Source organism: Cherax quadricarinatus, chromosome 9 (genome assembly GCF_038502225.1).
Source record: "Cherax quadricarinatus isolate ZL_2023a chromosome 9, ASM3850222v1, whole genome shotgun sequence".
In the NCBI taxonomy this organism is placed as follows: domain Eukaryota; kingdom Metazoa; phylum Arthropoda; class Malacostraca; order Decapoda; family Parastacidae; genus Cherax; species Cherax quadricarinatus.
This window is the reverse complement of record NC_091300.1, coordinates 34,548,983-34,679,295: the sequence shown is the minus strand read 5'-3', so window position 1 is coordinate 34,679,295 and position 130,313 is coordinate 34,548,983. Positions and strand designations below refer to the sequence as shown.

The 130,313-nt window shown below is 40.0% G+C and overlaps 1 protein-coding gene across 1 annotated transcript; it reads left to right on the top strand.

The window, feature by feature from the left end:
- The first annotated feature begins 16,022 nt into the window (after window positions 1-16,022).
- Window positions 16,023-98,173, top strand: park (E3 ubiquitin-protein ligase parkin). The gene is made up of 5 exons (XM_053772764.2): window positions 16,023-16,221; window positions 28,612-28,905; window positions 41,012-41,260; window positions 69,849-70,016; window positions 76,725-98,173. The coding sequence occupies exons 1-5, from the start codon at window positions 16,090-16,092 to the stop codon at window positions 77,544-77,546; spliced, it is 1,665 nt and encodes a 554-aa protein (XP_053628739.1). The 5' UTR covers window positions 16,023-16,089; the 3' UTR covers window positions 77,547-98,173.
- The last annotated feature ends 32,140 nt before the right edge of the window (window positions 98,174-130,313 follow it).

The following is a 130,313-nucleotide window of genomic DNA, read 5'->3' as shown; positions in this document are numbered from 1 at the left end:
ATAACATGCATGGCTTACGGAGGAAGAATTCTGTTCCACTTCCCCATGGAGATAAGAGGAAATAAACAAGAACAAGAACTAGAAAGAAAATAGAAGAAAACCCAGAGGGGAATGTATATATACGCTTGTAGATGAATGGTTCAGAGGACCGACATGTTGATAAATTAGACACAAGTGCAACTCTTGGGTATCTTTATTGAGGAAACGTTTCGCCACACAGTGGCTTCATCCTCCTGTTCTTCAAGTTTCTCCTTTGTATGGACTGATGAAGCCACTGTGTGGCGAAACGTTTCCTCAATAAAGATACCCAAGAGTTGCACTTGTGTCTAATTTATCAATATATACGCTTGTACATGTATGTGTTGTGTGACCTAAGTGTAAGTAGAAGTAGCAAGACGTACCTGAAATCTTGCATGTTCATGAGACAGAAAAAAGGACACCAGCAATCCTACCATCATGCAAAACAATTACAGGCTTTCGTTTTACATTCGAATCGAATCGAATCGAGGACGACGAGAGCTGTCGTAAGATGGGAAGGAAGAAGGATAAGGAAGGATGGAAATAACTGGAAAAGGATGGTGAGGAGGGGAAGAGGAGGAATCAAGGCAAGTGGCCCAACCACTTTGGGACATGTGGTACAAAAGTACTGGAGACGTAGATAGAGAGGCTTGACTGATGTCATTGCTTGGCTCACTAGGAGAGGATGGCGAAGGCAGCGGCAGGAGCTGGGAGTGTCAGAAGGCAGCAAGCAGGATGAGTTGGTTATGGTCTTAAACCGTTTATCAGTGTGGTAAATTGTTTTCGAGAGAGTTGTATCACACTTATGGGAGAGCTGTAGTAGTATTCGTTGGTTTGGAGTTGGTGGAGTATCTGGTTGTAGGTAGGGAATGGTCTTTCTTCGCTTTGGTACGATACAGTGTTGTCTTGGAGATGTTGGATGAGTTCTAGGCGAGTCATGCTTGCAGGGTATAGCCTCGTGGTGTAGAATATGAGTCCTTTGTGTTTAACCCATGGTGTTCCAGGTAATCGACGTGAGCTAAGTAGAGAAGGCGGTGATGGAGTAGAGGAAGGTAGTGTTGCTTCGTTTTCAACTTCAGTAGACGAATTAGAAGATGTTTCTGGTGGTATACTCACTTGGCAGGACGGTAGTACCTCCCTGGGCGGTTGCTGTCTACCAACCTACTACCTATAATATATATATATATATATATATATATATATATATATATATATTATAGGTAGTAGGTTGGTAGACAGCAACCGCCCAGGGAGGTACTACTGTCCTGCCAAGTGAGTGTAAAACGAAAGCCTGTAGTTGTTGTTGCAACCCCTGAATGGGTTACAATGATTATTATGTATATATGTAATGTATATTACCTTTTCATTTAATTTTATATTGCTTATATTTGCGATAATAGCTAAATCGCAAATGTATTGCCTTATATTGTTATTTGACGTAGCTTATGTTGTTAGGATGTATATAAAATGTGCTCAGTTAGTCTTGATTGTCAAACTACTGTAATTATCGCTTGTCGCTCGTTATACTGCCGGCTTCTGAGCTGCAGTTGTCCACGTAGCTATCACGTGATTGAGGGGGGGGTGTCCTCACCTCTCGTGAAGTAGTCAGTCTGCTCTAGACTCGCTTGCTGGTTGGACAGATTGTCTGTCTCATTATTCTTGTTAGTTCTGTAGAACTCTGTTCACAGAACATTGTATAGACTTAGTGATTTTCGACGTTGTACTGAGGTTGTGTGTCGCTTAGACACTCTGAACATCTCAGGTCCCGAGCTATAGCTTCTGACCTAATTTTGTACTGGTTCCTGTGTATTGTCACAGTCACAGTTTTCCTATGCTGAACGTAGATTCAGTATTATGGGAGTTTTGTAACTTTTGTGGAGGATCTGCAGATGGTCCCTACTTAGTGTCGTTATATTATCTCCTTGTTCCTGATTCTGTGTCGCAGTCGCTTGATATTGTATTGCTATTGGGCTTAGCATTCTTTGTTGTTCAAGCAGACTGTTCGGGTTGCCAGTCGGTCAAGAAGTTAGTTTATTTGAGGACTTTGTCAGTCACTTGTTTAAGTCTTATTCGAGTCTTGAGACATAGCTAACTACTTAAGAGCACTTACACGCATACACACTCTTGTACATATTTGTAATATCTTATTAAATGTTAATGTACCTGACAGTACTTAAGAATTATAAATGTGATATGTGCTTTCAGCACAATAATATTGAACTCGAGAGATTGATTTTATTTTGATTGCTGTAATTAATTTAATTTGATAATATACCTCTAGACAACTTACTACTTAATAAATTTATTAAATTTTAATTTCTCTAGTTAGTAGCCTACCAGTTATAATCCTAAAGCACTATTGAACCATACTGAATTTTAATGGATAATTGGACAAGGATACTGACTACTTGTTACGAAAACCCAGTAACAGGCTGGATGCTAGAAGGGCAGTCCTTTCTAGTATTCACTGGAGATCTCTAAGCTTTTAGAATCGCGTTTTTTGTAACAAATGGGGGCCTGTCCGGGAGGCTCTTGATCCAAGGTGTTGGAGAAATTGTCCAGTTTGACATACTAGTAACTCTATGATCAAACACTTGGAGTACTTTCCTAATCTGAAGACTTTGAGTTTAGTCTTGTACAACATTCCAGGTGGATGTATGTACCTGACTGAGTCTCTTGATCCAAGGAGATGGAAATACTGTTTATGAGTTCTAGCTCTAAGACAACCAACACTAAAATTCCTATTAGGATTATTGTTTCCAATAATCACTCTCTTGTAGTACAATTATTTTTGTGATGTATGCCAAAGTGAAACAGTTAATTGATACTCTGACTTTGTCTGAGTTAAGTACATTAAAACTTCAGACGTGTTGGCAAGTAGCCAAATATCTCGGTGTGACGTATAACAGGAATTACACCGCAGAAACTGTCAGAGCATTAATTAAAGATATTGTTTCCTGCTCATACAGAGATGTCTGATTATGATTCAGATTCAGAAAGCCTAGTGTCACAATTAGGAAGTATGACTCTATTTGATGAAGAAAGAGCAACTAAGGCAGAAGTGAGCCTCGGGTCTGAGCCTAGTGTAGCTCAGTTCTCGCTCACACCTTCCCGCCTCACTGACACTATAGTACAGAGTGTAGCTGGTTGGATGACACAGCCTCACGCTAGTACAGTGTATACTACACCTGTATTTACTTATCCTAGACCAGATCTAGACACTCTAGAGACGGCTGGACCAAGTGTCCGACCTAAGGACCGTCCAGACCATGTTAATTTCCCTACTCCTCCATTACCCACTGGTCCTATCTCTCAGGAACAGTTTGAGAGGTTTGAACGCCTCATTATGTTGCAGACTGCACAAGTAGAGGCACAGAGGAGATTGAACGAAGAAGATTTCCAAAGAGAAAATGTTCGTCTGTTAAGACAACAGACTGATAGATCACAGGACACATTTAATGTGCAGAAAGCTGCATCCATGGTTCCTAAGTTTTTTGAAAGTGACTTAGACACATATTTTGATGTGTTTGAGAACCAGGCACGTGCTATGAACTGGCCACGTAAGCACTGGGCAACATTGCTGCATACAGCATTGACGGGAAGAGCTCAAACGTGTTCTGCAGCTTTGCCATTTTCCAAGTACATTAGTTATGATGCTGTCAAACAAACTATTCTAGAGACATATAACTTGTTACCTGTAAGTTATCAAAGAGCATTTCGTACGTTACAACGACGACAAGATCAAACTTGTGTAGAGTTTGCTCGTGAGAAAAAAGTTGCATTTGAGAGGTGGTGTAGAGCTGCTAAATGTAACAACTACGACAGTCTTGTTCAGTTGTTACTACACGAAGAGTTTAACAACTGTATGTCTGCTGACATACAAGAATATCTGATCGATCATACTACCTCGGATATTCTGGAAACTGCAGCATTAGCAGACAATTACGAAATTTCTCACAAACTTGTACGTACTAAAACACAGAGAAACAAGGTAACTAAAAATTGTCCTAGAAGTTGGCAACCTAAATCAGCTGCTCATTGCCGGCCTGATGTACCTGCTACTGTAACTTCTCGTACCTTTACCAGGAAAACTCACAATCCTGAATCTGTCTCTGTGGCTAGACAGAAATCTGGTATCGAGAAGAAGAAAGTTAAATGTACCTATTGTAACAGAAAAGGACATGCTAGAGAGTATTGCTATAAATTAGAAAGAGATACGAGAAACAGTCGTGCGGCTGGCGCCCCCACTCAAGTCGTATCCTCTTCCGAGCAACAAAGGCACCAAAATCCTAGCAATTCCTCTCATCCTACTGTTTTAGATAATATTACTCAGGACAGATGACTAGCGTCAGAAAGTGTATCTGACGAAAAGATTCGTTCAGCGATGAGTCCTTACTTTTCGAGAGGCAGAATAGGATTTGACGAATCACATCTAACTGAGATAATTTCTTTCAGAGACACTGGCAGTTATCTCACGTTATTAAGAGAAGATGTACTGTCCATAACTGACGATACCTATTGCAAGATAGATGTATTGTTAGAAGCCTATGGAGGGGCTGTTATAAAAGTGCCTCTGCACAAAGTTTATATTGAAACAAGCTATTATACTGGTTATATTTCAGTGGGTATATCCAGTGGTGTATTTCCCATCAGGTCAGTGGACTTGTTGATAGGGAACGATATCCTTCATGCTAGTATATGTAAAGAACCACTTGTGAGTGATAATAACACTGATGATAATTATGCCATTGAAGCTTGTAGAGAGAAGCCTATTTTATTTCCTCTCAGCGCAATTACTAGAGCTATGTCAAAGATTCAACAACCATCCTTGTCTACTGTTGAGTTAGTTGATGACAATGATTTGGGGTTGAATATGTTGTTTAGTGATGCTCTGCACCCAGGGTCATTAACACTGACTCCCCCCGGTCATCAACCTAGTCAGGACACAACTGACGTTAAATTTCTAACTCATGATGATTTAATCAAGGATCAGTTTGTTGATCAGTCACTGGAAAGACTGAGAGATATAGCAGTTACTGAGAGTGAAGCAAAGGATCTCGATAATTGTTACTATTATAGTAATGGTGTACTGATGGAGAAAAATACATGTAAGTTGTCAGCTGATAGTGTTTCCACCACAGTCAAACATCTAGCAGTGTTACCAGTTACATTTCGTGAACAAGCCATTGATTTTGCTCACAATAGTCCCATAGGAGGACATTTGGGTGTCAAGAAGACACTCGGTAAACTGGCAAAACATTTTACTTGGCCTAAAATGAGGGAAACAGTAGCTGATCATGTGCGACGTTGCCACGTGTGTCAAGTGACAGGCAAGCCAGCGCACTCACCTCCACCTACACCTCTCACTATGAGCTCTAGTAGCAAAGTTCAGTTCACCTGGACTAGAGATTGTTCAGACTCGTTCAAAAGGTTGAAGCGCTTGCTATCCTCTGCTCCTGTGTTGAAGAGTCCTAATTTCAATCTTTCCATCTTTTTACATATAGATGCGAGTGTTTATGCAGTGGGCGCTGTGCTGCTCCAACAGTCAACATCCACTGATATTCTCCATCCTATATGTTACTATTCATCTAAGCTCAAACGACACCAGAAAAATTATGCTATAGCTCTTGTGGTGTCCTTTGAACATTTTGACGAGTATTTGGGCACTTCCCCATTTAAAATTTACGTAATTTTATGCCCAAATACCTTTTGTTACTTGCTATGTCAAATTCAGTAAAGTAACTTAATCCCTCCAGCCCATGTTAACTATATACTCATGTCATGTCTAATTATTATATTTATATATTCACAGTAATGTTGTGTGAAGAGGAGACAAGCTGAGTGTTGAGTGAGTAGTGTGGTGCGGGTGATGTACTGCGTGACGCAACACTGTCCTGCCGCAGACCCCCCCTCACTACACACCTTAAGCTGTTTCATACTCAGATGTTCATACTGCCTCGCATTCCACAACCACTACTTAACCCTTTGAGGGTCGACAGGCCCTCTCCGAAACTCGTTCTCAGGGTCGGCCAAATTTAAAAAAAAAAAAAATTATTTTTTCTTATGAAAAGATAGAGAATCTTTTCCCGATCATAAAGACACCAAAAGTTTGAAATTTGATAGAAAACTTACGGAATTATGCTCTCGCAAAGTTAGCGGTCTCGGCGATATTTACGCATCGGCGATTTTGCCCACTTTGAGCCCCATTTTCGGCCAATTTCACTGTACTAGTCGACAAAAAACATGAATATTTCGCTAGAACTCCATTTTTTCTATCGAATGGGTGTAAGAAACCACTCATTTATGAAATTCAACTATCCAGTACAGTGGTCAGAATTTAGCAATTTTGCCAATTTCACACAAATTTCAAAAGATGCCAATTTCGGAATAGGGTCCAGAATAAACAAGAAAGACATTCCTGGCACTAAAATGACATTTCCTCTAGTCATTATTCACGTCTCAAGGCCCCTCTTATATTCTTTTGCTCTCCACTTTGAATTTTTATTTTCACAAAAAATATAAGATTTACTGTTATGCAGACTACTGCATTAGTGTAAAAAATGGTATAAATATTATAGGTGCACTTGTGAAAGAATATTAGACTCACCAGTTGACGTGTATTGCACGCTTGGCACGATTTGTTTACTTTTGAAGTTTGGTAAAAATCGAACATTTCTGCTACTTTGAGCTCAATTTCAAGGCACCTTTCTTTGTAAAACCAGTCAAAATCATCTCTATTTCTGTAATATGTCTTCCATTCTATAAAATGAGACCAAGAAAACTAGAATACAACAATAAATACCATACGAAAATACAGTGGACCCCCGGTTAACGATTTTAATCCGTGCGAGAGGGATAATTGTTATGCGAAATAATCGTTATGCGAATGAATTTTCCCCATAAGAAATAATGGAAATAAAATTAATCCGTGCAAGACGCCCAAAAGTATGAAAAAAAATTTTTTTTACCACATGAAATGTTAATTTTAATACACACAAACTGAAAAAGGCATGCACAATTAAATGACACTTACTTTTATTGAAGATCTGGTGATGATTGATGGGATGGGAGGAGGGGAGAGCATTATCTTCTTACTGTTTAGAAGGGGAATCCCCTTCCATTAGGACTTGAGGTAGTAAGTCCTTTTCTGGGGTTACTTCCCTTCTTTTTTTAATGCCACTAGGGCCAGCTTCAGAGTCACTGGACTTCTTTCGCACAAGATATCTGTCCATAGTGGCCTGTACCTCTCGTTCCTTTATGACTTGCCTAAAGTGTTTCACAACATTGTCAGTGTAATAATCACCAGCACGGCTTGCAATAGCTGTGTGAGGGTGATTTTCATCCATGAAGGTTTGCACTTCAAGCCACTTAGCACAGATTTCCTTTATCTTTGTAGTAGGCAACTTCTTCAATTTCTCTCTCCCCTCCTCTGAACCAGTTTCCCCAGGTCTGGCCTCTTGCTCTTGAAGTTGATCTATCAGCTCATCAGTGGTTAGTTCTTCATTGTCCTCCTCCACCAACTCTTCCACATCCTCCCCACTAACCTCCAACCCCAAGGACTTTCCCAATGCCACAATGGATTCCTCAACTGGCACAGGATTCTCAGGGTTAGCCTCAAACCCTTCAAAATCCCTTTTGTCTACACATTCTGGCCACAGTTTCTTCCAAGCAGAGTTCAAGGTCCTCTTAGTCACTTCCTCCCAAGCCTTACCTATAAGGTTTACACAATTGAGGATATTAAAGTGATCTCTCCAAAACTCTCTTAGAGTCAGTTGAGTTTCTGAGGTCATTACAAAGCACCTTTCAAACAGAGCTTTTGTGTACAGTTTCTTGAAGTTTGCAATAACCTGCTGGTCCATGGGCTGCAGGAGAGGCGTGGTATTAGGAGGCAAAAACTTCACCTTAATGAAGCTCATGTCCCCATAAAGTCGCTCTGCCACGTCTGTAGGATGACCAGGGGCATTGTCTAACACCAGGAGGCACTTAAGTTCTAATTTCTTTTCAGTTAGGTAATTTTTCACATTGGGGGCAAATGCATGGTGTAACCAGTTATAGAAAAATTCCCTAGTGACCCATGCCTTACTGTTTGCCCTCCACAGCACACACAAATTATCCTTGAGGACATTCTTTTGCCTGAACGCTCTGGGAGTTTCAGAGTGATACACTAATAAAGGCTTCACTTTGCAATCACCAGTAGCATTGGCACACATCAACAAAGTAAGCCTGTCTTTCATAGGCTTATGTCCTGGGAGTGCCTTTTCCTCCTGAGTAATGTAGGTCCTGCTTGGCATTTTCTTCCAGAACAGGCCTGTTTCATCACAATTAAACACTTGTTCAGGTTTCAGTCCTTCAGTTTCTATGTACTCCTTGAATTCCTGCACATATTTTTCAGCCGCTTTGTGGTCCGAACTGGCAGCCTCACCATGCCTTATCACACTATGGATGCCACTACGCTTCTTAAATCTCTCAAACCAACCTTTGCTGGCCTTAAATTCACTCACATCATCACTAGTTGCAGGCATTTTTTTAATTAAATCCTCATGCAACTTCCTAGCCTTTTCACATATGATCGCTTGAGAGATGCTATCTCCTGCTAGCTGTTTTTCATTTATCCACACCAATAAGAGTCTCTCAACATCTTCCATCACTTGCGATCTTTGTTTCGAAAACACAGTTGAACCTTTGGCAAGAACAGCTTCCTTGATTGTCTTTCTGGTGCCCACAATAGTAGCGATGGTTGATTGGGGTTTCTTGTACAGCTTGACTAGGTCGGCTATACGCACTCCACTTTCATACTTATCAATTATCTCTTTCTTCATTTCTATAGTAATTCTTACCCTTTGAGGTGTAGGGTTGGCACTAGAAGCTTTCTTGGGGCCCATGGTCACTTATTTTCCAGAAACAGCACCGAAAATACTGTAATAATACGAAATATTCCGAGTGTATGCTTGGATGTTACCGCGGAGGCTGGCTGGTAAACAATGGGACGGGCGGCACATGTGAGGCTGGCTGAGGGCACATTGGACGCGTCTCGGACGAAAATCGGTAAGCGGGTTTTTAATCGGTATGCGCGGCAAAAATTTTGCGATAAAAGTAATCGGTATGCGGAAAAATCGCTATGTGATGCCATCGTTATGCGGGGGTCCACTGTACACTGCAAAGTCGCTGATTTATTCAAAAAAATGGTCAAAGTTTTTTTTTTCTCATTATGCACTGTGTGCTGCAGGATTTTTTTTAGACTGTGCACACTGACCACATAGACCCATTCTTTCATATGAAGGCCTACCAGCTTTCTCCCACTAGATTTGAGGCCGCTAGAATTTATGAGTACTAGTACGTCAAAAACCCCTACGCGTAAGACGTACTAGTACGACGAAAACCCTCAAAGGGTTAAGAGTGGAATGCAGTCTCCTCTACTATGATCGAGCCTCAACGTGCCCTCCTCGTCAGCGCTATCCTGTCTCTACACTGATGTACATAACCACGAGTATAGAGATACGATACTGTGTACTGCCCTAGTACTAGGGGCATATCTAGTGACGGACGCTGTGAAATTGTAGAGGTGCTTGGCACAAGAGAGACCGATTAATGTTTATATTAAATTGTATTGATATGAGTAATCAGTAATAATGTGAAAGACATTAATGCAACTCCTAGTGCGACCCTCTGTCGTGTTGGGGGGGGGGTGTTGCAACCCCTGAATGGGTTACAATGATTATTATGTATATATGTAATGTATATTACCTTTTCATTTAATTTTATATTGCTTATATTTGCGATAATAGCTAAATCGCAAATGTATTGCCTTATATTGTTATTTGACATAGCTTATGTTGTTAGGATGTATATAAAATGTGCTCAGTTAGTCTTGATTGTCAGACTACTGTAATTATCGCTTGTCGCTCGTTATACTGCCGGCTTCTGAGCTGCAGTTGTCCACGTAGCTATCACGTGATCGAGGGGGGGGGGTGTCCTCACCTCTCGTGAAGTAGTCAGTCTGCTCTAGACTCGCTTGCTGGTTGGACAGATTGTCTGTCTCATTATTCTTGTTAGTTCTGTAGAACTCTGTTCACAGAACATTGTATAGACTTAGTGATTTTCGACGTTGTACTGAGGTTGTGTGTCACTTAGACACTCTGAACATCTCAGGTCCCGAGCTATAGCTTCTGACCTAATTTTGTACTGGTTCCTGTGTATTGTCACAGTCACAGTTTTCCTATGCTGAACGTAGATTCAGTATTATGGGAGTTTTGTAACTTTTGTGGAGGATCTGCAGATGGTCCCTACTTAGTGTCGTTATATTATCTCCTTGTTCCTGATTCTGTGTTGCAGTCGCTTGATATTGTATTGCTATTGGGCTTAGCATTCTTTGTTGTTCAAGCAGACTGTTCGGGTTGCCAGTCGGTCAAGAAGTTAGTTTATTTGAGGACTTTGTCAGTCACTTGTTTAAGTCTTATTCGAGTCTTGAGACATAGCTAACTACTTAAGAGCACTTACACGCATACACACTCTTGTACATATTTGTAATATCTTATTAAATGTTAATGTACCTGACGGTACTTAAGAATTATAAATGTGATATGTGCTTTCAGCACAATAATATTGAACTCGAGAGATTGATTTTATTTTGATTGCTGCAATTAATTTAATTTGATAATATACCTCTAGACAACTTACTACTTAATAAATTTATTAAATTTTAATTTCTCTAGTTAGTAGCCTACCAGTTATAATCCTAAAGCACTATTGAACCATACTGAATTTTAATGGATAATTGGACAAGGATACTGACTACTTGTTACGAAAACCCAGTAACAGGCTGGATGCTAGAAGGGCAGTCCTTTCTAGTATTCACTGGAGATCTCTAAGCTTTTAGAATCGCATTTTTTGTAACATTGTTTTACATGATGGTAGGATTGCTTGTGTCTTTTTTCTGTCTCGTAAACATGCAAGATTTCAGGTACGTCTTGCTACTTCTACTTACACTTAGGTCACACTACACATACATGTACAAGCATATATATACACACCCCTCTGGGTTTTCTTCTATTTTCTTTCTAGTTCTTGTTCTTGTTTATTTCCTCTTATCTCCTTGGGGAAGTGGAACAGAATTCTTCCTCCGTAAGCTATGCGTGTTGTAAGAGGCGACTAAAATGCCAAGAGCAAGGGGCTAGTAACCCCTTTTCCTGTATATATTACTAAATGTAAAAGGAGAAACTTTCGTTTTTCCTTTTGGGCCACCCTGCCTCGGCGGGATACGGCTGGTGTGTTGAAAGAAAGAAAGAAAGATATATATATACATACACACACAGAATCACTTGACATGTTCCTAGAAGTGCTGCACCCTGTGGAAGTCTTTAAGACATGGTGTCATGCACAGTGGTGTTTTACACTCCTTACACATAAAATGAGTGTCTCTGCATTGTTGTGGGCATTTTTTTTGCATGTGCACAAACAAAACACCTCTTCTGAGTCTTTTTCTTGGAAGCAGTAGCAGGCAGTTTGTTAGGAAGTGATCACCAGGGCTCAGATGAGAAGGTAATTGTTGATAATTTGGTGGGCGGTTTTCTATTGCAGGTGTTGTTACTTGGTACTTGAATATTATTTGTCTGATGACAGACAAACAAAATTCACCATATGGTGGTTTGTTTCTGGTCCTCATCTTATACATATTAGAGTGGACCCTCAGTTAACGACATCATCGGATAACTTAAAAATAGGATAATGACATGTTTATGCGTCAAAATATTGGCTGTTAATGACAAAGAACTCGGTTAAAGTCCTTCGTCCCGAACGTGTCTGCGTGGCCTAAGTTGTCCAGCCACTCCATGTATGGCCAGTGTGCCATTGTTTGCAAGTCAGTGAGGACGATTCCTTGTGTACATGCAATACATTTTGTATTATTCCATTGTTTTTAGTGCTTGTAACTGCTAAATAAGCCACCATGGGTCCAAAGAAAGCTTCTAGTGCCAGCCCTGTGGTAAAGAGGGTGAGAAATACTATTGAATTCCAGAAAGAGATCATCGCAAAATACGAAAGTGGAGTGTGTGTCTCAGAGCTGGCCAGGTTGTATAACAAACCCCATACAACCATCGCTACTATCTTGGCCAACAAAAAGGCAATAAAGGAAGCTGTTGTTGACAATGGTGCAAATATGGTTACAAAACAGAGATCGCAAATACGTACTACTACTATAAGATGTGGAGAGACTGTTGTTGGTGTGGATCAATGAGAAACAATTAACCCCAGAGGGTTAACCACCCAGGATAACCCAATTAAGCCAGTGCATCATTGGGGTCCTTAATCTTGTCCCCCAGGATGCGACCCACACCAGTTGACTAACACCCAGGTGAACAGAAAAAAATGCCTGGAACTAGCGCTCATATTGGTGAATTTAAGGCCAGCAAAGGTTGGTTTGAGAGATTTAAGAATTGTAGTGGCATACACAGTGTGATAAGGCATGATGAGGCTGAAAAATTCCAACCCCCAATAAGTGTTCAATTGTGATGAAACAGGCCTGTTCTGGAAGAAAATGCTAAACAGGACCTACATTACTCAGGAGGAAAAGACACTCCGAGGACACAAGCCTATTAAAGACAAGCTAACTCTCATGTTTTGTTGTAATGCTAGTGGGGATTGCAAAGTGATGCCTTTACTTGTGTATCACTCTGAAAATCCCAGTGTGTTCAAGAAAGTGTCTCATCACTCATCAGTACTCTTCAATAAAGGTAAGTGTCATTTTAGTATTTATTTATGTATTTTTTCTGCATGTCTCATTGTTTTCTTTGTAGGGATATGTATATTTCATGTAAAAAAATTTTGTTTAATACTTTTGGGTGTCTGGAAAGGATTAATTGAATTTCCATTATTTCTTATGTGGAAAATTAATTCAGATAACGACAGAATCTGTTAAAGACAAGCTCTCTGGAACGGATTAATGTTGTTAACTGAAGGTCCACTGTATAAGCATTGAGCATGGAAATGTCCAGAAGATGGAAAATGAGTTTTATGTACCACTAATAACTCTTTCAAACACAATTAGCAAACCCAATCTGCATGTCACATTTGTCCACTGAATGCATATTGAGGGTGTAGTCCATCACAGCTGCAGGTTTTAGAATGGTTTCATTGGTCTCTCTATTCTGCCTGCCAGTGTCTGTCATTTCGTTAGGATGAACTATGATATGGCCTTGGATGCACTGGAAGAATGCTGATGTAATATACACAGACTTTGCAAAAACATTTGACAAGTGTGATCATGGCGTAATAGCGCACAAAATACGTGCTAAAGGAATAACTGGCAAAGTGGGGAGATGGATCTTCAACTTCCTAACCAGTCAACACAGAGTAGTGGTCATCAGAGTTAAATCGGAGGCTGCCATAGTGAAGAGCTCTGTTCCATAAGGTACAGTACTCACCCCCATTCTGTTCCTCATCCTCATATCAGATATAGACAGATGTAATCCACAGCACCGTATCATCCTTTGCAGACGATACTAGGATCTGCATGAGGCTGTCATCTATTGAGGACACGGTTAACCTCCAAGAAGATATAAATCAAGTTTTCCAATGGGCATCGGAAAACAATATGATATTCAATGAGGACAAATTCCAACTGCTCCATTATGGAAAACTCTGGCCATACAATAGAGTGGAAAAATAATGTAAGGGACCTGGGAGTAGTAATGTCTGAGGATCTCACTTTCAAGGATCACAACAGTGCCACGATCACAAGTGCAAAGAAAATGATAGGATGGATAATGAGAACGTTCAAAACGAGCCAATGATGATCGTTTTCAAATCACTTGTTCTCTCTAGGCTAGAATACTCTGTACATTAACATCTCCATTCAAAGCAGGTGAAATTGCAGATTTAGAGAGTGTACAGAGAATCTTTACTGCATGTATAAGTTCTATCAAGTACCTGAACTACTGGGAACGCTTGGAAGCACTTGACTTGTACTCGTTGGAACGCAGGAAAATCCTAGAATGAATGGTCCTGAATCTGCACACAGAAATCACTCTCTACGAAAGCAAAAGACTGGGCGAGTGAGGCAAAATACCCCCAATTAAAAGTAGGGGCACCATTGGTACACCGAGAAAAAACACCATAAGTGTCCGGGGCCCAAGACTGTTCAACAGCCTCCTACCAAGCATAAGGGGAATTACCAATAGGCCCCTGGCTGCCTTCAAGAGGGAGCTGGACAGATACCTAAAGTCAGTGCCGGATCAGCTGGGCTGTGGTTTGTACGTTGGACTATGTGCGGCCAGCAGTAACAGCCTGGTTGATCAGGCCCTGATCCACTGGGAGGCCTGGTCGTGGACTGGGTCATGGGGGGCATTGATCCCCAGAATAACCTCCAGGTAGACCTCCAGGTAAACTGATGACAAAAGTGTGACATATTGTTTGTCATGCCACCGAAATGCCACGATGTTTTTGGCAGCAAACGCCTGCACCTGACCTTTATGAGTGCCAGCATCGAACCTATGCATATGCTTAAGATTTGCACGCACTCTACCGCACACATCTGTCATGTTCACTCACAAAAAATCACTGAGTAAGGGGCTTGTGTACCAGTTATCAGTATATAATATATGCCCCTTACCAAGATATGGTTCCATCACTGTTCTAACCACATCACCAGAGATACCCATTAACATCCTGGTATCTTGCAATGTATTACTTCCAGTGTACACAGTAATATCCAATACAAGACCACTGTAGCAATCACAAAGCACAAACAACTTTATACCAAAGTGTTTCCTCTTGCTTGGTATATACTGCTTGAACGACAGTCTACCTTTGAACAGAATCAAAGACTCATCAATAACAAGCTTCCTGAAGGGATAAAAATACATATTGAATTTCTGTTTCAGATACACAAACACATTCCTAATCTTATATAACCTGTCGTTTCTGTCAGGCCTGGTTTTGTCTGAGAAGTGTAACATACGTAGTAGTAGCACAAATCGATTCACTCATATTATATCACTGAAACCTGGGGTTGCAGTCAGGCGTTCTGTTGACCAGTATGATTTGACACTGTGCTTATAGTACACATGTGGCATAAGCATTATTGTGGCAAAGAAAAGATACATCTCAGCCACAGTTGTCTCCTTCCACTGGTGTAGGGGTAATTTTGGTGAAAGTATTGTGTTTGCCATGGTGTAATCGAAGTATCTGTTGCTTTCCCTGACAATAATTTCCATCAGGGGTTCGTCAAAGAATAACTCGAAACATTCTAGTTCAGTGGCATTGTTCCCAAGTGTACAAGATGGTCGTATTCCACTTTGACTTTCATCAAACTGATGGGGATTGGAAACAAAATTGTCAGCTTCCTGCCAATCCCAGGTGCGGTCTGCTGGTGGGTACTGGATATTGACAGGTGGTTGTGGAGGTTGGTGTGGTGGGTGGGTGGGGGATGGTGGCCTTTGTTGTAGTTCAGCTGAGTCAGCGGCGTGGGTACAACTGAACGTGAACAAGACGGCCCAGCACCAGAGGTTGAAGGTTGAGGGTCATCTAGGTTTTTCTAGCCATTACCGGTATTATGGTCATTAGTTTCGGTCACAACTCATCAAAACTTTGAAAGTCATCAAAACTGACACTTCCATCTGTATTAAAACTGTTACTGAGGAACAAAAGTGTCCCAATCCGCTGAGGAGTGAGGTGTTTCTTACTGCGAGGCATGGTGACCAAGGTGTATTAAAATGGCGTTCCCACAATGCACCACTGGGTCTCCGATTTGTTTCCTACTGTGCACACTGACCACACAGCCCCATTCTCTCACAACTAGGCCTACCAGCCTTTTCCCGCTTGATTTGAAGGCACTAGAATTTATGCGTACTAGTATTTCAATAACCCTGGCATGTAAGATGTACTAGTAGGTCGAAAACCCCGATAGAGTTGTGTCATGCCTTGCTGTTTCTTAATTTATAATTTTATTTTTCTTAAAATCATTTTGCAATTATATGCATATACTAATCTACTAATTATAAAAATATTCTAATTAAAAGTTTTTTTATTTCAGCATGAGAATAATGGTTAATTCCAATCACATGCTACTGTTGTAGTATGCTTCGATTCTTCATTGAATTACTTGCTGGTCTATGGCGCATCATTCTGGTTATGATTGGGCTTGGTACACCACAAACAGCAATCTCGGACAAGTTAGAAATCTTTGTCAGGACCAATACTGGGGAAAAGGTGAGCTACAACATTAAAACTTGTTATTAATTACATTTGATTCCAATATGTCCACTGCCATTATGTAGTTGCAACATTTTGTTTGAAAAAGTATGCATGGGGCTCTAACTCTTGGCAGTGTGCACACATGCAAGCCAGTGTGCACACTGACCTGTGATTTTTGGGACTCAACTGCCATGGGTCCCACCCATTATGTGATTTGATTGCAGTCATGTTATTACTGTTTTATGAGTCATTTTGTTTGAAGTTTCTAGTTTTAGTTCTATTAAAGAGCTGTACAGTGGACCCTCAGTTAACGATGCTATCGGATAGCGATAAAATTGGATACCGATGCTTTTTTGTGTCAAAATATTGGCTCGGATAACAATGAAAAATTCAGTTAAGGACATTTGTTCTGACATGTCCCCGCAGCCTGAGCCCATGTACAGGGTAGTGTGCCATTGTTTACAAGCCAGGGAGGACAATTCCACGCGTACATGCGATATATTTTGTATTATTCCATTTGTTTTAAGTGCTTGTAACTGCTAAATAAGCCACCATGGGCCCAAAGAAAGTTTCTAGTGCCAGCCCTGTGATAAAGAAGGAAAGAAACACAATAAAATTCAAGAAAAAACTCGTAGCAAAGTACCAAAGTGGAGGAGGAAGAGAGAGGGGAGAATGTGCCTTCTGCAGTGATTCTACAATATGTACGATACTAAAGCAGCAGGTATCGATAAAGGCTTTAGTGCCAGCCAGCAACAAAGTGTAGAATTAACAGCGTAGCAAATAAGATAAGTAAGTAAGCGATAGAAAAACGACATGAAAGTAACTGTCCAATGTTGTTGGATGTGTTTCGGGCCAATGAATATAACGCCGCCCTGCTACGTATCTTCCACCACCCTAAACCCCTGCCAGCATCTCCTCCCTAAAACTAACTAATTAAACTTACATCTCCAAGGTAAGTGTAAATATAAAAGTAAGTATAAAAGTAAATATAAGTGTAAATATAAAAGGACCCCAATGGAAATAAGTCACTTTGACTCTTTTGGGTTATCCTAGGTACTTCACACACATGCTGCTATGTATGATAATCTATGTACGTAACTGTATTTGTGTATACCTGAATAAACTTACTTACTTATTTATAAATTAAAATGAATATTTCTTATTTATAAATTAAAATATAAATATTTCTTATTTATAAATTACATACATATATTGTTTGTGGATAGTGGTGGTGGCAGAAGCCTTCTCCACCACTAATATGTACGGTTTCTCTCAGTGGCCATTATAAAATCAACAACAACACTTGCAGTACTTTCTCCTCACATACATTATGACATATTTTATTCATTCTAGAGTTTATATCATATTTCCATGTTATTAATATTGTTTATTATTTTTATTTATTTTTATTTATTATCACACCGGCCGATTCCCACCAAGGCAGGGTGGCCCGAAAAAGAAAAACTTTCACCATCATTCACTCCATCACTGTCTTGCCAGAAGGGTGCTTTACACTACAGTTTTTAAACTGCAACATTAACACCCCTCCTTCAGAGTGCAGGCACTGTACTTCCCATCTCCAGGACTCAAGTCCGGCCTGCCGGTTTCCCTGAATCCCTTCATAAATGTTACTTTGCTCACACTCCAACAGCACGTCAAGTATTAAAAACCATTTGTCTCCATTCACTCCTATCAAACACGCTCACGCATGCCTGCTGGAAGTCCAAGCCCCTCGCACACAAAACCTCCTTTACCCCCTCCCTCCAACCCTTCCTAGGCCGACCCCTACCCCGCCTTCCTTCCACTACAGACTGATACACTCTTGAAGTCATTCTGTTTCGCTCCATTCTCTCTACATGTCCGAACCACCTCAACAACCCTTCCTCAGCCCTCTGGACAACAGTTTTGGTAATCCCGCACCTCCTCCTAACTTCCAAACTACGAATTCTCTGCATTATATTCACACCACACATTGCCCTCACCACACATTGTCATTAGATAAATTGTGATAGATAAATAAGCCGTAGAGATATTAGCGTCGTATTGAAGCATAATAAACTTGCCTTCCTCTCGCCTCCTACATGTCTGCTACACCCCCTGCATGTCTGCTACACCCCCTGCATGTCTGCTACACCCCCTGCATGTCTGCTACACCCCCCTGCATGTCTGCTACACCCCTCTGCATGTCTGCTACACCCCCCTGCATGTCTGCTGCACCCCCCTGCATGTCTGCTACACCCCCTGCATGTCTGCTACACCCCCCTGCATGTCTGCTATACCCCCCTGCATGTCTGCTACACCCCCCTGCATGTCTGCTACACCCCCCTGCATGTCTGCTATACCCCCCTGCATGTCTGCTATACCCCCCTGCATGTCTGCTACACCACCTGCATGTCTGCTACACCCCCTGCATGTCTGCTACACTCCTTGCATGCCTGCTGCACTCCCTGCATGTCTGCTACACTTCATCAAACTAACTATTAAACTAACATCTTCTCCAAGGTAAGTGCAAATATTTCTTATTTATAAATTACAGTGGAACCTCTACTTGCTAGTTTAATCCATGCTATGACCTTGCTCGCAACGGGATTTGCTCATTTGCAGAGACAGTTTTTCTCATTTAAATTAATTGAAATACAATTAATCCATTCCAGTGGAATTCTGTATTTCAGTAATTTCGCTAATATCAACTTTACGGCTTATTTATCTATCTCACTTGATCTGATATGACATAATAAACAATATAAATAATATAGAAACCTGATATATACTCTAAAATGAATAAAATATGTAATTCGTGTAGTGGTATGGGCGGTGTCGGCGGTGGACGAGAGAGTGCCTGGAGACCGGACAAAATACTTCTTGAATAATTTCGCTAATATCATCTGTATGGCTTATTTATCTATCACAGTTCATCTGATATGACATAACAAACAATATAAATAACATAGAAACCTGATATATACTCTAGAATGAATAAAATATGTCATTATGTGTGGCGGCAGCAGAGGAGGCCAAAGAGAGTTTGTCTGGAGACAGGGCAAAATGCACCTTGAATATTTCGCTATCATCAAATCTACTATTTATTTATCTATCACAATTCATCTAATATGAAATAATAAACAATATAAATAACATAGAAACCTGATATATACTACTCTAGAATGAATAAAATATGTCATTATGTAACAGGTGGAGGCAGCCACAACCACTCCATCTTTGATGTGGTAAACACTGCCATCTAATGACGGGCTTTTGAAGCTGTCTGTTATTATAATTATTATTATGTAGTACATTATTATATATGTATTATTATTATGCATATTATATTATTATTATTCTGTAAATTCTGTAGACGGGGAGATGGAGGTATTGGGTAGATGGCGAGAATACTTTGAGGAACTTTTAAATGTCAATGAAGAAAGTGAGGCGGTAATTTCATGCACTGTCCAGGGAGGTATTACCATCTTTTAGGAGTGAAGAAGAGCAGGATGTAAGTGTGGGGGAGGTGCGTGAGGCATTACATAGAAAGAAAGGGGGTAAAGCAGCTGGAGCTGACAGGATCATGACAGAAATGTTAACCCTTTCAGGGTTTTCGACGTACTAGTGCAGCTTACGCACCAGGGTTATTGATGTACTAATACGCCTAAATTCTAGAGCCTTCAAATCTAGCGAGAGAAAGCTGGTAGGTCTACATATGAAAGAATGGGTCTATGTGGTCAGTGTGCGCAGTATAAAAAAATCCTGCAGCACAGTGTGTAATGAGAAAAAATAAAAAGTGACCATATTTTTGGATTAAAACAGTGACTTTGCACTGTATTCTCGTATGGTATTTATGGTTGTATTCTAGTTTTCCTGCTTTCATTTTATAGAATGGAAGACATATTACAGAAATTGAGATGATTTTGAGCTCAAAGTAGCAGAAATGTTCGATTTTTACCAAAGTTCAAAAGTAAACAAATCATGCCAAGCATCCAATACACATCAACTGGTGAGTCTAATATTCTTTCACAAGTCCGCTGATATTATTTATACCATTTCTACACTAACGCAGAAGTCTGCATAACAGTAAATCTTCTGTTTTTTTGTAAGAAGAAAAATTCAAAGTGGAAAGCAAAAGAAATATAAGAGGGGCCTGGGGACGTGATTAACGAAAAGAGAACTTGTCATTTTAGTGCCAGGAATGTCTGTCTTGTTTATTCTGGACCCTATTTGGAAATTGGCATCTTTTGAAATTTGTGTGAAATTGGCAAAATTGCCAATTTCTAACCGCCTTATTGGATAGTTGAAATTGGTAAATGGGTGGTTTCTTGTACTCATTCGATAGAACAAATGGAGTTCTAGTGAAATAAATATGATTTTTGTCGACTAGTACATTGGAATTGGCTGAAAATAGGGCTCAAAGTTGGCGAAATCGCCGATGTTTATGCATCGACAAGACTACTAACTTCATGAGAACATAATTCCATACATTTTCCATCAAATTTCTTACTTTTGGTGTCATTATGATCGGGAAAAGTTTTTATCATTTCATAAGAAAATAATTTTTTTTTTCCGAAAAATTTTTGACCCTGAGAACAAGTTTAGGAGAGGGCCTCTCGACCCTGAAAGGGTCAAAAGGGGATGATATAGTGTTGTAGTGGTTGGTATTTTTGTTTAATAAATGTATGAAAGAGGGGAAGGTACCTAAGGATTGGCAGAGAGCATGTATAGTCCCTTTATATAAAGGGAAAGGGAACAAAAGAGATTGTAAAAATTATAGAGGAATTAGTTTACTGAGTGTATCAGTCTGTAGTGGAAGGAAGGCGGGGTAGGGGTCGGCCTAGGAAAGGTTGGAGGGAGGGGGTAAAGGAGGTTTTGTGTGCGAGGGGCTTGGACTTCCAGCAGGCGTGCGTGAGCGTATTTGATAGGAGTGAATGGAGACGAATGGTTTTTAATACTTGACGTGCTGTTGGAGTGTGAGCAAAGTAACATTTATGAAGGGGTTCAGGGAAACCGGCAGGCCGGACTTGAGTCCTGAAGATGGGAAGTACAGTGCCTGCACTCTGAAGGAGGGGTGTTAATGTTGCAGTTTAAAAACTGTAGTGTAAAGCACCCTTCTGGCAAGACAGTGATGGAGTGAATGATGGTGAAAGTTTTTCTTTTTCGGGCCACCCTGCCTTGGTGGGAATTGGCCAGTGTGATAATAAAAAAAAAAAAAAATCTGTAATGGATCATTGGGCTCTTTTACCCTGCAGTTCATTATACAGCTGATGGTAAACACTGCTTCTAGATTTGTCAGGGTCCTCTAGCAGCAGCATGGAACTGCTCACATAACTGCTGCAATGTTAACTGTTTCCTTCAGGTTCTTCGTCATCTCTTTCTTCTGTTATCTGACTCCCTTCTATCTGCATTGAGCTCGGCCAACATTTCCTCTGGATCCCTGTCATCATCATCTTCTAAGAGCTCATTCACATCTTCTTCCTTCATATCTTCAAAACCATCACCTGGTAATCTCCTTGCCAGCTGATCAATTTCCTGAGCTTGACTCAAGTAAGGAAAAACCAGTGAAAGAATTAACTACAGAAAGCCATAACTTTGCCCAGCCTGCATTCAGAGTTGATTGGGGGACATCATTCTATGCACTTCTAGCAAAGCTGATAGCATCTGCAATGTTAAATTTATTCCAGAAGATTGGTACTGTGTAGTTACACTTGAATGACTTAATAACTCCCCAATCCAGTGGTTGCATTAGAGATGATGTATTTGGAGGTAAAAATACAACTTTTACACATGGGGTCACATCCAGCAAAGCTTCTGGATGAGTACAGGAATTATCAAGAATGAAGAAAGCCTTGAAGTCAAGGTTCTTGCTGTGCAGGTAAAACTTGACCTCAGGAATAAAGTGATGCTTTAACCAGTCAATAAATATTTCTTCTGTCATCCATGCTGACTGGTTTCACCTTCAAATTACTGGTAAGGTGTTTTTATCTACACCTTTCAAAGCATGATGATTCTTAGAGTGGTAAATAACCATGGGCTTACACTTGAAATTACCTATGCATTACCGCAAAGGAGCAAGGTGAAATGATCCTTTGCTGCCTTGAAGCCTGGTGCACTTTTCTCTTGCTGACTGATGTAAGTTCTTGTTGGCATTTTCTTCCAAAAAGCACTTGTCTCATCAGCATTAAACATTTGATGTGGCTCATAGCCACCCTCAGAAATAATTTCCTGAAATTCGGCAGGGAAATTACTTGCTAGTGTATGATCAGCCGAAGCACTTTCACCAGAAAACTTAATATTATGTAACTTATTATGCAACTTAAAGGTGTGGAACCAGCCTGTACTAAACACTTTTTCAGGCCTTCCTTCCTTATCACACACTACTTTAAACAACTGTAAGGCCTTTTCCCTAATTAAGATGAAATTAAGTGGTACACCTTTCTTTGTTTTGTGTTCAATTCACTCAAGTAATAAGTTTTTTGTTTTATTTATTTGTTGTGATCTATGTGTCATTCTTTTTATGAGATGACATCCTGGGTTAGTCATTACACAAGCTCGTATATTTACCTCATTCTTTTTAATTGTATGTACTGATGCTTCATTAACCCTTTCAGGGTTTCCGACGTACTAGTACGGCTTACGTACCAGGGTTATTGACGTACTAGTATGCCTAAATTCTAGCGCCTTTAAATCTAGCAAGAGAAAGCTGGTAGGCCTGCATATGAAAGAATGGGTCTGTGGTCAGTGTGCACAGTATAAAAAAAATCCTGCAGCACACAGTGCGTAATGAGAAAAAAAACTTAGACTGTGTTTTTGGTTTAAAACAGCGACTTTGCAGTGTATTTTCGTATGGTATTTATGGTTGTATTCTAGTTTTCCTGGTCTCATTTTATAGAATGGAAGACATATTACAAAAATTGAGATGATTTTGATTGGTTTCACAATGAAAAGTACTTTGAAATTGAGCTCAAAGTAGCCAAATGTTCGATTTTTGCCAAAGTTCCAAAGTAAACAAATCATGCCACTCGTCCAATACACATCAACTGGTGAGTCTAATATTCTTTCAGAAGTGCACTGATATTATTTATACCATTTCTACACTAATGCAGTAGTCTGCATAATAGTAAATCTTCTATTTTTTGTGAGAATAAAAATTCGAAGTGGAAAGCAAATGAAATGTAAGAGGGGCCTGGGGACATGACTGATGAACAGAGGAAATGTTATTTTAGTGCCGGGAATGTCTGTCTTGTTTATTCTGGACCCTATTTGGAAATTGGCATCTTTTGAAATTTGTGTAAAATTGGCAAAATTGCTAATTTCTGACCACTTTATTGGATAGTTGAAATTGGTAAATGGGTGGTTTCTTGTACTCATTCGATAAAAGAAATGGAGTTCTAGCGAAATAGTTATGATTTTTGCTGACTAGTACACTGGAATTGGCTGAAAATAGGGCTCAAAGTTGGCGAAATCACCGATGCGTAAACATCGTCGAGACTGCTAACTTTGCGAGAGCATAATTCCGTAAGTTTTCCATGAATTTTCATACTTTTGGTGTCGTCATGATCGGGAAAAGATTCTCTACCTTTTCATAAGAAAAAGTTTTTTTTTTTTTTTCCGACCCTGAGAGCAAGTGTTGGAGAGGGCCTCTCAACCCTGAAAGGGTTAAGGCTGTAGGTTCTTGCTATATCCACCACATGTGAGCCACTCTTAAGCTTGTCTAATATCTTGATTTTCTTTGTAACTCCAAGACTTAAACTCTTAACCCTTTTCTTGCCACTTTCAGCAGCACTTGTATGCCTATTGGGTGTCATGATTGCTTGGCAGATACAAGATATGGCAATTAAAAGATCAAAACATAATCGCCAAACACAGCTAGTTCCTAGGAGAGCATGGTCTTAGATGCATATGAATGGAAGATTGGAACAAGGGTGGCAGGGGATGGCAGTAGGTCTTCCCCGCTGACACAGTGGTCTAACCCACAGCCAGGAGGCGGCCTGAATTGGGGAAATATCCTGCTGGTGATGCTCCAGATTTTTTCCCCTCCTGCTCACCGAACCGTGTTGAGTTAATTTTATGAAGTGTTGTATAAAATTATGCTGCAATTTTTCATTAGTGTAACAACCAAAATGTGCCAAATAAATCCATGTAATATAACAGTGTACTGTATCTTCAAATCAGTTATCTTTCCATCTAAATTCATTTTAGCTGTAACAATAGTATTCTGAAGAACCTTACCCTTTCATATACATAGCATATACTGTATTCATAAGTGGACTGAGTGGGCAGTTAAACAGCAGATGGAACCTACTCAACACCATTACAATTGGGTAATGATTAGAGAAGAGGTAAACAAGGGCTTAACCCTTTGAGGGTCGACAGGCCCTCTCCGAAACTCGTTCTCAGGGTCGGCCAAATTTCAAAAAAAAAAAAAATTATTTTTTCTTATGAAAAAATAGAGTATTTTTTTCTAAACATTATAGGCTAAACAAAAAAATTTTAACGTCAATACTTACCGAGATATGGAGGTGTGAAATTTGCCAAAATTGAACAACATATGGTAACATCGCCGACTGCCGTCACCCGGTATTTTTCTATTTACTTTTTTATGTACTATTTTCAATTTTTTTTCAATTTTTCTTTTTCTGAGTAACTTTTATGGCCTCTGAGGCCAACATGATCAGTATTTTGTAAGTTATTTCTTTTTCAATACTACACAATAAGGGCGTAAACACTGTTGTCATTATTTTGTTTACAGAAAATATTTACACAAACAAACAATATGAAATGTTGTTTATTACTATTTTTCTATATTTTATATACACATATACAGTCACAGGACATGTTTCTAGAAGTTCTGCAGCCTGTGGAACTCTTTGAAACATGGTGTCATGCACAGTGGAGTTTTGCACTCCTCAAACATAAAACGAGTGTCTCTGCGTTGTCGTGGGCGTTTTTTTGTATGTGAACAGACGTAACACCTCTTCTGAGCCTTTTTCTTCAAAGCAGTAGCAGGCAGTTTTACCAGGAAGTGATCACCATGCTTCAGACGAGCAGGTAGTTGTTGATAATTTGGTGGACGGTCAATTGCAGGTGCATTTCCTTGGTACTTGAATACTATTTGTCTGATGACAGACAAACAGAATTCGCCGTACTGTGGTTTGTTTCTGGTGCTCATCTTATACATATTATAAGCATTGAGCATGGAAATGTCCAGAAGATGGAAAAACAGTTTGATGTACCACTTATAACTCTTGCGAACACAATCAGCAAACCCAATCTGCATGTCACATTTGTCCACTGAACGCATGTTGAAGGTGTAATCAATCACAGCTGCAGGTTTTAGAATGGGTTCATTTCTCTCTCTATGCTGCCTGCCACTGTCTGCCATTTCATTAGGGTGAATTGATGACAACAGTGTGACATCTCGTTTGTCATGCCACCGAAATGCCATGATGTCATTGGCAGCAAACGCCTGCACCTCACCTCTGCGAGTGCCAGCATCAAACCTGGGCATATGTTTTCGATTTGCACGCACTGTGCCACACACATCTGTCATGTTCACTCGCAAAAAATCACTGAGTGAGGGGCTTGTGTACCAGTTATCTGTATATAATATATGCCCCTTACCAAGGTATGGTTCTATCATTGTTCGAACCACATCACCTGAGATGCCCAATAACTTCCTGGTATTTTGCAATGTATAACTTCCAGTGTACACAATAATATCCAATACCAGACCACTGTAACAATCACAAAGCACAAACAACTTTATACCAAAGCGTTTCCTCTTGCTTGGTATGTACTGCTTGAAAGAGAGTCTTCCTTTGAACAGAATCAAAGACTCGTCAATTACAAGCTTCCTGAAGGGATAAAAATGAGTACTGAATTTCTGTTTCAGATACACAAACACATTCCTAATCTTATATAACCTGTCAGTTCTGTCAGGCCTGGTTTTATCTGAGAAGTGAAGCATACGTAACATTAGCACAAATCGATTCACTGGCATTATATCACTGAAACCTGGTGTTGCAATCAGGGGGTCTGTTGACCAGTATGATTTCACTTTGTGCTTATACACATGTGGCATAAGCATTATTGTGGCAAAGAAAAGATACATCTCAGCCACAGTTGCCTCCTTCCATTGGTGTAGACGTGATTTTGGTGAAAGTATTGTGTTTGCCATGGTGTACTCGTAGTATGTGTTGCTTTCCATGACAATACTTTTCATCAGTGGTTCGTCAAAGAATAACTCGAAACATTCCAGTTCAGTGGCATTGTTCCCAAGTGCACAAGATGGCCGTATTCCACTTTGGCTGCCATCAAACTGGTGGGGATTTGGAACAAAATTGACAGCTTCCTGCCAATCCCAGGTGCGGTCTGCTGGTGGGTACTGGACAATGACAGGTGGTTGTGGTTGTGGAGGTTGTGGTTGTGGAGGTTGTGGTTGTGGAGGCTGGTGTGGTGGGGGAGTGGGGGATGGTGGCCTTTGTTCTAGATCAGCTGAGGCAGCGGCGTGGCTGGCAGCGTGGGTGGCAGCATGGCCCACTGCTGGTGCCTCACCGCCGGCACCACTACCACCACGCACATTTTCCATCCCAATTGCAACAGTATCTTCGTCATTTTCACTGTCTGTTCCTGTTGTACAGCCACGGGATGTACTCCGAGATACACTCCTTCCCCTTGGTATAACATATGGCACACTTCCAGAGCGCATATATCGTCGTATATACTGACGCTTCACTGGGGAATATTGCACTTCACTATCACTACTGGAACTAGTTTGAAGAGCTTGTAGTTCATATTCACTATCACTATCATCACCCATGCTCTCATCTGAGTCTGGGATTTGGGAAAATAGAAGTTTCCTCTTGGGTTCTGGAACAACTGAACGTGAACACGAGGGCCCAGCACCAGAGGTGGAAGGCTGAGGGTCGTCTGGGTTTTCTTCACTATTACCGATATTATGGTCATTAGTTTCGGTCAAAACCTCACTAAAACCACGAAACTCATCTTCACTGGCACTTCCATCACTATTAGAACTGTCACTGGGGAACAAAAGTGTCCCAATTCGCCGAGGAGTGAGGAGCTTCTTACCGCGAGGCATGGTGGACATTGTTTACTAAGAGGGCATTCCCACAATGCACCACTGGGTCCCAGATTTTTTTTCTACCGCGCACACTGACCACGCAGACCCATTCTCTCACACCTAGGCCTATCAGCCTTTTCGCGCGAGATTTGAGGCCGCTAGAATTTATGCGTACTAGTACGTCAAAAACCCCTACGCGTAAGACGTACTAGTACGACGAAAACCCTCAAAGGGTTAATTGAGTTTCGTTATCAAGTTTAAGAGAGGTGAGTAATGTATGGTATTCTGCTAGGTAGGCCTGATTAATAAGAAATATTCTATCTGGGTCTCCCTGGTTCCACAATAAAACTATTTGTATATCATAATTTTATGCTGATTTACTCGATGCAGTGTTTTATTTACATTTATATGATATACAATTGCCATAATTGATCAATACAGTTCACAAAATGTATTGATAATTTTTATGTGGATTTAAGTGTTTATGGCCTGATTGAGCTTGTAGTTGCCATGGGCTTGAAATGTGTCTACTGCATACAATGAGGAAAATATTGAACTTTTTACTAATTATTTTTTAATGTATATGGTTGAACCCTGGAATTATCAAGGTTTAGGTCTTGTGAATCCTGAAACTTCTAGATAATTGGACATTTGGCTTGTCTGAATTGTTGAAATTTTTTTATTTTATATGTTTGTCATACTTCTATCTCTTCTATCTGAAAAAAATGTTCAGAAAGAAGGTAGATTTGGGTGTGAGAAACTTAGTGAGCACATTTTGAATGAAATTCTATGGTTAGGGGTCAAGAACCAAGAATTAAAGGTATTGTTATAAGAGTAATTCATGACAAATTAATGTCCCAAAAATGTGATAATACTACATGTGCCAAAAAATCGTATAAAAAATTAAAAAGAAAATGATAAACAAATCAGGAAAAAATTAAATTTCCCTGTAAACTCAGCTAACAATAGAAAAATAACCTTATTACTTTAAGTCATTCAGATTTATTTTCATAATGGTGAACCAGAAGAAGTAACTTTAGGGGTGAGAAATAATGCAGAATAAGGCACTTTTAAAAAAAATTTCATGACTGGTTTGCCATTTTCATTTGCCTTTTAACCATACTGTATCTCTTTAAATATTGTGCAAATTGCACTCAAATTCATTTTCATAAGAAAATTCCTAGAAAATGAATTTGCACACAGGAAAATCCAGTGAGCCAATTTTGAATAAAATCATGTGGATTATGAAATGTGCAAATTCCAGTGTTTGACTGTTTTTCAATTTCTTATTACTTCTGCATTATTACAACAGAATTTAATGAATACATATTTGACAGGTCTTTGTTTGCCTTGATCCATCATGGACAGTGGAAAAAATAAAAATTGCCTTAGCCCCAAAACTGAATAGTTCCAGCAAAGACTTAAGAATTATTTTTGCCGGAAAAGAATTACTAGACGATATGGTGATTCGTGATTGTGATCTTGGAAATCACAGCTTCCTTCATGCAGTCAGGGTGGTATCTAAGGATAAAGGTGGAAATGGGTCAACAAGCATTGCTTCAACTTCTGCTGTCAGTAATGTGGAATACCTGAATGAAGTCTCAAGCTTTGAGAGAGCAGCTAAAGAGAAGGTAATTTTGTGTACACCAGGGTAAGATTACAATGTTTCTTATGGCTAGTAAAGGGTTTAATGTATTTGTGATATTTTTTTTGTAAAAGGGATGGTGTATTTTGTGTTATGGGTGTACTTCAGTTATTCATGAGGCCGAAATGATAACATCTACTGTAAATGTCTTAACATAGATGAACTCTGTGGATGATTTTATCTTAAGCTTTATTTAGCTTTGAATAGCTCCATTACAAAGCTTATTTTCATAGTGCTTTATGAACTACATTTACTCTAACATAGACAATGCTTGAATATCATAACATGTAACTTCACGTTGCAAAGGTACATTGACATCTTGGGCATTGTCTCTAGATGATTTGATCTTCATCAACCTAAGAACTCTCTCAGATTGTTGGAACTTGCCATACAATTCTCTCTGGAGGAAGAAAGGGCAATTAGTTACCCTTTCTTGACATTCTTCTCAACAATGAAGGAAATACTTAAACATAGGGTTTATAGAAAACCCACCGGTCAGGATGACTCTATGCACTATTTATCCCACTGACCTTAAGATCAAATGTGGCATCATCATGGGTTTTTTGCCTCTGTGCCCTCGGCTTATGTAATAAAGAATTCTTTGGAGATGATCAAATACATAGAGGATGCCTTCTCTGTCCTTAGGTTTCCTATACATATCCACTCCTGCAGGAGGAAAGCTCTATTTACTCACACCACTCTTAGGGAGAACTTCAACTTTGAGCATCATTGTCATGTCCTCTCCTTCCCACAGGACAGGGTGCCATCAGTATCACCTCCATGTTCTTTATTGCCAATATTAACTTAGCTGACATGACCCTCAAAACCAAAAAGAAGTCACTAGACCTCAGCATTCCATTAGGAGGATATATCAGCATTTACATAAATGAAACAGGATGTGACATACAGAATCTCCAGCAGAACATAAATGAAAGCAGGATGAATGATTCCAGTAACATATGTTGTTCACAGTAGTCTGTACTTCCACATCATTAACTAAGTGATGAGAGCTGCAGTTATATCGGGGATTCTGGAGGCAAGGAAGGGGATGTACATGTTGACAGGATCCAGCTCTCACGTTTTCCATGATTCACATTGTTTGCCCCTCTCCCTTTCCTCTCTCCCCCCTTTCCCCCAGACCATGCTGTTTACCTTGCAATCCTGACTTCACTTTGACCTTTGGTACCAAGCCTGATCTTAGAGTGCTCGCTTGCCTTGTAAGTGATTTTTTTTTTTTTTTTTTTTTGCATTGGGTTATTTGTTTCTTCGGAAGCTGCAGTGTTTATTAAAGAGATATTGACATTTTATTCATCAAATTATTTATACCTAAACTGATAATTTGATGGAGGCAGGAGGCTTAACAATTTTCGTTGGGTATTGAGAAGCAACATGAACTTTTCCCACTTCGTATTTTATTTTTTTTTATTAACACATCAGCTGCTTCCCACCTAGACAGGGTAGCCCAAAAAAGAAAAACTTTCATCATTCACTCCATCACTCTCTTGCTAGAGGTACACTTACACTACAGTTATAAAACTGCAACATTAACACCCTTCCTTCAGAGTGCAGGCACTGTACTTCTCATCTCCAGAACTCTAAGTCCGGCCTGCCGGTTTCCCTGAATCCCTTCATAAATGTTACCTTGCTCACACTCCAGTAGCATGTCAAGTCCGAAAAACCATTTGTCTATTCGTTCCTATCTAACACGCTCACATATAGTTGCTGGAAATCCAAGCCCCTCGCACACAAAACCTCCAACCTTTCCTAGGCTGACCCCCTACCCCGTCTTCCCTCCACTTCAGATTTATACACTCTCGAAGTCATTCTATTTTGTTACATTCTCTCTACATGTCCAAACCACCTCAACAACCTCTCCTCAGCCCTCTGGATAATAGTTTTGATAATCCTGCACCTCCTAATCTCCAAACTTCAAACACTATTCACACCACACATTGCCCTCAGACATGACATCTCCACTGCCTCCAGCCTTCTCCTTGTTGCAACATTCACCGCCCCATGTTTCACACCCGTATAAGAGCGTTGGTATAACTATACAGGTCTCCCTCCACATTCGCAAGTTTCACTTTCGTGGTCTTTGAGCATTCGCGAATGCCCAGCCACCCAGTCATATTTAAAATATGTCATTACGAATGTTAGGTTTTCTTTTTCTTTTTAGTAGGCTATACAGGTAAAGGGGTTACTAGCCCATTGTTCCCAGCATTTTAGTTGAATTTTACAACATGCATGGCTTACGGAGGAAAGATTCTTATTCCACTTCCCCATGGATATAAAAGGAAAAGCAGTAAGAACAAGAACTATTAAGATAAAATCAAAGAAAACTCAGATGAGTGTGTATATATAAATGTGTACATGTATGTGCAGTGTGACCTAAATGTACATAGAAGTAACAAGACATACCTGAAATCTTGCATGTTTGAGACAGAAAAGACACCAGCAATCCTACCATCATGTAAAACAATTACAGGCTTTTGTTTTACACTCACTTTCCAGGATGGTAGTACCTCCCTGGGTTGTTGCTGTGTACCAACCTACTACAATAATATATAATTGGGGGCCTGATATTATATTCTATATGAAGTTTATTATATTATTTCAGTTCACTTTTTGTATTGTATCTTTTTTTATATGCTTCTAAACTGTTGTATCTGGGTGCCTCTGCCAAAAAAAAAAAAGATTATGTATGAGTGAGGTGAAAGTGTTGAATGATGATGAAAGTATTTTCGTTTTGGGAATTTTCTTTCTTTTTGGGTCACCCTGCCTAGGTGGGAGACTGCCCACTTGTTGAAAAAAAAAAAGTATGTTAGGAATTGTGGTGGCGGCAGAGTTTGTTTGAAGACAGGACAAAATAATCCTTCAATATGACGCTAACATCAAGTCTACAGCTTATTTATCTATCACAGTTGATCTAATATGACATAATAAACAATAATATAGAAACATGACATATACTCTAGAATGAATAAAGTATGTCATTATGTCACGAGTGGTGGTGGTGGTGTTGTTGGGTGTTTAAGGGCCACTGAGAACATAAGCCTTACATAGTGGTGGTGGAGGTAGCAGCAGAGGCGTTAGAGGCGGCAGTGTTGTCAGTCACACTATATACCTCCAATAACATTGGACTTCCAGCAAGCATGCGTGAGCATGTTAGATAGGAGTGAATGGAGACGAATGGTACTTGGGACCTGACGATCTGTTGGAGTGTGAGCAGGGTAATATTTAGTGAAGGGATTCAGGGAAACCGGTTATTTTCATATAGTCGGACTTGAGTCCTGGAAATGGGAAGTACAATGCCTGCACTTTAAAGGAGGGGTTTGGGATATTGGCAGTTTGGAGGGTGTATCTTTATATGTGTATGCTTCTAAACTGTTGTATTCTGAGCACCTCTGCAAAAACAGTGATAATGTGCGAGTGTGGTGAAAGTGTTGAATGATGATGAAAGTATTTTCTTTTTGGGGATTTTCTTTCTTTTTTGGGTCACCCTGCCTCGGTGGGAGACGGCCGACTTGTTAAAAAAAAAAAAAAAAAACATTGGAGGAGTTGCTGTCCTTTTTCTATCAATTAATCGCTTAATTTACTTGCTACACTGTTAACCCCTAAATGGTTCAAATGTATATATATGTTCTCTCCCCCAGTGCTCCAAATAGTATTTTGAAAAATAAAAAAAATCTTTTTTTTTTTTCATTGAAATAGAGAAATTTTTTCTAAGTGTTATAGGATTAAAATAAAAAAATTAGGGTCAGTACTTACTGAGATGAGGCTGCAAAGTTGGCACTTAATGCTCACCTGATGGCAACATCGAGTCTTGCCGCTTGAGGAAGTGTTGCCGATATACCATTTTTGCTCATTTTTATATTTACATAATTTTTATGTTCTGATAATTACAATTTATTGTAGTTCTTGGCATTTCATAACCAATCTTTGTTCTGACACTAATATTAGGTACTGAAATTGTACTCAAATTGTCACAAACACATTGACCGGTGGACATCTACACCTGCCTTGGTCATTTACTGTTGTCTAGGACTATATACAAAGTATTCATAGGTCCCAGCAATGTTTTGGATATACGGGAGTATAGAAGAAGAAGAAGGAAGGAGGAGGAGGAAGAAGGAAGAAGGAAGAAGAAGGAAGAAGTTCCCTTGAAGCAATGTGACAGGCATCCGGGAGGGCAGTGATAAGATGAGATATGGGATGACATTTGATGGGCGCCAGCAAGGGTTCAAAGATAAGGGATGGCATTTGATGAGCTCGTATCTCTGTCTCTGATTATCTGTCTCTCTGCTTGTCTGTCTCAGAGAGAGCCACTGTGAACCAACAGGTATTCTTATGCATTATATCTACAAGCACAGTATAGCACTTTGGGTTTTTTAGGTTATCCTAGGTAATTTACACTACATGTAAATGATAATGGGAGCCCTTTGATTGAACTTTGTATAGAAAGGGGTTTGGTTGTGGGTAATACATATTTTAAGAAAAAGAGGATAAATAAGTATACAAGATATGATGTTGGGCGAAATGACAGTAGTTTGTTGGATTATGTATTGGTAGATAAAAGACTGTTGAGTAGACTTCAGGATGTACATGTTTATAGAGGGGCCACAGATATATCAGATCACTTTCTAGTTGTAGCTACACTGAGAGTAAAAGGTAGATGGGATACAAGGAGAATAGAAGCATCAGGGAAGAGAGAGGTGAAGGTTTATAAACTAAAAGAGGAGGCAGTTAGGGTAAGATATAAACAGCTATTGGAGGATAGATGGGCTAATGAGAGCATAGGCAATGGGGTCGAAGAGGTATGGGGTAGGTTTAAAAATGTAGTGTTAGAGTGTTCAGCAGAAGTTTGTGGTTACAGGAAAGTGGGTGCGGGAGGGAAGAGGAGCGATTGGTGGAATGATGATGTGAAGAGAGTAGTAAGGGAGAAAAAGTTAGCCTATGAGAAGTTTTTACAAAGTAGAAGTGATGCAAGGAGGGAAGAGTATATGGAGAAAAAGAGAGAGGTTAAGAGAGTGGTGAAGCAATGTAAAAAGAGAGCAAATGAGAGAGTGGGTGAGATGTTATCAACAAATTTTGTTGAAAATAAGAAAAAGTTTTGGAGTGAGATTAACAAGTTAAGAAAGCCTAGAGAACAAATGGATTTGTCAGTTAAAAATAGGAGAGGAGAGTTATTAAATGGAGAGTTAGAGGTATTGGGAAGATGGAGGGAATATTTTGAGGAATTGTTAAATGTTGATGAAGATAGGGAAGCTGTGATTTCGTGTATAGGGCAAGGAGGAACAACATCTTGTAGGAGTGAGGAAGAGCCAGTTGTGAGTGTGGGGGAAGTTCGTGAGGCAGTAGGTAAAATGAAAGGGGGTAAGGCAGCCGGGATTGATGGGATAAAGATAGAAATGTTAAAAGCAGGTGGGGATATAGTTTTGGAGTGGTTGGTGCAATTATTTAATAAATGTATGCAAGAGGGTAAGGTACCTAGGGATTGGCAGAGAGCATGCATAGTTCCTTTGTATAAAGGCAAAGGGGATAAAAGAGAGTGCAAAAATTATAGGGGGATAAGTCTGTTGAGTATACCTGGCAAAGTGTATGGTAGAGTTATTATTGAAAGAATTAAGAGTAAAATGGAGAATAGGATAGCAGATGAACCAGGAGGCTTTAGGAAAGGTAGGGGGTGTGTGGACCAGGTGTTTACAGTGAAACATATAAGTGAACAGTATTTAGATAAGGCTAAAGAGGTCTTTGTGGCATTTATGGATTTGAAAAAGGCGTATGACAGGGTGGATAGGGGGGCAATGTGGCAGATGTTGCAGGTGTATGGTGTAGGAGGTAGGTTACTGAAAGCAGTGAAGAGTTTTTACGAGGATAGTGAGGCTCAAGTTAGAGTATGTAGGAAAGAGGGAAATTATTTCCCAGTAAAAGTAGGCCTTAGACAAGGATGTGTGATGTCACCGTGGTTGTTTAATATATTTATAGATGGGGTTGTAAGAGAAGTAAATGCGAGGGTCTTGGCAAGAGGCGTGGAGTTAAAAGATAAAGAATCGCACACAAAGTGGGAGTTGTCACAGTTGCTCTTTGCTGATGACACTGTGCTTGGAGGTTGGAGGGAGAGAGTATGGAGGAGGTGAATGTATTCAGATATTTGGGAGTGGACGTGTCAGCGGATGGGTCTATGAAAGATGAGGTGAATCATAGAATTGATGAGGGGAAAAGGGTGAGTGGTGCACTTAGGAGTCTGTGGAGACAAAGAACTTTGTCCATGGAGGCAAAGAGGGGAATGTATGAGAGTATAGTTTTACCAACGCTCTTATATGGGTGTGAAGCATGGGTGATGAATGTTGCAGCGAGGAGAAGGCTGGAGGCAGTGGAGATGTCATGTCTGAGAGCAATGTGTGGTGTAAATATAATGCAGAGAATTCGTAGTTTGGAAGTTAGGAGGAGGTGCGGGATTACCAAAACTGTTGTCCAGAGGGCTGAGGAAGGGTTGTTGAGGTGGTTCGGACATGTAGAGAGAATGGAGCGAAACAGAATAACTTAAAGAGTGTATCAGTCTGTAGTGGAAGGAAGGCGGGGTAGGGGTCGGCCTAGGAAAGGTTGGAGGGAGGGGGTAAAGGAGGTTTTGTGTGCGAGGGGCTTGGACTTCCAGCAGGCATGCGTGAGCGTGTTTGATAGGAGTGAATGGAGACAAATGGTTTTTAATACTTGACGTGCTGTTGGAGTGTGAGCAAAGTAACATTTATGAAGGGGTTCAGGGAAACCGGCAGGCCGGACTTGAGTCCTGGAGATGGGAAGTACAGTGCCTGCACTCTGAAGGAGGGGTGTTAATGTTGCAGTTTAAAAACTGTAGTGTAAAGCACCCTTCTGGCAAGACAGTGATGGAGTGAATGATGGTGAAAGTTTTTCTTTTTCAGGCCACCCTGCCTTGGTGGGAATCGGCCAGTGTGATAATAAAAAAAATAAAATAAAATAATTGAATTTGTGTGTACCTGTGAGACATAAAAAGAGACTGTCTGTCTCTGTCTATCTGTCTCTGTCTGTCTCTATCTGTCTCTGAGACAGATAGAGACAGATAGACAGAGACAGATAAACACAGTCAAATGGACAGAGACAGACAGACAGATATAGACCCCAAACTTGGGGTTAACATCACTTTCCTCTTAAGAGAAGTGTTAATATGACATTACATCAGTGAATCCTTGGTGTTTGCCGCACTGTTTTCTCTAGCAGGCGCTCAGTTTAACTGGCACTCCCACAAGGTAATAAGTGATCCCAGATTTTTTTAATATGGTGCACACTGAGTGTTAAGACCCATTCTATGCTGATCAGGCATCTTAGGCCAATTATGCCAAATTTGGAGGCAGGAGAAATAAAACGTATATATATGTTTGGGGCGCTAGCGGTAAGAACGTATATATACGTTTGGACCGTTTAGGGGTTAATGCTACACTTTATCCCTGGCTGGTGCTATACCTTTATCGACTCGTGCTGCTTTAGTATTGTACATATTGTAGAATCACTGAATCACTTAAGAAGGCACATTCTTCCCTCTCTCTTCGTCCTCCACTTTGGTACTCTGCTACGAGTTCTTTCTTGAATTCTATAGTCTTTCTCACTTTCTTTACCAAAGGGCTGGCACTAGTACAATATTTTACTATGTTTTCATGTGTTTTATGATTGTTCATGGTTCAGTAGGTTAAGGAAGCAGTATTGTTAGGCTCAGTAAATGCTATTATTATATTTCCCAACAATATATTTGTGCACCGAACATTCACTATTTTTCAACATTCGCAAGGTTCTTGATCCCCTAACCCTCACGAATGTGGAGGGAGACCTTTACTCTCATACATTTTCCTGTTTGCTTCCATGGATAAAGTTCTTTGTCTCCACCTCATCAGTTCTATGATTCACCTCATCTTTCATAGACCCATTTGCTGACATGTCCACTCCCAAATATCTGAATACATTCACCTCCTTCATACTTTCCCTCCAATCTGATATCCAATCTTTCGCTTCCTTATTTTTTTGTTATGCTCATCACCTTACTCTTTCCTATATTCTTTTTTAATTTTCTTCTTTTACGTGCCGTACCAAACTCATCCACCAACCTCTTCAACTTCTCTCCATAACTTATTTTCAACAAAATTTGTTGATAACATATGCGCTCTCTCATTTGCTCTTTTCACATTTCTTCACCATTCTCTTAACCTCTCTTTTTCTCTCCATGTACTCCTTGCATCACTTCTACTTTGTAAAAACCTCTCTTACTACTCTCTCTGCATCATCATTCCACCAATCGCTCTTCTTTCCTCCCTCACCCACTTTCCTGTAACCACAAACTGTAGAACACACTAACACTTCATTTTTAAACTTACCCCATACATCTTCTACCCCATTGCCTTTACAAGTCGGCCATCACTAATCTGGCATCATTGGGACCTGTAGTGTGCTGGATTAGTGAGTTTGCCGGATTACAGAATGGTTAGGTTAGAGTACACTTAATTAACCTATCAATAGAGACTCTTTCTGCTACATCTTCCTCATTTTCATCACTGCTTTCTCCTCACTGGCTTGCTGCTGTGGATTTACAGACATCTGCACAATTTCTGAGTCTGTATAATGATGAAATCTGAGACAGTATAATGATTTGAGTCAGTATAATGATGAAATTTGAAATTATGCTAGCCGAAATTAGTGCCGGATTACTGATGGAATCAGATAACTGATTGCCAGATTAGTGATGGCTGACCTGTACTCTCACTTGCCCATCTATCCTCCAATAGTTGTTTATATCTTACCCTATATGCCTCCTCCTTTAGTTTGTAAACCTTCACCTCTCTTACTTACTGCTTCCATTTTCCTTGTATCCCATCTACCTTGTGCTCTCACTAGCTACAACTAAAAAGTGATCTGATATATCTGTGGCCCCTCTATAAACATGTACATCCTGAAGTCTACCCAACAGTCTTTTATCTACCAGTATGTAGTCCAACAAACTGCTGTCATTACGCCCTACATCATATCTTGTGTATTCATTTATCCTCTTTATCTTAAAATATGTATTACCCATAACCAAACCCCTTATTATACAAAGTTCAATCAAAGGCTCCCCATTATCATTTACACCTGGTACCCCAAACTTACCTATCACACCCTCTCTAAATATTTCTCCTACATTAGCATTTAGGTCCCCCTACCACAGTTACTCTCTCACTTGGTTCAAAAGTTTCAACACACTTGCTGAACATCTCCCAAAATCTCTCTTCTACACTCCTTTTTGGGGGACACTTATTATGACCCACTTTTTGCATCTGACTTTTATTTTAATCCACATAATCCTTGAATTTATACATTTATATTCTCTCTTCTTTTTCCATAACTGATTCTTCAGTATTATTGCTACCCCTTCCTTAGCTTTAACTCTCACAGATACTCCTGACTTAATCTCATTTATTTCTCCCCACTGAAACTCCTCTACCCCCTTCAGCTTTGTTTTGCTTAGAGCTAGGACATCCAACTTCTTTTCATTCATAACATTAGCAATCGTTTCTTTCTTATCATCCGCACTACATCCATGCACATTCAAACATCCCAGTTTTATATAGTTTTTCTTTTTCTTTTTTTATAATGTTATAAAACATTATTTGTAATCATTAGTATAACCCTTAATGAACTGTTTGCAAGGGTTTTAAAGGAATGTAAAGAGGAACTTAGCAAACCTTTGGCTAATCTTTTTAACATATCACTACAAACTGGTATAGTGCAATTAAGTGGAAAATGGCCAGTGTGATACCTATCTACAAAGCAGGAGACAGGTTCTTAGCTTTGGACTATAGACCAATAATCCTAAACTCCATAGTGGGAATATTTATGAAATCAATAATTGCCGAGGCAATTCGTAGCCATCTTGAAAGGCATAAATTGACTAGTGAATCTCGGCATGGTTTTACAAAGGGGCATTCCTGCCTTAAAATTTACAAACTTTTTTTCACTAATGTATTTGAGGAGGTAGCTCATGGTAATGAATATTATACAGTGGACCCCCGCTTAACGATCACCTCCAAATGCGACCAATTATGTAAGTGTATTTATGTAAGTGCGTTTGTACGTGTATGTTTGAGGGTCTGAAATTGACTAATCTACTTCACAATATTCCTTATGGGAAAAAATTCGGTCAGTACTGGCACCTGAACATACTACTGGAATGAAAAAAGTTCGTTAACCGGGGGTCCACTGTACTGTGTTGTAGATGAATGGTTCAGAGAACCGACATGTTGTTGAATTAGACACATGTGCAACTCTTGGGTATCTTCATTGAGGAAACGTTTCGCCACACAGTGGCTTCATCAGTCCATACAAAGGAGAAACTTGAAGAACAGGAGGAGAATGAGGTAATCAGTCCCTCAGCCTTGAGTCGATGTGGTCAGTCCATCAATCTTAAATAGATACCCAAGAGTTGCACATGTGTCTAATTCAACAACATTATACTGTGTATATGGCTTTTGATAGTTCCACATCAGAGGCTATTGAGGAAAATTAAGATACATAGAATAGGAGAAATTTTTTCCTGGACAGAGGTGTGATTGACAGATAGGCAGCAGAGTGTTTACATAAATAGGGGGAAATCAGAGTGGGTGCACATCACGAGCAGTGTTCCACAGGGGTCAGTGTTGGGCCCTTTGTTGTTCACAATTTACATAAGCGATATAGATGAGGGAATAAATAGCGACATAAGTAAGTTTGGCGATGACACCAAAATAGGCTGTTGAATTCATTCTGATAAGAACAATAGAGTACTCCAGGAAAATTTGAATAGACTAATTCAGTGGTTGGAGAAGTGGCAGATGCAGTTTAATATAAACCAAACATATTAACTAAATAATGTAGATCTTAATATTACTGATTGCAAAAAAGGAGTTAGGAGTTCTAGTTAGCAGTAATCTATAACCAAAACAACAGTGCACTAGTGTTCGCAGTAAAGCAAACAGAATCCATGGGTTCATATCAAGAAATATAAATAACAGGAGTCCTCAGGTTGTTCTTGAACTCTGTATACTTTGGTTAGGACTCATTTAGATTGTGCTGCACAGTTCTGATCACCGTATTACAGAATGGATATAAATTCATTGGAAAGTGTATAAAGAAGGATGACAAAGTTGATCCCATGTATCAGAAATCTTTTCTATGAGGAAAGACTGAGGGCCCTGAATCTGCACTCTAGAAAGACATAAAATTAAGGAGAAATATGATTGAGGTGTATAAATGGAAAACAGGAATAAATATAGGGGATGTAAATAACATGCTGAAAGTATCTAACCAAGATAACTCACAACAGTGGTTTCAAGTTGGAAAAATTTGGATTCAGTAAGGATATAGGAATGCACTGGTTTAGTAACAGAGTTGTGGACAAGTGGAACAAACTCCCAAATACTGTCATTCAAACTAAAATCTTGTGTAGTCTTAAAAATAAGTTAGACAAATACATGAGTGGATGTGACTTGTGCCTGACTGGCTTTGGCCAGTAGCTTTAGCCAGTAGGTGACTTGGACCGGCCTAGCATGGGCCAGTAGGCCTGCTGCAGTGCTGCTTCCTTCTTATGTTCTTCTCTACCTAAGAAAGTGAAAATTACAGTACTGTATTTGACAAATGTGTTAAACATTGTCCCCCCAAAAAAAAGGTGATTGGTAGAAAGGAAATTAAAATGCATTTAAATGTTCTAGGTATGCTATATCCACTTTTAATGTAAGAACTTGCTCAGTTATGGTAATTACAAATATGGGTTTTGTTACTTAAACTACACTATAGCTGTATGTGTTTACATTTTAGGAAATATAACTTGATTGTATGCCATATAATTAAGAACAGTGAAGCTTGTATATGATTTGGAGGACATCTTAAGTAAACATGTATATTACAACAGATTAGGTGTGGATTTTACAGTTCCCTTGTCGTATATGAAGTTTACTTTGCATTTAGAGACATGCCACTTCATTTTCTATGAAAATGTACTTGTATAAGTAAATGCTGTTTTGTTGAGTTTTTAATGCACACTACATTGGTCTTGATGCCATTTTATTATTTTACAGTCTGTGGAATCACTTAAGAAATTGGAAAGTAGGGCTGACCAGTCAACTAGTTCATCCACTGACAAATTAGAGGGACAGACAACAAAAGCTGAAATTTTGACAGCCTCTGGAGTATCTGCACCACCTTCTGAGTCAACTGAACCATCTTCTATGCTGACAGGCCGCAGTTGCCGGCTGTTGTGTGATGCATCCACAGCTATGACAATACAGATGACTGAGGCTGAACAAAAGACCATCCGTGACCTTATGGCAAGTATGAAATTTTGATTAAAGTGCTATCATGTGCAGTATTTTTTCTGTCACACATAGTACTGGAGTTTACCTGGAGAGAGTTCCGGGGGTCAACGCCCCCGCGGCCCGGTCTGTGACCAGGCCTCCTGGTGGATCAGAGCCTGATCAACTAGGCTGTTGCTGCTGGCTGCATGCAAACCAACGTACGAGCCACAGCCCGGCTGGTCTGTTTACAGTATTTATCACATATTTTCAAGAAATAAAAATATGGCTAAATCTTAGTGTAAATGCAAGTAGTTCCTTGATTGGTAAGTGTTTTGTTTTTTTTTTTTTTTTGCTGATGTACAGTTTGGTAGTATGGAGAGTGAGTGGGCATATGGTACCCATCAAATTTTGGCATAGTCCTCCAGTCAGAATTTTTTTTTCAGACATGATCATTGCATTTACTAGACTTTATGCAGCACTACTTTTTTTTCTTTTCTTAGAATTCAAACATTAATGTTAGAACCACATTTAAGAAAATGTGGCCATTGTGCTCATATTTTTGTAGAATATTTTATACATAGTGCTGTAATTAAGGCTTATGTATCTTGAAAATTAATGGCTACTTCTCTACCCAGTAAACTTTTCCCCTCCTCTAGCTGTCATGGATATGTTTCATTTTACAAGACCTCACTTCTTATTGTTTACATAATGTTTACTGAGATTCTAAAATTATGGTAAGTAATGTTAGAGTAGTTGAGAAACCATCTTGTTAATTCCATGTCAGTGATCAGTTCCATTATGTTCTAAGTTCCTGTATTTAGAGGGGCCTATTTACAACTGTTTCTTTTCTCATAATTTCATATTTCTTTTTTCATATTAATACAGTAACTGCATTACTAACTGTAATGATGTGTAATATACAGTATTATATATAGTGGCATGACTACATATTTTTTCCCATTACAGGGCAATTATTTGAGAGTTTTAAACCATTCTTGCAATTTTCTGTATACAGTGGAACCTCAGCTTATGAGCTTAATCCATTCCATGACCTTGTTCGTATCCTGATTTGTTTGTATGCTGAGTCAATTTTCCTCATTTAAATTAATTGAAAAGCCATTAATTCCTGCTCTCAAGGGCAGGAAAAATACACTTCATTATAATGCTAATGTCAACTCTGCAGCTTATTTATCTATCACAATTGATCTAATATGACAAAATAAACAATATAAATAGCATAGAAACCCGATGTATACTCTAGAATGAATAAAGTATGTCATTACATATGTGGCTACGTAGTGGTGCCAGCAGCAGAGGAGAGTTTATTGTTTGGATACAGGACAAAATACTCCTTCAATATGATGCTAATATCAACTCTACAGCTTATTTATCTATCAGAATTGATCTAGTATACATAATAAACAATGTAAGTAACATAGAAACCTAATGTATACAGTGGACCCTCGACCAACGATTTTAATCCATTCCAGAGAGCTTGTCCGTAGCCGAATTTATCATCGGCCGAATTAATTTTCCCCATAAGAAATAATGGAAATCCAGTTAATCCATTCCAGACAGCCAAAAGTATTAAAAAATAATTCTTTTTACATGAAATATACATTTCCCTACAAAGAAAACAATGAGACATGCACAATAAATACATAAATACTAAAATGACACTTACCTTTATTGAAGAGTATTGATGAGTGATACACTGTTTTCCTTGAACACACTGGGATTTTCAGAGTGATACATGAGTAAAGGCTTCGCTTTGCAATCCCCACTAGCATTACAACAAAACATGAGAGTTAGCCTGTCATCATAGGCTTGTGTCCTGGGAGTGCCTTTTCCTCCTGAGTAATGTAGGTCCTGTTTGGCATTTTCTTCCAGAACAGGCCTGTTTCATCACAATTGAACACTTGTTGGAGTTGGAATTTTTCAGCTTTGCCATGCCTTATCACACTGTGTATGCCACTACAATTCTTAAATCTCTCAAACTAACCTTTGCTGGCCTTAAATTCACCAATATGAGAACTAGTTCCAGTCATATTTTCCTTCACCTGGGTGTTAGTCGCCTGGTGTGGGTTGCATCCTGGGGGACAAGATTAAGGACCCCAGTGGAAATAAGTTAGACAGTCCTTGATGATGCACTGACTTTCTTGGGTTATCCTGGGTGGCTAACCCTCTGGGGTTAATTGTTTCTCAGTAATTGTTTCTTGTTAAGCCACACCAACAACACTCTCCCCACATCTTCGAGTAGTACAGCTGACGGTGGTGCAGCAGCAGCAGCTGACCGCAGTACAGCAGCAGCTGATGGTGGCGCAGCAGCAGCTGATGGTGGTGCAGCAGCAGCTGACAGTGGTACAGCAGCAGCTGACAGTGGTACAGCAGCAGCTGACAGTGGTACAGCAGCAGCTGACAGTGGTGCAGTAGCTGACCATGGTACAGCAGCAGCTGATGGTCGTACAGCAACAGCAACAGCTGACGGTGGTTCAACAACAGCAGCAGCTGATGGTGGTACAGCAGCAGCTGACGGTGGTGCAGCAACAGTAGCAGCTGACCGTGGTACAATAGTATTTCAATAGTATTTCTCACCCTTTTTACCACAGGGTTGGCAGTAGAAGCTTTCTTTGGGCCCATGGTGGCTTATTTAGCAGTTACAAGCACTAAAAGCAATGGAATAATACAAAATATATTGCATATATGCGTGAAACCATCCACCCTGGCTTGTAAACAATGGCACACTAGCTGAAGGCAGGGCATCTGAGGCGCTCAGGCTGGAGGGACAGGTGGACGCATTCGGGACAAATGTCCTTACCTGAGTTTTTCATTGTTGGCCGAGCCAATATTTTTACGCAAAAACGCATCGTTGCCCGATTTTATCATTAGTCAATGCCCTCGTTGGTCGAGGATCCACTGTATTCTAGAATGAATAAAATATGTCATTATGTGACAAGTGGAGGCGGCCATAACCGCTCCCACATTGTTGTGGTGTTCACTGCCATCTAGTGATGGCCATTCAAAGCCATCTATTATTATAATTATTATTATAGTACATTATTATCATTATTATTATACGTATTATATTATTATATATTATTATTATTATTATTATTATTATTATTATTATTACTATTATTGTAATGAGGGAAGCACTTAGGGGAGGGGATGGAAAGTATTCAGGCTTAATTTAAAAAACTGAAACTCAGATTCAATTTTCTAGATCAAGAGCCCCTCCCCACGTACGTACTACTACTACTAATAATAATTAAAATAATAATAATAATTATTATAATAATAATACAATATAGTAATAATAATAACAGTAAGGAGAAACGTCAAAAGGCTGCCAGTAGTTGGTAACCACTACTTTTCACCTGTCTAGACGTATGTAGTCTACAAATATAGGTTAAGTCTGCCTGAAATGCCTCGGCATGATAGTGGCTTTCTTTGCTCCAATCATATTATATGTAAACACACATTGTAACCTTTGCAAAGAAATAAATATTTTATTTATTTATTTATTTAAGGAACTTTCCTTGAGGGGGAAGTACGCATCCTGAAATTTCGTTCGTAGCCAGAAGCAAAAAATCGACTGAATGACGGTTTGTATCCTAAAAAGTTCTCATGGTGGGGTGTTCGTAAGCTGAGGCTCCACTGTACAGTGGACTCTGTTTTTGTTACCCTCTGATTTCATGATTTTTGGTTATCGCTGATTTTTTTGTCAAAATATAGTCTGTTTTCGTTGATTCCATCTGGTTTCATTGGTCGTACGGAACATGTCTGAGTGCCCGCACACACACACAGCCTCCCACACACCATTCGGAGCCAGCGTGGCATTGTTTCTCGGCGAGTGAACATTGCCCTGCGAGGTCTTACGAAACGTTTCGTAATAATCCATTGTTTTTTGTGTTTGTTTATTGTGTGTGACTGCTAAATAAGCCACCATGGGCCCAAAGAAAGCTCCTAGTACCAGCCCTTTGATAAAGAAGGCGAGAAACGTGATAGAATTCAAGAAAGAACACACCAGCCAGGGTACTTAGCCGCACACACACACCAGCCAGGGTACTTCGCCACACACACACCAGCCAGGGTACTTCACCACACACACCAGCCAGGGTACTTCGCCACACACACCAGCCAGGGTACTTCCCCCACATACACCAGTCAAGGTACTTCCCCATACACACCAGACAGGGTACTTCCCCCCCACACACCAGACAGGATACTTCCCCCCCACACACCAGACAGGATACTTCCCCACACACAACTGCCAGGGTACTTCCCCACACACCAGCCAGGGCACTTCCCCACACACCAGCCAGGGTACTTCCCCACACACACCTGACAACCCTATGCCTGTTGTAGAATCTATTGTGGCTTTGGGGAAGTCCATGGGGTTGGATGTGAGTGGCCAGGATATGGAAGAGTTGGTGGATGACCACAGTGAAGAGCTAACCACTGAATTATTATAATTATTATAATCATGGAGGAGTGCTAAACCCGTAGGATTATGCAGTGCATCTGGGGGGGGGGGAATGGAAGGTATTCAGGCTCAGTTCAGGGAACTGGAGCACAGATCCAATTCCCTAGATGAAGAGACCCTCGCCAGCATCAAGGAACTTCCCTTGATGGGCTAACCACTGAAGAGCTGCAAGACCTTCACATGGAACAGCAGCAGACCACAGCTGAGGAAATTGATTCAGAGGAGGAGGAAGAGAGAGAGAAGGTACCTTCTTCAGTGATTAAGGACATGTGTGCAAAGTGGAGCGAGTTGCAAAGTTTTGTGGAGAAATATCACCCTAACAAAGCTGTGACTGCAACATGTTCAGTGACAATGCCTTGTCCCATTTTAGGCAAATCTTAACCCTTTGAGGGTTTTCGTCGTACTAGTACGTCTTACGCGTAGGGGTTTTTGACGTACTAGTACGCATAAATTCTAGCGGCCTCAAATCTCACGCGAAAAGGCTGGTAGGCCTAGGTGTGAGAGAATGGGTCTGCGTGGTCGGTGTGCGCGGTAGAAAAAAAATCTGGGACCCAGTGGTGCATTGTAGGAATGCCCTCTTAGTAAACAATGTCCACCATGCCTCGCGGTAAGAAGCTCCTCACTCCTCGGCGAATTGGGACACTTTTGTTCCCCAGTGACAGTTCTAATAGTGATGGAAGTGCCAGTGAAGATGAGTTTCGTGGTTTTAGTGAGGTTTTGACCGAAACTAATGACCATAATATCGGTAATAGTGAAGAAAACCCAGACGACCCTCAGCCTTCCACCTCTGGTGCTGGGCCCTCGTGTTCACGTTCAGTTGTTCCAGAACCCAAGAGGAAACTTCTATTTTCCCAAATCCCAGACTCAGATGAGAGCATGGGTGATGATAGTGATAGTGAATATGAACTACAAGCTCTTCAAACTAGTTCCAGTAGTGATAGTGAAGTGCAATATTCCCCAGTGAAGCGTCAGTATATACGACAATATATGCGCTCTGGAAGTGTGCCATATGCTATTCCAAGGGGAAGGAGTGTATCTCGGAGTACATCCCGTGGCTGTACAACAGGAACAGACAGTGAAAATGACGAAGATACTGTTGCAATTGGGATGGAAAATGTGCGTGGTGGTAGTGGTGCCGGCGGTGAGGCACCAGCAGTGGGCCATGCTGCCACCCACGCTGCCACCCACGCCGCTGCCTCAGCTGATCTAGAACAAAGGCCACCATCCCCCACTCCCCCACCACACCAGCCTCCACAACCACAACCTCCACAACCACAACCTCCACAACCACAACCACCTGTCATTGTCCAGTACCCACCAGCAGACCGCACCTGGGATTGGCAGGAAGCTGTCAATTTTGTTCCAAATCCCCACCAGTTTGATGGCAGCCAAAGTGGAATACGGCCATCTTGTGCACTTGGGAACAATGCCACTGAACTGGAATGTTTCGAGTTATTCTTTGACGAACCACTGATGAAAAGTATTGTCATGGAAAGCAACACATACTACGAGTACACCATGGCAAACACATTACTTTCACCAAAATCACGTCTACACCAATGGTAGTAGGTAGTAGGTTGGTAGACAGCAACCACCCAGGGAGGTACTACCGTCCTGCCAAGTGAGTGTAAAACGAAGCCTGTGATTGTTTTACATGATGGTAGGATTGCTGATGTCTTTTGTCTGTCTCATAAATATGCAAGATTACAGGCATGTCTTGCTACTTCTACTTACACTTAGGTCACACTACACATACATGTACACATTTATTTATACACACTCATCTGAGTTTTCTTTGATTTTATCTTAATAGTTCTTGGTCTTATTAATTTTCCTTTTATATCCATGGGGAAGTGGAATAAGAATCTTTCCTCCGTAAGCCATGCGTGTTGTAAAAGTCAACTAAAATGCCGGGAACAATGGGCTAGTAACCCCTTTTCCTGTAAAGATTACTAAAAAGAATAAGAAGAAGAAAATTGTCAAAGTGGGAAGTCTGAATGTGCGTGGATGTTGTGCAGATGATAAGAAAGAGATGATTGTGGATGTTATGAATGAGAAGAAGCTGGATGTCCTGGCTTTAAGTGAAACAAAGCTGAAGGGGGTGGGAGAGTTTCAGTGGAGAGGAATAAATGGGATTAGGTCAGGGGTTTCAAATAGAGTTAGAGCTAAAGAAGGAGTAGCAATAATGTTGAAGGATAAGCTATGGCAGGAAAAGAGGGACTATAAATGTATTAATTCAAGGATTATGTGGAGTAAAATAAAGATTGGATGTGAAAAGTGGGTTATAATAAGCGTGTATGCACCTGGAGAAGAGAGAAGTGTAGAGGAGAGAGAGAGATTTTGGGAAATGTTGAGTGAATGCGTGGGGAGTTTTGAATCAAGTGTGAGAGTAATGGTGGTTGGGGATTTTAATGCTAAAGTGGGTAAAAATGTTATGGAGGGAGTAGTAGGTAAATTTGGGGTGCCAGGGGTAAATGTAAATGGGGAGCCTTTAATTGAGCTATGTGTAGAAAGAAATTTGGTAATAAGTAATACATATTTTATGAAAAAGAGGATAAATAAATATACAAGGTATGATGTAGCACGTAATGAAAGTAGTTTATTAGATTATGTATTGGTGGATAAAAGGTTGATGGGTAGGCTCCAGGATGTACATGTTTATAGAGGGGCAACTGATATATCGGATCATTATTTAGTTGTAGCTACAGTTAGAGTAAGAGGTAGATGGGAAAAGAGGAAGGTGGCAACAACAAGTAAGAGGGAGGTGAAAGTGTATAAACTAAGGGAGGAGGAAGTTCGGGTGAGATATAAGCGACTATTGGCAGAAAGGTGGGCTAGTGCAAAGATGAGTAGTGGGGGGGTTGAAGAGGGTTGGAATAGTTTTAAAAATGCAGTATTAGAATGTGGGGCAGAAGTTTGTGGTTATAGGAGGGTGGGGGCAGGAGGAAAGAGGAGTGATTGGTGGAATGATGAAGTAAAGGGTGTGATAAAAGAGAAAAAGGTAGCTTATGAGAGGTTTTTACAAAGCAGAAGTGTTATAAGAAGAGCAGAGTATATGGAGAGTAAAAGAAAGGTAAAGAGAGTGGTGAGAGAGTGCAAAAGGAGAGCAGATGATAGAGTGGGAGAGGCACTGTCAAGAAATTTTAATGAAAATAAGAAAAAATTTTGGAGTGAGTTAAACAAGTTAAGAAAGCCTAGGGAAAATATGGATTTGTCAGTTAAAAACAGAGTAGGGGAGTTAGTAGATGGGGAGATGGAGGTATTGGGTAGATGGCGAGAATATTTTGAGGAACTTTTAAATGTTAAGGAAGAAACAGAGGCAGTAATTTCATGCACTGGTCAGGGAGGTATACCATCTTTTAGGAGTGAAGAAGAGCAGAATGTAAGTGTGGGGGAGGTACGTGAGGCATTACGTAAAATGAAAGGGGGTAAAGCAGCTGGAACTGATGGGATCATGACAGAAATGTTAAAAGCAGGGGGGGATATAGTGTTGGAGTGGTTGGTACTTTTGTTTAATAAATGTATGAAAGAGGGGAAGGTACCTAGGGATTGGCAGAGAGCATGTATAGTCCCTTTATATAAAGGGAAAGGGGACAAAAGAGACTGTAAAAATTATAGAGGAATAAGCTTACTGAGTATACCAGGAAAAGTGTACGGTAGGGTTATAATTGAAAGAATTAGAGGTAAGACAGAATGTAGGATTGCGGATGAGCAAGGAGGTTTTAGAGTGGGTAGGGGATGTGTAGATCAGGTGTTTACATTGAAGCATATATGTGAACAGTATTTAGATAAAGATAGGGAAGTTTTTATTGCATTTATGGATTTAGAAAAGGCATATGATAGAGTGGATAGAGGAGCAATGTGGCAGATGTTGCAAGTATATGGAATAGGTGGTAAGTTATTAAATGCTGTAAAGAGTTTTTATGAGGATAGTGAGGCTCAGGTTAGGGTGTGTAGAAGAGAGGGAGACTACTTCCCGGTAAAAGTAGGTCTTAGACAGGGATGTGTAATGTCACCATGGTTGTTTAATATATTTATAGATGGGGTTGTAAAGGAAGTAAATGCTAGGGTGTTTGGGAGAGGGGTGGGATTAAATTATGGGGAATCAAATTCAAAATGGGAATTGACACAGTTACTTTTTGCTGATGATACTGTGCTTATGGGAGATTCTAAAGAAAAATTGCAAAGGTTAGTGGATGAGTTTGGGAATGTGTGTAAAGGTAGAAAGTTGAAAGTGAACATAGAAAAGAGTAAGGTGATGAGGGTGTCAAATGATTTAGATAAAGAAAAATTGGATATCAAATTGGGGAGGAGGAGTATGGAAGAAGTGAATGTTTTCAGATACTTGGGAGTTGACGTGTCGGCGGATGGATTTATGAAGGATGAGGTTAATCATAGAATTGATGAGGGAAAAAAGGTGAGTGGTGCGTTGAGGTATATGTGGAGTCAAAAAACGTTATCTATGGAGGCAAAGAAGGGAATGTATGAAAGTATAGTAGTACCAACACTCTTATATGGGTGTGAAGCTTGGGTGGTAAATGCAGCAGCGAGGAGACGGTTGGAGGCAGCGGAGATGTCCTGTTTAAGGGCAATGTGTGGTGTAAATATTATGCAGAAAATTCGGAGTGTGGAAATTAGGAGAAGGTGTGGAGTTAATAAAAGTATTAGTCAGAGGGCAGAAGAGGGGTTGTTGAGGTGGTTTGGTCATTTAGAGAGAATGGATCACAGTAGAATGACATGGAAAGCATATAAATCTATAGGGGAAGGAAGGCGGGGTAGGGGTCGTCCTCGAAAGGGTTGGAGAGAGGGGGTAAAGGAGGTTTTGTGGGTAAGGGGCTTGGACTTCCAGCAAGCGTGCGTGAGCGTGTTAGATAGGAGTGAATGGAGACGAATGGTACTTGGGACCTGACGATCTGTTGGAGTGTGAGCAGGGTAATATTTAGTGAAGGGATTCAGGGAAACCGGTTATTTTCATATAGTCGGACTTGAGTCCTGGAAATGGGAAGTACAATGCCTGCACTTTAAAGGAGGGGTTTGGGATATTGGCAGTTTGGAGGGATATGTTGTGTATCTTTATATGTTTATGCTTCTAGACTGTTGTATTCTGAGCACCTCTGCAAAAACAGTGATAATGTGCGAGTGTGGTGAAAGTGTTGAATGATGATGAAAGTATTTTCTTTTTGGGGATTTTCTTTCTTTTTTGGGTCACCCTGCCTCGGTGGGAGACGGCCGACTTGTTGAAAAAAAAAAAAAAAAAAAACCAATGGAAGGAGGCAACTGTGGCTGAGATGTATCTTTTCTTTGCCACAATAATGCTTATGCCACATGTGTATAAGCACAAAGTGAAATCATACTGGTCAACAGACCCCCTGATTGCAACACCAGGTTTCAGTGATATAATGCCAGTGAATCGATTTGTGCTAATGTTACGTATGCTTCACTTCTCAGATAAAACCAGGCCTGACAGAACTGACAGGTTATATAAGATTAGGAATGTGTTTGTGTATCTGAAACAGAAATTCAGTACGCATTTTTATCCCTTCAGGAAGCTTGTAATTGACGAGTCTTTGATTCTGTTCAAAGGAAGACTCTCTTTCAAGCAGTACATACCAAGCAAGAGGAAACGCTTTGGTATAAAGTTGTTTGTGCTTTGTGATTGTTACAGTGGTCTGGTATTGGATATTATTGTGTACACTGGAAGTTATACATTGCAAAATACCAGGAAGTTATTGGGCATCTCAGGTGATGTGGTTCGAACAATGATAGAACCATACCTTGGTAAGGGGCATATATTATATACAGATAACTGGTACACAAGCCCCTCACTCAGTGATTTTTTGCGAGTGAACATGACAGATGTGTGTGGCACAGTGCGTGCAAATCGAAAACATATGCCCAGGTTTGACGCTGGCACTCGTAGAGGTGAGGTGCAGGCATTTGCTGCCAATGACATCATGGCATTTCAGTGGCATGACAAACGAGATGTCACACTGTTGTCATCAATTCACCCTAATGAAATGGCAAACAGTGGCAGGCAGCATAGAGAGAGAAATGAACCCATTCTAAAACCTGCAGCTGTGATTGATTACACCTTCAACATGCGTTCAGTGGACAAATGTGACATGCAGATTGGGTTTGCTGATTGTGTTCGCAAGAGTTATAAGTGGTACATCAAACTGTTTTTCCATCTTCTGGACATTTCCATGCTCAATGCTTATAATATGTATAAGATGAGCACCAGAAACAAACCACAGTACGGCGAATTCTGTTTGTCTGTCATCAGACAAATAGTATTCAAGTACCAAGGAACAGCACCTGCAATTGACCGCCCACCAAATTATCAACAACTACCTGCTCGTCTGAAGCATGGTGATCACTTCCTGGTAAAACTGCCTGCTACTGCTTTGAAGAAAAAGGCTCAGAAGAGGTGTTACGTCTGTTCACATACAAAAAAACGCCCACAACAACGCAGAGACACTCGTTTTATGTGTGAGGAGTGCAAAACTCCACTGTGCATGACACCATGTTTCAAAGAGTTCCACAGGCTGCAGAACTTCTAGAAACATTCCCTGTGACTGTATATGTGTATATAAAATATAGAAAAATAGTAATAAACAACATTTCATATTGTTTGTTTGTGTAAATATTTTCTGTAAACAAAATAATGACAACAGTGTTTACGCCCTTATTGTGTAGTATTGAAAAAGAAATAACTTACAAAATACTGATCATGTTGGCCTCAGAGGCCATAAAAGTTACTCAGAAAAAGAAAAATTGAAAAATAATTGAAAATAGTACATAAAAAAGTAAATAGAAAAATACCGGGTGACAGCAGTCGGCGATGTTACCATATGTTCAATTTTGGCAAATTTCACACCTCCATATCTCGGTAAGTATTGACGTTAAAAATTTTTTGTTTAGCCTATAATGTTTAGAAAAAAATACTCTATTTTTTCATAAGAAAAAAATATTTTTTTTTTTTTTGAAATTTGGCCGACCCTGAGAACGAGTTTCGGAGAGGGCCTGTTGACCCTCAAAGGGTTAAAGAGACGCCAGAAACAGAGCTCTTGGGAAAAATTTTTTGTGCTATAGGGGTCCAGTGACTCTCAAGCTGGTCCTAGTGCCAGTAAAAAACAAAGAAGTGAAGTAACCCCTGATAAGGACTTGGTACATGAAGTCCTTATGACAGGGCATTCCCCTTCCCAACAATAGTAACTTTGCCCTCTCCCTTCCTCCCCATCTTCCATAAACCAACAAGAGTCTTCGATAAAGGTAAGTGTGATGTTAAATGTTCATTTATCCATTTTATTAGTAGTAGTAGGGTGGTAGACAGCAGCCACCCAGTGATGTACTACCGTCCTGCCAAATGAGTGTAAAATGAAAGCCTGTAATTTATTTACATAATGATAGGAGTGCTGGTGTCTTTTTTCTGTCTCATAAACATTCAAGATTTCAGGTACGTCTTGCTACGTCTACTTACACTTGAGTCACACTACACATACGTGTACACATTTATGTATACACGCTCATCTAAGTTTTCTTTGATTTTATCTTAATAGTTATTGTTCTTATTGCTTTTCCTTTTATATCCATGGAGAAGTGGAATAAGAATCTTTCCTCCGTAAGCCATGCGTGTTGTAAAAGTCAACTAAAATGCCCGGAACAATGGGCTAGTAACCCCTTTTCCCACATGGCCTACTAAAAAGAAAAGGAAGAAATCCTTCAAAGTGGGATGTTTGAATGTGTGTGGATGTTGTGTGAATGATAAGAAAGAGATGATTGTGGATGTTATGAATGAGAAGAAGCTGGATGTCCTGGCTTCAAGTGAAACAATGCTGAAGGGGATGGGAGAGTTTCAGTGGTGAGAAATAAATGGGATTAGGTCAGGGGTTTCAAATAGTTACAGCTAAAGAAGTAGCAGCAATAATGTTGAAGGATAAGTTATGGCAGAAAAAGAGGGAATGTAAATGTATAAATTCAAGGATTATGTGGAGTAAAATAAGGGTTGGATGTGAAAAGTGGGTTATAGTAAGCATTTATGCACCTGGAGAAGAGAGAAGTGTAGAGGAGAGAGGGGTGAGGTGAGGCTCTGACCTGAGTGTCGGTAAGATGTGCGGGTTGTTTGTGTATTGTTCCAGTCACGGTATTGTGCCTTTTTTTGTTATTTATACAAGGTATGATATAGCATGTAATGAAAGTAGTTTGTTAGATTATGTATTGATGGATAAAAGGACGATGGGTAGGCTTCAGGATGTACATGTTTGTAGAGGGGCAACTTGTATATCAGATCATTATTTAGTTGTAGCTACAGTTAGAGTAAGAGGTAGATGGGACAGAAGGAAAATGGCAACAATAGGTAAGAGAGAGGTGAATGTGTATAAACTAAGGGAGGAGGAAGTTAAGGTGAGATATAAGCAACTATTGGCAGAAAGGTGGGCTAGTGCAAGTATTAGTAGTGGGGGGTTGAAGAGGGTTGGAATATTTTTAAAAATGCAGTGTTAGAATGTGGAGCAGAAGTTTGTGGTTATAGGAGGGTGTGATAGAGAAAAAGGTAGCTTATGAGCAGAAGTGTTATAAGAAGAGCAGAGTATATGGAGAGTAAAAGAAAGGTGAAGAGAGTGGTGAGAGAGTGCAAAAGGAGAGCAGATGATAGTGGGAGAGGCACTATCAAGAAATTTTGATTAAAATAAGAAAAAAATTTGGAGCGAGATAAACAAATTAAGAAAGCCTAGGGAACAAATGGATTTGTCAGTTAAAAACAGAGTAGGGGAGTTAGTAGATGGGGAGCTGGAGGTATTGGGTAGATAGCGAGAATATTTTGAGTAACTTTTAAATGTCGATTAAGTAAGGGAGGCGGTAATTTCATGCACTGGTCAAGGAGGCATAACATCTTTTAGGAGTGAAGAAGAGCAGGATGTGAATGTGGGGGAGGTGCGTGAGGCATTACGTAGAATGTAAGGGGGTAAAGCAGCTGGAACTGATGGGATCATGACAGAAATGTTAACAGCAGAGGGCAGTATAGTGTTGGAGTGGTTAGTATTTTTGTTTAATAAGTGTATGAAACTAGGTAGTAGTTTGGTGGACAGCAACCGCCCAGGGAGGTACTACTGTCCTGCCAAGTGAGTGTAAAACGAAAGCCTGTAATTGTTTTACATGATGGTAGGATTGCTGGTGTCCCTTTTTCTGTCTCATAAACATGCAAGATTTCAGGTACGTCTTGCTACTTCTACTTACACTTAGGTCACACTACACATACATGTACAAGCATATATATACACACCCCTTTGAGTTTCTATTTTCTTTCTAGTTCTTGTTCTTGTTTATTTCCTCTTGCCTCCATGGGGAAGTGGAACAGAATTCTTCCTCCATAAGCCATGCATGTTGTAAGAAGCGACTAAAATGCTGGGAGCAAGGGACTAGTACCCCTTCTCCTGTACAGTAGGGCCCCACTTATACGGCGGGTTAGGTTCCAGGCTGTCGCCGGAAAGCAGACATCGCCGGAAGGCAGAGCTCCATTTTTTTCCATTTATAAATGCATATAAATGCCAGACAACAAGTTTACACTAAATTATATTAAGTTAGTAATAGAACTAGGCATTAAAAACACACAAAGTAAAATACAGTCACAGTAAATTCATTACTTATCTTAAAGTATTTGTAATCTTAATGTAGGGAGAGAGGTGAGTAGTACTTATTTGTAGGAAGTCAGGTGCAGGTAGCCCAGGTGTAGGTAGCACTGGCTCCCTGTCTCATACTTAATATACGATATTTAAAACATCCCAGAGAGGTAAAATACACATACAGTACACTTATTATTTACCTTAAAATATATGTAGTCTTAATATAGGAAGAGAGGTGAGTAGTATTTATTTGTATAAAGTCAGTGTAGGTAGCCGGAAGGTGTAGCCGGTAGGTGTAGCCTGGGCTACACCTACCGGCTACCTACACTGTTGCCCAGAGCCATATTATTAACATCGACATGCCTTGTTCACTGAATTTAATCATTTCTAGCAACTACCTTTAGATGCCATCATAAACGAAGGTAGAAGTAATGAATAATTCATGCCGAAAATTGTAAACAAAAGTGGAGTGGGGGAGTGGCTGGGCCAAACGCAGATTCATACACGTTTTCTCTGATGGCTGAGCGAAGAAAACGTAATGTTGTCCCTCCACCCGGCTCCACAAGTATTATTATCAGAGCATATAAAATATGCAATAAATGCCAGACAACAAGTTTACACTAACTTATATTAAGTTAGCAATAGAAATAGGCATTAAAAACACAATGAAAGGTAAGATACACACAGAGTACACTTATTGCTTACCTTAAAATATTAATATTAATGTGTGAGAGGTGAGTGGCAGGGTGTTTATTGAATAAAATCAGAATGGCACACCATCATCCTCTAACTTGGCACTTAAAGCAAGAGGCTTACGACTTCTCTTTTTATTACAGCTAACCTTAGACACCATCGTCAATGAGAGCCAACTAGTTAACGAAAGAGTAAACGAGAGAGAGAACGAGATACAGAGTTGAGACAATGTAAGAACACAAACTGAACAGTTAGTGGACGATCACTTGGTCAGGCGAAATAAATGGGTATTAATATGTGTCTACTTTTAGTTCATTCACATCCATTTGTAAGAGTTTGTAAAACATTTACCTCAATATTTTTTTATTTTAATAATTACCTCACAATACAAATACTCTTACATTGTGTACAAGTTGTACAAGTTAGTTCAGAATAAACAAACAGCAACACACCATTTTTAGAGTGAATGAAGATGATAATAATAATAATAATAATAATAATAATAATATTATTATTATTATAGTATTAATAATAATATTATTAATATTAATAATAATAATAATTATTGTTATTATTTATTATAAAAAGCACTAAACCCACAAGGGTCGTGAATTGCTATACATAGAGTAAAGGCATACGAAAAGAATATTTTTCTACAGTTACCCCCCAGTGTTTGACTAGAGAAAACGTAATTCTTCCGACACTACCTACACAGCTGCTTTGTAAACAAATCTCATATTTACATCAATATTTATTCTGAGTGTATGTATCATGTTTATATGCTATGTAATGGGTTTCATGTATAATTTTGAGGAAAATATCATAGATGGATTAATGAAAATGCCTATATTGATGTAAAATAAGACAGTGTGCCCAAGAGTGATTAGTATTACGTAGTATTGGCGTCATGAGTAGAGAGAGACTTAGCGATTTTAATGTGTACCTGCACACCAGCACAGTGTGTAAGTATATTTAGGTACAGGTACACATAAGTATAATTATCAGAGTACATATAAAATATGCAGTAACTTAAAAACACTTGAAATTTTGAAAGTTTCCTGACATAATAGATGTGGTCATGGAAAATGTAAACAAACCGGGTGGGGGGCACCGTATTTAAAAGACCGCTTGCCATATAGCAAATTTTGGTCATAATTTGACATCGCCGTATTAGCGGAATGCCGTAAGGCGAAACGCCGTAAAGCGGGCCTTACTGTATATATTACTAAATGTAAAAGGAGAAACTTTCGTTTTTCCTTTTGGGCCACCCCACCTCGGTGGGATACGGCCGGTGTATTGAAAGAAAGAAAGAAGTGTATGAAAGAGGGGAAGGTACCTAGGGAGTGGCAGAGAGCTTGCATAGTTCCTTTATATAAAGGGAAGAAGTTCAAAAGATATTGTAAAAATTATAGGGGAATACGTTTACTCAGCATACCAGGAAAAGTGTACGGTAGAGTTATTATTGAAAGAATTAGAGGTAAGATAGAGAGCAGGATTTTGGATGAGCAAGGAGGCTTTATAGTGGGCAGGGGATGTGTAGATCAAGTGTTTACATTGAAGCATATATGTGAACAGTATTTAGATAAAGGTAGGGAAGTTTTCATTGCATTTATGGATTTAGAAAAGGCATATGATATAGTGGATAGGGGAGCAATGTGGCAGATGTTGCAAGTATATGGAATAGGTAGTAAGTTGCTAAATGCTGTAAAGAGTTTTTATGAGGATAGTGAGGCTCTGGTTAGGGCGTGTAGAAGGGAGGGAGACTACTTCCCAGTAAAAGTAGGTCTTAGACAGGGATGTGTAATGTCACCCTGGTTGTTTAATACATATATTTATAGATGGGGTTATAAAAGAAGTAAATGCTTGGGTGTTGGGGAGAGGGGTGGGATTAAATTATGGGGAATCAAATACAAAATGGGAGCTGACACAGTTACTTTTTGCTGATGATACTGTGCTTATGGGAGACTCTAAAGAAAAGTTGCAAAGGTTAGTGGAAGAGTTTGGGAGGGTGTGTAAAGGTAGAAAGTTGAAAGTGAACATAGATAAAAATAGGGTGATGAGGGTATCAAATGATTTAAATAAAAATTGGATATCACATTGGAGAGAGGGAGTATGGAAGAAGTGAATGTTTTCAGATATTTGGGAGTTGACGTGTCAGCGGATGGGTTTATAAAGGATGAGGTTAACCATAGAATTGATGAAGGAAAAAAGGTGAGTGGTGCATTAAGGTATATATGGAGACATAAAACGTTATTTATGGAGGCAAAGAAGGGAATGTATGAAAGTGTAGTGGTACCAACTCTCTTATATATGTGTGAAACTTGGGTTGTAAATGCTGCAGTGAGGAGGCAGTGGAGATGTCCTGTCTAAGGGCAATGTGTGGTGTAAATATTATGCAGAAAATTCGGAGTGTGGAAATTAGGAGAAGGTGTGGAGTTAATAAAAGTATTAGTCAGAGAGCTGAAGAGGAGTTGTTGAGGTGGTTTGGTCATTTAGAGAAAATGGATCAAAGTAGAATGACTTGGAGAACGTATAAATCTGTAGGGGTAGGAAGGCAGGGTAGGGGTCATCCTTGAAAAGTTTGGAGGGAGGGAGTAAAGGCCTTGTGGGTGAGGGGCTTGGACTTCCAGCAAGCATGCATGAGTGTGTTAGGAGTGAATGGAGATGAATGGTTTTTGGGACCTGACAAGCTGTTGGAGTGTGAGCAGTGAGCAGGGTAATATTTAGTGAAGGGATTCAGGGAAACCGGTTATTTTTATATAGCTGGACTTGAGTACTGGAAATGGAAAGTACAATGCCTGCACTTTAAAGGAGGGGTTTGGGATAATGTCAGTTTGGAGGGATATGTTATATATCTTTATATATGCTTCTCAACTGTTGTATCTGGGCACCTCTGCAAAAACAGTGATTATGTATGAGCGAGGTGAAAGTGTTGAATGATTATGAAAGTATTTTCTTTTTGGGGATTTTCTTTCTTTTTGGGTCACCTTGCCTCAGTGAGAGACTGCTGACTTGTCGAAAAAAAAAATTATTTGTCATTGTTTTCTGTATGTAAATCTATATTTAATCTCTAAAAAATGTATTTTTTTTTGTTAATAATTTTGGGTGTCTGGAACGGATTAATTGGATTTACATTATTTCTTATGGGAAATATTATTTTGGTTTTCGTCATTTTCGAGTTTCGTCAGACTATCTGGAAATGATTAATCACAAAAACCCACTGTATTTTGAAACTCATATAAGTTATTTTAAAATTTCATGACTCACTCACTCTAAACTACTTATTACAATAGAAATAGATTACAGTGGAACCCCGCATACCGATGGCATCACATAACGATTAATCCGCATACCGCTTGCTTTAATCGCAAAAATTTTGCCTCGCATACCGCTTAAAAACCCGCTCACTGATTTTCGTCCGAGACGCGTCCAATGTGCGGCCTGAGCCACGCTCACATGTTCCGCTGGTGGCATTGTTTACCAGCCAGCCTCCGCGGTAACATCCAAGCATACAATCGGAATATTTCGTATTATTACAGTGTTTTCGGTGCTTTTTCTGGAAAATAAGTGACCATGGGCCCCAAGAAAGCTTCTAGTGCCAACCCTACAGCAATAAGGGTGAGAATTACAATAGAGATGAAGAAAAAGATCATTGATAAGTATGAAAGTGGAGTGCGTGTCTCCGAGCTGGCCAGGTTGTATAATAAACCCCAATCAACCATCGCTACTATTGGTGGTACAGCTGCTGCTGCTGCTGCACTGTCAGCTGCTGCTGCTGCTGTAGCATCGTCTGCTGCTGCTGTAACATCGTCTGTTGCTGCTGTAGCATCGTCTGTTGCTGCTGTACCACCGTCAGCTGCTGCTGCTGCTGCTGTAGCATCGTCTGCTGCTGCTGTAACATCGTCTGTTGCTGCTGTAGCATCATCTGCTGCTGCTGTAACATCGTCTGTTGCTGCTGTAGCATCGTCTGCTGCTGCTGTAGCATCGTCTGTTGCTGCTGTAGCATCGTCTGTTGCTGCTGTACCACCGTCAGCTGCTGCTGCTGCTGTAGCATCGTCTGCTGCTGCTGTAGCATCGTCTGCTGCTGCTGCTGCTGTAGCATCATCTGCTGCTGCTATAACATCGTCTGTTACTGCTGTAGCATCGTCTGCTGCTGCTGTAGCATCGTCTGTTGCTGCTGTACCACCGTCAGCTGCTACTGCTGCTGTAGCATCGTCTGCTGCTGCTGTAGCATCGTCTGCTGCTGCTGTAGCATCGTCTGCTGCTGCTGTAGCATCGTCTGTTGCTGCTGTACCACCGTCAGCTGCTGCTGCTGCTGTAGCATCGTCTGCTGCTGCTGTAGCATCGTCTGCTGCTGCTGTAGCATCGTCTGCTGCTGCTGTAGCATCGTCTGCTGCTGCTGTAGCATCGTCTGTTGCTGCTGTACCACCGTCAGCTGCTGCTGCTGCTGTAGCACCGTTGTTGGTGTGGCTTATTGAGAATACCAAGAAACAATTAACCCCAGAGGATTTGCCACCCAGGATAACCCAAAAAAGTCAGTGTCATCGAAGACTGTCTAACTTATTTCCATTGGGGTCCTTAATCTTGTCTCCCAGGATGCAACCCACACAAGTCGACTAACACCCAGGTGAACAGGGAAAAATGCCTGGAACTAGTGCTCATATTGGTGAATTTAAAGCCAGCAAAGGTTGGTTTGAGAGATTTAAGAATCGTAGTGGCATACACAGTGTGATAAGGCCTGTTCTGGAAGAAAATGCCAAACAGGACCTACAGTACTCAGGAGGAAAAGGCACTCCCAGGACACAGTGTCTCATCAGTCATTGCTGCATCTTCAATAAAGGTAAGTGTCATTTATTCTTCATTTAGTAGACTAGTACATGCACAATATATACTGTGCATGTACTGCTCTACTATTGTGCATGTATCCTTCTCTTTGTGTGTAGGAAAATGTATATTTCATGTGGTAAAATTTTTTTTTCATACTTTTGGGTGTCTTGCACGGATTAATTTGACTTCCATTATTTCTTATGGGGAAAACTCATTCGCATACCGATTATTTCGCATAACAATGACCCCTCTTGCATGGATTAAAATCGGTATGTGGGGGTCCACTGTATATAGTCTATTTTATACCAAATTATCTTCTGTACTTCCCACCTCCAGGACTCAAGTCCGGCTAACCGATTTCCCTAAATCCCTTCACAATATATGTATTACCCTACTCATACTCCAACAGCTCGTCAGGCCCCAAAAACCATTACTCTCCATTCACTCTGATCTAACACACACACACATGCCTGTTGCATGTCCAGGCCCCTTGTACACAAAACCTCTGTAACCCCCTCCCCCTCTGTAACTCCCTCCCTCTACCCCTCCTCTCTTCCACTATACATACACATTCCAAATCAACCTATTTTGCTCCTCTCTAAATGACCAAACCACCTCTACAACCCCTCTTCAGCCCTCTGAATACTAGATTTAGTAACTCCACACCTCCTAATTTCCACACTACGAATTCTCTGCATAATATTTGCACCACACATTGCCTTTAGACACGAGATCACCACTGCCTCCAGCCCTTTTCTCACTGCAGCATTCACAACCCATGCTTCACACCCATATAAGAGTGTTGGTACCACTGTACTCTTGTACATTCCCTTTGCCTCCATGGATAATTTTTTTTTGTCACCACAGATACCTCAGTGCACCACTCACCTTTTTTATCTTCATCAATTCTATGGTTAACCCTTAGACTGTCGCGGCCGTATATATACGTCTTACGAGGTACCGTGTTTGACGTATATATACTCATAAATTCTAGCGGCTTCAAATCAAGCAGGAGAAAGCTGGTAGGCCCACATGTGAGAGAATGGGTCTGTGTGGTCAGTGTGCACCATATAAAAAAAATCCTGGAGCACGCAGTGCATAATGAGGAAAAAAAAAACTCCGACCGTTTTTTTTAATTAAAATGCCAACTTTGTGGTCTATTTTCGTATAGTATTTATGGTTGTATTCTCGTTTTCTTGGTCTCATTTGATAGAATGGAAAACATCTTAAAGAAATAGAGGTGATTTTGATTGATTTTACTATAAAAAGAACCTAGAAATGGAGCTCAAAGTAGGAGAAATGTTTAATTTTTGCCGATGTTCAAAAGTAAACAAATGATGCCATTGTCCAATAAATGTCCAACTAGCCATTCTAATATGCAGTCATGAATGGGTTGATGTTATTTATACAATTTTTATAGTATTGCAGTAGTCTGCATAATAGTAAGTCTTCTATTTTTTGTTTGAATAAAAATTCAAAATAGAAAGCAAGAGTAATATCAGAGGGGCCTGGAGACATGACTGATGAGCAAGGAAAATGTTATTTTAGAGCCAGGAATGTCTGCATTGTTCATTCTGGACCTTATTTTGAAATTGTCATATTTTTTAGTTTTCGTGAAATTGGCCAAATTGCAAATTCCTGACCACATTATTAGGTAGTTGAAATCCGTAAATGCGCAGTTTCTTGTACTCAATCGATAGAAAAAATGGAGTACTAAAGAAATAGCTATGAGTTTGTGTGACTGGAACAATGGAATTAGCCGAAAATAGGGCTCAAAGTGGGCGAAATCGCCGATTTGTAAACAGCGCTGAGGTCGCTAACTTCGCGAGAGCATAATTCCGTCAGTTTTCCATCAAATTTCGTTTTTTTGATGTCATTACAATCGGGAAAAGATTCTCTATCATTTCATGAGAAAAAATATTTTTTTTTTTTTTAAATTTTGCGACACCAGGAGACACCTCAGGATTGGGGGTTGCGACAGTCAAAGGGTTAACCTTGTCCTTCATAAACCCATGTGCTGACAAATCTACTCTCAAGTATTTGAACACATACACTTCTTCCATACTCCCTCCCTCCAATGTGATATCCAATTTTTCTTTTTCTAACTCATTTGATACCCTCATCACCTTACTCTTAGCTATGTTCACATCAACTTTCTTTACTCACCCTCCCAAACTTGTCCACTGACCTTTGCAACTTCTCTTTAGAATCTTCCAAAAGCACAGTATAATCAGCCAAAAGCACAGTAAATCAGTCTATTTTGTATAAGATTCCCCATGATTTAATCCCACCCCTCTCCCCAACACCCTAGCATTTACTTTTACAACTCCATCTATAAATATGTTAAACAACCAAGGTGACATTACACATCACTGTCTGAGGCCTACTTTTACTGAAAAATAATCTCCCTCTCTCTTACATACCCTAACCTGAGCCTCTCTATCTTCATAAAAACTCTTTACAGCATTTAGTAATTTGCTACCTATTCCATACACTTACAACATCTAAGAACATAAGAATGTAGGAACACTGCAGAAGGCCTACTGGCCCATACGAGGCAGGTCCTTATCAAAACGACATCTACCTAAAGCTACTCAAGAAACAACTCCCGCACCCCCCAACACCAATCAAACCCAGCCCCTCCCACTCATATATTTGTCCAGTCTCTTCTTAAAGCTACCCAAGGTCCTAACCTCTATCACCCCACTGGGAAGACTGTTCCACGCATCTACAATTCTGTTAGAAAACCATTACTTACCTATGTCCTTATGCTCCCCTATCCACCCTATCATATACCTTTTCTAAGTCCATAACTACAGTAAAAACTTCCCTACCTTTATCTAAATATTGTTCACTTATATGCTTCAGTGTAAATACAGTGGACCCCCGGTTATAGGCCGGTTTAGTTATTGGCCAACTTGGTTATCGGCCGTTAATTCGGTTATCGGCCATTTGGGAGGCGTCCATCCGCCAGCTGGGGCCACTTGCGAGTCAGTTTGGCTTTGTCTCTGGGCAAATGAGGAAGCTTCTGCTCATTCATCCAAACATTTTTCTATAATCCATTGCTTTTTGTGATTATTGATTGAGTGCAACTGTAAAATAAGCAACCATGGGCCCAAAGAAACACGTTACATAGTATTTAAAAACGTGCAATGTTTATATGCGATGTATATTTAATAATAATCACTTGTACATTACATATCTTATTTTACATTAATATAGACATTTTCATTAATCTATCTATTATATGTTCTAAGTTATATAAGAAAAACGCTACATAGCATATAAGCATGTAATGTTTATTATATGCGATGTATATTTAATAATCACTCTTTGCCACATTAAATGTCTTATTTTACGTTAATATAGACATTTTCATTAATCCATCTATGATATTTTCTTCAAAATTATATAGGAAACACGTTACATATCATGTAGCATATAAACATAGCATATAAATATGCAATGTTTATATGTTATCGAGTGGAGAATGGGATGGAGAGTAAACATTACATTTTCTCTGATGCAGCATTAGAGAAAACTGTGAATCTGGCGACTGGTGCAGTAACCGCCCTTCATATGCATTTGTTTACAATTCTTGGCATGAATTATTCATTACTTCTCCCTTTGTTTATGATGGCGTCTAAAGGTAGTTGTTAGAAATGATTAAACTCGGTGAACATGGTAATAATATGGCTGTGTAGTGTAATAATATGGCTGTGTATTGTAATATAGCTGTGTAGTGTAGCCCAGGGGATGGGCTACATACGTGTACTGTACCTACATCTACTGCTGTCTACACTGACTTCCTACTAATAAATACTACTACTCACCTCTTGCCCTACATTAAGACTACAAATATTTTAAGGTTAGTAATGAATGTACTGTAGCAGTAAATGACAGATTAAAGAGGTGTGTGCAATGTGGACTAGGGTGCAAGCTTTTGTAGAGAAACACCACCCTGACCAAGCTGAAACAAGCCATATCTGCAACATGTTCAGTGACAGAACCCTGTCCCACTTCAGGGAAATCTTAGAGAGATGCCAGAAACAGACCTTTATGGACAGATTTGTTGTGAGACAGGGGTCCAGTGACTCTCAAGCTGGTCCTAGTGGCATTAAAAGACAAAGAAAGGAAGTAACCCAAGAGAAGGCTTTGCTACCTAAAGTCTTTATGGAGGGGGATTCCCCTTCCAAACACTGATTCCTCCCTCTTCTCTATCTTCCAGAAGCCAGCATTAGCCTTCAATAAAGTTATGTAAAACTTAAATAATTGATAAAAATATTTTTTTGTGAATATTTTTGTCTGGAACCGATTAATTATATTTCCATTAATTATTATGGGAAATATTAATTGGGTTTTTGGCCATTTCGGTTAACAGCCAGCCTTCTGGAACGGATTACGACTGATAACCGAGGGTCCACTGTACTTGATCTACACATCCCCTACCCATTCTAAAACCTCCATGTTCATCTGCAGTCCTGGTCTCTGTCTTTCCTCTAACTCTTTCAATAATAATGCTACCATACACTTTACTTGGTATACTCACTAAACTACTACTTCTTTCAACAAACTGGCCATATCCTGCCAAGGCAGGAAAAACAAAAGTTTCTCCTTTTAAATTCAGTAATATATGCAGGAAAAGGGATTACTAGCCCCTCGCTCCTGGCATTTTAGTTACCTCTTATGACACGCATGGCTTATGGAGGAAGAATTCTGTTCCACTTCCCCATGGAGATTCATTAAACTACTTCTCTTTCTTCTTTCAACAAATTGGCTGTTTCCCACTGAGGAAGGGTGGCCCAAAAAGAAAAACAAAAGTTTCTCTTTAACTTTAGTAATGTATACAGAAGGGGTTACTAGCCCCTTGCTCCCAGCATTTTAGTTGACTCATACGACACGCATGGCTTATTGAGGAAGAATTCTGTTCTACTTCCCCATGGAGATAAGAGGAAATAAGAACAAGAACTAGTAAGAAAATAGAAGAAAACCCAGAGGGGTGTGTGTATATATATGTTTGTTATTTTTATATAGCCAGACTTGAGTCCTGGAAATGGGAAGTACAATGCCTGTACTCTAAAGGAGGGGTTTCGGGATATTAGCAGTTTGGAGGGATATGTTGTGTATCTTTATACGTATATGCTTCTAAACTGTTGTGTTCTGAGCACCTCTGCAAAAACAGTGATTATGTGTGAGTGAGGTGAAAGTGTTGAATGATGAAAGTTTTTTCTTTTTGGGGATTTTCTTTCTTTTTGGGTCACCCTGCCTCGGTGGGAGATGGCCAACTTGTTGAAAAAAAAAAATGCATGTGTAGTGTGACCTAAGTGTAAGTACAAGTAACAAGGCATACCTGATATCTTGCATGTTTATGAGACAGAAAAAAGACTCCAGCAATCCTACCATCATATAAAACAATTACAGGCTTTCGTTTTACACTCACTTGGCAGGACGGTAGTACCTCCCTGGCCAGTTGCTGTCTATCAACCTACTACCTTGGACTCAGTAAACTTATTCCCCTATAATTTTTACAATCTTTTGTCACCCTTCCCTATGTATAAAGGAATTATACATGCTTTCTGCCTGTTCCTAGGTACCTTCTCCTCTTTCATACATTTATTGAACAAAAGTACCAACCACTCCAAAACTATATCCCCCCCCTTCCCTGCATTTTTACATTTCTGTCATGATCCCATTAGTTCCAGCTGCTTTACCCACTCTCATTCTACTTAATGCCACACTCACATCTGGCTCTTCTATACTCCTAAAAGATGTTACACCTCCCTGGCCAATGCATGAAATTGCTGCCTCCCTCTCATCATCAACATTTAACAGTTCTTCAAAATATTCCCGCCGTCTTCCCAATACCTCCAACTCCCCATCTACTAACTCCCCTACAGTGGTACCTTGACTTGCAAGTGCCCCAACTTACGAGTTTTCCGAGTTACGAGCTGTTGCTCAGTTGATATTTTGCTTTGAGTTGCGAGCCAAAATCCGAGTTACGAGCTAGCTTCAGATATGCCACCACTCACAGGAGAGAGGAAATATCAAAAACCTTGATAATAACCAATGTGTAACATCCTTTCAAATTTGATACCACTGGTAGTGTCATCCTGCCAAAATGTTCTATAACGTATGCCCTAAGAGAAACAATTCTGGAACGTGTAATACATGTTCGGCAGGCCAGCTGATTGGGTGGCCAGCTGGCTGGCTGGCTGATTTGCCTTGACTCTGTCTATCTCTGTCTTTGTCTGTCTCTGTCTATCTGTCTCTATCTCACAGGTACACATAAATACAGTTATACATAGTGTAAATTACCTAGGATAACCCAAAAAATTCAGACAAAGTGCTTGTAGATATAAGGCATAATAAGCATGACTGGCAAGTAATACATGTACATTTTCACAAATCAGACGTGACTAACTCTGCATCATGTGTAGTACCTGTTGGCTCATGAGCGGCTGTCTCTCTCTGAGACAGAGAGACAAGTGGAGAGACAGGAAGACAGAAACAGACAGAAAGACAGAAACAGACAGAAAGACAGATAAGCAGGGACAGAGATAAACATAAACTGAACTAGACAGACAGGCAGATAAATGGACAGAAGCAGATAGACAGACATGTTTATGTATAACAGTGAAAAATAAAGCCAAGGCAGTGCACGATCATCAAATGTCACTCCACAAGTGATATCTTACACCGTGCTTCAGGGAGTTTAATATATACTCCAACACTTCTAAAACATTGCTGGGACCTGGCAAAAAAGGCAAAAATCATTTCTTATTTATAAATTCATTTTTCTTATTTAAAAAGCTTTAATAAAAAAATTGGGGTGGTTTTTTGGGGGGCTGGAATGGATTAATGGCATTCCAATTTCAATGAGGAAAATTGATTTAATATATGAGCAAATTGAGTTACGAGCTGGGTCACGGAACGAATTAATCTCGTGTCAAAGTACCACTGTATTTTGCTCTTAAATTTCAAATCTATTTGTTCCCTAGGCTTTCTTAACCTGTTTATATTTATTTTGTTAATTGACACATTGGCCTTCTCTCACCAAGACAGGGTGGCCCGAAAAAGAAAAACTTTTATCATTCACTTCATCACTGTCTTGTCATAGGCATGCTTACACTACATTTATGAAACTGCAATGTTAACACCCCTCCTTCAGAGTGCAGACACTGTACTTTCCCTCTCCAGGACTCAAGTTCGGCCTGCTGGTTTCCCTGACTCCTTTCATAAATGTTACCTTGCTCACACTCCAACAGCATGTCAAGTCCTAAAAAATATTTGTCTCCATTCACTCCTGTCTAACACACTCGCACATGCTTGCTGGAAATCCAAGCCCCTAGCACACAAAACCTCCTTTACCCCTCCCTCCAACTGTTCTTAGGCTGACCCTTACCCTGCCTTCCCTCCCTCTCACTCCAAAATTTTTTCTTACTCAGCAAAATTTGTTGACAGCGCCTCACCCACTTTATCATTTGCTCTCCTTTTGCACTCTCTTACCACTCTCTTTACCTCTTTTACTCTCCATATACTCCACCTTTCTTATTTCACTTCTTTGTAAAAACCTCTTATAAGCTAGCTTTTTCTCTTTTATCATACCCTTTACCTCATCATTCCACCAATTACTCTTCTTTCCTCCTGTGCTTACCCTCCTATAGCCACATACTTCTGCTCCACTTTTCAACACTGCCTTTTTAAAACTGTCCCACCCCTCTTCAACCCCTGCACTACCTATACTCTCATTAGCTCACCTTTCTCCCAACAGTTGCTTATATCTAACCCTAACTTCCTCCTCCCTTATTTTATAAACTTTCACCTCTCTCTTAGTTTCTGTTGCCATTTTCTTTTGCTCCGTCTACCTCTTACTCTAACTGTAGCTACAACTAAATAATGATCCGCTATATCTGTTGCCTGTCTAAAAACATGCACATCCTGAAGTCTACCAATCAACCTTTTATCCACCAATATATAATTTAACAAACTACTTTCATTATGTGCTATACCATATCTTGTATATTTATTTATCCTCTTTTTCTTAAAATATGTATTATTACCAAACCTCTTTCCATACTTAGTTCAATTAAAGGCTTCCCATTTTCATTTTCCCCTGGCACCCCAAACTTATCTACTACTCCCTTCACAACAGTTTTACCCACTTCAGCATTTAGGTCCCCCACCACAAGTACTCTCTCACTTGGTTCAAGACTCCCCATGCACTAACTCAGTATCTCCCAAAATATCTTTCTCCTCTATGCTTCTCTCTTCTCTTACCCATTTTCACATCCCACCTTTATTTTACTCCATATAATCCTTGAATTTATGTATTTATATTATCTCTCTTTTTCCTGTCATAACTGATCCTTCAGTATTATTGCTAGTTCTTCCTTAGCTCTAACTTTGTTAGAAACCCCAGACCTAATTCCATTCATTTCTCCCCACTGAAACTCTCCTTCCTACCTTCTTTAGCTTTGTGTCACTTAGAGCCAGGACATCCAGCTTCTTTTCCTTCATAACATCCACAATCTTCTCTTCTCTTATCATCTGCACTACATCCATGCACATTCAAACATCCCAACTTAAAGATTTTCTTCTTTTTATGTTCGTAAGCTATAAAGGAAAAGGGGTTACTACCCCATTGCTCCTGGCATTTTAGTTGACTTTTACAACACGCATGGCTTATGGAGGAAAATTCTTATTCCACTTTCTCATGGATATGAAAAGAAAATAATAAGAATAAGAACTATTAAGAAAAACCAAAGAAAATTCAGGTGAATATGTATACATAAATGTGTACATGCATGTGTAGTGTAGCCTAACTGTAGGTAAAAGTAGCAATATATACCTATTATCTTGTGTGTTCATAAGACAGAAGAAAGGCATCAGCATTCCTACCATCATGTAAAACAAATACATAATTATATAAAAAAAATATATATATGTTTTTTTATTTTTTACTTTAACCTGTATAAATACCAGAGTTTTCTTTCAGAACTCTGATGGTGAGAGGGAACGTCCGCACTTCTATGTGTATTGTGTAAAGCCGTGTAACTCAGTGCAAGTGGGTAAACTGCGAGTAAGATGTGTCTCTTGTAAACAAGGGGCTCTTACTCTTCATCGTGATCCTTGTAACTGGCAAGATGTTCTCAACCCAGGCCAGGTTACTACACTTTTCTTTTTTTTATCCAACTTTATTTTAATTTAATTTACAATAATAATTGGTAAATGCTTCACATTTGGCTTTTTGGGTGTTTTATATTAGAATATAATAGTGTAGATAGATTGAATTAGAAGGTATTGACTTTCATTTTATGTGTGAAAGAAGCTTGAACTTTTAGATTTAGGTATGATGGGCAGTTTACCTGGAGTTTACCTGGAGAGAGTTCCGGGGGTCAACGCCCCCGCGGCCCGGTCTGAGACCAGGCCTCCTGGTGGATCAGAGCCTGATCAACCAGGCTGTTGCTGCTGGCTGCACGCAAACCAACATACGAGCCACAGCCCGGCTGATCCGGAACTGACTTTAGGTGCTTGTCCAGTGCCAGCTTGAAGACTGCCAGGGGTCTGTTGGTAATCCCCCTTATGTGTGCTGGGAGGCAGTTGAACAGTCTCGGGCCCCTGACACTTATTGTATGGTCTCTTAACGTGCTAGTGACACCCCTGCTTTTCATTGGGGGGATGGTGCATCGTCTGCCAAGTCTTTTGCTTTCGTAGTGGGTGATTTTCGTGTGCAAGTTCGGTACTAGCCCCTCTAGGATTTTCCAGGTGTATATAATCATGTATCTCTCCCTCCTGCGTTCCAGGGAATACAGGTTTAGGAACCTCAAGCGCTCCCAATAATTGAGGTGTTTTATCTCCGTTATGCGCGCCGTGAAAGTTCTCTGTACATTTTCTAGGTCGGCAATTTCACCTGCCTTGAAAGGTGCTGTTAGTGTGCAGCAATATTCCAGCCTAGATAGGACAAGTGACCTGAAGAGTGTCATCATGGGCTTGGCCTCCCTAGTTTTGAAAGTTCTCATTATCCATCCTGTCATTTTTCTAGCAGATGCGATTGATACAATGTTATGGTCCTTGAAGGTGAGATCCTCCGACATGATCACTCCCAGGTCTTTGACGTTGGTGTGGCACTATTACTGTCATGCTTTTTATAATACAATATTTTGAAAAGTAAAAAACTACTTTATGTGTAGGACTTGGTCAACCACTAGGAATACAGCCTATCAATGTTCTCATTTTTTTTTTGGGGGGGGGGGTCTGTTGGACTCCTTTCACTGTTCATTTTCTGTCCCTTGTTTATTTTCTGTGCTTGACTGGGAACTCTCCCCAGTCAATAAGAGATACTGTATTCCACTTGTTCATCAATTAGTTAAGCCCTAATTGATCTTGTTAGAGTACGTAACTATCAAGACCCCCTGGTCTTGGTGAGGATAAAATGTTGCTGGATGATTGTTTAACTGTTAACTGGGAAGGATTCCTGTAATTCTTTGTGAATGGATTACTGTTTCCAGCAGGACTTTTCAGTTAATACAAAGGTATGGGCAAAATAAAAAGCAGAGAATTTATATTGTGGAAATTATGAGGTGTGGAGTTACTAAAAGTATTATTCGGAGGGCTGAAAAAGGGATTGTTGAGGTGGTTTGGTCATTTAGAGAGGAAGCAAAATAGGATGACTTGGAGAGTGTATAAATCTGTGGAGGAGGGGTAGGGGTCATCCTAGAAAAGGATGGAGAGATGGGTTTTGTGTGTTAAGGGCTTGGATATACAGCAGACATGTGAGCAGGTCAGATAGGAGTAAATGGAGACTAATGGTTTTCAGAACTTGATGAGCTGTTGGAGTGTGAGCGGGGTAATACAGTGGTACCTTGAGTTACGAACTTAATTTGTTCCAGAAGGCTGTTTGAGTGCCGATACCGAATGAATTTGTTCCCATAAGGAATAGTGTAAATTAGATTAGTCGGTTTCAGACCCCCCAAAAATACTCTTGAAAAAGCACTTACAAAAATACACTAACATAATTGTTTGAGTTGGGAGCTGTTCAAAACTCGAGGTACCGCTGTATTTTGTGAAGGGATTCAGGGAAATTAGTTAGTCGAACTTGAGTCCTGGAGGTGGAAGTACAATGCCTGCACTTTAAAGGAGGGGTTTGGGATATTGATGTTTGGGGTGTCATCTGAAATGGTGTATCTGGGTGTCTTTGCAAAGATAGTGATTATGTGTGAATGATGGTGAAAGTGTTTCTTTTTTGGGTCATCCTGCCTCGATGGGAGATGGCTGACGTGTTAAAAAAAAAAATTATGATTACTGGAGACTACTGCACACTTCAAGAGTTTACTTATTGCTTAAGTTCATAAGCTAACATGAAATCAATAGTTTTGTTACACACTGCTACCCATTGAATAATGTCTGACAACCCACTAAGTGTAAGAGGTATAATAGATTGACAAGTTGGAAAATGAACAGAATGAATACTTTAACAAAACATTGTTTTGCTTGGTGACCAAACTTCAAGTCTATAGAGAATACATGGATATATATATGTGGTGTGAGGACCATAGGAAGGGTAGAAAGGACCCAAGCATGTAAACAACTGTAAAGGAAGTCAAGGAGTTTGACAAGCATGAGTGATTTAACAAGCTGGAAATCCCTTTATCCCTGTATGATGTTATTGGTCTTGGCGTCTATGTCTCAACAGTGGCTATTAGAACACAGCTGTGAGTTTACAGTTAATTCTCAGAAGAATATAGGCAGTGGGGAAAATGTTGTTCATATCCTGGATTTTTTGCTGACTGGTTCCTTTGTTGTTAAGAAAGTATCCCTAGGAATAAGAGATTGTCTAGGGTTCTGGACTGTTGGAAACTTCCCTTGAACTGTGTGAAGGTGTGTCTTTTTCCAGTGTTTGTTGGAACAGTGTTGAAAGCATACTATTCATCATAAACTTCTGTTGAAAAGTGTCAGTTTGACTACATTGCAAATGTTCTCAGGTGTATTTCTGTGCATGATTCCACAGAGACTTCTTCCTAATATTCTGGCTGTGTAGAAGATGGTGTCACTGATTTCTGAAGTGAGGTTTTTGGTGTCATGGGTTGTGACCTGTACATCAAAGAACACTGTTCTACTGGAATGACTGAATAATTTGCTCTGTCCACTTATTGATCATGTCATGATCAGTTAGGAATTTTGTTGTATCCTCTGTTTCATAGAACATGTCCTGTGTTTCTTCCAAGTTATTTAACCCTTTCAGGGTCGAGAGGCCCTCTCCTAAATTTGTTCTCAGGGTCGAAAATTTTTCGGAAAAACAAAATTTCTTATGAAATGATAGAGAATCATTTCCCGATCATAATGACACCAAAAGTATGAAATTTGATGGAAAACTTACAGAAATATGCTCTCGCAAAGTTAGCGGTCTCAATGATGTTTACGCATCAGAGATTTCGCCAATTTGAGCCCTCTTTTCGGCCAATTCCAGTGTACTAGTCGACAAAAATCATAACTATTTCGCTAGAACTCCATTTTGTCTATCGAATGAGTACAAGAAACCACCCATTTACTGATTTCAACTATCCAATAAAGTGGTCAGAAATTCACAATTTTGCCAATTTTACACAAATTTCAAAAGATGCCAATTTCCAAATAGGGTTCAGAATAAACAAGACAGACATTCCTGGCACTAAAATAACATTTCCTCTGTTCATTAGTCATGGCCCCAGGCCTCTGTTACATTTCTTTTGCTTTCCACTTTGAATTTGTATTCTCACAAAAAATAGAAGATTTGCTGTTATGCAGGCTACTGCATTAGTGTAGAAATTGTATAATTAATATCAGCGCACTTGTGAAAGAATATTAGACTCACCAGTTGACGTGTATTGGACGCGTGGCAGGATTTGTTTACTTTTGAACTTAGGCAAAAATCGAACATTTCTGCTACTTTGAGCTCAATTTCAAGGTGCTTCTCATTGTGAAACCAATCAAAATCATCTCAATTTCTGTAATATGTCTTCCATTCTATAAAATGAGACCAGGAAAACTAGAATACACCCATAAATACCTTACGAAAATACACTGCAAAGTCGCTGTTTTAAACCAAAAACAGAGTCGGAGTTTTTTTTTTTCTCATTATGCACTGTGTGCTGCAGGATTTTTTTTATACTGTGCACACTGACCACATAGACCCATTCTAGCTTTCGCTAGATTTGAAGGCGTTAGAATTTAGGCGTACTAGTACGTCAATAACCCTGGTGCTTAAGACGTACTAGTATGTCAGAAACCCTGAAAGGGTTAAATGATGAAATATCTAGAACGTATAATGTTTTTGGAGATCTACAGTACCCTCAGTGCTTTATTTCACAAGTTTATCTTGCATCCAGAAAAATCTTTTTATACAATCTAAATATGTAGCTCTGCCACATAAAAAATTTAAGAGTTGAAAATTTGTCAAAAATAATTATAAGCATAGCATACAGATGCTGTGAAGCTAATGAAACTTAAGCTTCAGGGCTCCTGATCCTGAAGGGGCCCCCAAAGCGAGTTTAGTCCACATTGCTTAAAAATTTTGGGTGTACTGTATGAGAAGGGGTTTAAAAAAATAATAGTGTAATTGAATACAAAATAATAGTTAAAATAAAAATTAAAAGGTTATGAAAGTACAGTGGACCCTCGCCTAACGAACGCATCGCATAACGTTAAATTCGCCTAACGATACATTTTAACACTAACTTTTGCCTCGGCTAACACTAAAAAACTCGCCTAATGATATTCGTTCTCGGGTACCAATTAATATCGTTAGGCGAGGGTCCACTGTACAGTGGACCCCCGCCTTACGAACGCATTGCGTTATGTTAAATCCGCCATACGAAGCATTTGAGCGCAAAAATTTTGCCTTGCCTCACGATAAAAAACTCGCCTTATGTGATTCGTCTGGGACGCGTCCCACGTGTGGCCTCAGCGCCAGTGTTTACAAGCCAGCCAGTGTGGTCACATCTACGCATACATTCAGTGCATTTCACATTATCTCAGTGTTTTTAGTGCTTGTAACTGCAAAATAAGTCACCATGGACCCCAAGAAAGCTTCTAGTGCCATCCCTGTGGTAAAAAGGGTGAGAATTAGTATGGAATTGAAAAAAGAGATTAAGGAAATGTGTGCAGAGTGGGTTGAACTGCAGACCTTTATGGATGAAAATCACCCTGACACAGCTACTGCAAGCCGTGTTGGAAACCTGTACAATGACAATGTTATGGCCCATTTTAGGAAAGTCTTAAAGGAACGGGAGGTACAGAGTTCTATGGACAGATTTGTTGTGCGACAGATGTCCAGTGACTCTCAAGCTGGTCTTAGTGGCATTAAAAGAAAAAGGGAAGTATCCCCGGAAAAGGGCTTGCTACCTCAAGCTTTTAATGTAAGGGGATTCCCCTTCTAAACAATAACTCCTCCCATCCCATCAATTATCACCAGATCTTCAATAAAGGTAAGTGTCATGTATTCTGTTCTTAGTAGAGTAGTAATTGTGCATGTCTTCTTCAGTTTGTGTGTATTAAAATTAATATTTCATGTGGTAAAATTTTTTTTTTCATACTTTGGGGTGTCAGGAATGGATTAATTTGATTTCCATTATTTCTTATGGGGAAAATTAATTCGGCTAACGATAATTTCGGCTTACGGTGAGCTCGCAGGAATGGATTAATATCGTAAGGCGTGGGTCCACTGTATCATGTATTCTAGCTGCTGCTGGTTGCGAAGGGGCCCCCATAACAGTTCAAGCTTTAAAGGCCCCAAAAATGTAGGTCCATAACACTATCATAATATTAATGCTTAAAACAGACTGGGGTCAGTCAATAGTAAGGTATGACTTTTCTTCTTTTCAAACAATGTATAGTACGAATAAAATCTTTATACATGAAGTTGACAGAAGTTTAAATAAGTGTGTCCATAATTACAAGACAACAGATAATGACAAGTGTTTTGTCACATGTTGTGTTCTGTTGACTTAAGAAATCGTAATGACACGATTGCAAATAAACCATACCCCCGGCCGGGATTGAACCCGCGGTCATAGAGTCTCAAAACTCCAGCCCGTCGCGCTAGCCACTAGACCAGCTAGCCACAATAAGATTCATCCAACTAGGTATATTTCTACACCATAGGAAAGTTAGCACAGGCACCTCTGTGACCACAAATGCAAGTTTTTACAGACGAATCTCCAGCTAGCGTGGCCGTGACGAACTCTAGCTCAAGTCACAGAGGTGCCTGTGCTAACTTTCCTATGGTGTAGAAATATACCTAGTTGGATGAATCTTATTGTGGCTAGCTGGTCTAGTGGCTAGCGCGACGGGCTGGAGTTTTGAGACTCTATGACCGCGGGTTCAATCCCGGCCGGGGGTATGGTTTGTGTTCTGTTGTGTGTGTAACTATGGCCACAATAAAGCATACATTATAATTGCAAACGTCTTTAAATTTCTTAACTAAAGTACAGTATATAAAATTATGAATTGTGGAATCTAACCTCATTGCATCAATTCCTAACTTCAGTTTGTCAGAAGGACCTTCTAAATGTCAATGTGATAATAAATAATTGAATGAAAATTTCATCAAAGGTCAAGGAGATCAGGCCACTTTAAGCATTGATCGCTACTCTCTTCAAAGGTCAATCTAGTTGATGCTGCTGTGAGATGTAGACATTTTTTATGTCTTGCATTAAAATTAATGGAGTTTCTGTCAACAATATATGTTCCTGAATTTGGGTATGCCAGGTATTTTGTATAGCCATACACTATTTATAAAGTGAATAAACTTTCTCCCTTGAAAGATACTGTTGCTGAGAATTTGTTTAAAAATCGGTCAATAATGTGTTTATTAATATTCTGTTTTTATTTACAGATCTCTGCTACCTGTGAGACTGTAGGTTGCAATGGTTCTCAGGCTGAATTCTTCTTCAAGTGTCGAAATCATGAAACTAGTGGAGAGGATGACTCCTCAGTGGCCCTGTACCTTGTTCGTGCCAACCTTCCTGCTGTTCCTTGTTTGGCTTGTACAGACATTTCGTCCCCCGTTGTGGTGTTTGAGTGTGTTGATGCTCATGTAATGTGCCTTGATTGTTTTGTTACATTTTGTGTATCAAGACTTAATGAACGACAGTTTATCCAAGATTTAAGTCTAGGTTATACATTACCTTGTCCTATTGGTTGTCCTGATTCTCTAATTCGTGAAGTACATCACTTTAAGTTGATGGGTGACAACCATTATGAGCGATATCAACGATGGGGCACTGAGGAGGCTGTATTAGCTGCTGGTGGTGTCTTGTGTCCATATCCCGGTTGTGGCCAAGGCATCATCCCAGACCAGGACTGTCGTAGAGTTGCATGCACTGGTGGGTGTGGCTATGTTTTTTGCCGACTCTGCCTACAAGGTTATCATATAGGTGAATGTCATCCAGAGGATGGGAATGAGCTTAATGTTGTGGAAGGCAGTGGAGGGTTTAGTGTTGATCCTTCCCGGGCTGCAAGCTCTCGCTGGGATGAGGCAACATCAATGGCTATTCGTGTTACAACAAAGCCTTGTCCTAAATGCCGAACTCCTACAGAACGTGACGGTGGATGCATGCATATGGTGTGCACACGTGGTTCATGTGGCTTTCATTGGTGCTGGGTTTGTCAGACTGAATGGACACGTGAATGTATGGCAGCTCATTGGTTTGGCTAGCTAACTGATATAGAAAAAAATCAGACTTTTAATGTAAATAGGTGTAAACTAAGGTACTGTACAGTAAAAAAAAAAAAAAAAAAACTAATGCTTCCAAATTATCATCAAGGCAGGACGACACAAAAATAAGTTGATCGCTTATAGTATAAAGGTCTTTTCACAAAAGCAAAGACATCACTATTCAAATGAACCATCAGACTGCAACATCCCCACCCATCATTTAGAGAACACTCCACCTCCAGAACTCGAATCTGGCAAACTGGGTTTCCTGAAACCCTTGATAGATATTACCTTGCTCACACTTCAGCATCATCCTCTTCTTTCAACAAACCGGCCATATCCCACCAAAGCAGAGTGGCCCAAAAAGGAAAGTTTCTCTTTTTAACTTTAGTACTAATGTTTACAGGAGAAGGGGTTACTAGCCCCATGCTCCTGGCATTTTAGTTGCCTCTTACGACATGCATGGCTTACGGAGGGAAAATTCTGTTCCACTTCCCCATGGAGATAAGAGGAAATAAACAAGAACTAGTAAGAAAATAGAAGACAGCCCAGAGGGGTGTGTATGTATATGCTTGTACATCAATGTTTATTTAGTTGTAGCTGCAGTTAGAGTAAGAGCTAGATGAGACAAAAGGAAAATGGCAACAGCTAGTAAGAGAGGTGAAGGTGAGATATATGCAACTATTGGCAGAAAGGTGGGCTAATGCAAATATGAGTAGTGGGGGGTTGAAGAGGGTTGGAATAGTTTTAAAAATGCAGTATTAGAATGTGGGGCAGAAGTTTGTGGTTATAGGAGGGTGGGTGCAGGAGGAAAGAGGAGTGATTGGTGGAATGATGAAGTAAAGAGTGTGATAAAAGAGAAAAAGATAGCTTATGAAAGAAATTTTGCAGAAAATAAGAAGAAAATTTGGAGTGAGATAAACAAGTTAAGAAAACTTAGGGAACGAATGGATTTGTCAGTTAAAAACAGAGTAGGGGAGTTAATAGATGGGAAGCTGGAGGTATTGGGTAGATGGCAGGAATATTTTGAGGAACTTTTAAATGTCGATGAAGTAAGTAATTTCATGCACTGGTCAGGGGGGTATAACATCTTTTAGGAGTGAAGAAGAGCAGGATGTGAGTGTGGGGGAGGTGCGTGAGGCATTATGTAGAGCGAAAAGGGGTAAAGCAGCTGGAACTGACGGGATCATGACAGAAATGTTAAAGCAGGGGGGATATAGTGTTGAATTGGTTGGTATTTTTGTTTAATAAAGGGTGTGATAAAAGAGAAAAAGGTAGCTTATGAGAGGTTTTTACAAAGCAGAAGTGTTATAAGAAGAGCAGAGTATATGGAGAGAAAAAGAAAGGTAAAGAGAGTGGTGAGAGAGTGCAAAAGGAGAGCAGATGATAGAGTGGGAGAGGCACTGTCAAGAAATTTTAATGAAAATAAGAAAAAATTTTGGAGTGAGTTAAACAAGTTAAGAAAGCCTAGGGAAAGTATGGATTTGTCAGTTAAAAACAGAGTAGGGGAGTTAGTAGATGGGGAGATGGAGGTATTAGGTAGATGGTGAGAATATTTTGAGGAACTTTTAAATGTTAAGGAAGAAACAGAGGCAGTAATTTCATGCACTGGTCAGGGAGGTATACCGTCTTTTAGGAGTAAAGAAGAGCAGAATGTAAGTGTGGGGGAGCTACGTGAGGCATTATGTAAAATGAAAGGGGGTAAAGCAGCTGGAACTGATGGGATCATGACAGAAATGTTAAAAGCAGGGGGGGATATAGTGTTTGAGTGGTTGGTACTTTTGTTTAATGTATGAAAGAGGGGAAGGTACCTAGGGATTGGCAGAGAGCATGTATAGTCCCTTTATGTAAAGGGAAAGGGGACAAAAGAGACTGTAAAAATTATAGAGGAATAAGTTTACTGAGTATACCAGGAAAAGTGTACGGTAGGGTTATAATTGAAAGAATTAGAGGTAAGACAGAATGTAGGATTGTGGATGAGCAAGGAGGTTTCAGAGTGGGTAGGGGATGTAGGATGTAGGGGATGTAGATCAAGTGTTTACATTAAAGCATATATGTGAACAGTATTTAGATAAAGGTAGGGAAGTTTTTATTGCATTTATGGATTTAGAAAAGGCATTTGATAGAGAGGATAGAGGAGCAATGTGGCAGATGTTGCAAGTATATGGAATAGGTGGTAAGTTATTAAATGCTGTAAAGAGTTTTTATGAGGATAGTGAGGCTCAGGTTAGGGTGTGTTGAAGAGAGGGAGACTACTTCCCGGTAAAAGTAGGTCTTAGACAGGGATGTGTAATGTCACCATGGTTGTTAAATATATTTATAGATGGGGTTGTAAAGGAAGTAAATGCTAGGGTGTTCGGGAGAGGGGTGGGATTAAATTTTGGGGAATCAAATTCAAAATGGGAATTGACACAGTTACTTTTTGCTGATGATACTGTGCTTATGGGAGATTCTAAAGAAAAATTGCAAAGGTTAGTGGATGAGTTTGGGAATGTGTGTAAAGGTAGAAAGTTGAAAGTGAACATAGAAAAGAGTAAGGTGATGAGGGTGTCAAATGATTTAGATAAAGAAAAATTGGATATCAAATTGGGGAGGAGGAGTATGGAAGAAGTGAATGTTTTCAGATACTTGGGAGTTGACGTGTCGGCGGATGGATTTATGAAGGATGAGGTTAATCATAGAATTGATGAGGGAAAAAAGGTGAGTGGTGCGTTGAGGTATATGTGGAGTCAAAAAACGTTATCTATGGAGGCAAAGAAGGGAATGTATGAAAGTATTGTAGTACCAACACTCTTATATGGATGTGAAGCTTGGGTGGTAAATGCAGCAGCGAGGAGACGGTTGGAGGCAGTGGAGATGTCCTGTTTAAGGGCAATGTGTGGTGTAAATATTATGCAGAAAATTCGGAGTGTGGAAATTAGGAAAAGGTGTGGAGTTAATAAAAGTATTAGTCAGAGGGCAGAAGAGGGGTTGTTGAGGTGGTTTGGTCATTTAGAGAGAATGGATCAAAGTAGAATGACATGGAAAGCATATAAATCTATAGGGGAAGGAAGGCGGGGTAGGGGTCGTCCTCGAAAGAGTTGGAGAGAGGGGGTAAAGGAGGTTTTGCGGGCAAGGGGCTTGGACTTCCAGCAAGCGTGCGTGAGCGTGTTAGATAGGAGTGAATGGAGACGAATGGTACTTGGGACCTGACGATCTGTTGGAGTGTGAGCAGGGTAATATTTAGTGAAGGGATTCAGGGAAACCGGTTATTTTCATATAGTCGGACTTGAGTTCTGGAAATGGGAAGTACAATGCCTGCACTTTAAAGGAGGGGTTTGGGATATTGGCAGTTTGGAGGGATATGTTGTGTATCTTTATATGTGTATGCTTCTAAACTGTTGTATTCTGAGCACCTCTGCAAAAACAGTGATAATGTGCGAGTGTGGTGAAAGTGTTGAATGATGATGAAAGTATTTTCTTTTTGGGGATTTTCTTTCTTTTTTTGGGTCACCCTGCCTCGGTGGGAGACGGCCGACTTATTGAAAAAAAAAAAAAAAAAATGTACGAAAGAGGAGAAGGTACCTAGGGATTGGCAGAGAGCTTGTATAGTTCCTTTATATAAAGGGAAGGGAGGACAAAAGAGATTGTAAAAAATTATAGGGAAATAAATTTTTTAAGTATACCAGGAAAAATGTACGGTTGGGTTATTATTGAGAGAATTAGAGGTAAGACAGAGAGTAGGATTGCAGATGAGCACAGAGGCTTTAGAGTGGGTAGGGGATGTGTAGATTAAGTGTTTACATTGAAGCATATATATGAAAAGTATTTAGATAAAGGTAGGGAAATCTTCATTGCAGTTATGGATTTAGAAAAGGCATATGATAGAGTGGATAGGGGAGCATTGTAGCAGATGTTGCAAGTGTGTGGAATAGGTAGTAAGTTACTGAATGCTGTAAAGAGGTTTTATGAGAATAGTGAGGCTCAGGTTAGGGTGTGTAGGAGAGAGGGAGATTACTTCCTGATAAAAGTAGGTCTTAGACAGAGATGTGTAATGTCACTATGGTTGTTTAATATATTTATAGATGGGGTTTGAAGGAGGTAAATGATAGGGTGTTGGGGGGAGGGGTGGGATTAAATTATGGGGTATCAAGTACAAAATTTGTACAATGCCTGCACTTTAAAGGAGGGGTTTGGGATATTGGCAGTTTGGAGGGATATGTTGTGTATCTTTATACGTATATGCTTCTAAACTGTTGTATTCTGAGCACCTCTGCAAAAACAGTGATAATGTGTGAGTGTGGTGAAAGTGTTGAATGATGATAAAAGTATTTTCTTTTTGGGGATTTTCTTTCTTTTTTGGGTCACCCTGCCTCGGTGGGAGACGGCCGACTTGTTGAAAAAAAAAAAAAGAACAAAATGGGAGTCGACACAGTTACTTTTTGCTGATGATACTGTGCTTATGGGAGATTCTAAAGAAAAGTTGCAAAGGTTAGTGGATGAGTTTGGGAGGGTGTGTAAAGGTAGAAAGTTGAAAGTGAACATAGATAAGAGGAAGGTGATGAGGGTATGAAACGATTTATATAAAGAAAAATTGGATAACACATTGGAGAGAGGGAGCATGGAAGAAGTGAATGTTTTTAGATATTTGGGAGTTGACGTGTCAGCGGATGGGTTTGTGAGGGATGAGGTTAACCATAGAATTGATGAAGGAAAAAAGGTGAGTGGTGCATTAAATTAAGGTATATGTGGAGACAAAAAACGTTATCTATGGAGGCAAAGAAGAGAATGCATGAAAGTATAGTGGTACCAACACTCTTATATGGGTGTGAAGCTAGGGTTGTAAATGCTGCAGCGAGGAGGTGGTTGGAGGCAGTGGAGATGTCCTTTCTAAGGTCAATGTGTGGTGTAAATATTATGCAGAAAATTCGGTGTGTGGAAATTAGGTGAAGGTGTGGAGTTAATAAAAGTATTAGTCAGAGGGCTGAAGAAGGGTTGTTGAGGCAGTTTGGTCATTTAGAGAGAATGGATAAAAGTAGAATGACATAGAGAGTGTATAAATCTGTAGGGGAAGGAAAGAGGGGTAGGGGTCATCCTCGAAAAGGTTGGAGGGAGGGGGTAAAAGAAGTTTTGTTGGCGAGGGGCTTAGATTTCCAGCAAGCGTGTGTGAGCATGTTAGATAGGAGTGAATGGAGATGAATGGTTTTTGGGACCTGATGAGCTGTTGGAGTGTGAAGGGATTCAGGGAAACCGGTTATTTTTATATAGCCAGACATGAGTACTGGAAATGGGAAGAACAATGCCTGCACTTTAAAGGAGGAGTTTGGGATATTGGCAGTTTGGAGGGATATATTATATTTCTTTATACAGTGGACCCCTGGTATTCGATGGCATCGGTATTCGATAAATCCGGTATTCGATGCATTATATCGCAAAAAATTTTCCTCGGTATTCGATTGAAAACCCGGTATTCGATACGATTCGTACGAGACCTGTTCACATGTGGCCTGAACTGCCCCTTGTGTGCCAGTGTTTACAAGCTAGCCAGTGTGCGCACATCTAAGGATACATTCGGTACATTCCATATTATCCATATTATCACTGTGTTTGGTGCTTGTTTCTGCAAAATAAGTCAACATGGGCCCCAAGAAAGCTTCTAGTGCCAACCCTGTGGTAAAAAGGGTGAGAATTAGTATGGAAATTAAGAAAGATTTTGAAGGGTTTGGGGCTAACCCTGAGAAACCTATACCAGTTGTGGAATACATTGTGCCTACTTAAAAAATTAAGGAAATGTGTGCACAGTGGATTGAAGTGCAAACCTTTATGGATGAAAATCACCCTAACACAGCTATTACAATGACAATGTTGTGGCCCATTTTAGACAAATCGTAAAGGAACGGGAGGTACAGAGCTCTATGGACAGATTTGTTGTGCGACAGAGGTCCAGTGACTCTCAAGCTGGTCCTAGTGGCATTAAAAGAAGAAGGGAAGTAACCCTGGAAAAGGACTTGCTACCTCAAGTCCTAATGGAAGGGGATTCCCCTTCTAAACACTAACACCTCTCCCCTCCTTCCATCCCATCAATCATCACCAGATCTTCATTAAAGGTAAGTGTCAATTATTTTATTGTTATTGTAATTATTCTATTGTATTAAACTTAATATTTCATGTAGTGAAATTTTTTTTTTCATATTTTGGGTGTCTTGCACGGATTAATTTGATTTTCATTATTTCTTATGAGGAAAATTGATTCGGTTTTCGATATTATCAGTATTCGATGAGCTCTCAGGAACACATTAATATCGAATACCGGGGGTCCACTGTATATGCTTCTAAATGTTGTATCTGGGTGCCTCTGCAAAGACAGTGATTATGTATGAGTGAGGTGAAAGTGTTGAATGATGATGAATGTATTTTCTTTTTGGGGATTTTCTTTCTTTTTGGGTCACCCTGCCTCGGTGGGAGACGGCTGATTTGTTGAAAAAAAAAAATGCATGTGTAGTATGACCTAAGTGTAAGTAGAAGTAGCAAGCCGTACCTGAAATTTTGCATGTTTACGAGATGGAAAAAAGACACCAGCAACCCTACCATCATGTAAAACAATTATAGGCTTTTGTTTTACACTCACTTGGCAGGAACTTCAGCAGCATATATCATATATAAAAAATCACATTTATCCACTCTTTGTGATCTAGTGTAGCTTACTTACACATGCCTGATGGATGCTCAGTCCTCTTTCTCTCAAAATCTCCTTCATCCCTCCCCCTTCCCCCAGCTCATCCTGGGACATTCCCTTCTCCTTCCATCCACTCCAGATTTATACACCCCTGTCCTGTCCTGTCTTTCTAAATGACCAAACCATTTCATAACCCCCACCCCACCCAATACCATTATATGTACTCTACTGTACATAATTATTTTTTAACAAATTTTCTCACTTTTCAAAATTTAATGTAAATTTTCTATATTCTTATGAAATGAATTGTTCTAACCTATAGTAAATCTATATCACATTATATATACAGTATATTTTGGTATTATAAAACAGTGTGGTACAGTAGTATCTGTTGTGCAAGATATATTTAATACAGTATATTTCCTAGAAGTTCAAAGAGGTTGTTATTAGAAACCTCAACATTTAAAGACCATGCCTTGCACTAGTAAGTGTTGATACCACTATATTCTGGTATGTTTCCCTCTCTTGGACTCTATGGGTAACCTTCCTTCCAGATACCTCAACACTCCACCTACCTTCTTTCCTCTCACCTGTTCTTTGGTTCACCTCTTTTATAGATGCACTTGAAAAACACACACATACTCCCAAATAGCAAAATACATTCATTCCTTCATTCTCCATCCCTCCAATCTGATATCCAGTCTTTTATTGTCTAGACTTTTTTTTTTTTGTTTTGTTTCGTCCCCTTGCTCTTTTTTTTTTCATGTTCAATTTTAATTTTTAATTTACACACCCTCCCAAACTCTACTAGTCTTTGCAACTTCTTTTCAGACTCTCCCAAAAGTACTATCATTGGCAAAGAACAATGGTGGCAACTCCCACTTTGCACCAGAGCCATTATCTTTTAATCTGGCACCTTTTCTATCAAGGAAGGTGTTATGATGAGTCTCTTGATCCAAGAAATTGTATTTATCTTTCCATTCCCCAGAGTGCCTCCCATTCCCTCAGGCACTGTATGACTCCTTTGAATTTAGCACTCTCCCCTCATAATTGTAATAATAATAAGAAAATACCACCCAGCAACACCCAGGCATTCACTTATTTATAAGCCCATCTAAAAATATATTAAACAACCATGGCGACATCTTTGTCTAAGACCTATTGTAGTTTTGCTGGAAAATATTCCCCATCAGTTGTACATACCCTAACCTGAGCCTTACTGTCTACATAAACCTCTTATTGCATGTAGTAACCTACTTGTTCTATAAATTTGCAGCATCTGCCACATTGTTTACTCCTATGTTTTTTGTAAATCCATAAATAAGTATGACAAATGGTTCTTTACTTTTACCAAAGTATTGTTCACTTGTACGTTCGATTGCGTGCAGCCAGCAGTAACAGCCTGGTTGATCAGGTTCTGATCCACCAGGAGGCCTAGTCACAGACCGGGCCGCGGGGGCGTTGACCTCCGGAACTCTCTCCAGGTAAACTCCAGGTAATGTAAACATTTGGTCTTCACATACTCTATCCTGTCTAAATCCTTATTCCTCTGCAATAATACCCCCATGTTTTTCAGTAATTCCGTTGTACACTTTATCAAGTATTTTAGTTAGGCTTATTCTCCCATAATTCATTCACATGCATGCACATAAACTACGATAAGGCTCTTAAGGGAGGGGCGAGTAGAATCATTCATTTTTTTTTTTTATCAGATTTTAACCCTTTCAGGGTCCGTCCCGTAGATCTACGGCTTTACGTTCAGGGTCCAAACCGTAGATCTACGTCATGAGCTCAGCTCACTCTGATAAACTGTGAGTGGTACATTTGGGCCTAGATATGAGAGAATACATCTATGTGGTATGTGTGCACCACATAAAACAGATCCTGCAGCACGCTGTGTATAATGAGAGAAAAAAACTGAAATCATGATTTTTCGATTAAAACAGCGACTTTGTAGTGTTTTTTCGTATGTTTTTTATAGTTGTATTTGCGATTTCTTGGTCTCATTTGATAGAATGGAAGGCATATTACAGAAATAGAGATGATTTTGATTGGTTTTAGCACTGGAAATGGCTTGAAACTGAGCTCAAAGCAGCGGAAATGTTAAATTTTTGCCGATATTCAAGAGTAAACAAACGACCTCACACATCTAATACACACCAACTGGTGGGTCTAATATACATTCACAAATATGGTGATGATATTTATACAATTATTACAGTATTGCATAACAGTAAATCTTCTATTTTTTGGTGTGAATAAAAATTCATTATGTGAATAAAAAATCAAAATGGAATTTATTTGTAAAGCCTCAAAACATAACTAATGAACAGAGGAAATGTTAGTTTAGTTCCAGGAATACCTACATTGTTTATTCTGGACCCCATTTTGAAATTGGAATATTTTGAACTTTGTGTTAAATTGGCCAAATTAACAATTTCCGATCACTTTATTTCATAGTTGAAACAGTTGACTTGGTGATTTCTTGTGCTCAATCGATAGAATAGAAGTAATACTAGTGAAATAGCTAAGAATTTGGTTGACTGGAATAATGTAATTGGCCTAAACTGGGAGTCAAAGTCAGCAAAATCGCCGATTCGTAAATATCGCTGACACATCAAAATTCGCGAGAGCATAATTTCGTCAGTTTTCCATCAAATTTTGTACTTTTTGTTTTATTACCTTCACAAAAAGATTCTCTACCATTTCATAAGAAAAAATAACAAATTTTTTTTTTGAAAATTCTTGGACACTGGGGCACCACTTCAGATTTGGGCCTTGGACCCTGAAGGGGTTAATGGGATTGTGACAATGGATTAAGCAGCTTAAAAAAACATGTAGGCTGTGTTTGTTTTGACTGTTAGCCTTCAAGTTAGATAGAAAAAAAATATTTTTGCACAATTTTATGGGTCCTAGGACTTTCCACTTTCTACTAAATTGGGAAGATGTACAGTGCTCTAGTTGACATCAGATGAAAGATAAAGGCTAGATTAATAATGACCCAGAACAGTTTAGCAATATTGTCAGTAGATTCCATTAAAAAAAATGTTGAAGTTATATATTTTTTTTTTTTTTTGAGGAGGAAAAAAATAGTTTAACAAAAAGCTGTTCACAATATGGCAAATCCTCTCTGGGTGTTTGTAGAACCACCATTCCTCAATATTGTCTGCAAAAATCATGACAATCCAATGAATACTTATTGCAGAAGATGGATTACAATGTCAATAACTTATTACTGAGTTTTTTTTTTTTGTGTGTGAAACTGTAGGGAAGTGGCGTGCCAATTTTCAGCATGCTGCATCCCTCCTACCGTCTTTACAGCTTGCTGGCTACTGAGGGACTTAGTGTCTGCTCTCCACACACTAGCCAGCACACAAGTTGCCATGTAGAGTATTTACAATGAAATAATCATAAAAATCGTAATTTTGGGAGGTAAAAAAAAACTGTTAATTGCCAAAATGTATTTTTGCTGACAGCAGAACAAAAAAAAATACATTTAATGAAAAACATATTTAGAAATATGATAGGAACAAGTTGATTACATCAAAATGTTGCCAGAATTTTGCACTATTTTTCAGGAAGAAAACATTTTTTCCATAATTTTTCAATTTTGATGTCCTGATCACTTAAAGGCTCTCTCCTCCCTTAACCCTTTCAGGGTTTCGGCCGTACTAGTACGGCTTATGAGCCAGGGTTTTTGACGTACTAGTACGCCTAAATTCTAGCGCCCTGAAATCTAGTGAGAGAAAGCTGATAGGCCTACATATGAAAGAATGGGTCTGTGGTCAGTGTGCGCGGTATAAAAAAAATCCTGCAGCACACAGTGTGCAATGAGAAAAAAAAAAACGTTGACCGTGTTTTTGGATTAAAACAGCGACTTTGCACTGCATTTTCGTATGGTATTTATTGTTGTATTTTTAGTTTTCCTGGTCTCATTTTATAGAATGGAAGACATATTACAGAAATTAAGATGATTTTGACTGGTTTTACACAGAAAACTACCTTGAAATTGCGCTCAAAGTAGCAGAAATGTTCGATTTTTACCAAAGTTCAAAAGTAAACAAATCATGCTATGCATCCAATACACGTCAACTGGTGAGTCTACTATTCTTTCACAAGTGCGCTGATGTTATTTATACCATTTCTACACCAATGCAGTAGTCTACATAACAGTAAATCTTCTATTTTTTTGTGAGAATAAAATCTCAAAGTGGAAAGCAAAAGAATGTAAGAGGGGCATGGGGACATGACTAATGAACAGAGGAAATGTTATTTTAGTGCCAGGAATGTCTTTCTTATTTATTCTGGACCCTGTTCGGAAATTGGCATCTTTTGAAATTTGTGTGAAATTGGCAAAATTGCTAAATTCTGACCACTGTATTGGATAGTTGAAATCGGTAAATGGGTGGTTTCTTGTACTCATTCGATAGAAAAAATGGAGTTCTAGTGAAATAGTTATGATTTTTGTCGACAAGTACACTGAATTGGCCGAAAATAGGGCTCAAAGTGGGCAAAATCGCCGATGCGTAAACATTGTCGAGACCACTAACTCCGCGAGAGCATAATTCCATGAGTTTTCCATCAAATTTCATACTTTTGGTGTCATTATGACCGGGAAAAGATTCTCTATCTTTTCATGAGAAAAAAACTTTTTTTTTTTTTTTGAAATTTGGCCAACCCTGAGAACAAGTCTATGAGAGGGCCTGTCGACCCTGAAAGGGTTAAAGCATGGAGAGAGGACCTAGTAGTGACCAGTGAAGAGGTGGGGCAGGGAGCTGTGAATCAACCCCTGCAACCACATAGAGGCAAGTGTACACATGCACACATACATGTATGCACATGCATGCAGAGCCACTTTCTATGACTCGACCCTTGCAACCACAGTTAGGTGAGTACATGCACACACTCACACTTTCTCTTCTTTTCTCTCTACTCCTACCAGACTTCATTTCATCTTTACCAGTGCATGAAACAACTACCGTCTTTTCGTTACGAATGCTCGAAATCTTCTCTTTCTAGTACTTCCACCGCAGCATCTAACATCTCCCTAATCCACGTTTCCTTCACTAGCTGTACAGCGTTTACCTCCCTTTAACTATCCCTTTTATATCATTCACTTTTAATTATTTTTAACCCAGTGACTCTCTTCCCTTTACTTTATTTGCCTCTTACAGAATAGCGATTCAACAATATTTTGCTTTTATTTGGTTATTTTGCACATTGTGTGGCACTGTGCACAAATTATCACATGGCACTGAGCAAATTATGTGGCACTGCACAAAATTTTTATAGTACTGCACATAAATTATACTGCAATTCACAGAAATGATCATGTGGCACTGCACACATTATCATGTGTAGTAGCAGACAAATTATGTGCTACTACACATGAATTATTGCATAACTCTACAGAAATTATGTATCACTGCACACAAATTATCATGTGGCACTGCACAAATTGTCTGGCACTGCACATATATTATGTTGTACTGCTACACACATGCTATGGCACTACTGCATGCACATGCACATGCACACACACACTTTCTCTCTGAAGATTGGCTCTGTCTTTCTCATATTTATGTTCTTAATCTAAACAAAAGAAAAGAAAATTTGATTTGATTTGTGGAGGGAAACTGTCTCGTATGGTTATTTTCAGTAGAAAAAAAAAAAGCAAGAAGAGGGAATGATAAACAACAGCATTCAGAAATATGTAACTATTAGCTACAGTACTGATGCATTTGTATATAGTGTGAAGCTGAGAAATATGAGACAAGAAATAACTAAAATAAAACTGCAGTAATACAGGACTCTTGTTGAATGAGGATTGTTAATACACTGTAAAATGGAAATTAAGACAGTATTTTGTTAACCCTATGATGGTTGCACTGATGACAAACAATGCCTTTCCTCCAATTATATGAAAAAGGCAGCAAAAGATCAGTGTAAATTGCAGTACAGTATACTCTCTCACAAATATTGTAGGTTTAGCACTTCATTTTTTATTATAATAATCCCTCACAAATATTTTAAAGATGTCCTATGTTTTTCTTTTGCAATTAGCAATTCATTGCCACTGCAATTTTCTCATCCTCAGAGCATTAGTGACTCTCTCCCTTGGCTCACTGATGCCTCTGTAATATATTAACTGCTGCCCATGGAAAGGGTAGGCTGTCTGCATTTAACCCTTAAACGGTCCAAATAGATCAACGTTCAAATTCGTAGTGCTCCAAAAGTAGCTCTACTTTTTTTTACATATTTTCAAATATAACAAAAAAAAATGTAGATAAAAGTTTTTTTTACACGTTTTCAAATGTAAAACAAAAAAGAAGATCTACATTTTTTACATACTTTCAGATGTTGAAAAAACGTATATATATGTTTGGACCGTTTAAGGGTTAAAATTCATTTGTACATTGTATTTGTTGAAACCTTTATAAAATTATCACAAAGTCTGCTATATTGCTGCTATTCTAGCAGAACATTGCGCCACAATTCCTGAATAGATTATACACCTTTGTAATCTTTTGATTACTGCCTTTAGGTTAGGTATGGTTTACATAAAGTTTTCAAGTAATATACAGCATTATAATAAAAATATATATACGGTTCTGTATAGTAAGTATAATACTGTATATGCAGAAAATGTACTGTAATATGTACCAGCTGGATATATTGTCAAGGGCAGACTGGCAGCAGAGTGATAGTGATGTACATATGTCTGTCATAAGTGACCAGTTGGTTAAGTGAAGTCACTAGAGGAGAGATTAGTGATGCATACATAGGGTGCAGTTAATACATCTTTTCTAACCTATGAATGATTACACTTGTGCCCTGCATTATTTATAAAGATATGGAACAATAACATTTAAAAATTAAAAATCTATACATCTCCCCAGGAAGCATAATTTCATACATTGTATTAACATACTTCGGCTTCACTGCATAAGTAAATTGTAGGAAAAAGTATTATAATAATTAATTCTCACTCTTATTCGTTATTGAGAAACAATTCCAAGAAATCAGTGCAAAATTTCAGAAGGTTAAAATATTCATCAAATGAATTGATGATGATGTGCTTACCTGAGTGCATTGTGTAGTGAGGCATGTACAACAGTCAGTCTGTTGTATAGAAGGGCAGAGGCCCATGGAATAGAAAAACTAATACTAAGCTAATATTTTTTGTGACTTTGAACTGCTCTGTGCTAAATTGTTAGTATTATATTTAGGGGACCTTGTGGCTTAGCGCTTCTTTTTGATTATATTTAGGGGATAGAAACCTATATGGTCATACAGTGCCTGGAGAATGGGAGGCAGTCAGGTTAGATCCAAGGCAGGGGAGGACAAGTTCAGTTATTTAGATCAAGAGTCCCTCATCAGCATGAAGGAACATCCCTTGAGGGGCTCATGTGTTAAAGCATAATAACTACACAGTTGAAAATCAGTCTTCACTAAGGACCTTCCTTAATGACTTGTGTGTTCAAGAGATTTTTAAACATAACTTCCCTTAATTGATGCCAGTGAGGGGGCTCTTGATCCAAGGAAATGGGCCTGACCTTCCCTTCCTTGGATCAAACCTGTACAGTCTGAAAAAAAGGTCTGGAAAGGGATGAATAAGACAGTTTAATGATATTTATTAGGGAATTTAGAAAATACAAAACATTAATATCCAGTCATTTAAACTTTTGATTTCATTACATTATTCATTACATTATTACATTATGGTATACAATAGGTGGCAAACTTTTTTTCATGTTTCATACCAAAGATTTTTTTGTGGAGACTGTATAATCCTCTACTGGTTTAGCACTTCCCCTCCCCTGAATATAATAAATAATTTAAATATAAATTATGAGCATATTGCCCTCCAGAAAAGTTGCCAGTATACTTAGTGATAAGACTAGTGATACACTACAAATATGACTAATGGGATCTTAAAAGCAGTAAATGTTTTAAGAAAAATGTAATGATTATCTTATCACAGTAATCTAATGTCCACATACATTTGCCAACCCTGTATCACTGATATGTTGGAGAGATTGAATAATATCAGAATTATATGTTGTTGCTGATCATTTTAATATTATAGAGAGAATTACCAACAGACCCATAGCTGTCTTCAAGAGGGAACTTAATTAATGGGTTCCTCCAAACAGTTCATGATCAGCCAGACTGTGATGCTTAGTATGTTGAACTGCCTGCTCCTAGTACCAGTAGTCTGACTGCCTAGGCTAGTAACTAGGAGGGCTGGTCATGGCAGCAGTAACCCACAGAACCATTAACAGGTAGACAGCAGGTAGGTGTTTGCAGTGAATTAACTGTGACTGTGACTGTCACTAGCAAATGAAGCACAGATGAAATAACTGATGTATCTATATGCACACCATGTGTCCTGTACAAACTTTCCTTTAAATGACTTGCTAATCTCTTGAATTTATTTAAGACATATTAAATAAGTAAATTTAAAGCTGTAAGAGGCTTTTGAGCTAATTTAAACATTTTCCAAAGAATACATATTGTCTGGCAGCTGTCACTTGATTGTAATGAGGCAACACTCAATGACTCAGGAGAGCTTAGTGTTTTGTGAGAGTAATGAGTGTAATGAGCAGTTAGTGGAGTTATGTTCTTGGCAATTTTTGATCTTTAATTTTGTTCAGTGGCTTACCATTAATGAGGTTGCAGTGTTGATTTTGTTACGAACATAGCCAGTTGGTTCCTGGGTTATAGTGCTTTTCGTAGCAAACTAACAAACTTAGCACGTCTAGGGGTCTTCACTTGTAGAGGAAAAGGAATTTTTTTAGTTTCTATTTAATTTATTAATAACCGTAATAACCACTTAAATCAACTTTCTCATATTTTGCACTATGAGTAGAACACTTGTCCCACTCCTCATTAAAATATCACAGTACTAGGTTGAGTATTTACAAATGGCTTTGAGTGAGTCAGGAAATATCAGTACAGTGGACCCCCGGTTAACGATATTTTTTCACTCCAGAAGTATGTTCAGGTGCCAGTACTGACCGAATTTGTTCCCATAAGGAATATTGTGAAGTAGATTAGTCCATTTCAGACCCCCAAACATACACATACAAATGCACTTACATAAATACACTTACATAATTGGTCGCATTCGGAGGTGATCGTTATGCGGGGGTCCACTGTATATGTACATGCACAGGCATTGCTTAAAAACTCGAACACCACATTGATAGTGCTCTTACATAAAGTTCACTCTGCAATAAGCCCTCTTACAACACCGAGGCTTGCTTACTTGGTTTCACTTTCTCTTAGAGCTTCTCAACCACCTTCTCCAACCGAGAAAAGCCTTAGCAATGAGTTTACGAAAATTCCTGGTATTTTCTAGGGAAGCGAATGGTGGTTTAGAGGTGGATATTTCCCTAGACCCTTCCTGGCCCAGAGGAAGGTATGAACTGAACAAAGTAAGGCTTTACCAGCCAACTTTGACTCGGTTGGAGCAGGGGTTGAGCAGCTCAAAACACCTACTGGTGCTTGGCCAGGTCGCACCAGCAGTTTAGACTAAATAACCTATCTATGTACAAAGCTTAGTAATACGACCAGATAACATTATAAAGCCGAGTAAATCCATTTTAGCTACTAATGGAATTACTCCTGAATATAATATTAAGTGAAATAGCAAAAATAACATGTAAAAGTATACCATTGCGATAATAACAAGTAGAAACTGTCTACTTAAAATGGACAAAAGGGTGTAACAATTTACTCTTGTTGTTTGTTACTGGCATATAAAAAAATTAGACTTCAAGACTGGAAAATATTTTTATTTTAAAGGCAGTGAAGGAATTGGACTTGTCCTCCCCTTCCTTGGATTGAGCCTTAATGCTTCCCATATTCCAAGCAGTGTGACCTTAATGGATTATTGCTCTTCACCTAAATGTAATAATGAAGTTAAAATAAAACCAACTACCAACAGGGTGAATACTCTACATATACAATTTTTTTATTTAACATACTGGCTGTCTCCCATTGAGGTAAGGTGATCCTCTTTATCAGGTCACCCTATCTTAGTGGGAGACTGCCGGTGTATTAAAAAAATCAAAGTCAATGCATATGTATATCTACTAAATTTAATCCAGTATTGCAAATGCAGTACAGATACATATTTCTAAACCTTTTTTAATTGCACATTTGATATGATGGAGTATATTACACTTGTTTTTGCACCTAAAGTTGAAGATGTCAACAGGGGCTGTTGATTCAAGGAATTAGACCTTCCCTCTCTTTCCTTGGATTAATCCTGATTGTATCCCATTACCCAGACACTGTATGGCCCCATTAGATTTAGCATCTCTCCATAAATATAATAACCTCCCTTGAAGTACCCACTGCTTTTAAGGCAGATCATGGGATCTTGGTGTATGAAACCTTAAGAGTTTTGAGAAGCAAGCCAAATGCTTTCACTGTTGCAATAACTCACCGAAAATCGGTTTGAAGGTCATAATATATTTAATTAACCCTTTGACTGTCAGTCACGTGAAACTACATCATTAATGTGAGGGTCAGTCACGGAGACCTACATCATGAGCTCAGCTTGCTCAGCAGCACTGTATGACCCTTGTGGGTTTAGCTCTTACTTTTGATCATCATAATCAACTCACTTAAATAAGCGGTAAGCAGTAAATTTTGGCCTAGATATGAGAGAATGGGTCTGTGTAGTGAGAATGCACAATATTAAAAAAGAAAATCCTGCCTCATGCAGTGCATGATGTAAAAAGCAAAACTTTGACCTTGTGTTTGGTTTAAAATTACGACTTTGAGGGGTTTTCTAGGATAGTTTCATGATTGTATTGGCAGTTTCTTTGTATTATTTGATAGAATGAAAGACATTTTATTGAAATAGAGATGATTTTAGTTGATTCCATGACTGGAAGTTGCTTGAAATCAGCCACAAAGTAGCAGAAATATTAGATTTTTTGCCAATATTCCTGAGGATGGGTAAGGTCCTCCCCTCCCTACACCTCTTCCTACCCGGTGTGTTTTATGGTTTTTTTGCTAGGTGTGATTCAGTTATTGGGATGCCATAAATCATGGTAAAGCATTTTTTGTTATATTTTATTATCCAAGAAATAGGATACATCTTTGATGTTTTTTTGTGATATCAAAACTGAAGGCAAGTGTAATATAGCAGAGGCCTTAGAATTGTTTTTGCAAAGAGAAAAATTTTTAGTGTTTGGAATGTGTAGTGTTTATTTTGGACTCTTAATTTTTTGCATAAAATTTGCCAAATTACCGAATTCTGTGCACTTTTAGGAAAATTTTCAGATTAATAGATGTTTTCTTGTACTCAACTGATAGAATCTAAGGTATACTAGCAAAATAGCTAAGAATTTGGTCAGATTGAACAATGACATGAGTTTAAAATAAGCCTCAGTCGGTGAAATCACCAATGAGCAAAATGTGCCTAGCTGCAGCTGACTGCTAACTTTGCGCCTACTTAATTCCGTAACTTTTCCATCAAATTTCGTATTTTTAGTGTCAGTACCTTCAGGAAAAAGATTCTCATTTCAGTTTTTTTTTTTTAATGTGGTCACTGAACACTTTTAATTTTGTAGGTCTGGACAGTGAAAGGATTGAATAATTAGAGTAGGCTGACCTATGATTAGTAAGATTATGCTAAATTATATTAAATTAATTTTAGAAAGGTTAGGCAAAGCATCTATGCTTATTTTTACCCTGAATGAAAAAATCATTTCTACCACAAAAATCTGTTTATCAGTAAGAATTTTTTTAAAAACTATTTCTAAGGCAGGTTGGCTTGTCTGACTGGCCAGCTAAGCTGCATGACAATTTGACAAATTTAATATATATTCCCCAACCAAAAATATAAAATTATTTAGAAAACATAGTAATCCAAGTGGTGTTAGCCTAATTGTATTTTGAATACAGTAAATTGTTAATAAACATTGAAACAGACTTCCCTAAGATTTGTCAAGCCAGATCGGAGACAGTTATGGAGGTCACTCTAAGAGGCACGTAAGTATCCCCGTCTTTTAATAACGTTTATTTTTCCACTATAATCTACTTTGTCCATAATTACTGTCACATTTGCTTTGTCTGTTTCGTAAGGTGAAGTCCAGGATTTTTCCTTAATTCATGGTATAACTTAACAAATCTTTGAGAACAATTGTGTTGTTATACCATGAATAAGGAAAGATCCTAGACATCATCTTACGAAACAGACAAACCAGATGCGATAGTAATAATGGAAAAGGTAGATTATAGTGGGAAAACGAACATGTTATTAGAAGATGGGGGAACTGACGTGTCACATTAAACTCTTGATTCGGAATTCAGGTTAAGTCTTCTCTTCAAATGCAATATTGTACTGCACTCAGGAATAAGAGAGAATACTGCAAATTTGCTTGGTGCGATATTTTTAATTTATTAAAATATTTTTAATTTATTAAAATCTGTGATAATGTTCAAAATATCAGTAACAAGCCTCCTATTTGCATGTACAGTGGACCCCCGAGTTTTGGCAGCCTCGACTTTCACAAAATTTGACCTTGGGCGAGTTTTTTTTTTGAAAAATTTGGTCTCGAGTTTCGTGAAAAAACTCGTGTTTTGGCGACCGTCCGGTACCCGTCTGCCTGTCACCGCGCACACAGAGCCAGTCTCCCACGCCATTCACGCTTAGTGTGCCATTGTTTACCAACACGTGACCATCACCCCGCAGATTCATACAATACATTTCATAATAATCTATTGTTTTTTGTGCTTGCAACTGCTAAATAAGTCATCATGGACCCAAGGAAAGCTAGTGCAAGCCCTTTGGTAAATAAAGTGAGTGATGAGGATGTGGAAGAGTTGGTGGAGGACCACAGGGAAGAGCTAACTGACGAACTGCAAGAGCTTCAACTGGAACAGCATCAGACCAGCTTCAGAGGAGGAGGAAGAGGGTGTGGATGAGGTACCTTCTTCAGTGATTAAGGACATGTGTGGAATGTGGAATGAGTTGCAAAGTTTTGTTGAAAAGTATCACCCTGACCAAGCTGAAACAAGCCGTATCTGCAACATATACAATGACAGTGTTGTGTTCCACTTCAGGGAAATCTTAAATAAATGCCAGAAAAAGACCTCTCTGGATAGATATTTTGTGCGCCAGGGGTCCAGTGACTCTCATGTTGTTTCCAGTGGCATTAAAAGAAGAAGGGAAGTAACCCCAGATAAGGACTTGCTACCTAAAGTCCTAATGGAAGGAGATTCTCCTTCCAAACAATAGTGTACACCTTCCTCTTATCACCTCCTCCCATCTTCCATCCACCCAGAAGTCTTCAGTAAAGGTAAGTGTAATGTTGTTATTATTTACTTTAAATGCATGTACTTGATTTCTGATTGTTTTCATTATGTAAATCTTTATTTAATTTGAAAAAAATATTTTAATATTTTTGGGTGTCTAGAACGGATTAATTTTATTTTCATTATTTCTTATGGGGAAAATAGTTTCGAGTTTAGTGAATTTTGACCTTCGGCGGGCTCTCTGGAACGGATTAATCACGAAACTCAGGGGGGGGGGGGGGTCCACGGTACTTGATATTCTTTTAAAATGCCATGTTAGAAAGATTTCATTTTTTTTTTTTTTTTTTTTTTTACACCAAAGCCAACATTGTGCACAACATTTCACATGAAGACATACCGTTTTCATAATTTATTAGTGCTTTATTAAAATTCATTATAATTTCCACAAAGTTTCTTTTTTGGCAGAATTTTGCTGTATTTTACAATGCCTGTAATTATTGTAAACTGTTTTTTTTCATATTGAAATGCTATGCATTTTCAGTACTGTATTACAGTACTATACATAATATGGAGACAGGAATTATGTATGTCAAGTTACTCGGCAGAAATATTAAATTAATATCAAGTGTCATATTTCATTTTTATTTAAAAATTGGATATGTGCAATAAATAGCATATATATTTTTTTATCTTGGCAACTGTGTTATTACCCTTTCATATAGTACCAGTAAGAAAACCAGAAATGTTAAATCTGATAACCCACGTGTACCCATTTTCACAACATGCTCACATGTGTCTGCTGTACTGTATACTGAAGTACCTCTTTCAAGACCAGTCCCCTCAAGGGAGGTTCCTTGACGCTGGTGAAGGGCTCTTGAACTAGGGAATCGGATCTGTGCTCCAGTTCCCTGAATTAAGCCTGAATGCCTTCCATCCCTCCCCCCACCCCACAGGCACTGTATAATCCTATGGGTTTAGTGCTCCCCATTATTATAATAATTTCAAGACCAGTAAAACTGTGCAAAACAAACCATTACTTGGACTTTTTTGCTCTAACAAGAACTTTATCAAATTGTTCCTCTTAAAGGGGGGCTCCTTGTTGTGGTGAAGAGGCGCTTGGTCTGAGGAATTAGACCTGTCAGTCTCCTTCCTCAGACCGAACCTAATTACCCCCCAATCCCCCCTTCCCTATCCCATCCTCCCCTTTTTCCTTTCCTCCTCCTCCCCACCCCTCCCTTTTGCCCTTTTGGCCTTTGGGATTTTTTCCCACAGGCACGCTAGTTCCTAGGTAGGGGAAAGGGTATCGGGGTCCATCCCATTCCGTTGAGGTTCTTGGCTGTGGCGTAGTTTGCCGTGGAATCTGGATTGCCTGGGGATGTCCCGATCCCTCTCTGGTATCCCGGAGGGTGGCTTTGGGTGTCTCTCGGGCGACAGGTGTATCTCTGGAAGCCACCTTTCGGATTCCGGGGGTGGTGGCCGAAGGAGGTATGCTTTGTGGCAGATATCCTGCCGCTCTCTCTTTTGTCCACCGAGGTAGCTCGGCAAATGTGAGGTTGCTATCCCGGATTGCTGATTTACTGGCATGATGGGTAGGGTATGGCACGGGTTCCATGCTGCATCTGCGCTACTTGCAGTGCTGAGGCCCTCTTGGGCGCGGAGGGAGATTTCTGGCCCTTTCATTCCTCCTAGGAACTATCCCTCCCCGGTCCCCCCTTTTCTTTATTCTTTTTTCTTTTTTATTTTCTTTTCTTTCTTTTTTTTTCTTAAAAACAAGAAAGAAGTAACCTAACCATGGCAGCCCTAGTCCATGAACCTGCTACCCCCGGGCCCCTTCTTGATACTGCACCCCGTTCTGGCCCCACCTCGTCTTTGGACCACTCTTCGGACACTCCTCATGCCTCTGTACCTCTTGCCGGTGCTGTTTCCTCACCCACTTCAGGTACTGAGGTTTCGACTGACTCCTTCGATTTATCTGACCTCCGCTCCGGACCAACTCTGGTCCCACGCCTAAACGCCAACGACAATTACCTGCTGATGATACTTCTCCACTTTCTTGTTCTTCTCAGAAAAGATCGACATGTCCTGCACTCCCTTTCCACACTCAGTTTCAGAATGCACCAATGGACTAAATTCTTCACTTTACGACGGACTTCCTCTACTGCCTATCTTTCCAACCACGGTACGTATTGGCAAGGCACTCCTACGCCATGTTGGTAAAGATATTTCTTTTCATGCTCTTAACCCTTTCAGGGTCCGTCCCGTAGATCTACGGCTTTTCAGTGAGTGTCCAAACCGTAGATCTACACCAAAATTCTAGTGCTGTCAAATTTAGCGCGAAAGCGCTCATAGGCCTACATGTGAGAGAATGGGTCTGCGCCGTGGGTGTGCGCCGTAAACAAAAAATCTAGGTGCCTGCATAGCATTGTGGGAACGCCGGCTCAGTCACCCTTGTTCACCATGCCTCGTCGCAAGTCAGCTCTCACTCCCCGGAAAATTGGGACTCTCCTCTTCCTGTCTGATAGTTCTGACACTGATGGAAGTGGAAATGAAGACGAATTCTACGGCTTTGATAAGTTAGTGACCGAAAATAATGACCAGGATATCGATAATAGTGCAGAAAACCCCGACGATCCTCGACCTTCTACCTCTGGTGTGGGCACTCGTGACTCACGGTCGGGTGTTCCTAAACGTAAGAGAAAACTAATATTTTCCCGTGGCCTGGCCTCTGACTTCAGTAATGACGATGATTCTGACGTGGATTGTGATTTTATTGCGCTCGACGATCATCCGAGTAGTGATAGCGAGGAAACATATTCACCAGTGAAGCGTCGGTATGTTCGCTGCCGCATGCGCTCGGGTAGTGTACCCTATGCTGTGCCCAGGGGACGGAGTACATCCCGTGGCCCTACACCCGTTTTAGGTAGTGATAGTGAGGATGTGGCTACACTTGGCATGGATGGGCCACAGGCATCAGTGGATGGTGTTAGTGGGGCTGGTGGTGGTAGTGGCACCGCCATGCGTGACTCACTGTGCCACGCGGGGACCCACGCTGCTGACTCGTCAGTTCAAGGACAAAGCGGAGCGTCACCCACCAGCCCGCCACAACCACCCGTACAACCAGCCTATGATGTCCAGTATTCACCAGCAAACCGTATCTGGGATTGGCAGCAAAATCCCAATTTTGTTCCCAGCCCTCACCACTTTGATGACTCTCAAAGTGGAATTCTACCTACCTGTCCCCTTGGAACCACGGCCAATGAACTGGAATTCTTTGAATTATTCTTTGACCAGCCATTGATGGAAATTATTGTCAGGGAAAGTAATAAGTATTTTCAGTACACCATGGCAAATACGATCTTATCACCACAGTCAAGACTACACAGGTGGAAAGAGACGACTGTTGCAGAAATGTATTTGCTTTTTGCAACAATAATGCTTATGCCTCACGTCTATAAGCATAATATAAAAGCATACTGGTCCACAGATCGGCTAATTTGTACCCCATCCTTCAGTGAAATAATACCAGTGAACAGGTTTATCTTACTGTTACGTATGTTGCACTTCTCTGACAAAACCAGGCCTGACAGAAGTGACAGGTTATATAAGATTAGAAATGTTTTCATGTATCTCAAACAAAAGTTCAGGATATACTTTTATCCATTCAAGAATCTTGTAATTGACGAGTCTTTGATTTTGTTCAAAGGTAGACTGTCATTCAAGCAGTATATACCGAGCAAGAGGAACCGCTTTGGTATAAAATTGTTTGTACTCTGTGATTGTGACAGTGGCCTGGTGTTGGATATTGTTGTATACACGGGTAGTAAAACAATGAAAGATACCAAGATGTTATTGGGTATATCAGGTGACGTAGTGAGAAACATGATGGCACCTTATCTTGGTAAGGGCCATACATTATATACCGATAACTGGTACACAAGCCCATTACTCAGTGATTTCATGCGAGTGAACAAGACAGATGTGTGTGGCACAGTGCGTTCTAATCGTAAACAAATGCCCAGGCTCAACGCAGGTGTTCGTGGTGATGACGTGCAGGTGTTTACTGCCAATGACATCATGGCATTACGGTGGCATGACAAACGAGATGTCACATTGTTGACAACCATTCACCGTAATGAAATGCAAGACAGTGGCAAAGTTGATCGAGTGACTAATGAACGTATTCGAAAACCAGTGTCAGTGATTGATTATACACAAAACATGCGCTTGGTTGACAAGTGTGACATGCAGATTGGTTTTGTTGACTGTGTTCGTAAGAGTTACAAGTGGTACATGAAACTTTTCTTCCATCTCATGGACATTTCAATGCTGAATGCATATAATATGTACCAAATAAACACTGGTAACAGACCACCGTATGGTGAATTTTGTTTGTCTGTTGTCAGACAACTCATAATGAAGTACCAGGTAACAACACCTGCAATACAACATGGTCCTCGAATTCATCACAATATACCCAAGCGTTTGAGGAGAGGTGGTGATCATTTCATAATACAGCTTCCTTCAACTCAAAAGAAATTTGCTCAGAAGAGATGCATTGTCTGTGCACAAACAAAACGACGGCAACAAAGACGCAAAGACACTCGGTTTATGTGTGAGGAATGTAAGGTGCCTCTGTGCATGGTGCCTTGTTTCAAGGAGTTCCACAAGCTCCAGCAGTTCTAAAACCATGTCCACAAAGGGAGCAGTAAAGCAACAGCAAAGAACTACAGACCAGTAAAGCAAATTAACTGAATGCCTTCCAAAGGCGCTGAACTACAGACCAATAGCACTAACATCCCATATCATAAAAATCTTTGAAAGGGTCCTAAGAAGCAAGATCACCACCCATCTAGAAACCCACCAGTTACACAACCCAGGGCAACATGGGTTTAGAACAGGTCGCTCCTGTCTGTCTCAACTACTGGATCACTACGACAAGGTCCTAAATGCACTAGAAGACAAAAAGAATGCAGATGTAATATATACAGACTTTGCAAAAGCCTTCGACAAGTGTGACCATGGCGTAATAGCGCACAAAATGCGCGCTAAAGGAATAACAGGAAAAGTCGGTCGATGGATCTATAATTTCCTCACTAACAGAACACAGAGAGTAGTCAACAGAGTAAAGTCCGAGGCAGCTACGGTGAAAAGCTCTGTTCCACAAGGCACAATACTAGCTCCCATCTTGTTCCTCATCCTCATATCCGACATAGGCAAGGATGTCAGCCACAGAACCGTGTCTTCCTTTGCAGATGACACCCGAATCTGCATGACAGTGTCTTCCATTGCAGACACTGCAAGGCTCCAGGCGGACATCAACCAAATCTTTCAGTGGGCTGCAGAAAACAATATGAAGTTCAACGATGAGAAATTTCAATTACTCATATGGTAAACATGAGGAAATTAAATCTTCATCAGAGTACAAAACAAATTCTGGCCACAAAATAGAGCAAAACACCAACGTCAAAGACCTGGGAGTGATTATGTCGGAGGATCTCACCTTCAAGGACCATAACATTGTATCAATCGCATCTGCTAGAAAAATGACAGGATGGATAATGAGAACCTTCAAAACTAGGGAGGCCAAGCCCATGATGACACTCTTCAGGTCACTTGTTCTATCTAGGCTGGAATATTGCTGCACTCTAACAGCACCTTTCAAGGCAGGTGAAATTGCCGACCCAGAAAATGTACAGAGAACTTTCACGGCGCGCATAACGGAGATAAAACACCTCAATTACTGGGAGCGCTTGAGGTTTCTAAACCTGTATTCCCTGGAACGCAGGAGGGAGAGATACATGATTATATACACCTGGAAAATCCTAGAGGGACTAGTACCGAACTTGCACACGAAAATCACTCACTACGAAAGCAAAAGACTTGGCAGACGATGCACCATCCCCCCAATGAAAAGCAGGGGTGTCACTAGCACGTTAAGAGACCATACAATAAGTGTCAGGGTCCCGAGACTGTTCAACTGCCTCCCAGCACACATAAGGGGGATTACCAACAGACCCCTGGCAGTCTTCAAGCTGGCACTGGACAAGCATCTAAAGTCAGTTCCTGATCAGCCGGGCTGTGGCTCGTACGTTGGTTTGCGTGCAGCCAGCAGCAACAGCCTGGTTGATCAGGCGCTGATCCACCAGGAGGCCTGGTCACAGACCGGGCCGCGGGGGCGTTGACCCCCGACACTCTCTCCAGGTAAACTCCAGGTAATAAACAACAGTGGTAAACAATAATATGATAACTTTAGTGCGGTTATTGTGTTCAATACAGTGAGTATATATATATCAATTATATACAGTATTGGTCTCTCAGGCCCCAAATGTTAGTAGGAATAGAAAAAAATTGGAAAAGAAAAGAAAAAACAACTAAAACAACAAAATAATATAATACGCGTATGTGGAATTCGTTGATGTTGCCGCCACCACATCATTTTCTATAAACTTCTTGGCACTGTATCTCGGTAAGTAATGATCAGATTCTAATTTTTTTTGCTTTATTACCTTCACAAAAATATGCTCTTTAATTCTGTAAGAAAAAATAATTTTTTTTTTTCAAAATTTCTTGGACACTGGTGCGTGACTTCAGATTTTGGCCTTGGACCCTGAAAGGGTTAAGAGCTGTACGAGCATCATCACTACAGAATGCTACCCAAGCTCATGATCTTTCTCTTCTTTCCCATATCCATACTGTTCCTGTCACTATTGAAAAACATCATTCCCTCAATTCTTGTAGTGGTACCGTCATTCTGCCCCATACCATAGTTCAACAAAATTTCCAAACATGTGGCAATGACATTCTTGAACAGCTGGAACTCCAAGATCTCTCAATCCTCAAGGTAAACACTTATGTTCTTCCTGCCTGTGGGCAGAGACGATACCATAGCAATGTGGCTCGTTTAACTTTTGACAGCCGTGAACTCCCATCCTCAGTTTATGTAGCAGGACATCGGTTACAAGTTCGAAAGGTGATACCTACACCGCAACAGTGTAGAAATTGCTGGTGATTTGGCCATCCAGCGAAATATTGCAGATCTATAGCTGAATGCCCAGTCTGTGGTGCTGATGGCCATTCTAATACCTCTTGCAATCGACCTCCCTCTTGCCTTAATTGTCATGAGGCTCACCCTTCGTACTCTCGCCATTGCCAAGTCTACTTAAATGAGTGGGAAATCCGTTACCTCAAAGAGGCAGAAGGTCTCCCTTATGCCATGGCAATTTCTCATCTCCACCTCTGAGGAAGACTACCTTGTGTTTCTTATTCCCATGTTTCAAAACGTCTTCCCACTTCTGGGGTCCCATCTTCTGCAGCCTCCTCTGTGGTTACCTCTCCCATAGTCATTCTTGTATCTAATTCTTTTGCTGTCCTAGGCTCAGACGTCCCTACTTCAATGCCTCAGTCTGTTCTCGCTTCTTCGTGTTCTCCCTCAAGCCTCAGTATCGACAAGATCTCATACGACACCTCCTCCCAATCGTCCCTCTACTTCTCAGAAGTCAAAAAAAGGTCCTTTAACCCCTCCTTCCCTTCCACCTCCTTATTTTACCTTTCCTGTCTCTGTACCTGGTTCTTCCCCTCTCATTGGCTCTGTTACAAGTGTAGAGGTTCACCCTCCTCCTCGTACTGTACCTTCCTCCCCTGTTCCCTCCCAAGTTTCTTCCTCTTCTGGCACTTCTGTCCCCTTCCACACTTCTTCTCCAGTTCCCTCCACCCTTTCACCCCCCCCCTACCTTGGTACAGTCCATTACAGTTCCAATCTTTACTCATCCTCCCCCTACCATCTCCAATATTGTCTCCCATACGACGTCTCTGAATTCCGAAACACTTGAAGCAATCTCTGAATATATTGCAGAGACCAAACCATCAATGGACACTGATCCACCCTCTGTTCCTTCTCTCTCCTCCTCCATCTGCGCAACTCCTTTCTTCACAGCACACCGTTCCTTCGCTGCTTGAACATTTTCCGCTGCCTCCGCATGTGGACTTTTCTAACCCCTCTAGTCCATAGGAACACTTACCTGCGGATTTCAGGTATCTTTATCATTGCCAATCATGGCCTATTTACAGTGGAATATACGCGGCCTCGGGTAATCGGGGTGAGCTTCAGATGTTACTCTCCCAGTTTTCCCCTGTTGGTGTTTGCTTACAGGAACCAAAATTACACTATGCTGTTATCTATCCCATCTCAGGCTATAATTTATTGTATTCAGATTATTTTCCTGATGGGACCTTTAATGAAAGTGCCCTTCTATGCACTGATATTCCGTACCATCAGCTATTTGTTCGTACTTCGCTGAATTACCTCTTCAAGGGGGGCTCCTTGGCGTGGTGAAGAGGCTCTTGGTCTGAGGAATTAGACCTGTCGGTCTCCTTCCTCAGACCGAACCTAATTACCCCCCAATCCCCCCTTCCCTATCCCATCCTCCCCTTTTCCCTTTCCTCCTCCCCCTCCCCACCCCTCCCTATTGCCCTTCCTCTTTTTGGCCTTTGGGATTTTTCCCACAGGCACACTAGTTCCTAGGTAGGGGAAAGGGTACCAGGGTTCATCCCATTCCGTTGAGGTTCTTGGTGATGGCGTAGTTTGCCGTGGAATCTGGATCGCCTGGGGATGTCCCGATCCCTCTCCTGTATCCTGGAGAGTGGCTTTGGGTGTCTTTCGGGCGACGGGTGTATCTCTGGAAGCCACCTTTCGGATTCCGGGGATGGTGGCTGAAGGAGGTATGCTTTGTGGCGGATATTCGGCCGCCCTCTCTTTTGTCCACCGAGGTAGCTCGGCAAATGTGAGGTTGCTATCCCGGATTGCTAGTTTACTGGCATGATGGGTAGGGTATGGCACGGGTTCCATGCTGCATCTACACTACTTGCGGTGCTGAGGTCCTCTTGGGCGCGGAGGGAGATTTCTGGCCCTTTCATTCCTCCTAGGAACTATCCCTCCCTAGTCCCCCATTTTTTTTATTCTTTTTTTTATTTTTCTTTTCTTTTCTTTTTATTTTTTCTTAAAAACAAAAAGAAAGAAGTAACCTAACCATGGCAGCCCTAGTCCATGAACCTGATTCCCTCGGGCCCCTTCTTGATACCGCACCCTGTTCTGACCTCGCCTCGTCTTTGGACCACTCTTTGGACACTCCTCATGCCTCTGTACCTCTTGCCGGTGCTGTTTCCTCACCTGCTTCAGGTACTGAGGTCTCGACTGACTCCTTTGATTTATCTGATCTCCGCTCTCCTTTGACTATGCTTCCGGCTTCTCCCTCTATGGTGCGACAATTTTCGAATTGCCAGCCAGTTCCTCATCGGACCAATTCTGGTCCCACGCCTAAATGTAAATGACAATTACCTGCTGATGATTCTTCTCCACCTTCTCGTTCTTCTCAGAAAAGATCAACACGTCCTGCACTCCCTTTCCACGCTCAGTTCCAGACTGCACAATGGACTAAATTCTTCACTTTACCACTGACTTCCTCTACCGCCTATCTTTCCGACCACAGTATTGGCAAGGCACTCCTATGCCATGTTGGTAAAGATATTTCTTTTCATGCTCTTAAGAGCGGTACGCACATCACTACAGAATGCTACCCAAGCTCATGATCTTTCTCTTCTTTCCCATATAGATACTGTTCCTGTCACTATTGGAAAACATCATTCCCTCAATTCTTGTAGTGGTACCGTCATTCTGCCCCATACCATAGTTCAACAAAATTTCCAGACATGTGGCAATGACATTCTTGAACAGCTGGAACTCCAAGATCTCCCAATCCTCAAGATAGACAATTATGTTCTTCCTGCCCGCGGGCGGAGACGATACCCTAGAAATGTGGCTTGTTTAACTTTTGACAGCCGTGAACTCCCATCCTCAGTTTATGTGGCAGGACATCAGTTACAAGTTCGAAAGGTGATCCCTACACCGCAGCAGTGTAGAAATTGCTGGCGATTTGGCCATCCAGCGAAATATTGCAGATCCATAGCCGAATGGCCAGACTGTGGTGCCGATGACCATTCTAATATGTCTTGCATTCGACCTCCCTCTTGCCTTAATTGTCATAAGGCTCACCCTTCGTACTCTCGCTGTTGCCAAGTCTACTTAAATGAGTGGGAAATCCGTTACCTCAAAGAGGCAGAAGGTCTCCCTTATGCCATGGCAATTTCTCATCTCCACCTCTGAGGAAGACGACCTCATGTTTCTTATTCCCGTGTTTCAAAACGTCCCCCCACTTCTGGGGTCCCATCTTCTGCAGCCTCCTCTGTGGTTACCTCTCCCATAGTCACTCCTGTATCTAATTCTTTTGCTGTCCTAGGCTCAGACGTCCCTACTTCAACGCCTGCTCATGCTTCTTTGTGTTCTCCCTCACAAGCCTCAGTATCGACGAGACCTCGTATGACACCTCCTCCCAACCGTCCCTCTACTTCTCAGAAGTCAAAAAAAGGTCCTTTAATCCCTCCTTCCCTACTTCCACCTCCTCATTTTACCTTCCCTGTCTCTGTACCGGGTTCTTCCCCTCTCACTGGCTCTGTTACAAGTGTAGAGGTTCACCCTCCTCGTACTATACCTACCTCCCCTGTTCCCTCCCAGGTTTCTTCCTCTTCTGCCACCTCCCAGGTTTCTGCCTCTTCTGCCCCCTTCCACGCTTCTTCTCTAGTTCCCTCCACCCTTTTGCCCTCCCCCCTACCTTGGTACAGTCCATTACAGTTCCAATCTTTACTCATCCTACCCCTACCATCTCCAATATTGTCTCCCATACAACGTCTCTGAATTCCGAAACACTTTAAGCAATCTCTGAATATATTGCAGAGACCAAACCATCAATGGACACTGATCCACCCTCTGTTCCTTCTCTCTCCTCTTCTCCATCTGCACAACTCCTTTCTTCACAGCACACCGTTCCTTCGCTGCTTGAACGTTTTCCGCTGCCTCCACATGTGGACTTTTCTAACCCCTCTAGTCCGTTGGAACCCTTACCTGCAAATTTCAAGTATCTTTATCATTGCCAATCATGGCCTATTTACAGTGGAATATACGCGGCCTCAGAAGTAATCGGGGTGAGCTTCAGATGTTACTCTCCCAGTTTTCCCCTGTTGGTGTTTGCTTACAGGAACCAAAATTACACTCTGCTGTTATCTATCCCATCTCAGGCTATAATTTATTGTATTCTTCAGATCCTTTTCCTGATGGGACCTTTAATGAAAGTGCCCTTCTTCTACGCACTGATATTCCGTACCATCAGCTATTTGTTTGTACTTCACTACATTACACAGCAGCCCATATCCACTTGCATAGGCGGTATACGCTCTGGTCTTTATATCTCTCTCCTTCTCGGGCATTATCTATTCCAGATATTGCCTTTCTTGTTTCGTCATTACCGCCACCGATTCTGTTACTTGGCGATTTTAATGCCCATCATTTCCTTGGGGAGGGGGGGGTCTCACTGTGATTCCCGTGGCATTCAGTTAGAGGCTTTTCTTGCCACCCACCCCCTCCATGTTTTAAATACAGGTACTCGCACCCATTTTGATCCTCGGACTCACACTCTTGCATCGATCTCTCAGTCTGCTCTTCCTCCGCCTCATTAGACTTCACTTGGTCTGTTCTCCCGGACTTACATGACAGTGGTCATTTCCCAATCATTCTTACTTCCCCTTCATATTCACCACCTCTTCGCATCCCACGCTGGCAATTTGATCAGGCAAATTGGAACTTTTACTCACACCTAACTGTTTTTAGAGAGGTTCCTTTTTCATCCTCCATTGATGAGCTTTTACACCTCTTCTCCTCCTCCGTTTTAACCGCTGCTTCTAATTGTATACCCCAAACTTCGGGCAGGCATTCTCAGAAATGCAGGCCTTGGTGGTCTCCTGCTTGTGCTCGTGCAGTACGTTTGAAACACGCTGCATGGGGCAGGTACCGGTACAATAGAACCACGGAGAGACTTCTTGATTTTAAGCAGAAGCATGCGATCGCTCGCCGTGTCATCCGTGACGCTAAACGCACTTGCTGGCGAGATTATGTCTCCACCATCACCTCTGCTTCCTCTATGAGTGCAGTCTGGAAAAAAGTACGAAAACTGAGTGGTTGCTGTATAGTCCTTGTGGCTTGGCGCTTCTTTTTGATTATAATAAATAATGAGTGGTAAATATTCTCCTGACCCGGCTCCTGTTCTGCGGGTTGCTGGTGTTGATATAGCAAACCCACTAGATGTTGCCAATGAAATTGGCAATCATCTGGTCCGTATTTCTCAGGGACTCCATCTATGCCCCTCGTTTCTTTCCTCAAAGTCTGCCAGAGAGTTAGCACCCTTGGACTTTTCTTCTCTCAGAGAAGAACAGTATAATGTGCCTTTTACACTTCAAGAACTGGAGGCAACACTCTCAGCTTGCCGATCATCGGCAGCTGGGCCCGATGACATTCACATTCATATGCTACAACATTTACATCAGTCAGCCCTTGCAGTCCTATTACACCTTTACAATCTTATTTGGTCACAAGGAGTTCTTCCATAGCTGTGGAAATCTGCCATTGTTCTCCCTTTCTGCAAACCAGGCACTACGGGACATGAAGCCTCCCACTGTCGTCCCATTGCTCTTACCAGTGCAGTTTGCAAAGTGATGGAACGCCTGGTAAATAGACGTTTAGTGTGGTATTTAGAGACACACAGCAGTCTCTCCACTCGTCAATATTGCTTTTGTAAGGGATGTTCTACCATAGACCCCTTACTATGCTTGGATACATATGCTCATAATGCCTTTGCTAATAACCACTCAGTTATTGCCATATTTTTTGACCTTGAGAAGGCATATGACACAACTTGGAGGTATAATATTTTAGCCCAAGCCCACTCCTTAGGCCTTTGAGGCAATCTACCATCCTTCCTTAAGAACTTTTTAACTGACAGGCATTTCCGTGTTCGTGTTAATAATGTGCTCTCCCCAGACTTTATCCTAGCTGAAGGTGTCCCCCAGAGATGTGTTCTGAGCACAACACTTTTTCTCCCTGCTATAAATGATTTGGCCTCTAGTCTTCCATCAAATATTTGGTCATCACTCTATGTTGATGACTTCGCTATTGCCTGTGCAGGCGCTGACTGTCACCTCATTACAGTTTCTCTCCAGCATGCGGTCGACCATGTTTCCAATTGGGCCACCGCACATGGTGTGGAAAATACTGTATATGTTTTCCAGAAATTCAGTATTTATATGTAAATAGATGGCCATACTGTATTTAATAATATTTATGTCATAGAAAGCCTGCGTCTGTGCAGACGAGACTAGCCATCTTGGTTTTGAATTTGTATTAGAAACGGTGAATGGGGAAGAATTTTTTGTGCTCTAGAGGTTAAAATTGTGCTGACACCTCTCAAATAGAAGGCGAAATTGGTGGATATGCATTCCTGCATAACTTGAGATATTAGACGACTGGACGAGACAGCTCCAGGAACCTCAGATAAGCTCTCTAGATTTGTGTGTAATTCTGGCCAGCATTATTTTCATAGATTTAGTTAGAGTGAGGTTTTCTGAGTATGATACACATTAATCTCCAGTCAAATTGGGGAGTGATATTAAGATATATTTTCCTTCTGTTATGTAATTGTGTATATATATATAACCATTTATTATTTTTAATATACAGTCCACAAATTTATATATTTACCAGTATTCCTGGTGTATGTATAATTCATTTAATTAATAGGTCCAGAGCAACTTGTGGATATGACAGTGGTAGGTATTGAAGGGGGACATTTTTGCGACCTAGGTGTCCCAAATTCCTACTTGTCTAACTGATAAATAATAATTATCTATGCTCATTTATTGTTATGTACATAATTATACATACAGATAAATGAAATTTTCCACAATTAATTTGCCCGTTTGTCCTTCTTGAACCAGAGGTAATTAGTGAAGTCATTAATTAGTTAACTGCTTAATAATTATATGTGAAATATCAGAAGGAGGTGGATGTTAAGTTCACAAATTTACTTAATGTGTAGTGGATTATAATTACAATATTAATTTTGATAAGCTAAGTTCAAGTCTGGCTAAGTTTATATTAATTTGTATAATACTAATTTGATAAGACAATTCTGGCCATGATTTATATCAGTGTATGTGTAATTGATAAGACAAGTGTGGATAAAGATTATATTGTGTATAATATTAATTTTGCTATGCCAAATTCTGGCAAGGATTTATTAATTTGTATAATATTACTTTTGATGAGCCAAGTTTGTATTAATGTACATTTAAAATTTATATTATAATTTTTTATATGTAATTGCTAAGCTCAAGTAGCTAGGATTTATTCAGTGTTGTAAGTTGTAATCAGTGTTATTAATAAAATTGAATTTAATACATTGCAACATGGCTGAAAATGAGGAAATTAATGTAGAAGAGAAACATATGGAATATAGAGCAAAGAAAGCATCACTGCAAGCTAAAAAAAGGCATGTAACAAAAACATACAATAAATGCTTGGAATTAATGAATCAAGAAACTGTGAATACTGATGATTTAAAATTGTATTTAGATGCTTTAGGTAATAAATATGATTCATACAAATTATATTACAACAAATATGCAGGAGATTTATTAGTAAACTGTGTAGATGAGACTGAAGTAGATCTCATAATTAATCAGTATTATGAATTAGAGGAAAAGATTCTTGTAAAAGTCAGGCCTTGAATAAATTAAAATGTGTAAACCAGGCAGTTAATCAGTCTGCTCCAACAAATAATATGTCTTTGCCAAAACTCCCAGAACTATGTTTACCTGTATTTAATCCTGGTGAAAACTGGGAGGAATTTTGGTCAATTTTTAAAGCAGCTGTGCATGACAGGAGTGACCTAGCCTGTGTAACTAAATTATTTTACCTCAAAGGACAGGTAAGAAGAGATGATCACATACTCATACAAGCCTTTCCCAATGTGGATGACTCTTAAAAGGAAGCAGTTGACTTGTTGAAGGTCACGTATGGTAATATAGAACAAAGTAAGTTGGATCTAGTGAATATCATTGTTAATTTAAAATCTCCAGATCACACTTACAAAGGTTTACAACAGTTTAGAGTTAAACTGGAGAGCACTCTCAAAACTTTAAGTAATAAATATAATCTGAAGGAATCAGACAGGTTATTGGGTGCCATGGTACAGAATAAATTAAGCTGTAAAACACTTGAATGGGTCTCAAACAAATATCACAAGGGTTATTTTGGTCTAGAGGAAATAAGACTAGGTCTGCAAGAATTAATTGTGCAGTTGCAGACCAGCCAACCAACTCATTTTAAAGATGCAACACATAATAACTCTGAGGTATCTGTCAAGTCTCACAAAGGAAAAAAATATCAAAATGTTAATAACCAAATTTCATTTCCTAGAAAGAGTTGCATAGGTGTATATCAAGTAGCAGGAATCAGAAATAATGATTCTCCACAAGGTAAGAAGAATAAGTACCCTCCTAAGAGTAGCCCAGTTAATAAGAAACCAGTCAAAGAAAAGAGAGATTGTCTTTTCTGCAAGGGTACTCATTTTTCTAAGAATTGCAATGCATACAATTCATAGAATGATAAAGTTGAAAGATTGGAGGAACTTGACAGATGTATCAGGTGTTTGGGTAATCACAATGTAAAGGATTGTTATGCCAAATTAAACTTCTGTTATCAATGTCACAAAGGAAGACATCATATAGTCATGTGTAAAGGTCTATATGATAATGTTGATAATAATGATAATGTTGACAATCCTGACACAACAGTGGCTAATGTAAAAATTGCTGCTAATATTAATAATGATGGTTTTGCTGAAGTAGCCTTACCTGTGTTACAGGTAAAACTTGATGATAAAAGGCGTAAATCAAAAAATGTAACTGCATTATTAGACCAGGGATCCCAACGTACTTTCATTAAACGTAAATGTCTTGATGGTATGAAAGTACAGATGGGAGATCCCACAACTTTAAAATTATCTGGTTTTCTCTCGGATAAAAGGGCTCAATTGTATGACACTGTTTATGTAACTGTCAGGTTGGGCAATGAGAAAAAACGTGTTAATGCAGTAATTGTAGATAGACTAACAGAGAAAATATCTACAGTAGGGCTTAGTAAAGCTACAGAAAGACTTTCACATAATGTAAATTTAGCACCTTCTGGTGTAAGTGATGATTCTGTAGGCCCAATAAATATTTTGATAGGTAGTGACTACTATGCCTCCTTTGTAAAGGGTATGGTAAAGAAATGTGGTGTCACCCTTTTGAAGACTGCAGGAGGCCATGTAATGTATGGTAGGATTCCTCGTAATAATAATTCATGACTAGAGGAAGCTACAAATACCATAACTGTGTGTCTTACTCATGAAGTTGTACCCCAGTATAATTCTTCCATAGAGGATGGTGTTGAGCCAGTGCATAAATTGTGGGAATTAGACAGCATTGGAATAAATGTAAATGAAGAAAGTCCAGACGATTCTTTTACTCAGGAGCAGTACCTGAAAGATGTAAAATTTGAATCTGGACAATACTGGGTACGACTTCCGTGGAGACTGAACCATCCAGAATTGCCCACTAATTACAGAATGGCATATGGGCAGTTAAAGGCTCAGCTCCGCGAACTGAGTAAGACACCAGAATTGTTAACTGCCTATAATGATATAATTGCTGAGCAGTTAATTAATAAATTTATAGAAGAGGTACCTCCTGAGCAAGCCAAAATTTATGGTCAATATTTGCCACATCGCAGCGCTGTATAGTCCTTGTGGCTTAGCGCTTCTTTTTGATTATAATAATAATATTTGCCACATCACGGAGTGAAGAAGGATTCTAAGACCACTCCTCTGAGAATTGTGTTTAATTATAGTGCCAGGAGTAACAAAAATGTACCTAGTTTAAATGACTGTTTGATGACAGGTCCGTCGTTGATGGAAAAATTAGGAGATATCTTATTAAATTTCAGGATGAAAAATTATGCCTTTACGGCTGACATAAGTAAAGCTTTCCTAAGAGTGAGTTTAGAAGAGGCTGACCGGGATTGTACCCACTTCTTATGGCCTGAGAATCCTATTGACCCACTTAGCCCTCTGAAAACCTTTCGCTTTAGGAGCGTATTATTTGGTGCTACATCCAGTCCATTCCTACTTCAAGCGACGATAAATGCACACCTTAAATGTACGGAAAGTCCATTGAGTAAAGTAATGAGCAAACAATTTTATGTGGACAATTTCCTGGGTGTGATGTCAACTGAAGAGGAACTGCTAATGACTTATGGAGAGGCTAATAAAATAATGCAAAGTGCAAATATGCCTCTGAGAGAATGGAATAGTAATTCGTCCAAATTGAAGGACAAAATAAGTAAAGATTACCCTGGAGATGAAGTGTCAAAATGTAGTAATGTACTGGGTTTAAATTGGGATACTGAGAGAGATTTGTTAATGTTAAAACCTAATAATTACAGTATGCCCAATAAATTAACTAAGAGAGTGTTGCTTGCTGAAGTTTCCAAATGTTTTGATCCGCTAGGTTTAGTGTCACTCCTTACTATAAGAGGGAAATTATTAATTCAGGAAGCATGGAAACTTAAATGTGCTTGGGATGAAATTCTACCTGAGGAATTCATTAACAGGTGGGATGAATTAATTGGTGATTATGAGAAAATTCCAATGTTGGAGTTCCCACGCCAGGTGGCCAATCCAAATGGGAAAAATGTACTTCACATTTTTTGTGATGCTTCAAAATTGGCATATGGAGCAGTTGCTTACCTTCAATGTAATAGTGTTATTTCTCTTGTTATGTCTAAGGCTAAAGTGTTTCCAATTAAATCACGTGCCTTGCCTCAGTTGGAATTAACAGCCATTTATGTAGGTGTCAAATTAGCTAATTATATAAGAAATAAGTTGCAGGAGATAAATATTAGCAACACTGTAATTTGGTCTGATAATGAGGTATCCTTACAATGGATTCGTAATGGAAACAGTAAAATTGTGTACGTACAAAACAGAGTCACTGAAATTAATCAGAATCGAGGTTTACCTTTGCTAAATTTGTAAATGCTGTATCATGGTTTAAAGGACCGAGTTGGTTGGTAAATAAAGCTAATTGGCCTGTACAAAAGGCGTATATTGCTCCTGTTGAAATTACTGTGACCACCGCTCCAACAGTTTGTCCTTCTTTATCCATTGATATAAATAGGTATTCTTTACCCAAACTGATCAATGTAACTAAGTTGGTGTTTGAATTTCTAAACAAGATAGATATTTCATATAAGTTTTCACATCCTCTTGAATATTGGATAAAGAGGGTACAGGAGGAAATCTATGGAAATGAGATTAAATTGATGATGGAAAGAAAAATTGTGAAAGGTTCTATAATAGAGAAATTGGGGCTGTATTTAGAGAACAATGTAATTAGGTGCAGAGGTAGGTTACAAAATGCTGAATTGGGTGATTATGCTAAACACCCTATCTTACTGCCCAAAACACATCATCTAACAAATTTGATTGTTCTAAATGCCCATAAAAATGTAATGTATGGTGGGGTACAAGATACCTTAAATTGTATTAGGGAAACTTTCTGGATTCCACAAGGACGGCAAAGTGTAAAAAAGGTGATTAAATCTTGTGTAATATGTCGCCATGTGGATGCCAGATCCTGTATGTACTCAGGTCCTCCACCATTGCCAAAGGAGCGTGTACAATTAGTGAAACCATTTGATGTAACAGGTGTAGACTATAGTGGTCCAATAATTTTAACAGGTACGTCAAATGGTGTTCCACTGAAAGTGTATGTTTGTTCACCTGTACTGCTACTAGGGCAGTTCATTTAGAAGTGGCACAGGACTTGTCTGCAGAACAGTTTATACAGCTGTTTCGAAAATTTGCAGCTAGGAGATCCTGTCCAAGGTTGATGATTTTGGATAATGCCACAAATTTTGTAGCAGGTGCTCAGCACTTGATAGAATTAAATAATAGTAATGATGTTCAATCTCTGTTAACCCAGCGAGGGTGTACCTGGAAATTTATTACTCCTAGAGCCCCTGGCAGGGGGGGCTGTACGAAAGACTGATAGGCACAGTGAAGAGGTGTCTCCGCAAAGTACTACACCAGAAGAGAATTAATTTGGAAGAATTCCGTGCAGTGTTAGTGGAGGCAGAAAACCGTATAAATAATAGGCCTCTCTCGTACATGAGTGATACACCTGATGCAGATGTATTAACACCTTCTCACCTAATATGTGGAAGGAAATTGGAAGCTGCCTCTGTCTATAGAGATAATCCGAAAGAAAGTGGTGAAGATTACAATGATGCAGCAGTGTTGTGTAATAAATTTTAAATGTTAAATAAAGTAATTGATCATTGGTCTAATGTGTGGTATAAGGAATATCTTCTTACACTACGTGAACACTTTTATGGTGCGACAGAAGCAGTAAATCGATAGACCATTCAACCAAGTGACATTGTGTTAATTGACACTGAACAACATCGAACATTGTGGCCTCTGGGCAAAGTAGTGACATTGTACCCAGATGCACAAGGTGTTGTCAGGAATGTCAAAGTGTGTCATGGCCAGGAAAGTTTACGCACAATTAATAAATTGATTCCCTTGGAATTAGGTGTTCAACCAAACGTAAACGAAAATCTGAGGGAAAGTGACACGAGTGATATGGAAGATAATGCAGACCAAGTGATGCCAGAAGATGAAATCGTCGTAAGGCCTACTAGAAGAACAGCCACTCAAGCCAGAACTGGCTGGAATCATCTCCTAAAGGAAGGAGTAATTTGAATTGTTTAGTAACGAACTCTGGCCGGCCGCAGTGTGGAAAATACTGTATATATTTTCCAGAAATTCAGTATTTATATGTAAATAGATGGCCATACTGTATTTAATAATATTTATGTCATAGAAAACGGAAAGTCTGCGTCTGTGCAGACGAGACTAGCCATCTTGGTTTTGAATTTGTATTAGAAACGGTGAATGGGGAAAAAATTTTTCGTTCTCTAGAGGTTAAAATTCTGCTGACACCTCTCAAATAGGAGGCGAAATTGGTGGATATGCATTCCTGCATAACTTGAGATATCAGACGACTGGACAAGACAGCTCCAGGAACCTCAGATAAGCTCTCTAGATTTGTGTGTAATTCTGGCCAGCATTATTTTCATAGATTTAGTTAGAGTGAGGTTTTCTGAGTATGATACACATTAATCTCCAGTCAAATTGGTTTACCTGGAGTTTACCTGGAGAGAGTTCCGGGGGTCAACGCCCCCGCTGCCCGGTCTGTGACCAGGCCTCCTGGTGGATCAGAGCCTGATCAACCAGGCTGTTGCTGCTGGCTGCACGCAAACTAACGTACGATCCACAGCCCGGCTGATCAGGAACTGACTTTAGGTGCTTGTCCAGTGCCAGCTTGAAGACTGCCAGGGGTCTGTTGGTAATCCCCCTTATGTGTGCTGGGAGGCAGTTGAACAGTCTCGGGCCCCTGACACTTATTGTATGGTCTCTTAACGTGCTAGTGACACCCCTGCTTTTCATTGGGGGGATGGTGCATCGTCTGCCAAGTCTTTTGCTTTCGTGGTGAGTGATTTTCGTGTGCAAGTTTGGTACTAGTCCCTCTAGGATTTTCCAGGTGTATATAATCATGTATCTCTCCCTCCTGCGTTCCAGGGAATACAGGTTCAGGAACCTCAAGCGCTCCCAATAATTGAGGTGTTTTATCTCCGTTATGCGCACCGTGAAAGTTCTCTGTACATTTTCTAGGTCGGCAATTTCACCTGCCTTGAAAGGTGCTGTTAGTGTGCAGCAATATTCCAGCCTAGATAGAACAAGTGACCTGAAGAGTGTCATCATGGGCTTGGCCTCCCTAGTTTTGAAGGTTCTCATTATCCATCCTGTCATTTTTCTAGCAGATGCGATTGATACAATGTTATGGTCCTTGAAGGTGAGATCCTCCGACATGATCACTCCCAGGTCTTTGACGTTGGTGTTTCGCTCTATTTTGTGGCCAGAATTTGTTTTGTACTCTGATGAAGATTTAATTTCCTCATGTTTACCATATCTGAGTAATTGAAATTTCTCATCGTTGAACTTCATATTGTTTTCTGCAGCCCACTGAAAGATTTGGTTGATGTCCGCCTGGAGCTTTGCAGTGTCTGCAATGGAAGACACTGTCATGCAGATTCGGGTGTCATCTGCAAAGGAAGACACGGAGCTGTGGCTGACATCCTTGTCTATGTCGGATATGAGGATGAGGAACAAGATGGGAGCGAGTACTGTGCCTTGTGGAACAGAGCTTTTCACCGTAGCTGCCTCGGACTTTACTCTGTTGACGACTACTCTCTGTGTTCTGTTAGTGAGGAAATTATAGATCCATTGACCGACTTTTCCTGTTATTCCTTTAGCACGCATTTTGTGCGCTATTACGCCATGGTCACACTTGTCGAAGGCTTTTGCAAAGTCTGTATATATTACATCTGCATTCTTTTTGTCTTCTAGTGCATTTAGGACCTTGTCGTAGTGATCCAATAGTTGAGACAGACAGGAGCGACCTGTTCTAAACCCATGTTGCCCTGGGTTGTGTAACTGATGGGTTTCTAGATGGGTGGTGATCTTGCTTCTTAGGACCCTTTCAAAGACTTTTATGATATGGGATGTTAGAGCTATTGGTCTGTAGTTCTTTGCTGTTGCTTTACTGCCCCCTTTGTGGAGTGGGGCTATGTCTGTTGTTTTTAGTAACTGTGGGACGACCCCCGTGTCCATGCTCCCTCTCCATAGGATGGAAAAGGCTCGTGATAGGGGCTTCTTGCAGTTCTTGATGAACACAGAGTTCCATGAGTCTGGCCCTGGGGCAGAGTGCATTGGCATGTCATTTATCGCCTGTTCGAAGTCATTTGGCGTCAGGATAATATCGGATAGGCTTGTGTTAATCAAATTTTGTGGCTCTCTCATAAAAAATTCATTTTGATCTTCGACTCTCAGTCTGGTTAGCGGCTTGCTAAAAACTGAGTCATATTGGGACTTGAGTAGCTCACTCATTTCCTTGCTGTCATCTGTGTAGGACCCATCTTGTTTAAGTAGGGGCCCAATACTGGACGTTGTTCTCGATTTTGATTTGGCATAGGAGAAGAAATACTTTGGGTTTCTTTCGATTTCATTTATGGCTTTTAGTTCTTCCCGCGATTCCTGACTCCTAAAGGATTCTTTTAGCTTAAGTTCGATGCTTGCTATTTCTCTGACCAGTGTCTCCCTACGCATTTCAGATATATTGACCTCTTTTAGCCGCTCTGTTATTCTTTTCCGTCGCCTGTAAAGGGAGCGCCTGTCTCTTTCTATTTTACATCTACTCCTCCTTTTTCTTAGAGGAATAAGCCTTGTGCATACATCGAGTGCCACCGAGTTAATCTGTTCTAGGCATAAGTTGGGGTCTGTGTTGCTTAGTATATCTTCCCAGCTTATATCGGTTAGGACTTGGTTTACTTGGTCCCACTTTATGTTTTTGTTATTGAAGTTGAATTTGGTGAATGCTCCCTCGTGACTAATCTCATTATGTCAGTCTGGGGCTCCGCGCATACATGACCGAACCTCAATTATGTTGTGATCTGAGTATATTGTTTTTGATATGGTGACATTTCTTATCAGATCATCATTGTTAGTGAAGATGAGGTCTAGTGTATTCTCCAGTCTAGTAGGCTCTATTATTTGCTGGTTTAAATTGAATTTTGTGCAGAGATTTAAAAGCTCGCGTGAGTGTGAGTTTTCATCAGAGCTGCCTCCTGGTGTTATTACTGCAACAATATTATTTGCTATATTCCTCCATTTTAGGTGCCTTAAGTTGAAATCCCCCAGGAGCAAGATGTTGGGTGCAGGAGCTGGAAGATTTTCCAGACAGTGGTCAATTTTTAACAGCTGTTCCTGGAATTGCTGGGATGTTGCATCCGGAGGCTTGTAGACTATCACAATGACTAGGTTTTGGTTCTCGGCCTTTACTGCTAAAACTTCCACTACATCATTTGAGGCATTTAGCAGTTCTGTGCAAACAAGTGACTCTGCAATGTACAGGCCAACCCCCCCCCTTTTTCCTGTTCACTCTGTCACATCTGTATAGGTTGTAACCTGGGATCCATATTTCGTTGTCCAAGTGATCCTTTATGTGGGTCTCAGTGAAAGCCGCGAACATTGCCTTTGCCTCTGCAAGCAGTCCACGGATGAAAGGTATTTTGTTGTTTGTTGCTGGCTTTAGACCCTGTATATTTGCCAAGGAGAATGTTATCGGACTGGTGGTATTGTTGAGTGAGTGATATTAAGATATATTTTCCTTCTGTTATGTAATTGTGTATATATATATAACCATTTATTATTTTTAATATACAGTCCACAAATTTATATATTTACCAGTATTCCTGGTGTATGTATAATTCATTTAATTAATAGGTCCAGAGCAACTTGTGGATATGACGGTGGTAGGTATCGAAGGGGGACATTTTTGCGACCTAGGTGTCCCAAATTCCTACTTGTCTAACTGCTAAATAATAATTATCTATGCTCATTTATTATGTACATAATTATACATACAGATAAATGCAATTTTCCACACATGGGTTTAAATTTTCCAGCACCAAAACTCGCCAAATTACTTTCACTAGACGCTCTGTCATCTCCGATCATCCTTTGTACCTCTCTGGCTCCCGTATCCCTGAACGTGATACAGCCAGGTTTCTGGGCCTCCTCTTTGACTGTAGGTTATCATGGAAACCTCACATTACCTCTCTGAAGGCAACTTGTCACAGCCGGCTGAACCTTCTTAAAACCCTTGCTCATCTTTCATGGGGAGCTGATCGTTGAACTCTTCTTCGCTTACATTCCACCCTCATTTTATCGAAACTTGATTATGGTGACCAGATCTATTCAGCAGCCTCTCCTGCTACTCTTTCTAGCCTTAACCCCATACATAACCAAGGATTACGTTTATGCCTTGGTGCTTTTCACTCTTACCCTGTTGAGAGCCTCTATGCAGAAGTGAACGTTCCATCCTTATCCAATCGCCGTGATGCCCATTGCCTTCGCTACTATGTACACTCTCATGATCTCTGCAATCCTTCCATTTATAGAATGGTCACTGATATTAGTAGACATTCTTTATTTGTTCACCGCCCCTGTTTACTCCATCTATTCTCTCTTCGCCTTCATTTGCTCTTGTCTTCTTTTCAGTTACCACCTTTCTATGTTCATGTAGCATCTCACTTTTCCCTACCCCCATGGGAAGTTCCAGCTGTTCGAGTCTGTTCTTTCTCTCTCCCTTGCTCGAAAGCCCAACTGTCTACGGTCGCTTCCCGCTCTCTTTTTCTTGACCACTTCCACTCTCATTCTCATGCCATTGCTGTGTACACAGATGGCTCTAAGTCTTCTGACGGCATAGGATTCACAGCAGTGTTTCTGGACAGCGTCGTACGAGGGCATTTACTATCTTCGACTAGTATTTTTACTGCTGAATTGCATGCCATTCTTGCAGCACTTATCCGTATTGCATCTATGCCTGTGTCATCATTTGTGGTTGTCTCAGACTCCCTTAGTGCTTTACAGGCTACAGAAATTTGATACACCTCACCCCTTAGTCCTCTGTATCCAACTTTGGCTATGCCGCATCTTTACCAAGCATAAAGATATTGTTTTTTGTTGGGTCCCTGGTCATGTTGACGTACAGGGCAATGAACAGGCAGACACTGCTGCACGGTCAGCAGTACATGACCTACCAGTTTCATATAGAGGTAATCCATTTACGGACTATTTTGCTGCAATAGCTACCCACCTTCACACCCGTTGGCAACAACGTTGGTCTACTATGCTCGGTAACAAACTTCAATCTATTAAACCGAGTATAGGTTACTGGCCGTCTTCTTGTCACCAGTGTCGAGGTTGGGAGACCACTCTCTTTTGTCTTCGCATTGGCCATACTCGTCTTACTCATGGATATCTCATAGAGAGGCGCCCTGCTCCTCTCTGTGAGAATTGTCAGGCTCCATTATCAGTCAGCCACATTCTGTTGAACTGCCCACTTTATCAACGAGCACGCAGAATTTACCTCCGTCGTCATCTTTGCTCCACTGCTCTCTCTTTGCCTTTCCTTCTCGCTGATGGACCCACCTTTCGTCCAGACTCTCTCATTGACTTTTTGACAACAACTGACTTACTTCACAAACTCTGATGCCTTCAGCCTTTTCTACCTCAATCTCTTGCTACCCTCTACCCTCGCACTATCCCCTGCCCTGCTGTTTTCTGTAACCTACTGATCATCCCTTCCCCCTTCTGCCGCCCAATACCCTCACTTCCTTCCTTACCCTGCAGCGCTGTATAGCCCTTGTGGCTTAGCGCTTCTTTTTGATTATAATAATAATAATATCAAATTGTTGTAATAAAGTTCTTAGAACAAAATGCCCTCTGCCCTGCAGATGGGTTATGCGCAGAACTGTATAACCCTTTTGGGTTTTGCGCTTAGTTATGATTATAATAATCATTAATTTACAATAGCAAATCTCGTTATCAAATATTTCTTAAAACCTCCAACCCTTCCTGGGATGTCTCTTACACCTTCCATTTACCCAAAATTTATACTCTTTGTAGTGCTGTATGACCCTGGTGGTTTAGCGCTTTTTGATTATTATAATACACAGTTCGTCAACCTTTCTGGTTCCTTTCTAAATGACCAAACCATTAAGAAAGAAATCCATTCCTTGAATGGATGCCACTACACTCTCTTCAGGTGTCTTGCTGCATGACCCTTGTCGGTTTAGAGCTTTCTTTGATTATAATAATAATCTCCAGATGTCTTCATTCTATTATCTGCATGACATTCACATCATACATCGATCTCAAAGATGTGCTACCTTCTACCTTGCGCTGTATAGCCCTTGTGGCTTAGCGCTTCTTTTTTTATAATAATAATCTACCTTGCTGTGCGCTGTATAGCCTTTGTGGCTTAGCGCTTCTTTTTGATTATAATAATAATCTACCTTGCTGTAATGTTTAAAAATAATACCTTACATCCATACAACTGTTTTCTCAGTATTCTGGCACATTTTCCTTTTTTTGCATCCATTAACAACTTTCTTTACACAGACTCTTCAACACTCTGGGCACCTTTCACTCTTGTATTCTGCGATTAACCTCTGTTTTCACTGACCCATATGCAGACACGTCCACTAAAAATATCTAAATACATTCACTTCTATACTTCCCTTGGATCTGTACTTCACTTCCTTGAGTCATCCCTGAATGCCTTCTATTCTCCCAGGTGGTGTATGACCCCTGATGATTTAACGCTTTCTCCATAAATGAAATGATACTCCTTCCCTTCAATCTGACATAAATCTTTCATTGCCTGGACTTGTTACTCTTGTCACTTTGCTCTCTTATATACTCACTTTCAATTTCCTTGTTTTACACATTCTCCCAAACCAATTTAACATCTAATGTAAATTCTCTTGTAAATATCACACAAATACTGTGTCATCAGCAAAAAGCCACTATGAAAACTCTCACTTTACATCAGATTCATCATCTCAAGCCCACATCTCTTCCCAACACCAGCATTTATTTGTTTTGCAATCTTATTTATAGCACCTGTATGACCTTTGTGGCTTTAGCGCTTAGTCTGTATAGCCCTTGTGGCTTTGCGCTTCTTTTTTATTATAATAATTTAGCGCTTAGTTTTGATTGTATTTTTTTCTAACACAATACGTATAATATTTTGAAGTATAACAATTTATTGTTGTTGGTTCTATGAACCAAGTTAGTAGCGGCATGCTGTTGGTATACTCAGTAAGGAACTCGTAGCCTACTTTATCACTTGGTAAAAATTCTTATATGTATGAACATGCAAATTTGAACTCCTTCTAGCAGTTCTGTTACCGGCGAGGAGGAGGTACAAGTACCACCTCGTCTCCAGGCCTAGCCCCATTCCCTGCCCTCACGGGGCTCGGAGGGAGAAGCTAGGCACCTTGGGCTGCCACAAACCCCGCCCACATTGGGCTCGAAGGGTGTGGCAGCTGCATAGCAGCAGACGATATCAGGAGATGCAAAGGCAGCAAGCACTACAGGATCCTTTTGGAGTCACACCCCAGCTTTGGGCATTAAGCCTGAGAGCTGGGGAAGCTCAAGAATGCCTCTGTGTGTTGCTACTGTTACTACTACACTTGTCCGTTGCACTCCTCCCTCTAGCAATGATTCAGAAACTGATTGGGGCCATAGCACCATCCGGAGTAACTTCACCAGGGACAGCTGATGAGGAAAGGCTGCAGAATATGGTTCATTAAACTATGGTTTACTGAACCATATTAAGAATTTCAACACCAATACCCATTCTAAGCAGTATATTAAAGGTGTAGAGCAGTGAAACAAGAAACTCTCAATATTTGATATGGGTGATTTTTTAAACCAAATTGCTAAATTGGCCCATCAGTGTGGATTCAAATTTCGGATCTATCATACAGATTTCCATAAGTATTCTGAGTTTTTTTTATGCAGATTCACTATTATGAATGTCCTATTTCTATCAGTAATTTGATATATGTGATATTTTTCAGTAAGGGATCAATACAGTTTGAAAAGTGTTATGGAGATTCATGTTACATGAAATTAAGTGTTGATGACCATCATCAGCTGTCCTGGGCCTGGAATATGCATCTAATTCATAAAGTCGTTGTATGACCATTGTGGGTTTAGCGTTTAGTTATGATTATAATGCATTATGAGCTTATAACTCAGTACTATTCTAATTGCGTGCATTAAGGCACAGGGGACTGATCTTACATTAGTGCTATTGGTATGTAATTCTTTGCAATTAATTTACTGCCACCTTTGTGGAGTGGGGCTGTAACTGTCGTTTTTAGTGGAATACGGGAATACTTTTCCCCATTGTGGAAATTATTTAATTTCCGAAGCTATAGTGCCTAATAAGTGTTTAATGTGTTGATTTGGGTCGGAGGATTATACAGCGCCTGGGGGGGGGGGATGTGGAAGGCAAAATGTATTTGTATTTTGAATGGAACCAACTGGGTTCCTGCTGCGCCTGCGCAGATGTGCGGGGGTATAGGTCGAGCTGGGGCACGAGGAGGCAGCAGTGTTTTGAATGTAGTGAGGAAGCTGTGAAACATGGGATCAGGAAATTGGCATTCACAGTGGCCTAAGGATTAATATAGGCACCACTTCCTAATAGGAAGTGTCGTAACTGTTCCTGGTGAAGAGTGAGGGAACGTGATTTACGTGACCACCATAATAAAGTGGTAAAATGAGTGGATAATAGTAGGACCGTGGGTGACGGGTGCGCCGCCATGGAATGTGTCCAGGGGAAATTACCCGTGAGTTAATCCTCACTCATCGGTCTCAGATCTTAATGGAGTGACCTCTAATGTGTATAATAATTATGAGACATTAAATCGTCTTGTGAATGGTAATGTAATCAGTGATAATAACATTAAGTTAAGAGAATGCGGGAAGTGAAATAAATCGCCCTGCTCCGAGGGATAGCGAAGTTTTATGGAATCACTACATCTAAACTGGGACAAACCAACGGATACCTCGTCCTGCTGGAATAAGAACCGTGTCGGTGTAGCAGGACATCGAAATGAGATGGTGAATGGAGGAAATAAGGAGCATCAATCACTCACAGTTAAGTAACCTTTCTAGTTATAACAGACTGATACTGGCCAGTTAGGTATGTTTTAATTGGATAGGTTATGGGTGATCCAGCCACATCAAGTGACCACCAGAGAATATCTGGTAAGTGGTGGGATTATGTACAAGTGTTTTTCCTTGATGGATATATCCATGTGTAACCACTCACTCCCCCCTTCATTCAGTTAAACTAATATAATCTATACAGTCCACAATTAATTAGTAGCGCCGTACTTGAGGGTGCTACCCAATTTATACTGGTCTCGGATAGATATGGATAAGATTGTGAGGGTCGAGGGGCCACCTGCAGTGACCAGAGGTGGTTAAGTTATCTCACATGTCTACACGGGTGACTATGGTAAACAATATAGTTGTTGTCTCCCAAGGAGATTACTCGTATGCATGCAATGTTGAGGTATGTACAAGTAATCACCCCTATAAAATTTTCCATACCTGTATTCCATAGCCCCATTCCCCTTAGCCTCAATGCATGAGATTGGAATAGTGCAGAGTGTGTTATAAGTTGATTATGCGCCTAAATATTAGCATTGAAGATCTGAAGGGAATTACCAGCACAGTATGACGCTTGTGGGTTTAGCGCTTGGTTCTGGTTATAATAATAATGAAGGGAAATTAGAAAAGGCAATCATAACTTATCATATGTAAACTAATATCCAAATTTCATCAATAAAAATGGTTAGTGAGGTCATAAACCAAATATAATTAAAATCTTTCAGAGGAACCAGAGATGCAACATCCCCACAATGTAAAGCAGAGGTATGCTGGGAGGCAGTTTACTGCCTCCCAGCATACATAAGGGGGATTACCAATAGACCCCTGGCTGTCTTCAAGAAGGCACTGGACAGGCACCTAAAGTCGGTACCTGACCAGCCGGGCTGTGGTTCGTACGTCGGGTTGCATGCGGCCAACAGTAACAGCCTGGTTGATCGGGCTCTGATCCACCATGGGGCTTGGTCAGACCGGGCCGCGGGGGCGTTGACCCCCGAACCCTCTCCAGGTATACTCCAGGTATATTAAGCCTAAAGACACTTAGATGCTGCACTGCCAAGTAATCAGAGTAAAAGAATTCAATTCAATTCAATTCAATTCAAGTTTATTCTCTATAAGGGTTACAATGTGGGGTTTACAGGTTTTGGGTATTGTGTGGTTTACATGTTATAAAATACTAATTACAGAGGGGGCCAAGAGGACACCTAGCATGGCTAGGCATTTCGAGCAGACTTAGATTAAATCTTAAAATTAAATCCTTACAGATTATGGTATTAAGGCTAAGTGACTACATCATAATTTGTGAGTTTAGCAATGTGAATGCTTTTGTTTCGGCACAATACAAGGTGTCTATATTGGAGTATCATAGATTAGTATTTCTGTGTTTATAGTCAGTGGGTGAGTGAGTGTAATTGTGAACCACCAGGTGGTTATCATGTAGTTAGCTGTCGGGGTGGATCAGGGAGATAAGATGTTTTCTAACTGTAGTTTTGAAAGTGATGAATGTGTCTGCAGTTCTAGAGTTTTCAGGTAGGGTGTTCCAGATTTTAGGTCCTTTGAAATACATTGAATTTTTGTAAAGGTTTAGTCAAACACGGGGAATGTCATAGAGATGTTTGTGTCTGGTGTTATGCCTGTGGATCCTGTCACGACTATCAAGAAAGCGTTTTAGGTCAAGGTTAATATTGGAATTTAAGATCCTGTAGATATAGATTGCACAGTAGTAAGTGTGGATGTTCTGAACAGGGAGTAAGTTTAGATCTATGAAGAGTGGGGGGGGGGTGTTTCCAGGGATGGGATTTAGTGATTATTCTTACTGCGTCTTTTTGTTGGGTTATTATTGGCTTTAGGTGTGTTGCTGCAGTTGAACCCCAAGCACAGATAGCATAGGTGAGGTATGGATATATAAGTGAATGGTATAGTGTGAGAAGGGTAGTTTGTGGCACGTAGCATCGTATCTTGGAGAGGATCCCCACCGTTTTGGATACTTTTTTTGTTATGTGTTGGATATGGGTGCTGAAATTTTAGGTTGTTGTCGAGGTATAGGCCAAGGAATTTGCCCTCATTATGTCTGGCAATTCGAGTGTTGTCGATCTTAATGTTAAGTTGTGCAACGCCTGCTCTGCTACCAAACATAATATAGTAGGTTTTTCCACTGTTAAGTGTAAGTTTATTGGCTGTCATCCAAGTCGATATTTTGAGCAGCTCCTCGTTAACAATGGTGTTGAGGGTGGCAAGATTAGGGTGGGAGATGACATAAGTCGTGTCGTCAGCAAAGAGAATGGGTTTCAGGTGTTGGGATATGTTTGGAAGATCATTGATGTAAATGAGGAAGAGCAGGGGTCCAAGGACACTTCCCTGCAGAACTCCAGTATCAAATGGCCGTATTGATGAGGCTGTTTCTTTAATGGTGACATACTGATACCTATTAGAAAGGTAGGATTTAAAATATGCAAGCGCATGGCCTCTTATACCATAGTGGTCAAGTTTGTGGAGTAGGATGCCGTAGTCTACTGTGTCAAACGCTTTTCTTAGGTCAATAAAAATTCCTAGCGGATATTCCTTATTTTCCAATGCTGTGTAAAGCAGGTCTAGCATTTTTATAATTGCATCATTAGTGCTTTTATTTTTCCTGAATCCAAATTGGCAGGGGTCGAGTATGTTTTGTGACGTTATAAATGAATATAGTCTCCTGTGCACGAGTTTCTCGAAGATTTTGGATAGCAATGGTAAGTTTGATATTGGCCTATAGTTGTTTACGTCTGTAGGGTCACCACCTTTATGTATTGGTGTAACCCTTGCTGTCTTGAGTAGAGTCGGGAAAGTGGTAGTTTCTAGTGACTTGTTAAAAAGTAATGTAATAGCATGTGAAAGGACATGGGCCGCTCGCTTGTACAATAATGGTGGGATGTGAGACAGATTCCCCGAGTTATTTTTAAGTGACTTTATGATCGCGGTGACTTCCGTGGGCTCAGTTGGTACAAGATAGAAGGAATTTGGGAAATTCCCAACTAGGTAGTCCCCGGTACAGGCATTGGTACATGGGATTTTACTGGCGAGATTAGATCCTATGTTTGAGAAGAAGTCGTTTATCTTGTTAGCTGTATCAGTGGGATGCAGTGGTGTTTCATGAGGTTTAGTTAGAACAATATTCTTGCTTTTTTTCAATGTGTGGGTTCCCAGAATCTGGGAAAGTGTTTTTATATCTCCTCTTGTGTCAGTGAATCTGCTGGAGTAGTACAGTTGTTTGGCTTTCTTTATTAATTTGGTGAGAACTGTTGAATATTATTTAAGAATATCTTTGTGTATTAAGCCCTGTCTATATTGCTTTTCATATTGGTGTTTCTTATCAATGGATTTCAGAATGCTGCTGGTTAGCCATGGGCAACCAAGCCGTTTATTCGTGATCTGTTTCGTTTTTATAGGACAATGTTTGTTGTATAGTCTATGTATTTTGTTAAGAAAAATGTCTGTCCAATCGTCAATACCATTGGCATTGGAGAATTCAGTAGGCCAGTCAACAGTCTCTAGGTCTGCTGTGAAATTCTTTATTGAGGCCTCGTCATGGGGTCTAAATGAAACTTTGTTGTATTCGAGTGGTGGCTTACTAATATTTGTTAAGAGGAAGGTTGGGTAGTGGTCAGTAGTGCTGTCTGTGATTATCCCTGATTTAAGGGGGGCTAGTATATTGGTCCATATGTGATCTATTATGGTTGCACTTGTCTCAGTCAGCCTGGTTGGTTTAGTTATTGTTGGTATGAGAAGTGTGTTGTTCATATTGTTGATGAAATCAGTTACAGTCTGATCATCTGGTAGGCCAAGGTTGATATTGAAGTCCCCAGTTAAGAGAAGGTGGTGCTTGTTCATTTGTCTGTTTGGTATTAGTGACTTCAGATTCTCACTGAAGTTTGGGATGTTTATGTGGGGTATCCGGTATATGGCACCGATTGTTATAGGCGTGTTGAGGTTTTTTACAGAAAAATTAGCAAAAATGTATTCCCCATATTCATCACTAAAGCAATTAGTGCTAATACAAGATAGTTAGTTAGAGTAATAGATTGCAGTACCACCCCCAACTTGGTATGGTCACAGTTGTGGATTGCTGTGTATCCTGGTAGTGGGTAGATATCAATTGTGTCCTGCTTAAGCCAGGTCTCAGTAAGAATAATGCAGGAGAAGGGTGTCTTTAGTGTCTCA

What these genes read in the sequence shown, in the direction of transcription:
- park (XM_053772764.2), top strand. Translation starts at nt 16,090, where the DNA reads ATGCTTCGATTCTTCATTGAATTACTTGCTGGTCTATGGCGCATCATT. An exon ending in AGACCATCCGTGACCTTATG is followed by an intron (nt 41,261 to 69,848) that starts GCAAGTATGAAA and finishes GTTTTCTTTCAG; the next exon opens with AACTCTGATGGTGAGAGGGA. An exon ending in ATGTTCTCAACCCAGGCCAG is followed by an intron (nt 70,017 to 76,724) that starts GTTACTACACTT and finishes TTTTATTTACAG; the next exon opens with ATCTCTGCTACCTGTGAGAC.